Source organism: Stegodyphus dumicola, chromosome 1 (genome assembly GCF_044657685.1).
Source record: "Stegodyphus dumicola isolate Sdum_Otavi_A_Nest chromosome 1, ASM4465768v1".
Taxonomy (NCBI): Eukaryota; Metazoa; Arthropoda; class Arachnida; order Araneae; family Eresidae; genus Stegodyphus; species Stegodyphus dumicola.
Window position 1 is genome coordinate 140,354,775 of NC_140768.1, and position 144,179 is coordinate 140,498,953.

At 34.3% G+C, this 144,179-nt stretch overlaps 1 protein-coding gene and 1 long non-coding RNA gene across 10 annotated transcripts; one reads left to right on the forward strand and one right to left on the reverse strand.

The window, feature by feature from the left end:
- The first annotated feature begins 1,260 nt into the window (after positions 1 to 1,260).
- On the forward strand, positions 1,261 to 63,802 carry LOC146999278 (uncharacterized). Its single transcript, XR_015039611.1, has 3 exons — positions 1,261 to 2,407; positions 17,846 to 17,921; positions 62,811 to 63,802. It is a non-coding gene; the product is annotated as an uncharacterized LOC146999278 (long non-coding RNA).
- A 34,617-nt stretch (positions 63,803 to 98,419) lies between these two features.
- On the reverse strand, positions 98,420 to 115,521 carry LOC146999279 (platelet-activating factor acetylhydrolase IB subunit alpha2-like). Of its 9 annotated transcripts, XR_015042389.1 has the most exons (4): positions 114,949 to 115,521; positions 114,733 to 114,868; positions 98,821 to 98,931; positions 98,420 to 98,655 (listed from the first exon to the last, which is right to left on the reverse strand). XR_015042389.1 is itself a non-coding variant. In XM_085821430.1 (2 exons), exons 1-2 carry the CDS (start codon positions 115,312 to 115,314, stop codon positions 98,653 to 98,655), a joined length of 585 nt encoding a protein of 194 aa, XP_085677556.1. In that variant the 5' UTR covers positions 115,315 to 115,517; the 3' UTR covers positions 98,420 to 98,652. The 9 variants fall into 9 exon arrangements, 2 of the variants coding, with proteins under 2 accessions (XP_085677556.1, XP_085677553.1); XR_015042390.1 differs by lacking the exon at positions 98,821 to 98,931 and having other exon boundaries at positions 98,420 to 98,672; XR_015042387.1 differs by lacking the exon at positions 98,821 to 98,931 and having other exon boundaries at positions 114,949 to 115,520.
- Between the last annotated feature and the right edge of the window lie 28,658 nt (positions 115,522 to 144,179).

The window sequence follows — 144,179 nt, forward strand, 5'->3', positions numbered from 1 at the left end:
TTCCGTGATGTTACCGAGATGAAACTGTGTCCCGATATCTCTCCAAATCAACTGGCGTTGAGAGTCACTTATGGCTCTAAAACTACTTTCATCCTTAAAGAAGACACGACTCTATTGATGAGATGTCCAGTTTTTATGCTCCTTGCACCGCTCTAAACGGTGGCGCCGATGGCGAACTTTCAAAGCGATACTGCATTCAGGAAGCCGGGTGAATAGGCCACCTCTGTGAAGGCGTCTGGACACAGTAAACCGCGACACTTGTCGCCCTGTTGCTGTATACAGTTGCTGAGCTATGGCGCTTGCTGACTGGCTTCGGGCTCTTTTCGCTTGCAGGGCGTTATATCGGTCATCCGCTGCTGTTGTTTACCTGCAGCGGCTACCAACAACCTTTCTAACAGCTGTACCTATGGTTTGGACGGCTTTTCAAGCGCGCGAAACGACACTTTTAATGATTCCGAACTATTCAGCTACACTGGTCACGCTACGCCCCTCCTCAAGCTATTCGGTCATTCTTCCACGTGTGAAGTCATCCAGAGGATATCTTCTAGCCATATTTCACGAAAGAACTCACTTGCGCTTCCAGCGATTGTCTTTAATTGCGTCTCCGTCCTTCCTATTATTGTAGTCTTGAGTTGAGCGCACCGACCGCACGCGTTTTGCGTACGCTCACGTAGCCTGTGACTTTTTGTTCCTGACACTTGCATATGCATGACCTTTCTACTGAATTGCGTCTTAATTGTACTGATCGCAAGAACCCCTTTTTTGCAATTTAATGGCTAGCTGATTAAAATTTACATTGTTGCTTAAGTTTTGCACACCAATGTACTTATAATAAACTCTCTGAAGAATTTTATCTTTAATTTTATTGGTAACCGTATAAATTTGTAGTTAATACTAAAATATAAAACAATGGACTTTTTTAATCGCTTTGCAGTTGTTCAGACTTGCATTTACACTTATTTTAAAAAATAAATTCAATTGCGATGCATAAACTAATTTTAAATGTATAATTGGAAAACTTTTGTGTATCGTCTCGTATGGTAATTTACATGATAGTTATTTTAAAGCTGAACTATGGTGTTCCGTACTTGTAACTTTATCGTTTGGCTAACGGAGCACTTTCCCGTCGCATTTTTGTTATTGTGCATTTATTATGTTAATCTGTTACATCTGGCAACGAGAAACAATGTAAAGTTTAGTCTCAGATAATTGGCAACTGAGATATATTATTCTTCTACGCAGTAGAACTCTCACGCAACATGTATTCGCTGAATCAACGCTGTCTCTGTTCTCGTTAAGAATAAATGATTAAATTATATTGTTAATTACGCATCTACGCTAAACAACGCTCACTACATCGAACATATGGTTTAGCAAAGTGCTGTTTTCCATAGAGAAAATGCAACTTTCATATATTTTTTTTCCAGTGCTATACAACTTTCAAATTGTACTTAAGCTGATAAGATTTGGGAATGGTTGCAGTTTTCTATAACAGAATAACGTTTTAGAGATGAAAATGATATTCACGCATCATCTATAAGATTTTCATTAAGCAGGTGTTTTTCAATCTGAGTTTAAAGGGAAGATTTACGTCAGCTAAAGCGGTAATACTTCTCTGCCTTTAGCATTGATTCCGCCAGCTGATGAGTATTTTGGATATAAAATTAAATCAGTGATTGTAAAATATCTGAATCAGGCTTTAAAATTTAATTTATTACTTCGAATCATTCTATATGTTCAGTAGAAAGCAGCGGAAATTAATTTTATGAACAGGTTTAGTTCAGTGACATTAAGGTGAAATGTAAATAAATAATTTAGCTCATTCAAAATTTTGTAGCTTTCGTAGTCAAAGATAAAGGCAACATGATAATTCATCCAACAATCTAATAGGTTGGACCAGGACTTTTTAAGCGTTTTTCAATTGCGACCCCTTTTTATTATTCAGATTTTTTTCGCGACCACAGATATTAAATATAAAATGATGTAAAAATAAATATCCTCCTGTACTTATTACTTTGGTAAACAATACACACATAAAAATGTAGTTTTGGATTTTTTTTTTAAGCAAACAAAAATTAAAGAAAATTCTAATGAGACAGATGTGCTTGTTTTCTGCTGCATAAGAAATTTAATGTTGGTGCGATATTTGTCACTGGACATAAAGCATCTTCAACATCTTTCAACGTTGAACGATATTTGGTTTCAATTAGCGCTGAAGCTGAAAACGTAGTTCAATAAAAATATGAAATTCTTAATGAGAGCAGAGCATTTAATGCTATTTCAGAAATAGTGAGAATTATGTTTCTAACTCCGGTCCAGAATTCATCAAGGATTTTTGTGAAAATCCAAGTTTTAAGTTTGAATCGCTAGACAGCTTTACAAATTCCTTTTGCACTGTGTATAACAAGTAAGTAATTTCATTAATGCCAATTAATGTAATTTCTTTAAAAGTCTTCGAAATGCAGTTTCTTTAAATTCAACTGTCGAATTGAATTATCGCGACCCCATATAGTTTGAGAAACTCTGGGTTAGGCTAAGTTACATAAAATCCAACTGAGTCCTATAACAATCTTATAAAATTCCTATAAAATTAGAGAGTAAGCAGAAATCGATTAAAAAAAATTAAAAAAAGGGAAGTTTTCATATTTTGTATTATACCCAAAAGGGGCATATTTTTCATTTACACACACATTCACGTTTCAAGAGCCGTTTCTATAGCTTTTGGACTAAATCTTAAAAACAGCATGTCTCAAGAATTTATGACGGACAGTCTCGCGAACTGGAGATAAAAATTTATTATTCCATAGGGTGTTGCCACTGCTCGCTTTGAAATCATTGAGTTTTTTAATTAAAAAATTCACTAAAGTTTTAAAAATATGATTTACGTAATAAAACAAATACAAAATTCAAAATTCGGGCTCCCAGGTGCCCATATTCTGATGGAGGACTATGTTATTCGAAATTGGATGGCTTTAGGTACCGTTGTTTTTTCACAGTGCGAGAAATATACAAACTTTCATGCAGATTCTTCATTATTTAATTTCCTTAAATGTAATACAAGGCGATAATATTTGGTGATAGCAATTTGGAAAGTGATTCGACGCAAAATGCCGTTTCGAAACTAATAATCCTTCTGGTACAACGCGCATTTGGACTATAAAATGTGCCCAAATGACAAGATTTTCATTACTTTCACTCTGTATGAAAATATTTGTTTTAGCTATCGTATAAAATTAATCTTGCGATTTCCACGATTTTGTATTTGGATATATCTGGAAATAAAGAAAGATAATGCAGACGCTTCTCTACAAATAGTTATCTCACTTAAAAAGAATATTCACGAAATTTGCATCAGAAAATTTAGCATATAAATCTGTCTCTAGCAGTATCTATGTGATAGTGTTGAAAAATTTTAATTAACTGCTTATCGTGTAATTTGATCATATGAGGACTGAATTGATTTCTTTTCATTGATATGGTTAAGAAAATCTTTTTTTCCCTTTGAATCAGAAATATTTTCTTGCGTAATTTAAGTAATTATTGCGTTCTTTAAGAATTCAAGGTTCGCATCTTTTTTTTATATATTTATTAAAAGGCATTTCTAGCCAACTTATCTTATTTTGCTTATAAGTACAGAACACTTTTTTAGTATATGTATTCTACGCACTCACAGTGTACACACGCATCACAAGCTCGATTACGAACATGATGGCAATCAGACAACGTAGAGTTTCGAGTACCGTGAAATCGTCAAAGCTAGGTAACTAAATAGATGGCTGAACAAAAACAACCTTTTGCAGATAACTTAGCATAGTAAAAGAGCAGTGTAGTTTTACCTTTCTTCAGCAATAAGTGAATTCTCTACATAGAGCAATGACTAAAATTTATAAAATACAAAAGAAATATTACGATGGGAATAACGAGAGTGATAATACATGTGACGAGTACAGAAAATCAAATCAGTTACTCTAATATGACAGCTTAAAAATTAATGAAAAAACTACTTGAAACAAACGAGTGTTTACAGATAGAAGTTTGCAGAGAATTCACCAATGAACAAGGAAAATTTTCCAAAATTATTCACGATTTAAATGTACAATTTCATTAAAATTTATTTTGAATATGACTGGTTGAACTTCTTGTACCGTCATTATAGGCTTAACAGGGCTTAGTGGAGCTATTTAATTAAAGAAACATTGAGATCTAAAACAAGGCTTAAATCAGGTCCATTAAACAGTAGAACTACCACCATACTACCTGAAATAACTTTAAATAAAATAAGCAACTAAAATATGAACTTGAAGTCTAGGAGCTGGTGAGATTTACAACCTACACCAACAAAAGCAAATTATTACAAACTTTGCAAAACATAACACATGCTACTTACATGCATAAAATATGTTACTTGCGTATACAAAGAAATAAAATAACAGAATATCATAAACACCCTAGTTTTTCTTAGAACATATAGAGAAATTTTAACGCAATCAATATACACTGGAGTGCAAAAATTAAGGACGAGACGGTTTTTTCAATATAACTTTGTACAAAAGCTTTCCAAATCAACACATTTAATACCCTAAGATTCCCAATACGTAAGGACATGAGTAAAGTAAGCAACACTTACTAAAAGAGAAATCAGAGGGATAAAAAAAAGCTTTATTGAAAAAGTAGCATGGAGCGCAATGTGACTGAAGGCCGAAACATCCCTGTGATGGGTGTCCAGCAAGAAACATTCGGTCTTTAACAGAAGATATGATCTTCCCTGACTGCTAGGCAGGTTTCACAGCGTCTGCCCATGCTGAGAATGAGGGTGACAATGAGTTGTTGAGGCATTGCTGCTCATTCGTCTTGCAGCGCCAATTGAAGCTCCGGAATCGTTACTGGTGGTAAGGTACGAGCTGCCAAGCGTCTGCCTAGAAAATCCCATACATGCTCGATGGGATTGAGATCCGGAGATCGTGCCGGCCAATATATACGTTCAATATCCTCACTCTCTAAGAGCTGTTCGGCAGCTACTGTGCGATGACATGGTGCATTGTCGTCCATGAAAAGGAACTGCGGACCCATAGCGCCTCTAAAAAGACGCACGTATGGAAGAAGAATCTCGTTACAATAACGGGTCCCGTTGACTGAACCTGCCTCGAAGATGTGAAGGTCTGTACGACTACCAAGCATGATGCCTCCCCAAACGAGAATACCGCCACCTCCATACCTGTCCCTTTCAATGATGTTCGAGGGATGACTGCGGCTCCCCGCTCTCTCCAGATGAGTATGCGATGAGAATCGCTACTAAGACTGAATCTGCTCTCATCTGTAAAGAGTACTCGTCCCCATTCATTGTCTCTCCAATTCCGGTGTTCGCGGCACCACAGAGAACGCCTTCTCCGATGGGCAGGCGTTAGAGGTACACACCGTACAGGGCGTCGTGCAAACAGACCACCACCGTGCAGTCTTCTGGCCACAGTAAAACGCGATATCGGTCGTCCAGTCGCCTGTGTCGTGTGTCTAGCGATTTCTCCCGCTGTCTGCCGCCTGTTTCTTCTGGCCTGTAAGGCAATATACCGGTCATCTGCGGGTGTGGTTCCTCGTGGACGACCACTACTAAACCCCGGATAGCTGTTCCTGTAGTTTGAAATTGTCTCCAAAGTCGTGAAACGATGCTGTGAGCAATTCCGAACTCTGCAGCCACACTTGTCACACTGCGGCCTTCCTCCAACTTCCCAATGATTCGACCTCGGGTAAAAGCATTCAGATGTCGTCTAACAGATTGATTATTCGCCATTTCTTGCTGAGGCAGCAACTCGATGTGATTTTAACTGCTATACGGCGTGCAATCTCTTTGCCAGAAATACTGATCTTACACCGACAACATGCTTTATACTACTCAGACACTCCTCCATTACGTCTACCTGCATATCTGCGCATGTGCTACAGTACATCACCTTACTTAATCTCCTGATTGGTCTTTCTGTCCGCTCTACCTCTTCGTTCAGCTGATATGCTAATTTTTCGACTTCGTCCTTAATTTTTGCACACCAGTGTATAAATTCATTTCATTTACAGATACATATTTTATGAAATTTGACAATTTCAAATCAGTAACTGTATTTTTACTTATATTCTTTAGAGCAATGTTTCCCAACCTTTTTTTCCTCGCGAACCAAAAGAAAGGTCCGAAAAAATTTGACGAACCCCTATGTAGTCGTTAATGGCAGGTAAAAAAAAAAGCAACAAAATTTGATAGAATATGTACTATATTTCATATTGCAGAAAATTGATTATATTAATCGTGAAATATTTAAATAAAACATTAATAAGACTAAAATGATGGCTATAAAAGTTGAAAACAAGATAAATTTAACAAACTGGTTCTTATGCTTTACATTTGAGATATTTGTGGCTGTTTGATAGAACAAAGCAATTAAAAGTTAGGCTCAATATCTGACAATTTCAGTCTTAGATCAGGTTCTGCATTTAACCTGTTTCTGTATTTATCTTTCAGATAAGTTTATGATGAAAATCCTGTCTCGCATAGACATGTTGTGCAAAATAATAATAGAACTTCAATGGCTTTTCTTGACAGAACAGGATATTCATTTTGTATACTGAGCCAGAAGTCAATTAAAGATTGATCTTTAAAAATTGCTTCTAGAGAACTGTCACAAGATAACTCTATGAGAGGTATATTTAGAGAGGTTTCTGAACTTAGATTTCCTTGAAATGGATTACGTATCCAGTTGTTTGAGATGGATATATTGCATCTGTTGGGAAAATAGTCATCGAAAGTTAATCGAAGATAGTTCACATGTTCATATATACTCCTTTTAATGTTTTCGTCAAGTTTAATTTAATTTTCTGATAAAAAAGTGCTGACAGTATCGAAACGTCCATACTCATTCATCTGCAGGCATTGAATCCAAAAATTGATCATTTTCAACATAGCCTCAATTCTATCATGCACACTGAAAATGGTAACACCCTCGCCTTGTAAAGAGATATTTAATTCATTCAGTTTACAAAAAATGTCAGCCAAATACGCAAGCTTTTGCAGCCAAAGAACATCGGATATACAAGAAGACAAATGAAACAGATGATCAATAAAAAATGCTTGAGCTTCAGACTTCAATTCAAACAAACGCGTCAAAACTTTACCACGGGAAAGCCATCTAACTTCTGTGTGAAGTAGTAAAGAAACGTGGAAACTTCTAAAATCCTCACAAAGCGTACGGAATAGACGGCAATTTGTAGCACGCGACATACTAAAGCTTGTCTATGAATACAACAATGAGTCCATTGAATTTTCTCGTTGATCTTCTTCACCCTTGCCACAAAACCAGAAAATTTTCCTGTCATTGATTTTGCACCATCTGTACACACACTCACACAATAAGACCAGCTTATTCCATTCTTTTCAAAATACCAATTGATCATATCGAAAATCGCTTCTCCAGTTGTGTAGGTTTTCAAAGATTTTGCAAATAGTACATCTTCTTGAATCATCTTGAATATTTGTAAAAAGAAGATATCTAACGTAGACAAGCAAGACTGCGGCATTTGTTACATCCGTCGATTCGTCAAGTTGAATTGCAAAATAATTCAATTTTATTCTTTTTAGAAGTTCGTTCTCCACATAATTAGCCAAGTCATTAATTCTACGCCGCGACACCGTGTTGTTTGATAAGGGAACTAGCTCAATTTTCTTTGCTGCCTTTTTCTCTGCCCAAGCATACATTTGGCGATATCTTTCGCACATGGTCCAATTAAATTTTCTGCTATTGTATGCGCTTGTCCAGATCTTGCAATTCTATAACTTACTCGAAAAGATGCTTCAAGGGCCATTTTACTATCTTCGTTTGAAGTCAAAGAAGAAAGGCTACACTTTTTGATATCTGCTAATTTATCTTTGTGTGTCGGATGTTTTGTTTCAATATGTCTACGAAGAAGTGATGGTTTTAAACTGCTGTTGGCAAGAACTTCGTTACATATAACACAAAGCGGTTTAGGTTCCGACTCATCCCCAGTAAAATGAAAACCCAGTTGTAGATAGTCGCTGTCATATTTTCGCTTTTCCCCTTTTCTATCATTTCCTTTGTTTTTCGTCTGATGAAACGGTACCTCATTACAGCTTTCAGTACTATCATCTCAATTATCATGTCTCATTTCTAAACGACCCGTTTTTAACCATTGATCCATAATAAAAATAAGCTATAATAATAATTAAATTAATAATTATTAAATCATTTACACGAGAACATGACAGTCACAGTATCACTATCACTCAAGCTTTACAAGTGCTAAGCCTATGTATGAACGTCGACAGACAGACAGACAAAATAGACAGTTAATACAACACTACTCCCCCAGTTCCCGGTTGTGAACAAGTATCTAATTCTAAAATCTGTAGTAAACTGCCTTAATTTGATATTTATTTCCAATTGTATTGTAAAAAAAAAATATTACATAGAAGGGAAAACTGCTGCAATGATTTTAAATATAAAGCAGAACATGATACTAATCACATTGATAAAATGTTTTAAATATAAATAAATGTTTGTAATAAAAAGAGAATAGTATTTGATCACTTGAATAAGAGAAATAAATTATAATGTATAAAATTGTTGATATAATTTGATATTGATGAAGTAATTTTGAAAAACAAATAAGGAAAAAAGAAATGAAAATATTGAAATTTATTATAGATTTCTTAAGAAACAGGCAGCGAACAATCTGTTTTACATTGGGTGTGTTGTTTATTTTTTTTTCTTTTGATTTTAATGGCGTTTTAAAAAATCCGCCATTACAATATTGTTTTCGCGAAGCCCCTCTGCAAACACTGCGAACCCCTAGGGGTTCGCGAACCACCGGTTGGTAATCACTGCTTTAGAGTATTAAATTTAGCAATATTTGAAATAAATCTTAGATCAATATTTTTCACAGAAGAGCATCTAAACAGCAGGTGCTCAATATTGACATTACTGATGCCACATGGACAGGCGCAAATTTTAATCGTAAAACAATAAAAGGTAAATTGTCCGTGATTAGTTAAAGCTTGGTTTAGATACTTGTCACTTAGGCATCTTCTCTCACAGTTGAGATTAAATTATAATTGTTACGAAATGTACAGGCGCGGTAAGATGGCTTCCGCAAAGCAGTTTTAGGGTTGCCATAAAATGGCAAGGGAAGGCAGCGTTGCCACATCCGGCGAGAAATCGCCCATTTGGCGGCAAAATTGGCGATATGCCATGGACGGACGGAGAACCTTCTGGAACGAATTCTTACCGGTTTAGCCCAGAATGTTCTCGAACATCAGCCAAAAGCTACATAAACCCTGCTGGTACGCGGAGAGTTAGCATTGTGTGTGTGCCTCGAGAGTGCGAGATAGTGTCTCGAGTCGATCGAGTTGACAGCCGGGCAGCGAGTGCCGAGTGGGTCGTCGAGATAACCGAAGGAGTCTCTTAGTGTATCGCGGTTAGTGCATCGTCGAGAGAGCGTGTTGAGCTCCGGGAATGACTGAACCGAAGAGTCGGGAGCTGTGCTCTGTGTGTCGTCGAGTGCATCGCGAGTTGTAGCGTGGAGAGTCTCGAGAGTACGTGGAGTTCCGAGAACGACTAAGCAGAGTCGGGAGCTGTACTCTGGTGCTTTGCAGTGAAGCTGTCTTCATCGCTATAGCCTGATAACCTGGAGGCTGTCTCGCTGAGTTTCAGAGTGTTTACAGATCTTCAACGACTGTAAAAGTGTTTTGGAGCTGTCCTGATTAATATTGATAAATAAAGTGTGTTTCGATACTTTATCCGGTGACGTCGTTATTAACTCCAAATCTACGAACCCCGTACGAATGTTAAGGAAGAAAACAACGTAACGACTGGTGTCAGAAAAAGAAAACGCAACAATATGTTAATCTTCCTTATAATCTGAGTCATTCCACTTTGCTGGCCATAGAGTGAAACTTTTTCTTTTCAACAAAGATTTCAAGCTGTCAAAGAAAGTCTTTACTTCAAAACCATTAATCCAAAAGAGTTTAATATCTCTGAAAGCGCTAAGAAAAATGAGCATATCTTTTATGTGTTTAATTAGATAGTTACTTGGACAAACATCCGTAATTGAAACAATTACTCTTTCTCAGTCACTATAGATTTCCACAGGATCTAGCGTAGAATTAGAAATAAACCAATATAAGGCCTCTCGCAGAGCCACTAACTCTGCGTGATAGACAAAGGCATTGTCATAAAGTCTATATTTCCTTTGTAAGGTTAGTTTCTCATGTGAGGGCACACAAAAGGCTGCTCCCACATGACCATTTAATTTAGATCCATCTGTAAAAACCGTCTGGCCTGTCATATTGAGGAGGCCTTTATGCCAATTCAACCGTTTCAATAAAGCTGGATGAATGTCTAAACCTTTCTCAAAATCAAAATCTCAAGCTGAGAAGATCTCACTGAAACAATGGACAGTTTTATTACCAGCTTTTAATTTAAAGATAGCATATTCTTTTTCCGCTAAAATATCGATCGTAGGACATCCAGCCAAAATCTGAAGAGCTACCGTGGAAACAGTTCTAAAACACTTAGTAATCCCCAATAAATCGATTCTTTGAATTTTCAAAATTTTGTTACGCATTCGGACCGTTCCAGTCCACCATGCGCCACATGCATACAAGATCTTTCTCTCAATAGCTCTTTTATATAAACTCCTAAGAAAACTATAAACTCCTCCTATATAAACTCCTATAAACCTTGGACATTCATTTTAGTAAGTATATTAAGAATATGGGTTCATTCGAACTTTATTTGATCTAGGGGAGGTATAAAAGTGAGCTTTTCATCGATCGTAATGCCCAAATATTTGATTGTCTTAGAAACTCTAATTGGTTGTCCATACAGTTTGCACGAAGGATGCTTTGATCTAGTATTAGTTTTAGCAATACCCAAAAGAAAGCTCTTCTTTGGATAAAATTTGAGTTTAACATGGAAAGATCACTCCTCCAATTCTTGAGTGACGAAACTTAAAGCTCCGTGGCCAATAAAACAAAATCGTCAGCATAAGCTTGTATACTAACATTTTGTGGTCAGGTTATGTTTAAAGCTATAGTAGCAATAATAGTCCACAAAAGTGGATCTGATATTGAGCCTTGTAGACAATCTCTTTTTTAATTTCTGTGATGCCACTTATTACCATCATATAAGGAAACTTTTCTTTCATTCAGAAAATCACATATTAATAAGAAGATATTTCTTGGACATTTCATACTTTTAATTCTTTTAATAAAATTGGCCACCAAACATTGTTGAAAGCGCTCTTTACATCTAAGGATAGAATTGCAGTATGCTTACCATTCCTTCTATTTCGAAGGATGTCAGAAATTAAATTATCTCTAGCCTGGGTAGTACTTTTACCCGGCATAAAACCAAACTGATTTTTATTTAAAAGATTATTTGATAATAAATAATATTGTAACCGTTGTGTCATGAGTTTATCCAGCACTTTGCCCCAGGAAGGCAGTAAACAAATGGGGCGAAAAGAGGAAGGATCTTTTTTATCCTTTCTTTCTTTGTTGAACAAAACCAAATCAGCCTCTTTCCAACATTCAGGAAAAATTCTCCTCTGAAGACATTCATTCAGAATAGCTACAAAGAACTTTTTATTTCATTCAAAGATTTCTAAAATAATATCCATTGTCAGGCCATCTTTACCAGGAACTTTACCTTTATTTAACTTTTTACGAGTAAATTCCATTTCATCCAAAGTAAAATCATAATCATTTACGGTCTGTGGAGGTATCGTACAATCTGAGCTAACTTGATAATGACATGATAGATCACCATACGTAGTATCATAAGGAAAGTGATATTGTAGGAGGTAATTTACTGTTTCGTCTATATCTTAGTATAAGATCCATCTCGATATTTCGAAGAGGCAGTTTGTAAAGCTGGCTTATATTTATTAACAGCAATATAGTAAGGAATACCAAAAGGTTGATGAATATTCAAAGTGTGTCATAGTTGTTCCCAAGCACAATTTTTACCAATGTTGATTACTCGTTTATAGTCAGCTAATTTCTTTAACAAATTTTTCTCTATACGATTGTAACATCTCTGAAATTTTCTTCGATACAGTCAAGCTTGACTATTTAAAACAGCCAGTTTTTCGGACCACCAATGCACCTGTTTACCCAGAACGTTGCTCTGTTTAAATTTTTTCATCTTCTTATTTTTCTTTCAGATATCCACTATTAAGTTAGTAAAATCTTTAATATAAATATTTAAATCAGAAATATTTTCTAAATTTTCTCCGGAAACTTTATTTATAAAGTTATACAGTTCTGCAAGAAAATTTAGCCAATTCAAATCCCAAATACAGAAACGTTCAAATTTCTTCTCTCTAAGTAAGTTATTTAAAAGTCCAATCTCAATATAGTGATGATCGCCACATGATATATGATATATCCATAGAAACAGACCAATTCAGGACAAAAGAAGATCTTACAATGGTAAAGTCTATCCAGCTTTCTCTTCTGGCATCGAAAAACGTAGCCGGGCTATCAGGACTATTAAGAACATTCAAATTGTTTGTCGAGCAGAATTCTATTATAGCATCACCTTTAGGATCGATTGAGTGATCATAAAGACCCCATAGCCGAATCTTAGCATTTAAATCTCCGCAAATAATTTTTTCCGAGTCTTCATGCGAATCAATAATACTGTTAATACAATATAAATAGTCACTCAAGGCGTCATTAGGAGGGTAATACACTGAAACAAAAACTATGTTTCATTATTAATTATCATTTTAATTGCCACTATATTCGAGGAAACATACAAAAGCATTGCTGGAGAGCTGTCAAACAGAACTATTGCCGCTCGTGGATAATTTTTGTCACAAAAAGTTCAAAATTTCATAGGGATTCCCCGAACTTTATTATCCACTACTTATTTTTAATATAAATTTCATTAAAATATTATCTGAATCGTTCACCCTGGATGTTCAAATTACACTTATCCCTTGATTTATAAGGAAGATAAGTTCCGCACGAAACCGTGTAAATTGAAATCTCAAATTTTGCTATGCAAAACCGTGGGAAACGAAAAATGCATTAAATGGGCATAATTTAGTTATTTATTTACATAAAAGAAAAGTAAGACATCTTGAAATAAATTAAGTTATACTTCATTCATAAAATAAGAAATATATGTAGGTAATAGAAGTACATATTTAATTTATTTTACATTAGGAAAATATAAGATCATTGAAAAATTATTATAAGTTTAATAAGTGTCATCATTTTTATGAACTATTAGTCTTTCCTTCTTGATTGGTATGATGTAACTTTCATCACTTGAGCGTTCTTGATAAGATTCTGCTTCAATGGTTGACGAATTACGGAAGATCTCAGATCGGTATTGGTATGATGTAACTTTCATCACTTAAGCGTTCTTGATAAGATTCTGCTTCAATGGTTGACGAATTACGGAAGATCTCAGATTACGGAGACTTTGTAGTAAAATCCGTAATTAACAATTGCCTAGGTGTTTTCCTAAATCTTTGTAAACCTCCTCATATTGATTTATGCTCCCGTTGAAATAGGAGAGCTCATTCAAAATTCATGTCATATTATAAAAAATGATTAAGCCCTACGCTGATGAACTTGCTGTGAACGCAACTGGTTCATATTGCTCTTCATCGGAATTATTCATCATGTTTATTTTTTTTATGAATCATGTTAACTTATCCTCATTTAATTCTCCCTTAGCCATTATTTCTTCAATATCTGCCTGAGCTAAATCCTCAAAACCTTCTCCTGCTATAATTTGGACCAATTTAGAGATCTGAAAATATTCGTGTTCTAATAGTAATTTATCATTCTCATCTTCAGCAGCATTCGGCCATATTGCTTTCCAGCATGCGTTGAGCGTTGATTGTTTAATCTGAGCATAAGACAGTCCAACATGTTTAAAACAATCTAAGATTGTAAATTTCTTCCAAGCATCCATAAGAGTAAGAGATTCATCATTCTCTATTTGTTCTAAAATATACCTGAAGATTTGTTTGATATACAATGTCTTAAAAGTCGAAATTATTCCTTGATCTAACGGCTGTAATAAGGAAGTTGTATTCTTTGGTAAAAAGACAACTTCTATATTTTCGTATTGTAAATCTTGAGGACGACCAGGTGCATTATCATTTAATAGAAGAGCCTTAAATGGCAATTCCTTTATACTTAAATAATTTTTGACATCTGGGACAAACATGTTATGAAACCATTCATAGAAAGCTATGGCAGTGATCAATACTTTCTTATTAGCCATCCAATAAACGGGAAGTTATTTATGTTTATTCCTTTAAATTCTTTTTAATTTCCTGTTTTCGATATGTTAATAAACCCAGACTGTTCAGCATTGAAGATCTGATCAGAAGGAGTTGGCGGCAATGATTTCAGGAAATTTTCCTGGATATTGTTGTGCTGCATCCGCATCAGCAGGAGCACTTTCTCCTTTCAATCTTAGATTATGTGAAGAATGTCTTTATTTAAATCTCTCAAATCAACCATAACATGTGGAAAAAGATACCTATTTTTCATCTGGCGAATTCGATGGTGACAGATTCTGAAGTGCTTTAGAAATATCTAAGCTTTATTTGTAATAGCATTACTATCAATTAGAATCCGGGTTTGATTGTCTTCTATCCATATCACTAACGCCTTTTCTGTATTTTCCACTGTATCATCTCTTACTAATTGTGCTCGTACTGCTGAAAATTCCAGCTGCTGCTTTTTTCCTAATCGAGTCTTCATTTTTTCTAATTGTCCTTATTGTGGCTTCATTTCATGGAGTAAAATGTAGCAACATTTATATGTAGCAACTCTTTCTTTAATTAAATGTAGCAACTCTTTCTTTATTACTTAGATGATCTAATATTTTTGTTTCTAAAGAAATAAATTTTCTTTTTATTTGATTTTTTAAAAATCTTTGGGCATTACAGAACATTAAAAAATTTACATAAATTATAAAAATGCCACAAAAATATAAATGTTTAAAACTTACCACCAAACATTCAAATAGGTAGATAAAAATGATGTAAGCTTTGCTGTTAAAATACTGATACTGCACATACAGTTCACATGAACCAAATAGCTTTACTGTTGTGAAATACATATACGAGCATACTATGGAGATTTCCCTTTTACAACACGGAGAATTAACATTCTTGTTGTTGCCACCAATGTTACCAAAGAAATAAGATTCAAAAATGACTTCAAATATAAGTATTTGCGTATATGCAGCCGAATATACATTTTTACCAAGTTTTTGAAATTCATTAATCTTTAAACATTGTAAAACCGAAATCGTATAAAGCGAGTACCGTGTAAATCGCGAGAGGGGTGTAGTTGTTAACCATTTCTTCTCTCACTCTTTTAAAATTGGAACAATACATTTCAAACTAAGCAGGTTATTATCTTCTATTCTGGCTGTTCAGTAGCCTTGGTTCAGTAGTAACTGTCAGGTACCATTGTGTGTTGTTCGCGTCATGCGGCAAAGATTTTAAGGATCGGCGAAAGCGAAGCTCTACAGTTCTATTATGAAGCTATCTTCTATTATGAAGAAAATTTATCATTTTATACGACTTTTCTACCTATGAGAAAATTCAAAAGAGAAAGAACTGCAAAATTAGATTGTAGGGAAGAGAGGCTAAAAACTAAATTCAGGAAAGACCAAGAAATCCGTATGCTCCTCGTGCATCGTGAAGCGGACAAAATGCAGTATCCATGTTCGGATGCAATGTTTTAGGAGCAAATCGTTGACATTAGCAAAGAAAAATTCAAAGTAGAAATTGCTTTACAATTTGGAGATTAATATCCTTTGAATAACGCCAGAAACTGTTTTTTACGTGGTTGTGTGAACTTCAGTCCTCGTAATCTATGCTCTGTTTGGAAAATTTGTGATCACATTACACGATTACGCTCTTAAAATATCAAAGCTAATTAGTAACTGTAGAAATTGTGCGAATATTTATCACCCCTGACTTCTTAAGTAAAATCATCACAACCAAATAAAAATAAAAAATTACTTATTTATTAATACGTCGGCCTAACGATGACGTAAAAGAAAATTAATATCAACTGGACGACCTCTAGCTTGCGGATGGATAAATAAGATTCATAAACGAATTTAAAGCAAACTAAGTCTCGTTCCTTCTGACTGAACATACGTTGAGTATAACTTAAACAAACCTTTGTTGGCACTGTACTGTAAACAGTAGAAATAAACTATATGCAATCAACCAAAATGTCTAATCACCAATTTGAAATTTGGCTCTTAGCTATGCTTTAAACTCAATCTATGTTGGTGGAAGCTGGCGAAGAATAGTTCAATTAAAATAATAAAATAACTTATTAATTATGATAATAAAATCATTTTTCTTCATCATATACGGTTAAAAGTAATTCAATTGACCTTTGAAAGCTTTAAAAATGTACTAGAAAATGTCCAATTTGCCCTGTAGGACAAATAACCAGTATAATCAAAAGTTATGAAATAATTTAATTTCTGTCCCAGGTGGACACATTTAGAATCTCTTGATTGTGTTTGCAGTGGTTCGGAATTTTAGGGATCAAAATACACTAATTGTTTCACATATTCAGTACTTTCAGAGGTTGTGAGACCAATTCGACTTGTTGAATAAATATCATCTTCGGAGCTGAAATTTCTCTAATTTGTTTATGCCATTGTTCAGTGGTGCTGGAAGGATACTTTTCGTAAACTATTATACAGGGTTTCTCCAGAAAGTAACGAGACTCATTTTTTTTTTTTTTTTTTTTTTTTTTTTTTTTTTTTTACAATTTATTGATCGTACACACACGAAAACTTAATATTCCTCTAAGTGCATACGTTTTCTCCATCGTAAGTACGACAAGGTCACTACACAGTGTCATGCCACAATACTTCCGGACTTGCCGAGAGCATGAAGGTGACTAACCTCGGTACCGCTAGAAAGTTTAAGGTCCATGCCACTCCTTTGCACGGTAGCACCGCTCGGCGCTGTACAGTCGCTTCTCAATCAAGTGCGGCTCGTTACTTCCCGTACAAACCATGTATTTTTTTCTGTAGCTTTATTTGTGAACAAACCTGCAACGAAAGTTATAAAACAATAAAATCAGTTAAATTTTTACATGAGTAACAAACTGAACTGGAATGCATTTGGATGAGAAACTTGCCAAATATTAAAGTTTATTATATATAATTTATATATATATGTATATATATATATATATATATATGCCATATATATATATATATATATATATGTATGTATGCCATATATATATATATGTACATATATATATATATATGGGTGTACATGGGTGAAATGACAAATACTTTATATAGAAATTAATGGGCGCAGCACAGTTTCATCTGCAGATGAAAATAGCAATGAAATGCGAAAAAGCTAAGATGTTAGAATTTTGTAAGCTTTGGAAAGTAACGGACCTCAGAGCAAACACTTGAAATTTCTTTAACAAATTCTTCTTATCTAAGGTTATCTAGGTTACAATTGTTAACAAAGTGCTAGTGATACATGGTTCTGCTTGTTAATTTAGGTAACGGACAACAAAATGTACCGCTAGATTATTTAAATAAAGATTTTGAGCTGAGTATTACTCCGTTTTGAAGTGTTGTTTCATAAATAATAACAATAATTTTGTTGCACTTACTAACATTATCGATAATTGCTACACGTAGGAAATTTTATTGTTAAACAAACTGAATTTCTTTTTCATGTCTACATTAAATACAATGCGAAAGATGCATAGATAAGTGTCAAATAAGGCTATATTTTTCTATTTCAGATTTAAACTTATATATCTGAAAATATTTTTCAGCAGATTTAGTGTAACAAGTTTCCAGTATCAATCAGAATTTGAAGTAAGTATTGCAAAACATAATTAATTTTTTTTTTTAACTTTATATCCTTTAGTACTAACTTAGAGAGAAAATTACAGCTTTAGACTAACAACACAATTAACTCTAAACATATTAACAATACAAATTAAACTATTGTAAATTTTGTTGGAATTAGAGTCTGAAAAGTAAATAAAATCTTCTGCAGCTGATAATGTATTGTCGAAATTGCTTGGATGCATTAATGTTGCGAGAGGAAAACGGGTACTGCCAATATTTCAGCTTACGTAAGGTGAACTTAATTCTCATTGTTTTCTGATATTTAGCAACTATTCCTTAAAATCACTGGTGCAAAATTTGAAGGATTTCTCATAGACCTCTTCAAATTGTGAAAATTTTTAAAAATTCAATATTACTCCACTAAACATATTTGCATAATTCGCTGTATGAAATTTAAGCTTCTAGTTTCTTTCTAAATGTCGCGAACTTTTAAAGCAGAAGGAAAGGGATGATAAGTGATAAGTGATGATAAGTGATAAGTGACGGTGGGCATAGGCACTGTCCCTTTGCCATAGAGATTAATCAGTACAGCACCATGTCCACCCTTATCTAGAGTTGGCTAGAGAGGAGCCTCACGCGTGCCTCGCACCGAGCGCCCAGACGCAACGCCGGATCCATCCCAGGAGCAGTTCAACGAACCAAAGGGCCCCCGGGAATTTATTGAGACTAAAAGAAGAGAGATACATTGCCATACAAGGGCGGTTGAACATACAGTTGATACATGATAGATACAATATAGTGATTTATAAAATAGCAAGTGAGATTTATAAAGTTTAAAATGAGAGCAACAAATCAAATGTTATTATTGCAAGAGCACACGATGAAACAAGGTACAAGAATGCGTATATTGACATCAACAGAAATGAGATTAGTATGTTAATTCGTACAATAAAATAAATGGCTAAACTAAATAATACCAATGACACTTATGAAACGCTTGCGTTCATAAGTTTCAAGAATGCGTTCTGCTCGATGATAATTACAGATTATTTAAAGTTAATGCTGATTGAACAGTGATACAATTATGCATAGAACCTCATGCAATAGATCCCTATGGGGATCCATACAGACGAAAACATAACAGGTATACATATGCAGGTAAATTAAAAACTACATTAATATTCACGTACTGGAGCAGAGATGTATGCAGTAAGGATACATTACCCCCTTATGCATATCGGGTTACATACGTGTACTTTTGGGATTACATACTTGTACATTAGGATTCCATACAAGTGCAGTTTAGTTAGAATTACATTAAAATTGGCGTACTATAACAGAGACATATGCATTGAGGATACATGACGTATTCATTTGAGATTACATGCATATACAATTCGGATTACATACAAATGCAATTTCTTTAAATACAGAGCTGTGCAGTATTAGCAATACTGAAATGATTCTGGTATGCCTAAATTACTGTAGATTTACATTTAAGTTCGTATGCAATAGCATATGCATATACGTTAAGGGTACATTAAGGATACGTAACAGATACAATTATGATGTGCATTTTCGTGTGCAATAACATACATATACATTAAGGGTACATTAAGGATACATAATATATACAATTATAATATGCAGTAAGGATACATGACATAATCATTAGAGTGACATCAAAATTCACGTACTATAACAGAGACATATGCATTGAGGACACATTACATATTCGTTTCGGATTACATACATATACAATTCGGATTTCATACATATACTTTTGGAAATACATGTAAATGCAATTTGTATAAATACGGAGCTGTGCAATAATAGCAATACAAAGATAAGTCTGGTATGCATGAATTAGTGTAAAATTACATTTAAATTCATGTGCAATAACATATACATATACGTTAAGGGTACATTAAGGATGCGTGACATATACAATTATAATATGCGATAAGGAAACATTAAGGAAATATAAGATATTCATTTGGATTACATACGTATACATTTGGATTACATACAAGTGCAGTTTAATTAGAATTACAGTAAATTTCACGTAATATAACAGAGACATATGCGTTTAGGATACATTACACGTTCATTCGGATTACGTACGTATACGTTTGGGCTGACATTTAGAATTACATACAGTTGTAGTTTAATTAGCATTATAGTAAAATGCACGTATTATTACAGAGACACATGCATTAAGGAAATATTACATATTCCTTTCAGATTGCATACATATGTATTGGAGATTACATGTAAATTCAATTTGTTTAGATATGGAGCTGTGCAGTAAAAGGAATTTAGAGGTAATTCTGGTATGTCTGATTTAGTGTAGAATTACAGTTAACTTCGCGTGCAATATTATATTCATAGACATTAAGGGTACATTAAGGATACGTCACATATTCAATTATAATATATACATTGAGGATACAGGACATATTCATTAGGATTACATGAAAATATATTTAAGATTATATACCAGCGCAGTTTAATTAGAAGTACATTAGAATTCACGTACTATAACAGAGATATATGCATTAAGGATACTGTTACGAATTTGGTATTTAAAAAGCTAATGTTAGTTCAATTATAAATTAAATGGTTTTATTTCTCGAGCAGTGCAGCGCGTGACGAATATTAAAAGAAAGCTAAGCCGGAAAATTGAACATACAAGAGCGCGTGCATTAAATAAATAAATATCTCTTTTTGATTTCGAGAAAGTACTGGAAAATTCTAGCGCGTGATTTTAAAATCTTATAAAAGGAGGAAAACATCTCAGTTTGTAGTAGTTGCTTAGTTTGTTGTTGTTTAGAAAACTACTGTTGTTGATTGTAGCGAATTCGCGGATTAGCGTTCTTTAGCTGTTTTGAATTACGTTCTATTGGACATTTGAGTAGTTAAAAGATAAGTACTGTGAGATATTGTAATACTGCATGATAATTTAAGAAAATTTAAGCATTTTTGTTGTGATAATAATAAATTTTTGTTCATTTTTCATCGGACTTGTGCATTCATTTCATAACGAACCCGTACGCACGCAACAATTTTTGGTGTCAGAAGTGGGATTTGAATGCCAATAACAAGAGCGATGGAAGAACAATTGAGACAGCTCATTAGTGCTTTTGCTGCATTCCAAGAAAAGATGGAAGCTGGCCAAGCATCATTTAAGGAAGAAATGAAATTGGGCCAGGAATCCGTTAAGGAAGAAATGAAATTGGGCCAGGAATCCGTTAAGGACGAAATGAAAGCCGTTCAAGCTGGTCAAGAAGAAATTAAAAGAGAAATTACTTGCATAATAGAAAATAAATTTGAAGCTATGGAAGGCAGAATTGACGCAGTTGAAAATAAAGTTGGACATATTGAAGAAAGAGTTTCTTCGGTGAAAGAAGAAATAGAAGAAAGAGTTTCTTCTGTAAAAGAACAAATTGATGAGAGAGTTTCTGCAGTTGCCAAAGAAATGGATACTTTAAAGAAATTCGTAGCGTCGGCAGGGAGCAAAAGTGATGATTTTAAATTCTTACCAATGCCTGCTCGTCCACCTCTGAAGCTATCCACATATGATGGGAAGACCTCCTGGCAGGTGTATAAGACACAATTTTCTATCGTGGCGGATGCGAATGGATGGGATTCCCAAGCTAAGGCCTGTCATCTCGCCGCTTCTCTAAGAGCCGACGCAGCGGATATCCTTCAGACTCTTCCCGAAAACAAAAGGTTAGATTTCGAAGCTCTGTCCGGCGCCTTGGAGTTGCGCTTTGGGGAGAAGTGTTTAAAAGACTACAGCAGGCTCCAATTAAAATCTCGTCAACAGAAGCCTACCGAAACACTTCAGGAGCTCGCCGCGGATGTTGAAAGGCTGTTCCATCTCGCCTTTTCGGAATGCCCGACAGAAACAAGGGAAATCATGTCCTTGCAATACTTTATCGACGGCATCCGAGATACTGAAATACAGAAAGCTCTACGAATGGCGGATGTAAAAGATTTAAAAAGTGCTCTAGTGTACGCCATGAAATTTGAGGCAGCCCAGCAAGCCACTCGTCGAGACCGCTACCCAGTTAGAGCTGTGCGAGTCCATGAGCCAGTGGATCAACTGATGGCTCGTTTAGATGATTTAGCCAGACAAGTCGAAGATTTGATACGGAGTAGCAGTGAGAACAAAGTGGCTGTAAGATGTTGGAGATGTGGTTCTGAAGGTCACCTACGACGGCATTGCAGAACACCCCAGGGCACGGATAATGAAACGGATGAGTTGACAAGACCAGTGAATGCTTTAAGACGGAATAGTGGTGAAACAAAACCGACCCTAAAGTGCTGGAATTGCGGTGTTGAAGGCCACCTACGAAGGAACTGCAGAACTCCAGAGCACGGAAAATAAGGCATACGATTTAAACAGACAATTAAATGCCACGGGAAGGAAAAGGACTGACAAGAAACCAAAGTGCTGGAACTGTGGAGCTGAAGGCCACGTACGAAAGAATTGCAGAACACCCCAGGGTACGAAAATTGAGACAATTTCTGAGCAACGACGCAGGAAAGAAATTAATGACCATATCAAGGAACGGAGGTTGCCAGATAATGAAAAACCCTGTTTTAAAGCGCTTAAGATCTCTATAGTGAGTGGCAACAATAACGGACTGTCCATCAATGGGAATATCGATGGAGTTCATTGCAATATGATCATTGACACAGGAGCTAATGTTACCATCATTAGGAAAGATTTAGCTGAACAGTTTAAAGATAAACTTATTTGGACGCCATCCTGTGTTACCCTTCAGACTGCGTCTGGTGACAAGATCGACATAACTGGGAAGTTAAACGTAAACATCACGTTTGGAAGTGCCGCCTACCATCACACGGCATATGTGGCGGATATTACAGATCCATGCATACTCGGATTGGACTTTTTAAGGAAATACAATTTTTCCTTAGATTTCAAAAACAATAAGCTGCTTTCAGCATCTGATGGCATGACTATCCATCCTCAAAAGGGATCCTCGCCTGGAAATGTCGACGCCTTGTCCGAAAGATCGAGCTTGGGAAGCTGCCGAAATCATACCAGGGTCGAAAAGAAACTCAAGACTACCAGCTATTCTCCATCCCAGAAGCTCTTCGGTCGAGACCTTCGTCTGCCTTGTGACCGCCTGTTTAGTCGCCCTACGGATGCGCCTTCATCGCCTGAGGAACACATCCAAGATGCCCAGGCCCGGTTTGAGGGGATGCACCGTTCTGCACGAAAGCGAGTCAACTTGGCGACGGAGAAAATGAAGACCAGATGCGACACAAGAGCTACTAGACATAGATCCAACAAAGGAGACAAGGTATGGTTGTGGAACCCGATTCAACGAAAAGGACTGAGTCCTAAATTACAGTCACCTTCGGATGGTCCATATACAGTACTGAACACGAATGACGCCGTGGTTCGGATCCGTGAGTCTTCGAACTCTTACGACAGGTTAGCTCATTACTATGGCCATAGTACGTAATGTAAATAATTGTAAATAGTATCAGACCATGGTCCTTTTTGTTTTTAAATGTGTATTTGATTTGATTTGTATTTAGTATTTGATTTGCATTTAGTATTTTATTTGTATTTAGTATTTGTTTTGTATTTAGTATTTGATAGCATTTGATTTGTTTAAGTTAGTTATTGCATTTATTGTTTATGTTGTTTGATATTGTAATGTAATGTTTATGCCTCAGTTGCAATTATGCCACAGTTGTAAGTTTAGCTTCCTGTCCAGGGATTGTACTGCCCGGGACGTGCAGTCCTTGGGAAGGGGGCAGTGTTACGAATTTGGTATTTAAAAAGCTAATGTTAGTTCAATTATAAATTAAATGGTTTTATTTCTCGAGCAGTGCAGCGCGTGACGAATATTAAAAGAAAGCTAAGCCGGAAAATTGAACATACAAGAGCGCGTGCATTAAATAAATAAATATCTCTTTTTGATTTCGAGAAAGTACTGGAAAATTCTAGCGCGTGATTTTAAAATCTTATAAAAGGAGGAAAACATCTCAGTTTGTAGTAGTTGCTTAGTTTGTTGTTGTTTAGAAAACTACTGTTGTTGATTGTAGCGAATTCGCGGATTAGCGTTCTTTAGCTGTTTTGAATTACGTTCTATTGGACATTTGAGTAGTTAAAAGATAAGTACTGTGAGATATTGTAATACTGCATGATAATTTGAGAAAATTTAAGCATTTTTGTTGTGATAATAATAAATTTTTGTTCATTTTTCATCGGACTTGTGCATTCATTTCATAACGAACCCGTACGCACGCAACAATACGTTACATATTCATTTCGGATTACATACATATTCGTTTGGGATTGCATTTAAGATTACATACAGGTGTAGTATTACGTTAAAATTCACGTACTATAATGGAGACATATGCATTAAGGATGCATTGCATATTCATTTCGGATTACATGCATATACATTTGGGATTACATACAGATGCAATTTGTTTAATTATGGAGCTACATTCATTTATAAGTGATGAATTTCTTACAGTTTCATATCAGTGTGGACAAATGTGCAGAACGTTTCAGAGGCAATATATCCCTATGTGGGATCGTATAAAATTACACTGAGATTCACGTGCAATAACATATACATGTACATTTAGGATGCATTACATATTCATTTAGGATCACATACATATACATTAGGGTTACATGTGTAATTTGTTTAGGCATGAAGCCATGTAGTAGAGGTTACACTGGAGTTAGAGCAGTCTCTTAGCGCAGTGAATACTGTGTAATTTGGCCTCTGTCTTGCTGAGTGCAATATTTATTCTACGGCACATAGATCTGTGCCGTATCTTGCCAATGCCGTCATGATTTTTGTAATCTTTCGGCTGAGGTGCCTTTGCTTCACCATATATTTACAAAAAGCCTGTCGTTTCTCAGTGGGAATAGGGATATGCAGTCCGCTTGTAATTGGACACTGTGACGTAATGTTCCGGAGTACCGAGGTGGCCGCAGCTGCACTGGTCTGTGCTGATGATACCGTGCCTCGCAAAGTACTCCGGAAATGGTCCGTGACCTGTTATATAGCGCACCATATGCGGGTTTGAGTACAGTCTTGCAGGATTGACGTACAGCAGATGATAGTGCGTCCGTCGACCCGTGTGTGCTGCACCCCACTCTGCTTGCCACATTGACTGAGCTTGTAGGTGAAGCTTACGTTTGAGTGTGGAATGCGGCCATGGGACTGTAAGTGCATCCGCTTCCTTATTAAGGCAGCGTCCTTCGCAAGGAGGTCGGCTTTTTCATTCCCGATATTTCCTGCATGGGCTTTTGTCCATGCCAGGCGGGTGTTTAGATGGATTGTGTCAGGCAGGAGACTTTGAATATCATGAATGATAGCCGATGTATGCATAGTATTTTCAATTGCTTGTAGCGCAGACATACTGTCTGACACTATGATGGTATTATACAGCTTTTGTTCAGCTATCTGTTTCACTGTCTTGTGAATTGCCAAAGCCTCCCCTTGAAAGACGCTGTTGTTCCCATGTAGGTGGCCTTTCCAGTGTGAAATTTCCTGATGGTTCCGGAACGCGACTAGCGCACATCCTACGTTATCGTCCATTTTGGACCATTCAGTGTAGTAATATGTCGTATGCATTTGCATACGCTCTATCTGTTGTCTGAGGGTGACCTTAACTCCTACTCCCTGTGTCGCAGGATGTCTTTCTAGGATGTTAATTGATTTTTCATAATCATCTGGCCAGTATGCTATGTCCTCCAGAGTTGTTGGTGTTCTTAGTTGTTTTACTTGTTGAAAACCGCCTCTCGCTCCGTGCTTATGTGCAAAGGGACAAGACCGGCTAGGACATTCAGTGCACTAGTGGCGGTCGTGCGGTAAGCCCGTGTGATATTCAGGGCGAATTGGCGTTGTATGCTGAGTAGGTGTCTGGTCTTACGACCCTGCATGGGTTGTGCCCACACAGCCGCCCCATATGTCACAATTTTTTCAGCCACTGTTTGATAAAGAATTTTGTGTATATGTGGACTGAGTCCCCAGCTGTAGCCTTGCGTGAGACGCAGGTTTTTAGCAATTGCCATGGTGCGCTTTTTGATGTTTAAAATATGCGGTATCCAATTCATTTTATTATCGAAAATAAGCCCCAGGTACCTTAGTTCTTTGACAATTTTGATCCGTTGTCCATTGATGGTGATTCTTGGCTGCCTAGCCAGAGTTCCTCCCTTTTTAGAGTACAGTATTATTTGGGATTTATTCTCCGCTATTTTGAGCTTCAAGAGACGGCATCTTTCACTAAATAGTGCACATGTGTTGTTGCAGTTTTTCTGCAATTCCTCTCTTGTGCGGCCTCTGACGATGAACGCTGCATCGTCCGCATAAGCAACTACTTTGGTGTGGTCTGGCCATGAATCTGCTAATATTCGATTGAAAGTAATATTCCAGAGGTGTGGTCCCGCGCATGAGCCTTGCGGGCATCCACGTGTCTGTGTTCTCTGTAAGATACCTCCATTATGGACTACGATTGCACTCCTTTCAGAGAGGTAGTGTTTAATGGTCCTGTACATATTTGACGGACACTTGGCATCTGCTAATGCATTTAGGATTCAGGCCACCACAACGTGTCAAACGCGCTTTTCAAGTCAAGGCTTATGAGCGCCATGTGGTGGCCGTTGCTTTTGTTTTGACATATCTCGTTCTTGAGCTCCATCAATGCATGTAACGTCAATTTACCAGTCCTAAATCCATATTGGCACTTACTTAGGTAGTCCGTGACCTGCAGATGGTGGCGTAACCTGTTCATAATTAGTTTCTCATAGACCTTCCTTAGCGCGGAAAGTAGGCATATTGGCCTGTACGATTCCGGGCTAGAGGGGTCACGGTTCTTTTTCAGAAACAGGATGGTTTGTCAAACCTTGAAACATCTTGGAAAAGTGCCGGTATTATAGAGACGGTTTAGGAATATTGCAAAGAAATCTAAGTTTGTGCTCATGACTGCTTTGATAATATTGTAATTAACACCATCTGGCCCTGGGGCCTTCTTTTTCGGCAGACTTCGGAGGACCTGCATTATTTTTTAACTGTGAAGTCTTGGTCATCCTGCACAAATGTGTCCTCTACAACATTTCTTTGCCGCTGGTGCTCCACGCTGTCATATTCGACGTCATCCTGCGAAAAGACTATGTCGATGATTTTATTTAATGTACCTGCTGTGGGGCCGTCTATATGTTCCGCACTTGCTTGCATTAGGTGGACAGTCGTAGGGGTAAACCTTTTTCCAGTGGCTAACTTATGTTGAATGCCAAAGGGCGCTGTACTCTCTGTACAAAATGACCTCCAGGAGTTCAGCTTTGCCTGTATTACCATCCTTTTGTATTGCGCTCTTTCTCTTCTGAATGCGGTTAGTAACATCGTGTCCGCACCATCACTTCGCTGGCGTTCTCTCTTGAGGCGGCGGCGGATGGCCCGACATTTCTTCTGTTGTATTCGCAAATCACTTGTCCACCAACTCAGGGTATTTAACCTTTTAGTGGTTCTTGCTGGAAGGACTGCTTCGCAGGCATTTTGTATTATGGAGACCACTTCTTCCGTGATATCTTCCAGTTCTGTGCGCATAGAGGCATATGCTACCCTCGGGTTCAGTTCTTGAAGTTGACTTTTACAACGCTGTGTGAAGGATTTGAGCTTCCCACCTGGTAGGTTGTATCGTCTTATAATGGTAGTAGTCGTCGAGCAAGCTAGCTGAAACGTGATATAGTTATGGTCAGACAGGCTAGTTCCTTCTATAACCTCCCAATTCTGTAACTGTGGGGCTAGTCTTGCTGTTGTGATCGTCAGAACCGGCCAACCCTTGGCGTGAATCCTATCGAAGGTTGGCGGAGAGTCTGCTGAGTTATGTAACACTAAGTTGTTTGCTGAAATGAAATCTTCTAATATTCTACCCTTGGAGTCCGTATCTGCATAGCCCCAGCACACTTTGTGAGCGTTGAAATCGCCTGCTATAACCATTTTATCTCGTCCATAGTCCCTTAGTAGTGCCGAGAGGAAGACCGTTGCTGGTTCTGCCGTTGTTGTTGGCGCTGAGTAGACCGTAGCTAGTACTACTTTTGTTTCACTCGTACCTAATAGTACCGCGACTTGATCCCTTTCTTGTCGTATGATACTTAGCGACCATGCCGGATTGCAGTTAATTATTGCTGCTCTCGGTGGTGCTTCTGCGTCCTCGTTCTGGTAGAGTCCACATGTTAGGGGAAGCCCTATCACTTTGCCGTTTCTAGTATAAGGCTCTTGGAGGAATATTATGTCAATCTTATTGTCTATGGCGTAAGCCGTAGCATGAGCTGTTACCGCATGAGCCTTCTGTAGATTGATCTGCATACAGTTAATATTTGCAACACTATGCAAGTTGGCTTCATTGATCATACATTTTGGCATTCATGTACTTCTGGACTCTTCGTACATCTCCCGTCTGTGAGTTGTAGAACTTGCATTAATATTGTACCGTGTCTCGGTATCTCTGGATGGCCTGCCTAAACTTCGGGCAGTCTCTGTGGTATGCCGGATGTTTGTGGTCTCTCTTTGCGCCGTATCCGTGTATTGCGTCGCCACAATTGATACAGGCAGGGTGTTCCGCGCGACATTCACGTACTCCATGTTCATCTCCACAGAAGGCACAGAACTGTCTTGAGCTCCTGCAGCGTGCTTGTGTATGGCCCAATCGTTAGCACTTAAAACATCTGGTAATGCCGTGGTATTCCGTGATGGTATGTGTAGACCATCCCAGGTACACTTTTCGGGCACGTATTGCTGCTGCAAAGGCATTAGAGAACCCATTTGATCCTATCCCCTCGGCGTTCTCTGAGCCGGTAGAGGGCTTTAAACTGGTTGGCTGGGACATTTGTAACTGCACTGAGTTCCCCAAGGATGGCTTCTGGTTGTGTGTGCGTCGGGACGTTGTGTACCTCACATCGTGGGAGACGCTTTTCCGGACGCTTAACTTCTGCTGGGATATCTGCTTTTTGGATTTCTGTTGTGAGTTTGTCAACATCTTCCTCCGTGTTACAGAAGACCTGATATCCTCCTTTTCGAGTGGTGGTAATTCTGTTTATAGAGACTGAAAGCTTAGAGATTGGCACCTTCTCTCTTAGTTGTTCTTTAAGAGATGCAGAAGTTGTGTCGCTGGTAGGCTGTATTAACAGACTGGGTTTTGTTGATTTTCGTGTGGCGTCGGCGTATGTCAAATTTCCGTTGCCTCGTTGATTTGTCACTATGGCCTGTGGCGTGCTGTTAGGATTGACAGTTACAGGGGGCAGATTTGCCTGTTTGTCTGTAAGTGCCGCTGCGTTGACCACTTGCTGAGTTTCGGTATTGGATGCCGCGTCTATATTTGCTGTTGGGATTACTGTCTCTGGTCCGATGAGTGCTAATTGTCTGAACGCGTCTAGTGTTTCAAGTATTCTATTCCTGAGTTCTTTAGGCAGCAGGTGTCTTTTGCCTCTTTCTTGACACGCGATTGTTATACACTCCTTATAAAATATCGTAATTTTTTCTTGATAGGAGATGTCAACGCGTAAACACAATTAATAAGGGAGTGTATTGCCAAATCTCCTTCGTGTGTATACTGATCCAAGTCAGGCATGTTGCATTTATTTGTCTGTGAACGTTACTAATTTTATCACTATTTTACCAGGTGTACAAAGATGCAGGTAATAATTCTCACAATTATAAGATGGCAATCACTTGTCTGTGACACAAGGCACTGATGACATTTATGTAATGAATTGTAGCTATTTAAGCGCGATTGTAATTATTTAAGCACTGTATTAAATGTGCAACATTCCAGAAGTTAACATATGCTCATCATTACACAGTAATTCTGTTATACTGCTATGCTTTAGGCTGGTATTACAATCAGTGGTATGTGACGTCATTACGAACAATAACATAAGCATATTATCACATATATTACAAATATAGACCGATAAATATCACATAAATGTTACTTCTTTTAAACTCCTGCTTAGTAAATTCACTATTGCACTATAGTTTAGATAGCTGTATATACAAATATGGTTAATTACTCATAATAATTATATTCGTTAATTACATTTGTTATTATTTCAATACACACTTCAGGCATAGCACACAGTAACTACACAAAATATACACACATGAATACAGTAAATTATCACTGTGACAGATGCGTTATAATTATAAGTCACGTAGAATTAATTTTTACCTTAATTAGTTAGATCACGTAATTAAAATTATGACCTGTTAAAACCTATTTTTCAGTTTACATTAATTAAAGAAGTGTGACTTTTAAAAATTGCCTTTTGACTTTTAAAAGTCCTTGACAAAATAGGTTAGGTTAGCACATCCAGAATGATAAAATGTCTGTTAATTAGATTTGCAATTAACGTAAATATTATAAATGCTGGTAAAGCCTACCTTGGCCGTACAAACTTCATCTGTTCTTCATCTGTGGATGAATCAGGAACAGAGTAATCCAAGGTGTGTAACGTGCACACACTTAAATCGGAAGCACAAACACTCAATTAAAACACGCGTAAACACAATTAATTGAAGAGCAACATCGAAGTCCCGAGAAGCACAATTACGGTATCTTGAGTTGTACTCGTCCTAGAAGTATGAAATTTATATCCGAGTAATTCTCATAGCATGCATGTTCCAAATCTGCTGGTTCCGATGAGCTGCCCTAATTAATCGCGTAATTAGTATTTTGAGTAAGGAATCCCCAGTCCTTATTCTTCTCTTTGTAAACAGACAGGAAATCACTGTCGACGGGGAGGGGTGCGTTGAAATGCAGTGACCGTTCAGCTCCCTCAAAAGGTCAGGGGTCGCAGGACCTCGTGGCTGAGAAATTAATGGTTTAAAAATTAATTCCTCCGGTTCTAATTAATATACCGACTTGTAACTGGTGTCAACTTAAACCTCATGTTGTCCGTTTTCTGATGATATAATTTTCACTGGGCGGCATGCTCCGGCGACTGCTCGATGGGCGCTTGAAACACAGCTGCTGAGTACAATCACGACTTTCGCTGATCACAGATGTTAATTACTTCGTAATTAATTAACGAATGGTCTCAGGCACAAAAACTTAATATCTGCGTGTTCGTAAGAAGTAGCACTATCCATTGCGACTGGAATTCCCATCCAAAAATAAGTATTTCCGCTGCTAGATTCGTAAAACGCGGAGCTTCGTGGACACGACCTACTACCTCGGCGTCTCGAGCCCCACTCAAGGGATGATAAAAACTACAACTCATAATATTGTTACGAATTTGGTATTTAAAAAGCTAATGTTAGTTCACTTATTAAATGGTTTTATTTCTCGCGCAGTGCAGCGCGTGACGAATATTAAAAGAAAGCTTAGCCGGAAAATTGAAAATACAAGAGCGCGTGCATTAAATAAATAAATATCTCTTTTTGATTTCGAGAAAGTACTAGAAAATTCTAGCGCGTGATTTTTAAAATCTTATAAAAGGAGAAAAACATCGCAGTTCGAAGTAGTTGCTTAGTTTGTTGTTGTTTAGGAAACTGCTCTTGTTAATTGTAGCGAATTCGCGGATTAGCTTTCTTTAGCTGTTTTGAATTACGTTCTATTGGACATTTGAGTAGTTAAAAGATAACTACTGTGAGATATTGTAATACTGCACGATTATTTGAGGACATTTAATCATATTTGTTGTGATAATAATAAATTTTGTTCATTTTTCATCGGACTTGTGCATTCATTTCGTAACGAACCCGTACGCACGCAACAATTTTTGGTGTCAGAAGTGGGATTTGAATGCCAATAACAAAAGCGATGGAAGAACAATTCAGGCAAATGATGACTGCATTTGCTGCTTTCCAAGAAAAGACGGAAAGAGCCGTCAACTCCGTTAAGGAAGAAATGAAATTGGGCCAAGATTCCGTTAAAGGAGAGATGAGATCCGTTAAAAAGGAAATGGAAGCAGTTCACGAAAAGTTGGAAGCTGGTCAAGTAACTTTTAAAGAAGACATAAAAGCTGTACAAGGAGAGATTGAATCAGGTCAAGACGAAATGAAAAGAGAAATAACCTGCGTAATAGAAAGTAAATTTGAGGCTTTGGAATACAGAATAGGAGCTGTCGAAAATAAAGTCGGGCAAATTGAAGAAAAGGTTTCTTCTGTCAAAGATGAAATAGAAGATAGAGTGTCGGCTGTGGAGAAACGAGTCGAAGGAAGAGTTTCAGCTTTCCAACAACAAATTGAAGAAAGAGTTTCTGCCGTCCAAGGACATATTGAACAACAAATCGAAGACAGAATTTCTACTGTCCTCGCCAAAGAAGTTGACACTTTAAAGAAATTCGTAGCGACGGCAGAGAGCTCTTCGGATGGTTTAAAATTTCTACCCATGCCTGCTCGTCCCTCTCTGAAGCTATCGACATATGATGGGAAGACCTCCTGGCAGGTGTATAAAACACAATTTTCTATAGTGGCGGATGCGAATGGATGGGACTCCCAAACTAAGGCCTGTCATCTCGCCGCTTCTCTGAGAGTAGACGCAGCGGATATCCTGCAGACGCTTCCCGAAAACCAAAGACTTGACTTCGAAGCTCTATCCGGCGCATTGGAGCTGCGCTTTGGCGAGAAATGTTTAAAAGACTACAGCAGGCTTCAATTAAAATCTCGTCAACAGAAGCCCACCGAATCACTGCAGGAACTCGCCACGGATGTTGAAAGGCTGTCCCACCTCTCCTTTACGGAGTGCCCGAGAGAAACGAGGGAAATCCTGTCGCTGCAATATTTCATCGATGGCATCCGGGACCTTGAAATACAGAAAGCACGGCGAATGGCGGATGTTAAAGATTTGAAAAGCGCTTTAGTGTGTGCCATGAAATTTGAGGCAGCCCAGCAAGCCACTCGTCGAGACCGCCACCCAGTCAGAGCTGCTCAAGTCCAGGAGCCAGGGGATCACGTCACCGCTCGACTAGACGATTTAACTAGACAACTGAACGCCTTGGGACGGAATATTGGTGAGAAGAAACCGACCGTTAAGTGCTGGAACTGCGGTGCTGAAGGACACATACGACGAAACTGCAGAACACCCCAGGGTACGGATGTTAAGATCGCTCCTAACAAACAGCAGGGAAACTAATTAGTGGCTATCTCGAGGAGCGGAGGTTGCCAGATAATGAAAAGCCCCAGTTTAAAGCGCTTCAGATTTCTGCAGTGAGAGGCGGCAGTAATGGACTTTTCATAATAGAATATATTAATGGAGTTCCCTGCAATATGACTATAGATACAGGAGCCAACGTTACCATCATCCGAAAAGATTTGGCTCAGAAACTGGAAAGCAAACTTATCTGGACGCCGCCCTGCGTTACCCTCCAGACTGTGTCCGGCGAGAAGATCGACATCGATGGAAAATTAAACGTTAACATCACGTTTGGAAGTGCCGCGCTTACCATCACACGGCATATGTAGCAGAGATCACTGATTCTTGCATACTCGGATTGGACTTTCTAAGGAAATACAATTTTTCCTTGGACTTTAAAAATAACGAATTGCATTCTACATCTGAGGACATAGCCCTATTCGGAATTAATGATGAAGTTAAATCTGTCCATAAAATCATAGCACAAGACAATATCACAATACCGGCAAGAACAGAAATTTTACTTCCTGGATCCATAGCCGAAAACAGAAATTTCCGCTACGGCATCATAGAATAAATATGCCAATAACTGTAATAGCCCAAAAGGAGTACTAGTAGCCTCAACACTCGTCGACCTATTCAGAACGGTTATCCCGGTGAGAGTCGCCAATGTAACTGAGAAGGGGAGAATTATTAAGAAAGGTGAAGTGGTTGCAGCATGTACTCCAGTAACCACCGTTGAAAGAAAGAGTAACATCCAAGAATCCGTGTCCTCAGAAAGCATTACATCGGAGTTATTGCAGAGTGCCCAATTAAACGATAAAGAGAGGAATGCTGCCGATCGCGTCATTAAAGATCTTCAAGTTGTTTACTCCCGCTCGTCTTCTGACGTGGGTCGAACTAGTTTGACACAACATAGAATAGATACCGGCGATCATCCCCCGATCAAGCAACATCCAAGACGTCTACCGTTTGCTAAACAGGAAGAGGTGCGAACACTGTTAAAAGATATGGAAGAAAGCGATATCATCGAGCCTTCAGTAAGTCTATGGGCATCTCCCATCGTCCTAGTCAGAAAGAAATACGGCTCAACAAGATTTTGCGTCGACTATCGCCGGTTGAATGAGGTTACGAAGAAAGACAGTTACCCTCTTCCTAGAATTGACGACATCCTAGACACTCTTTCTGGAAGCAAGTGGTTCTCAACACTTGATTTAAAGAGTGGGTATTGGCAGGTAGAAATACAGCCTGAAGACCGAGAAAAGACGGCATTTACTACGGGACAAGGGCTTTGGCAATTCAAGGTAATGCCGTTTGGACTGTGTAATGCGCCGGCACGAACGTCTTATGGAAACTGTTTTGAAAGGCCTTTCCTACGAAGCCTGCCTGATATACCTGGACGACATCATCATCGTAGGAAAGAGTTTTGAAGAACATTTAGAAAATCTTAGGAAGGTGCTTCAGAAACTGAAAGAAGCCAATCTGAAGCTGAGTCCCGCTAAATGCAAATTGTTCCGAAAGGAAGTGACTTACCTGGGACATGTCATCTCTGCAGAAGGTGTGCGCACGGATCCTGAAAAGGTATCAGCCGTTAAATCCTGGAAACGTCCCGAAAATGTCCATCAGCTGAGAAGCTTTCTAGGGCCTTGCACCTACTATAGGAAATTCGTGAAGGACTTTTCTTCCATCGCAAGACCCCTTCACAAGCTGACAGAGAGCAACCAAAAGTTCTTGTGGACAAAAGAATGCGAGGATGCATTTAACAACTTAAAGGAGGCTTTAACATCTGCTCCAATCCTGACGTATCCTCAGCTTGACCGACCATTTATTCTGGACACCGACGCGAGCAATGAAAGTGTTGGTGCTGTTTTGTCCCAAGAAATAGACGGCCAAGAACGTTTAGTGGCGTACTGAAGCAAGTGCCTGTCTAAACCGGAGAGGAATTATTGTGTCACCAGGAAAGAGTTGCTCGCCATAGTCAAAGCTGTAGAACAGTTCCATCACTATCTATACGGCAGAAAATTCCTGCTCCGCACCGATCATGCATCATTGACCTGGCTTTTAAATTTCAAGAATCCTGAGGGTCAAATAGCCAGGTGGATACAGAGCCTCCAAGAATATGACATCACTATCCGTCATCGTAAGAGATCATCACACGGAAACGCCGACGCCCAGTCTAGAAGACCTTGCCAAGAAAGCTGCCGATATTGTTCCAGGGTGGAAGCAAAATACGAGTTGCTGACTCCGGTCACAAGACAGATTACAACATCAACATCGACTGATCGAGAACCGTGGAGTGATGATGAAGTCAGGAAAGACCAGCTGGAAGACCGCGACATTAAACCCATAATTGATTTAATGGAGTCATCAAACAGAAAACCTACCTGGCAGGACATTTCTATCTGTAGTCCTACAATCAAACAATATTGGGTACTCTGGGATTCACATCACATTCGAAACGGCGTCTTATACCGGAAATTCGAATCGGATGATGAGAAGACGTCCGATGGCAGCTGATACTTCCAAGATCCCGCATTCCTGATGTCCTTAAAGAACTACATAACAGCCCTACGGGAGGTCATTTTGGAATAATGAAGACCTTACAGAGAGCTCGTGAGCGCTTTTACTGGAATAATGCAAAGGATGACGTGCAAAAGTGGTGCCGATCCTGCGATGCCTGTGCAGGTCGGAAAGGACCGAAGAGACGCAGCCGAGGAAAGCTGCAACGTTACAACGTAGGGGCGCCTTTTGAACGCCTTTGACATCTTGGGACCTCTGCCACGAACTGCTGATGGCAACAAATACATACTCGTTGTCATTGATTACTTCACCAAGTGGCCTGAAGCGTACCCTGTTCCTGATCAAGAGGCTGTCACAATAGCTGAGGTGATGGTACAGCACTGGATTTCCAGGTTCGGAGTGCCTCTTCAGTTACATTCCGATAAGGGAAGGAATTTTACGTCGGCAGTAATCAAAGAACTCTGCAAACTACTCGGCATTGACAAAACACAAACGACGCCATTACATCCCCAGTCGGACGGCATGGTAGAGAGGTTCAATCGAAGCATCCTTAATAACCTCTCATTAGTGGTTTCCAGAAACCAACAGGATTGGGACGAGAAATTACCACTGTTTTTACTGACTTACCGCAGTGCTGTCGGTCGTGACCTTCGTCTGCCTTGTGATCTATTGTTTGGTCGCCCTCCGGATGCTCCATCGTCTGAGGAATATATTCAAGATCTCCAGGCCCGGTTTGAAGTGATGCACAACTTTGCACGAGAGCGAGTCAACTTGGCGACAGAGAAGATGAAGACCCGCAACGATACAAGAGCTACTGAACATCAATTCCACGAAGGAGACAAGGTGTGGTTGTGGAATCCGACTCGACGGAAAGGACTTTGTCCGAAATTACAGTCACCTTGGGATGGTCCGTACACGGTCCTAAACAGGCTGAATGACGTCGTGGTTCGGATCCGTAAGTCTTCGAACTCTAAACCTAAAGTCGTTCATTACGACAGGTTAGCTCATTCTATGGCCATAGTGCGTAATGTAAATAATTGTAAATAGTATAAGACCATGGTCTTTTTTGTTTTTAAATGTGTATTTGATTTGATTTGTATTTAGTATTTGATATGCATTTAGTATTTGATTTGTTTAAGTTATCTATTACATTTATTGTTCATGTTGTTTGATATTGTAATGTAATTAATGCCTCAGTTGTAAGTTTGGCTTCCTGTCCAGGGATTGTACTGCCCGGGACGTGCAGTCCTTGGGAAGGGGGCAGTGTTACGAATTTGGTATTTAAAAGCTAATGTTAGTTCAATTATAAATTAAATGGTTTTATTTCTCGCGCAGTGCAGCGCGTGACGAATATTAAAAGAAAGCTTAGCCGGAAAATTGAAAATACAAGAGCGCGTGCATTAAATAAATAAATATCTCTTTTTGATTTCGAGAAAGTACTAGAAAATTCTAGCGCGTGATTTTTAAAATCTTATAAAAGGAGGAAAACATCTCAGTTCGTAGTAGTTGCTTAGTTTGTTGTTGTTTAGGAAACTGCTCTTGTTAATTGTAGCGAATTCGCGGATTAGCTTTCTTTAGCTGATTTGAATTACGTTCTATTGGACATTTGAGTAGTTAAAAGATAACTACTGTGAGATATTGTAATACTGCACGATTAATTGAGGACATTTAATCATATTTGTTGTGATAATAATAAATTTTTGTTTATTTTTCATCGGACATGTGCATTCATTTCGTAACGAACCCGTACGCACGCAACAATATAAAATTACGCAGCAAGTAATACAATTAGGAGGAATGTTACTACTGCTGTGTCTGAGAGGAAAAATAAACTTTCTATTTTTTACATACAATGTTATTTTTAACACAGCTATTATATCAAAATTTAATTATTTGTCAAAGTACTGTGATTAGGGTTTAGCCAGCTGCTCAACACTTAGAGATTTGCAGGTGAATGACGTCAATGTAGAATGGTCATGGACCTTATAAGAAATAGACCAACCCAAATGGGTTTTCTCCCTTCTCCTGGCGCATTCCCGGCTGTCACCTTGACCACATCCGGAGGAGTAGGGACGACTTGCATAAACTTAACAATAATTGGCTATTGCAGCGCGTATAATTTTCAAGAAAAAGTTGGTGATAGCGCCTCATTTCACAAATTATAATTTTTAGATAGTTTTATTTTTGAAATTGAGATTGATTTTTAAAAATTTAGCATGTTTATCAAGCATAATTAATATTCTAAATAATTATAAAACTGTCGCATGCTTTCAGGTCTGGATATTTTTTTAGCTTTTCATATGCTGTAAGGAAATTTGTATCTACTTCTTTTTAAAAAATAATATTTTAAATCTGAACTAAAAGGAAAATTCAAACAAACAATTTTTTCTTACAATTTTTATGCTTTTTTATTGGTGTAAATAAGAAAAAAATACTAAAATAAAAAAATGGATTTTTGAAAGTTTTTGTTTAAAATTCTTAACTGTTCTGCTTTTTTAAAATTATAGGTGAATATTATAGCATAATATCCTACATAGGAGTTTTATTTCAATAATATTTCATAATACATCATAGCTATAAACACTTTTAATACTTTAATAATTTTATGCATTTATTCTAATGTTCAAAATTGTATTTAACTGTAATTATTTTTTACAATTTATTTCTAGTTCTGCATAAGTTGTCTTATTTATTGTGAATTTATTTTATTAGCCCAAAGGGGCGGCAACTGAGAAAAGCTATTTGTTTCTAAACGGCATTTTGCTTTGTTTCACTATAAATGTCCGTTTCTCTTTGTAAACTGTAGCCTCCAAATATTATCGCCCTGTATTATATTTAAAGAAATTAAATGATGAAAATCTGCATGGATGCATGTATGTTTCTCGTATTGTGAAAAAATGACGGAATTTAGAGCCATCAAATTCTGAATAACCTAATCCTCCACCTGAACATGGGCAGCTGGACGGCCTAATTTCGAATTTGTTTTAATCCATTTCATATTTTGTAACTTTAACGAAGTCTTGATTAACAAACTCAACTAGTTCAAAGAGAGCAATGGCAACCCTGTACAGAAAATAGCATTTTTATCTGCAGCGCGGAAAGTCTAAAGATACGCCATTTTCAAATATTTTGAGATATTGCTCTTGAATTGAATTTTATGTGGTTTACTTGCGAAGAACATGATTTTTAATAAATAAAGGTAACACACAAAACGTTACAAAAACGCTCCTTTGGACGTAATACAAAATCAAATCCGAGTGCTTCCAGAGTTTATCTTTTTTTTCCTCATTACACTCAGAAAAGTTTATGCTCCGAATTTTATGAACTAAAATAAATAATCGTCTTGTAATGTTAATAAATAATGATCATATAATCAAATAAATGATAGTCTTGTTATGTTACAATAATTTTAAAAACTACTGCCTGAAAATGCTCATAAAAATCAAAGAAAACTATCAGATTTTGTTTAATTTTTACTTTATTTGCTTCAAAGCATCATATGCTATCAATATTATTTAATTTTACTGTATTTGTACTCAGAAATAAGTTCATAAGTTTTGCGTTTAGAATTTTTACTGTTTTACCAAAGTAAAGATGTTTGTAAAAGAATAACGAGTGAAAAAAATGCGCAAAATGCAGTAAAAACTTTAGTGACTTTAATGTAATAGTAAATCTTATTTGCAAAAACTGTGACTTTCATAATTTTATCACTTGTACAACATATCACATTTAATAATTAAAGCAATTATGTGATACAAACGCCATAGGTTTCCGTGTTAAAATAAGCCAGATCGTCCCTACTCTTTCCTGCGGACATGTGCATGACGCACGCTCCGCCCATTGGATTAGTCTGTCTCTTAGAAGGTCCATGAGAATGGTGTTAAGTTAGAATACAGCGCCACCTATTGGATAAGTAGAGAAACTCTCACTTGGCCATCTGGATTCGGCTAAGCAACATGCTAGAGCATGTATTAGATCTGAATAGTTAATTACTGTAAATAAATTAGTTAGTTCTTTTGCTATACAGTCCACTTAGTAGTTTAGAATCTTAGTACATTGGTCAGCAGAACCGAAGAAGTGAACAAAATGCTGGCATTAGATAGAAATAAAACTTCGTTAAAAGCGAAACTAACTAGGTTAGAAAATGTTGTGAAGGAATATGATGATAGTTCGAATAAGAATGAAATTCAAATAAAGTATAGATCCCTTCAAAGCATTCAAATGGATATTAGAAACTTGAGGATTAGATATTTCGAAAGCGTTGATGAAAAAGATGTCACAGACATCGATGAAGAAATCGCCGAAATGGAAGAAAGAACGGAAGTTCTAGAGGTAAGAATTATGGAAATTCTATCATCTATAGCACATTCTGAAAATGAAAATGATTGTAGTAAATTTGATCCTAAAGAACAAGTACGTTTGCCAGAATTACCAATTCCTAAATTTTCTGGTAAATATACCGAATGGAATAATTTTAAGCTTCAATTCGAAAACATCATAGCGAGTAACACTCAACTGACAGAAGTTCAGAAACTGAACTATTTAAAGGCTGCATTAACTGATGAAGCAAAAAATCTTGAAACTGTTGATGATACTTTTAGTTCTCTATTTAAAGCTCTTCAAGATAGGTATGAAAATAAAAGAATATTAATTGAGACGCATATAAAGTCAATAATGGATTTACGTATTTTAACATTCGAATCGTCTAAAGGAATAAGATATGTAATAGATAATGTTACTAAAAACGTTAGGGCTTTGAATGTTTTAAAATATGAGAAAAATAATTTATCGGATATTCTGTTATTAAATATCGTACTTCATAAACTAGATTTTGAAACGCGCAAACAATTTGAACTCAGCATTAATGCTACGGAAGTTCCTACGTTTGATGAATTAATTTCGTTTTTAGAGAAAAGATGTCAGTTATTGGATAACATTAACCGTAGTGCTAATAAAATGAAATATCCGTTAGAAAAAAAATTCGAAATCAAAGGCTCTGATGGTTAAAACCGATAGTGTTTCGATTTGTGTAATATGTCAAAATAATAATCATCCACTGCCTAAATGTGATTCATTTTTAAAACTTAATCCAAATCAAAGATATGAAATAGTTAAAAACCATAAACTGTGTTTAAACTGTCTCAGTAACGAACATTTAATCGCAAAATGCAATTCTAAGTTCAGGTGTTCGGAATGCCATAAAAAACACCATTCATTAATACATCGCCTGTTCAGAAATGGCGCCATCGAACATAAGTTAGACAAAACGGAAGCAGGAAGTGAGGAAATTATAAACAAGAACGCAGATGTCTCTAATAAAAATCAATCAAGTTGTCTTTTGACACGCAGAAAAAACGTCTTATTGGCGACTGCAATAATTTATATTTGCAATTCCGAAGTAAAAAGAATCCCAGTTCGCGCAATACTTGATAACGGCAGCATGAGTTGTTTCCTGTGTGAAGGAGTTGCTAATTTGTTAAATATAAGGAAAGAAAGAATTTATGCATCTGTATCCGGAATTAATGAGAACGTTATAAATATTAATTATCAACTAGATGTACAGATTTCGAATAAGGATTTAACATATGTAAGATCAGTTAATTGTTTAGTTATTTCTAAAATAACCAATGTAACTCCATCAAGGTGTTTAGATGTGCAGTCATTAAATATTCCCGTTGATATTGAATTGGCGGATCCGCAATTTGAACACCTAACAAAATAGCTATGTTACTAGGGGCCGAATTGTTCTTTGAGATTTTAAAAGAAGGAAAATTTCAGTTAGAAAATCAACCGTTGATATTTCAAGAAACAGTTTTTGGATATATAACGTCTGGTGCATGCAAGAGTAACTCAGAAGTAAATTATTGTGGTTTAGTTCTAAATAGTGAAGAAAGAGTTGAAGAAATTTTGCAAAGATTTTGGGAAGTTGAATCCATTGAAAATATCGAGGATGCTTTGAGTGAAGAATAAAAATACTGTGAAGAACATTTCAAGCGTACTTACTATAAACAAAATGATGGAAGATATGTAGTTCAGTTATCCATAAGGGAAGGCGTAGAATTAGGAGAATTGAAAACGCTGGCTGAGAAAAGATTGCATCAAGTGTGGAATCGACTAGAAAGTGATTCGAATATGAAAACATTATATAAGAATTTTATTAAAGAATATAAGGATCTAAATCACATGGAAGAAGTTCAAGAAATTGAAACATCGACTTGCAATTATCTTAGTCATCATGGAGTTTATCGGCCAGAGAAAGCCTCTACCAAGCTTCGCGTTATGTTTAATGCATCCACAGCTACTAGCAATGGAAAGTCACTGAACTCAATATTAATGAAAGGGCGAATATCTCAAGAAGATTTATTTTCTATTATTATTAGATTTCCAAAGTACAACTATGCATTAGGAGCTGATGTTCAGAAGATGTACAGACAAATACTTATTGAACCATCTCAACGAAACCTGCAGTTGATCTTGTGGAAGGAATCAGTTGGTAGTCCTGTGCAGACTTACCGTCTAAGGACTGTAACATACGGAACAGCAAGTGCACCATTCCTTGCAATAAGGGTCCTGAAGCAGTTTCAAGAGCCATACTGAAGGACTGTTACGTGGACGACATTATCACTGGAGCTAATACGCTGCAAGAAGCTAAGGAGTTGCAGACACAGTTAGCCTGTCTTCTAGAACGTGGTTTAATGCAGTTACACAAATGGTGTTCAAACAATCCAGAATTATTGAAGAATAAAGAAAGTGCTACTCAGGATTACTCCTTTCAAGTTACGGATAAGCCTCAGATTACAAAGGCCTTAGGAATGTCATGGAATACGTCTACAGACTGTTTTTCTTACGATTTAAAGATACCTGACTTTGAAGAAACAGGCACGAAAAGAGATGTCTTATCAACAATAGGTCGCCTCTTTGATCCGTTAGGTTTAATTGGACCTGTTACGACAAAAGTTAAAATATTTCTAGAAAACCTTTCGCTTCTAAAATTAAATTGGAATACACCTCTTCCTAAAAATTACTCTGAAGAATGGAAGGCATTTCTGCATAGTCTCAAAATAGTCAACGATTATCGCATCCCTAGATTTGTTCTAACCAATGGATTACAGCAAATAGAAATTATAGGATTCTGTGATGCTAGTCAGAAAGCCTATGGTGCTGCAATTTATGTGAAATGTATGTCATCTTCAAATGAATGTTCATCAAGACTTCTGTGCAGCAAGTCTCGTGTGTCACCTCTGAAGTCAATTACCATTCCTCGTTTGGAACATTGTGGTGCAGTTCTGTTGGTAAAACTAATGAAAAGAATATTAGAGGCCATTCAGCTGCCTATAGTCAAGGTTTATTACTTCATTGATTCGTCAATAGTGTTAGCATGGATTAAGAAGGAACCTTATCAACTAAAGACATTTGTTGTTAATAGAGTATCTGTTATTCGAAGCATGACTGCTGTTCATGAGTGGTACCATGTTAGCACTCACAATAATCCAGCTGATTTGATATCACGTGGAGCTGAACCTAAAGATCTTCTTCATAATGATTTATGGTGGTATGGACCAACTTTCTTGACTAAGGAGAGGTTTTTGACTAATCCTTGTGAATTAATTTTATCTGATATAGATAATGTGGAATAGTCAAAGAACTCAAACTTAAGGATAGTGACTTAGTTTATCTAAATGTGAACTCCAATTCCCTTGTTTTAGATCATATTCTAAACATTAGTAATAACTATATTCGTATTATTCATGTGTTAAGTTTTGTTTGTAGATTTATAGCCAATTGTAAGGGGAAAAAATAATAGGTTCTCTAACTGTTAAGGAATTGGATGACGCTGAAAAATCATGATCAGGTATGTACAGTTACAACATTTTAGCAAGGATATTCTATCCTTAAAAAATAAGAATTGTGTTTCTCCCAAAAGTAAGTTAAACTTTTTATGCCATTTCTTGATAATGATCCTCTTCTGAGAGTAGGAGGCAGACTTGCCAATAGTAATCTTAATTACAACCAAAAGTTTCCTTATGTAATGCCAAAAGATCATGTATTTACTAGATTAATTTTTCAGTATTACCATGTTAAATATTTACATCTTGGTGCTCAAGCCCTATTGCATCAGGTTCGTAGTAAATTTTGGGTTATTAATGGTCGAGATATAGCTCGAAAAGTTGTACATGAATGTGTAACATGTTTTAAGGTTAAACCAATTGTATGTGAACAACTTATGGGAAATTTACCTGGTGAAAGAGTTAACCCAGGGTTTGTATTTAATACTTGTGGACTCGATTTTTCTGGTCCATTCCTCATCAAGTATAAAAATCAGAGAAAGGGTAATTATGCAAAAGTGTACGTTGCTATATTCATATGTTCAGCTACTAAAGCAGTACATTTAGAGGTAGTAACTGATTTAACCACAGATTCATTACTTGCTACTATTAAAAGATTTATTGCTAGACGTGGAAAATGTAATACCATAATGTCAGATAACGGTACTAATATGGTTGGTGCAAAATCAGAACTGAAAAAATTGCATAGCTTAGTCCTTAAATCTAATTCTGATATAGCAGATTTCTGAACATCTGAAGGTATAAATTGGAAACTAATTCCACCTAGAGCACCAAATTTCGGTGGTTTATGGGAAGCAGGTATTAAGTCATTTAAAAATCATCTTCAGCGGACAATCGGCAGTTATAAATTAACTTTAGAGGAATTTTGGACTGTTGTCACACAGATTGAAGGTATTTTGAATTCTCGTCCAATTTTACCTTTATCAACAGATGCGAATGACTTTGAAGCCTTAACGCCGGGTCATTTTTTAATTGGACGTTCCATTACTTCATATCCTGAACCAGATTTGTCTCATCTTACAGATAATAGACTTTCTAAATGGCAAGTTATTACCAAGTTCATTCAAGTTATTTGGGAACGTTGGCAAACTGATTATTTAAATCATCTACAACAACGCACCAAATGGTTTATTAATAAAGAAAATTTAAAGGTAGGTATGTTAGTTGTATTAAAGGAAGATAATCTTCCCCCATTTAAATGGTCTTTAGCTAGAATTCTAGAAGTTTTACCTGGTAAAGATAATAAGGCCAGAGTTGTTAAAGTGAAAACATCAAATGGTGTGTATATTCGATGTATTAGTAAAATTTTTTATTACCTATCCAGGATAATAATGCTTAGTTTGCATTATTATGTTCTTATTGAAAATTGTGCTTTATATTAAAATGGAACTGTTTAAAGAATAAGTTCGATTGTAGCATAGTGAATGTTTATGTTCTTAAAATGTTACATTATTTTATATTGAAAGATTATCTATTAGCTTTCATATTGTATTGTAGAATTAGTTGTTCTTGATTTGTTAAATTGTATGTTTGTTTGTAATTTACATGTTGAAATTTGTAATTTCAACGGGCGGCGGCATGTTAAGTTAGAATACAGCGCCACCTATTGGATAAGTAGAGAAACTCTCACTTGGCCATCTAAGCAACATGCTAGAGCATGTATTAGATCTGAATAGTTAATTACTGTAAATAAATTAGTTAGTTCTTTTGCTATACAGTCCACTTATTAGTTTAGAATCATAGTACAAATGGTTTATTACTTTATGTAAAATATCGATATACCCATGTGTTTTTATAAATGAATTTAAGTGAATAAATAAGTGTATAAGATATTTTTCATCCTTCTTTCCGCGTGCGTTCATTGTGTAACTGGATAATGGATCCGGCTAACAATCGGGAAGTCCGGTGTTCAATTTCCGGCGAGGACGCTACACGTTTTTAATGTGTTCTGCTTCAAAAAACCTTACGACTCTACATAATAAAAATAAATTTAAGTGAAACTCGATTAATAAAATTATTCCTGTATTGATTGTAAAGCTATAGACGTATCTGTCAGTTAATAGCTGAATAATGGAAGGAAAGTCTGACATCCAGTATAAAACAAATTTTACTCCGGAAATTTTGGATAAAACTATATCGCTATATATTTTCAGGAACAAAAACCTGTTTTGAAAGCTGGTCCAAAATAGTACAGATAGATATGCTTAAATTTCCAGAACTGTTGGCCTTTATAAGCGGAATTGAAATGACGCCTCCTGGGAGTCTCATGTGGTAAACGATGAACTGTAATCCCTAGGATAGAAGAAAAAAGAGTAGAGGTAGGAGGAACAATTGTCAAAAGTAATCATCTTTAGAAGAAAGCTCTTCTGGCAGTACAAAAGAAGTCTTTACCAAATATTTGCGTCCAGCTATCGGATAAAGAATTAACTTCCAAAATGAAAGAGAATTAAATTCATTTAACATTCGCCTTCACTTTCTCTTTCAGTTAGACTGCTTTTAATTTAAGTCTATTACTTCTCCAGCGGCATCTCTAATAGTATAATCTAATACTTCTCCAATGATATCCACACTGATTTGCAGGTTTCTGTAAGCATGAGAAATTCCTGTTAAGCAGGAATTCAAAGTCTTGTGCTTGAGAATTTGTTGAAATTCCTGCCCAGCATCACCATTAGCTTAACTCTGGAGTCAGCTTGTTTAGAAGTATCAGTATTCAGAAACTGAGAATAAAAAGGAAGCTTCCACAAATCACTGCTGAGTTTACTTTCGTTTGTTCCTTTCAATTTTGCATACAGCGGGCAAAGTTTCAAAGCTGCAGTACACACTCTTGAGCATCTAAGCAGCAATTCGCAATAACAATGCGAACCCAATTACTATGATTTACATACAAATACTGTATCTGTCTCTATATCTTTGTATAATTTCCAGCCGTCAGAATGTGTTGTCCTTTTCGGCTCAATGCACTCTTTTATACAAGTCCATAAGTGTTTACTTAGTTCTAATTCCTACAGCCACTAAAAACAAATACCCTTTTCACACCTCGTGTGTACGTGGGTTCTTTTGCAGAGGACAAACATGAGTTAAATTACTTTTGAAGCACTTGAGACACCGCCAGTCATTAAAGCATTCTGTTTGACCATTACCGAAGAGCTGGAAACGGAAGCATTGAATTGGATACCTGAAGGATGCTATCTTTATCATTGTGTGACGCAGAAATTTTAATACAAAGATTTTCTTGCTGTCATCTATTTAGAGTACTTGTATGTATTGTAGATGTATTGCATTGTAGAAAATATAACGGAAAGTTTCACAACTTTCGTTCGGTTTTTCTTGAATTAGTTTACTTTTGTGATCGGTATTCATAGAGATGCAATTTATTCCCTTATTTAGTCTTCTTTAAAGTTCCAATCTAGTCACGTAGGATAAATTCATAAACATGTCTTGCTTCTCGCGGAAGATGATTTACTGTAGTTCTTCTTTCAGAAGACAGTCGATAGTTCTGTCTGTTGTTTCTCTTGATCTGAACGGTATCTTAACAAGAATAGTCCGAGCGGGCGATTTTCTTGTATTCTTCGGCTTTGTTCTTCCTGAATATTCTTCTTAGATTCATACATTCTCCATCATACAACAGGTCGTGTCAGAAGATGGGTGGAAGAATTTTTTCATCGTGTTTGTATATTCGTTCTATCAGAATATCAGATTCTTCAAGCTGCTGCTCACTTGGTTGTTCAAATCTATTGATTTGGGGGAGTTCCTTGAGAGATGCGTTGTCCTCTGGAAGTCTTGCTGTTTTTGAAGGCTCGAATTTTTATATACCGGGTTCTGTAGTTCGGAGTCAGTGTGCTTGAGATTTTCATTATTGCTCACAGTTTAAAATTACTCACGCGTTTTCTCAGATTGTTTTGTGATATCTGTCGAATAAATATGCTATTGTAATTTCCACAACACAAATTTTAATATAAACAAAATTTTTAAATGCACATTTGCATGTCGAAACACTTGAACATATTTACATATATCGCAACGAAATACATTTACGTATCGAAACGTAAGTATTGCTCTTTGTAAAAGTAATGTTACCACGAAATTTCCAGAAAATATATGTTGCGCATCATCTTGTAAAAATGTTTTATTCTTGTTATTTGTGATCTGATATACATCTGTTTCCGATTAATGACTATAATTTGCGAGAATTCGCCGGCAGCTATTTTTCCGCTATTCGTTTCGCCTTTCAAATTTTTGTTTGAAAAGAATTCGATCTTTTCCGGCTGGACGGACCGGAACAGATGTGCCAGACGCCCCGTGTTGTCAAAACGTTATCGCCAAATATTTTTCCGAGAAACTCCATTTTCGAAGACATGTTTGACGTAAAGTGCGAAGTGTAAACAAAAAGACTTAAAAATATTTAAAACAATGTAATAACAAGTGCACTTATCTTTCGAAAAAGGGTAAACAATGTTAAAATACTTAGTAAATAAAATACTTAATAAAAATTTTATTTTTTATTAAATGCACAGCAGAAATAAAAATAACTAAAAAATATAAAATTTTATTCAACGCTCTTAATACAAATATTAAACATCTCTAAGTTAATTTCCCTCACCGTTTCTACGAATTTATTAAGTAAGTCTCTTGTTTGCGTACACTAATGGTAAAAATATAGAAAAAACTGAAAGTTGACTCTGCGATTTTAAGCGGGCAAGGTACTTTTGGCATGCCTCCAAGTTCTTCCAATTGCATTAGTAAAACATACAGAATCAGGATCAACGAAATTAATACTATGATTTACATATAAATGCTTAAACCCTTCTGTCCCTATATCATTGTATAATTTCCAGCCGTCGAAATGTCAAACAGACCCACCACACACAAGAGAGATCGTGTAGGTTTCAGTTTTTTTTCCACCACTGGGAGATCAAAACGGTTTTCCTATTCAAGTAGGCCCACCAGCGGCCGAGCGGTAAAGTCGCTGAACACTGGTAGTTCGGTCCGAGGTTCGAATCCCGCGAACGGGCTGGCTGCATGGGCGTTTTCGTGGTTTTCCCCATGTGTATCGTGTATACGAGCCAGTTTCCCTTAGAAAGTCCTCCACGAAAGGCATCCCTCCCCTTAGGCAGATAGCCCTCGTGTGCTTTGCCATAATTAAATACACCAACATTAAATACACCAACACCTATTCAAGTAGAGATAATGTAGACAGTCCACTTCAGTTTTACCGAGATGGGAGTCCAAAATGGCGTCCCTATTCAAAGAGAGAGAGTGTACAGATTCTATTTCAATTTTCCAAGATAGGAGTTCAGAAAGAGAGAGTTTCCAAAATCGGTCAAAGAGAGATCGTAAAGCGAGTTCATTTCAGTTTTTTCCAAGGTTGGGTTTTCCACTTTTTCAAAATGGCTTCCCAACTGAAAGAGAGATAGGGTCATTTTAGTTTTCCAAGATGAGGTGTCCGCTTTTGCCAAAATGGCTACCCAATTCAAAGAGAGATTTTGTAGAGCGTTCGTTTCAATTTTCCAAGATGGGGTTGTCCGCTTTTCCCAAAATGGCTTCTCAAGTCAAAGAGAGATCGTGTAAATTTCAGTTTTTTCCAAGATGGGGGTTCCCAAAATGGCTTCAGAATTCAAAGAGAGGCGGTGTAGAGCGTTCACTTCATTGTTCCAAGATCAGGTTGTCCCCTTTTCCCAAACTGACCTCCGAATACAAAGAGAGATCGTGTAGAGCGTTCACTTCAGTTTTTTAAGATTAGGTTGTCCGTTTTTTCCACAATAACCTCCGAATTCAAAGAGAGGTGGTGTAGAGCGTTCACTCCCCACTTTTCTCAAAATGGCTTCCGAATTCAAAGAGAAGTGGTGTAGAGCGTTCACTTCAGTTTTTCCAAGACAGGGTTGTCCGCTTTTCCCAAAATGGCTTCGGAATTCAAAGAGAGATCGTGTAGATTTCAGTTTTCCAAGATAGGGAGTAAAAAGCCATGATTGAATGACACGAAGAAAAAACGCCATCTTGTAATTTTCTGATAGGGTCATAATACAGGGAAGACCCAATCCTCCTAGTCCCACTGGACCATATGACCATAAAGGGTCGACCCCCTCAAGACCACAAAAGGAAAGAAGAGAGAAAAAGAAGCTAATTAACTAAAAATAATTGGAGGTTAATTAACAAACTAAAAATAAGGAAGAGACATACAAACAACGAAGCACAGCACGAAACATTCAAAATCCAAAAACAATTAAAAACCCCACGGGCAAACAGAGTGGCGGAAACTCTCAAGAAACATTCATTCACATGAATTTTCGGAACAGGCACAGGCGGTCCAAAGCCATCGAGGAATTCCCAATTTAAATAACCTGTAGAAGGTCAAACCGAATTCCCCACAATATTACTTTAATAGCATATTATTTGTATAATCATAATTCTATTTAAACTATTAATTTATTTCAAAAATTTACTTTAATAGTCCTACCACTATCTGAATTCAAATGTATTAATTATCTTTAATAAACATAGAAAAGAAGCTCCAAGACTGCCAAAAACCAAAAACCAAACCAAAACCAAAACTGGAAAAACCCAAGATTGCCATGCATCATATTAAAACCCCAGCAATTACTCCATCAAGAACAGATTATAAGAAAAATTTTAAAACTTTAAAATTTCAGAACATTTTAAAATCAAAAACTACAATTTAAAATTTAAGAAAAAATATAAAAATTCCATAAAATTTAAAAATCAAATTCCTGAAACTCAAAACCACCATTGATTTCGATAATTTAAATCTGGTAATCCATCAGGATTCTCAACATCTGCAAGGCCACATCCATGCAACAATCAACCGCATCCCCCCGAAACACCACATGCACAAAACATCCACAATGCACTAAATAAAACAATACACAAAAAAATTTCAAAATTTTCGTAGTAAACCTATAAATACTCATAACTGGGAATATAATACATATAATCAAAAGATAAATATACACAATACTAAACAAATATTCCAAATTCAACTCTATTAGAATTAATCAAATTCATTGCACATTTAGAATATGTTTTTAAGATTTCCAAGTTCCATGACTTATCTCCCAAACATTTCTTTCTCAAATTTTCCAGTAAGGAACAATGATTCAAGAAGTGATCTGCGTTACCAACTTGATGGCAATGACCACACAAGCCTGAATTTTGTAAATTAAATCTCGAGAAGTACGCGGGAAATCTTCCATGCCCAGTTAAAAACTGGTTTAAATCAATATCACTAATTGGTCGCATACCATTTTGAATTTTAATAGACTTCAAAAGACCCACGCACCTCTCTGATTCATTCCATCTAGTATTCCAAATATCATCATAAAAATTTTTCATGTTTCTAATTGCATAACTTCTCGAACCAGAAATTTCTATATATTCACAATCATCATTAGTGGTCGCCTCTTTAGCCAGCACGTCGGCCCTTTCATTTCCAACAAAGCCAACATGGGCTTTTATCCAGTGTAAATGAATGCACATATTCTGCATCAAAAATTTCAATAGACATTTAATATCAAATATTAATAAATTAGTAGGACGGGCCGAGGTCAAGGATTGAAGCAAAGACATACAATCAGTATATATATATGAATAGAATTAACACAAGTCAAATTTTTCTTAACCCATTGAAGGGCTTTAAGTAAAGCACAGCATTCCGATTGAAATACAGAATTATAATTATTAAGCTTATATTTTTTATATTCAATTTCAGTTCCATAATGATAAATCACAAATGCTGCACCCAATTTATCATCTTGCCTGGACCCGTCAGTATAAATATCCAATTCTCCAATTATTGGGAGTTTACAATCAAATTCAAAAACACATAAATCAGAAGGATGTACCAAAATATTATTAATTCTTTCAAACATATGCCTTGTAATCAAAATATCTTTATACAATTTAAAATCAAGTCTACCAGTTCTGAACAAAAATTTTTCAAAATATAATTTATATAAAATTGAAAGAGGCGGCGTGCCGGCTAGAACGCAGAGCACCTCAGTTGAAACAGTACGGAAACATCTTGTAATCATTAAGCACCAGCTCCTCTGTATCGCATCGAGTTTGTTCCTCAACTTGACCAAATCCCCGGCTCTGGATCCCCAGGCACCAATTCCATAGAAAACTCTAGGGATAATTACATTATTCAAAATATCTTTAAGAATGCATGATTTGTTACAGAGTGTCTCACTAGAAAAAGATCTCCTGTAAAACATTAACATATCATCTGAGAGCCGATGAATTGTTTTAAAATGATCTGCGAAGGTCAACTTGCAATCAATTTTGACTCCCAAATATTTAATAACATCAACGAACTTTATTCTTTTTCCTTGATATCTAAATCGTGGAGCTCTCACTTTGATCCCAGCCCGCGGGAAAATGATTGCAAAAGTTTTTTCTAAGTTCAATTCAAGACCCTCGCCGATTCTCCAGTTTTCCAGTTTTAACATAACATTCTCAAATGATTTCTCGAGTTTTTCCAATGATGCACCATACATCAGAACAGCAAGATCATCTGCATATGCAATAAAGTTAACATCACTGGGAAATTCCAAAATAAGAAATTTATTTAATATGATATTCCAGAGCAGGGGAGCACTGCAGGAGCCCTGCGGACAACCAATGAAAATCTCTAGTTCTATCTCTGCAGTTTCATCCTTGAAAGCATAAAACAAGATTTTGCGATTGTTAAAATAACTCCTATAACATTGAATCAAATTCCTTGGCAATTTAAGGTTAATCATGGTTTGTAAAATAGAGTTCCAGCACACTGAATCGAATGCAGACGAAACATCCAAGGACAGCAGCACTACGTGATGCGAACTCTTATAGCTTCTAATAAAGTCAATAGTATCATATAATGCATCATCTGTAGAACAGCCAGCTGTGAAACCATACTGTCGCCGACTGAGCATCATTCTACTATTCAGGTAAAACTTCAATCTCTCAACCAAGATTCTTTCATACACTTTTTCAAAAACACTCAAAAGTACAATTGGTCTATATCTGTCATTCTGCTTTGGAATTAAAACAACTCGACCGATTTTCCAATTTCTTGGAAACACATAAAATTTAAAACAGTAATTAAAAAGCAATATAAAAATATCCAGATATGTTCATGATTAAAATCTGAACAAATATAGGATTAAAACAGTCCGGGCCCGGAGCGCTTCGACGCCTCATTTGTTCAACTGCACTTCTTATCTCTGCCTCTGTAATTACAGCGTCATCCAATGGACAATCAGAAATTCTATCCTCATCTAATGAAATATCCCCAGGTGCTCCCAATTTGAGTGATTGCAAAAGCTTCTGTCTATTGAGTTCAATCAAATTGTCAACGTGCTGAGGATTATACAGAGCAACAGCACGTCTCACTTTTTTAGAGGCAATTCGATAAAAACCATCATAATAATAAAGATTATTAAGAAAAAATTTCTTCTTAGTTTCAAATTTTGTCTTCCGAACTACACGTTTATAAGTTGCCAATTCTTTTTTATATGCAATTTTCCTTTCATTACGTATATTGTCCGCTAAATTCAAAATTTGCGAACTTTTCCTCAAAGCACGTATCCGGCGTCGCATACAAGTAATTTGTGGAGTCCACCACGAAATCTGCCTACTTCCCTTTTGTTTTGTTTGTAACTTCTTTTTAACATCGATAGACAGATCCTCAAAAAATTTTTCAATACAGTTTTCAATTGTATCAGAGTCCTCACACTTCAATAAATCTAATTTAAATTTCTGCATTATCGGAGCAATTTTATAACAATATCTTGTAATCCGGTGGACATCTCTTGTTAAAACAATCTTAGGAGCACAATGAATATTTTCATCATAATTCAACTGCAAATAACGATGATCACTAAGACTCTCATCCATCAGAACTTGCAGAGCTCCAGAATTGATAGACAAACCTGGTGAGGTCATAACAAGATCAGTCCATCCCTCACCGATGGTAGATTTGAAAGTTGCAGGAAAACTCAAATCATTTAGTAAAATTATATTATTAGAGACGATAAAGTCAAATACCAATCGCCCTCTTGCATCAATATCTCCTGCGCCCCAGCTTGGATGTTTAGAGTTAAAATCACCGGTAACAATGAATTTATTATAATTTTTCATCACAGATTCCAGTTGAGAGAGATATTCCTCTATGTGTTCTGCCGCAGAGAAGTAAACTGTAACGATGCCCAGTCTGCTCGAAGACAAATAAATAGAAATAGCTGTAATAATATCAGTTTCATAGTCTCGTGTGAAATCAACATCTGGTTTAGTTACTATAATTCCCGTTCTTCCTCCACTATTATATGCGGATCTCCATTCAGGATTTTGAAAAGCCAATTCATTCTGTACCGCATAGGCCTCCTGCATACAAATTATTTCAGGAGAGGAACCAATAATCTCTTTAAGTACTTGGAGCTGGGCTTGGGCGAGTGCGCAATGATTTAAGTTTATACTCAAAATTTTCATACCAGACTCTTTCATGATTAATCTCCAAAAAACAAATATATTATAAAAATTCAATAAAATTACAATAAAATTTTACAATAAAATTCAATAAAACAGAAAAAAACAGAAAAACTTGGAACCCAACCACAAAAAATCAAAAAAGTTTAAAACTCACAATCAATATCTAGATGATCCTTCAGGAAATTTAACTCACTCAAGTAACATGGACAATTTTTATCCATGGCATTATGTTTCATATCAAAGTTAGTCTGAAATTTTTCATTAGAATAAGTACAATTAATGCAATTAAATTATTTACTACTGCATTCTTTACTCAAGTGAGCCCCCGTACATTTGGAACAGCAAATTTCAGCTTGACAATTCTTTTTGGAATGACTAAACGAAAAACATCTTGTGCATTGCCTAGGTCTAAGAAACAGTTTTAGGTCATAATTTCTCCAACCTCGGTTAATACCTCTTGACAGTAATTGATCTTTCTGGCAAGAAGCGCTCACTAAGAATACTCTATGACTATGATTCCGATTTCTTGTTGGTAAATTGAAAAGAGGTCTAACGCAGTCTCCGGAACACAAACAATTTCTCTTTAAAAGAATTCCCAATTCCTCATTTGTAAAACTATTATCAACATCGTATACAATCACACGAGGCTTTATAAAGCGTTTCCTCCTAATAGTCAAATTCTTTTGTAGGCCTTCATCATCAGCAATTGCTCTTTCCAGCCTCTTAACTTCCTCTCTATCTCCCAATTTCAATCTCAATTCACCTTTTTCTCCAAATGAAGACTTTTTAATATTAATCCAAATCTCTTCCGGTTTAAACTTACCGCAAATTTCATCATATGCGTTAATATCTGGAACCGCAGGTTTAATTACTATCTCATCCAATCCTTTAGCCGTGACCTTAGCATATGTAGGAGATCCATCTCCGTGCAGTTTCTCAAATTCGGAGGTCATTTCACTTCTCATTTTCATAATCTCTTCTCTCAAAGCAATTACTTCATTAGAATTTTCACATCCAACACACCCGGTAACTTGAGAGTTTTTCCTATCTCCAAGAACTCCAGCACAAGTCAAAATCATGTTTAGTCCATAAATCAATTTGTCAGTTAAAGTACATCCAATTTTACGCTGTGCTTTGATTTTATCGACAACTCTATGTAAACTATTAACGATTTGCACAATGTCCCTTTCTTCATCTTCAGTTGTATTAACCTCATCTTCTATTTTATCATCTGCATTAGGCATAATGAAATTATATTAAGTGGCCGGGCTCCAAATATAATGTATTAAAAACACATAAATACAGTTAAAAACATCCAATTGCAATCTTTTATCAAAACTCCGCAAACTCTACATACAGACAGTTTAAAAAAATTAATAATATACAAATTTATAACACTACAAGAATTTAAAAAATTCTAAATACGCAGAATACTAATTTGCAATCCAACTACATTTAAAGCTTAATAAAAACAAATAAAAAATATATGTTTGCACAATGCACGCTATACAATCGTGCTATGATAAATTTAAAAATCTCTAAAAATCAATAAAATACCACAACATTCAAAATTTCCTATTTAAATACATCAATATTACATAAAAGTAGCACAATAAGCAAATAAACAAAATCCCACAATAAAATTCCATAAAATATTCAAAAATGGCCTAAAATACTTTTGAAACAGGCCAAAAAACATTCAAACATGCTTAAAATTGACTTCTACACAAAAATAGAAAAATCGACCAACGGGCAGAAAGTTTCATACTCAAGTGCACCAGTTTATCAATTAGTTACTCCTAGAAAACATAAAAAACAGTTTCAAAAGATTTTTCCACTTCGTAATAAGACTTGACCGGAAGGTGCAAAATACAAGGCTTTCAATTGTCAACAATCGGCATCCATTAAAATCCAACACCACTCAAAGTTTCGAAACACGTATTTCTTTAAAACCAAAAGAGCTAGAGCCGTCCTTTTTCATATATAGTTAGAGTAAGTAACAAGGTTTCTAAATATACAATCAGAAGTTATTTACACATAATATGTAAAAAGATATAAAGGAAAAAAAACTTTTCATATGCAAATGAGCTGGTTGGCCGACGCTGAATTTAAAAATCTTCATATCTTCAAAAGTATCCAGCATCCAGTAAAGTGTAGCACCTTTTCGCAAACCGGAGCAACTAAGCAATCATTTAAAAGTGGTTTCACAAAGCAAAATTAAATATGCACGGAATTATAAACATTTTAAAAACCACACACCATCACACCATGCGACATGGCTGACAACCTGCGCAGATCCCAGTTTTCTGATAGGGTATCGGTGTTCGAATACTTTTGTCATCGATTGTACATATTATTTATTGTTTTATTCTGAAATTCATCGCTAATTTACTCACAGTGCTAAAAACTTTAAATTGGTCAGCAACCAATCGAAACTCCATTTGGACACCACTTGATTCCTGGTGCCGCCTTCGACCTCCACAGCCAAGACCATCTACTTTAATGGTCCATTGATGGAGACAGCCCTGCTCTCAGCTAAGCTCTAGTTTTTGCTTAATATTTATTTCATGTTATTATACGTTAAATCAATCGCCTTCGGGTCGCATACATAAATATGCATCCTTAAAATATTAAATACTAATGGCCACTAGTAATTAAAATTTAATGCACTGGTTAATACTCCCAGTAGTAGACACCAGAAGTAACAGAACCTGTTCCTTTGGTCACAAAGGCTAAATATTTAAAAATCATTTTAAATCAAAGACTCACATGGTCTAACCACATTAAAAGTGTCAAGAGCAAGGCCATTGGTATCATGTGCAGATTTCTCCCTGTTATTGGAAAATACTCTAATCATAGCTTGCGTACCAAAAGATATACAACTTGCATTCGACCAATTCTATGCTATGCTGCTCCTGCTTGGAATACGGTTACTCAAACTCAGATTTATCAATTGCAAGTTGTAGAGAACAAATTTCTGCGTATTATTACTGACTCCCACTATCTGGTTCGTAATGAACTTTTACATAGAGATTTAAAGCTTGAGACAATTCCAGATTATATCAGAAGATCCAATGAAAAATTCTTCAACAAAGCCGTACAATGTGACTCCGTAAATTACTCTCAAGTTTTTAATTATGAAATTATCTTCGAAGATCTAAGCTTCGGGCTACTGGCAGCACACACCTTCATGGGAGGAGATGACAACTTTAACACTTAGCTCGTCAATTGGTAGCTGTTTATACTTCTAATGCATCTAATCTTGATAGTAGTATTTCTGTAGCTTGAATATTGTTCTTAGGAAATTGTGGTAGCCGTTGCTGAGTTGTAACTTGCATTGTTGTGATGAAATTGTTGTGTTGTAACTTTGTAGCCTAAGTTGTTGTAGAATTACTGTATTGAATTGTGTTGTACTGCTGTATTGAATTGTATAGTTTTTAGTTGTATTGATTGAGGTTGTATTGAAGAATTTGAGTTTGTCATTGAAGTCATTACTGTATTGTATTTTTCTTATATTGTTGTCATTGAACCTGCATTGTCTTGGATTCTTCTGGAAAACTCTGATCGCTCGTCACGTTTTGAGAACTTGTCTGATTAGACTGTCTTACTCCTTTTGGTACTTCTCTTTTTCCCCTTTGCTCCGTTTTTTTTTTCTGAGATTGCTTCCACGTCCGGATTTCATTATGTCATGTGCCCTAGGAATTTATTTCAAGAACCGGCAACGTTGCTCTTCACAATAGTTCGGTCAAATATCGAGTCTAAGACTAAGTAACCAGAAATAACACCTTGGACCTCCTATTTTACCCGCCCAGACATTTAAACCTTAGGTGCCCGTATGGGCAAATTTCATTGCGCCGGTAACATCGCGCTCCGCGTGATAATTCCGGCAATACCGGACTGGACTGGACCAGAAGTAAAGCTACGATCTACCATCTAGGCAAAATTTTAGAAAGACTCATTCTATCGTTTCAGGAGTGGTCATGCATTCCTCTACTGGAAGCGCTAGTCTAGGCATCAAATTGATTACAGCCGAAACACGTTGCGCGATATTGCAGAATAATCGCGGCTTACAATGATACTTGGAACTTGAGTGCCTTTATAGAAGTTACTTTTAAATCTTCAGTTTGGCAGCACTGAAACATCGTTAGTTCGAAGGAGGTTAGAATCAAAGCTGCTTGAATACAGCTTTGGTTAAAATAGAAGGAGGGAGGGTTCGCAGTTTCCTCCACTATCGGGGAATGAAACTCCACCGAACAAGCGGCGTCCATGTTTGTAACTTCAAAACATTGGATTACGGCAGTGAAACGTACGTGTTTCTAAGCTGTTCCGTGCATGTATTTTCCAGTAAAAATCTGTTAAATTTATAATGAAATGCTTCGCTATTGTTAATTTTTTTTTGTTTTAAAGTTATGAATATGATATTCGCAATTTACTACATATAGAAAATCATTAAGAAATAGTTCGAAATCTAAATGCATGTGCATGACATTAAAGCCTTTTTAAAATAATGTTTCAGCATATTTCAAGAATTTGTTTAGGTTTTATTAACAACCTGTTGGGTGCACTTTCGAATTTGATTAAGCTACAGTAAATGAAATAACTTCATGGAATCAGAAACTCTCAAATGCTAAGCAAATGGAGATAAATGAACAGCAAATAGATTTGAATTATACACGTCAAAAGCGACAGCTCATTAAGGGATGCTAAATTTAGATGGTTGCTCAGCTCAGTGCATCTCCAAGTTAAAAAAATTTTTTTCAATTTTAAATTCTATTCTGACTTATTTTAAATGCTTTCCTGATCAGAAAATTTCTACGCATAATGGGAAAATGTCTTTCTCTGATATTGAATAAAAAATGCAACAGTGAAAAAAATATCATCATATTTCATATCTATAAGTCTCAAAGAAATTGCCTGGTATTAAGCTGAATTACAGAAATATATGTATATAAATTTTTGGATGCATCTTTCCAAATCTTCAATTGTATAAATACTTTCGGTGCTACTTTGGTAGACGGTTGCACGGATTTTTGGCGATTTACATTGGCGCAATTGTTGGCGCGGTTTTTACAGTCGTCAGCCATCTTGAAAAATGCTGTTTTTACGTATTTTACGCATATAGTAAAGTATTCGAAACTTTAAAAAATAAATATCGTTAAAAATAATGGATTAACTTTTTGTTGAAAACGTTGTTTTTTAAGATGGCTGGCAAATGTAAATAAATATATTTACTAAGAGTATAAAATGCTAAAGTAAGATTAAATTATTACTTACATATAATAGAATAAAAACAAGTTATAAAAACATTGCACCAACATTTAATTGGATTAAAATATTACTTAAATTGAATATCGAATTAAAAACATCATACTAATGTTTAAAAGAATTAAAATATTACTTGAATACTTTAAAATAAGTTTTATAGGATTTAATTATTTAACATTAAAACATATGTGTCAATAAATATCTCAGGAATTTTTGAAAACATTGTATTAATTTTTTAATAAAAATTGAAGTATACAATTATAAAGTAAAAGAAAAGGAACAGCTTCATTATGGCCCACCTTCAAAGTTTGGCGAATTTGTTTTGGCGCCAAAGCACATGAAATACGTTATTTTGAAAAATGGTTGCCATCCAGATTTTCGACGAAACTCCGTGTTTCAAAAAATGGCGGCCATCATTATTTCACAAGAAATCATGGATAATAGAAATAAATTTACGACTATTATACACGATTTTAAGAGAAAAAAATATGAAGAAATGATTAATAAAAATGATTAAGGTTAAAAGAATGTAATTTTAAAAACAATACCGGAAACCTTTAGCTATTTCACCCTTAATAAATAATTTGGTAAAAGCGTAGAACAGGCTGCATCAACAAAGTTGAGAAGGCGGAGCTGTGTGACGTCCATAAACGAGCGGGAATAAGCTTGTGACGTCACAATGTATTCTCCATGGACCTTATAAGAAATAGACTAACCCAAACGGGTTTTCTCCCTCGTCTGAGGCGTTGTCGACTGTCACTTTGATCACATCCGGAGGAGTAGAGACGACTTGCAGAAATTTGACAGTGGTTATCTATTGAAGCGCGTATAATTGTCAAGATAAAGCTGGTTGTAGAGCCTCATTTCACAAATTAGAATTTCTACACTTTTTTATTTTTGAAACTGAGATTGATTTTTAAAACTTTAGCATATTTATCGAGCATAATTAACGTTTCAAATAATTATAAAGCTATTGCATGCTTTCAGGGCTGGATATTTTTTTAGCTTTTCCTATGCTGTAAGGAAATTTGTAACTATTTTTTCTCTTGCAATTTTTATGCTTTTTATTGGTGTAAATAAGTAAAAAGTACTAAAATATTTAAAAACGAATTTTTGAAAGTTTTGTTTAAAATTCTAAATTGTGCTGCTTTTTTAAAATTATAGATGAGTATTATAGAACAATTTCCATAAAGGAATTTTATTTCAATTATCTTTCATAATACATCATAGTGATAAACACTTTTGATGCCTTAAAAATTTTTATACATTTAATTCTAAGATTAAAATTGTATTTAACCGTAATAATTAACTTTGCTTGTATTTTATAGTGACTATTTTTTTTAATTTATTTTTAGTTCTGAATAAGATTTTTTTTATTTACTGTTAATTTAATTTATTAACCCAAAGCGGTGGTCGCCTAGAAAGGCTGTCAGTTTCGAAGCTGCATTTTGCGTTGTTTTACTATAAGTGACCGTGTCTCCTTGCAAATTGTTGTTACCAAATATTATCGCCTTGTATTATATGTAAAGAAATTAAATAATGAAGAAATCTGCATGAATACATGTATGTTTCTTGCACGGTGACAAAAACGACAGGATCTAGAGCCATCAAATTTTGAATAATGTAATTCTCCAGCCGAACATGGGCATCTGGACGGCCGAATTTCGATTTTATTTTAATCTATTTCATATTTTGTAAAACTTTAACGAATTTTTGATTAACAAACTCAACGAGTTCAGAGCGAGCACTGTACGGAAAATAACAGTTTTATCTCCAGTGCGGAAATTCTAAAGATATGCTGGTTTCAAATGTATTTGGTTTACGGGCGAAGAACATGATATTCAATAAATATAGGTAACACACAAAACTTTAAAAAAAGGTTCCTTTTGAGCGTAATATAAAATTTGAGTGCTTCTAGATTTTATTTTATCTTTTTTTTCCTTTCATTACGCTTAGAAAAGTTTATGCTCCGAATTTTATGAATTATTAAAATAACGAATCCACTTTAATGTTAATAATTTAATGATCCTATAATCAAATAAATATGATCGTTTTGTAATGTTATTATTGTTTGGAAAACCACTGCCTGAAAATTTTCATTAATTTTTTTTAAAAAAATTATCAGATCTTGTTTAATTTTACTTATTTATTTCAAAGCATTACGTACTATCAATCTTATTTAATTTTACTTTATTTTTACGCAAAATTAAGTTCATAAATTTTGTGCTTAGAGTTTTTACCGTTTTACGAAAGTAAAGATGTTTTTAGAAGAATTACGCGTGAAAAAAATGCGCGAAATGCAGTAAAAAGTGCTTTAATGAGATATATTAAATCTTATTTGGAAAAAACTGTGGCTTTCATAATCTCATCACTATACAACGTATCACATTTAATAATTAAAAACAGTTATTTGATACTAACGCCATAGGTTTCAGTGTTAAAGTAAACCAGATCGTCCCTACTCTTTCTTGCCGACATGTCGGTGACGCGCGCCCCGCCCACTGGGTTAGTCTATTTCTTATCTTAGTTCTTTCCCCAAATGATCTATAAAAAACAAAATACAATTAGTATATCAATTAACACATATATACACAATATTTCAGATTCATTTCTGACATGGTTTATTTTAAGGCATCTACACTGGTATGCGAGGTGAAACTTAACATAAAAGTGAAACATTGCAATAGAATGGACCAAACGGCCAATCAGGTGAAACACTTGGGACCTATATAGAAGGGCATGTGCATATATGGCACGCGAATTAGGGGGCGAATGTTGGAAGGGTATGAAGCACACTGACAGTACAGGCTCAGCAATTTTGTTGAAAATTATTGCATGATATAAAGTGAAGTTAATGACACTGAGTTGCTACAGTATGGTATGGCCAACAGGCAATCCAGGAGATATAATCTGGATAACTTTACTCGAAATCACAACATTCGGAAGCTGGAAGAAGGTTGAATTGTGATAAGTGTGGCGAAGGAGTATGTAATTGCTCACAGCATCATTTCTAGAGCCTGCAGAGTATTTCAAAGGGCAGAAACATCTCTTCAAGGAGTCAACAAAGTCGTCCATAAGTATCAATGGCTATGGAGGAGTGATATATTGTGCTAGAAGCGACAAGAGGCAGTCAAGAGATATCGCCACACACAAGCAACAGACTTATGTATGTCTGATGTCGCATTTTTACATGACAGGAGACTGAACAAATATGGTGACAGCATTTTATGAAGTATACGTATGCGCACAAAAAAGTTTCATTTCTAATTACTTACTTTTCTTCTGGAACAACACATTCAACAATAACTTCTTCCACTGGTGTACTTGGAAGAATTTCAGTACTAATTCCTTCTTCCATTGTTGACGTTTCATCAGCATTTTCTGTCTATGAAATTCATAATAAAAGGGCAATCAGTTTTCATTTTAAGATATAATTTGCAACGTTTCATAATAATTAATATTTACTGTAAAATATTTACCATATACTATACAAACAGGTGTCTATAATTGAATCATAATATATTGATGAATAAGCAAACTAGCAAAATATTTAAATTGGGAAAGAAATTAAAAATGATAATGTATAACAGGGACAGCTGTATTAATATAGGGGTAAGATTTATTACCTGAAATCCAATTTCTTTAATTTCAGGATTGCCTTCTGTTCGTATTGTACCAATCATGGTCATCAATGTTTCATCCTCAATGCTGAGGCGATTAATTGTGGGACCTCCACCTCCTTTTCCTCTAGCATGCTGCTTAATTTTTACATACTACGAACGAACAGTGGATTTCCAGTTGTTCCATGTCTGAAAATAGCCAAACAAATTATAAATTCTTTTGTGACAGTATAGAAATTTAAGATTTAAAGTATGGTAATCAAATAACATCAGTATCTCATATTTATAATTTATTATATGAATTGAATTATTACTTCCCCCTTTCAACATATCATCATACTTAATCTGTTTCAAAAAGGACTGTTATAAGTAATTTGCAAAAATAATATATATTGTAGATAGATATTTAATCGATAAGTATTCAAAAATACAGTGGATATGTATTTGTACACCTTTCTTCTTTTACCAAAATTTTGCATTTTTTATCAAGATAATGATACTAATCACATCATTTTAAATGTTCAATTAATGGTTGTTCTACAGTTCCCCAGAAATGATCAAAATACTTCCAAAAAATCTCCTGATTTAAAGTCAGTTGAATATATTTAAAATAACTTGGAGATACAAATTAAAAAAATGATGAAATGAGAAAGGAACATCAATGAATTCAGGGAATGCCAAATATTCACATTGCGAAATAAAAGCAAAAGAACAAACTATTAACATAAAAGAACATAAAAGTGATACATTGGGTACTTAGTTATTTTATAAATTAAACATTTTTGTGCTGTTCATAGTTTCTTCTGTGGGTCTTGAAACTTTTGTGGAAAAATTTTTGTACTGCATGTTAAATTTTAGAATATTAAATTAAGATACAAATACATTTTATGTACAATTTTATAATGAACAGAACAAAGATATTTTTAAAAAAATTTTAACTGAATTTGTGTGTAACACTATTTAAGAGTGTCCCAACATTTAGGGAGTTTATTAATACCAGTAATTAAGCGAAAAAATAAAGAATTGTCATAAAGTTATTTTTTAAATATTCTTATGAACTATTAATACAAGAATCTAATGTATTCGATTTTAAATTCTTTTTGTGTAATATTTTTGCACTTTCAAATGTTATTATTTCATCTACATAAGTTCTTTATTATTAATGAAATGTTAAAGTTTTATTTTAATTACAAATGCAAACTTATATATGCATTATTTTGTTTACTATTCAAGTTGATTACTTCATACATGTGAGCTTATCAATAATAATCAAATTTTTGTTTCCGATTTTTAATATGAAGGAACTTTATGAATTACTATATAACATTTTTGCATAAAAATTCAATTATTATTCAGTTATATGACAAATAATATTATACTTTGCGCCATTCTTCGGGGGTTTTCACAGCACCCAGACCATCAGAATTCAATAAATTTGCGAGTCGTAACCACAGGTTATTTTTTTCCTGCAGTGTGAAATTACTATCAATTTTTATTCGTTGAATATTTGGATTTTCTTCAGCAAACTGAAGAATTAACTGTTTCTGCCTGATCGTCAGTCGAGGCCCACGTTTCAGACAAGTTAAACACGACAAACAAAAAAACACGAGAGAAACAGAAAAAAACTACAAAAATGTCTGAAATGATACACGTTTAGCGCCTTGCAATAGCTATCATTTGATTGGATAATTTTAAAGAAATTCCCAAACTCTCGAACGAAGGTTGCTTACCTTAAAGATTCCTCCGACGGTCGTTGTCACGAATGCCAATTTAACCAACAGTCCTTACGGTTACTGGAGCCGTCAAATTTAGCCGTCGTCCGTTAAGAGAAGATCGTTAGTTACGCTCCTTGTCGTGAATAGGGCCCAAAGTTTACAGTTTTGCTACTGTTGAGTAGATCGTCGGGCTATCGATATATGTCGTACGTTGGAAAGCATTATAAACATATCAAAACCAAAAAATTAAAAATACAATTTAAATGAAAAATGATGTCTTAAATATAATTCACAATTAAAACAACAATACAAATTTAAAATACACAAACGATATGTTAAACATTGCATACAAAATACGTTACATTTGAGCCCGGCAGCACACACTATCTCGTTTTCCCTTGTACACAACGATCCGTGTTCGCTCGAAAAACATCAAAGAATTGCACAAACTCGGTGTCCATGTACAGATCCATCTATTTTCACCTTAAAAATATCAGAGAATTGCACAAAATCTGCATTGCGTACTACAAAGGCTTTGCCCATGTACACATCGATCTATTTTCACTTAAAAAACATTCGAGAATAGCACAAATTAGGCACCGTGCACAACCTCGGCATTGCGCCCTACATTGGCTTTGCCCATGTACACATCGATCTATTTTCACTTAAAAAACATCCGAGAATTGCACAAACTAGCCACCATGCACAAACTCGGCATTGCGCACAACATGGGCTCTGCCCATGTACACATCGATCTATTTTCACTTAAAAAAACAACCGAGAATTGCGCAAACTAGGCACCGGGCACAACCTCGGCATTGCGCACTACATCGGCTTTACGCATGTACACTGGTGTGCAAAAATTAAGGACAAGACGGTTTTTTCAATATAACTTTGTACAAAAGCTTTCCAAATCAACACATTTAATACCGTAAGATCCCCAATACGTAAGGACATGAGTAATGTAAGCAACACTTACTAAAAGAGAAATCAGAGGGATAAAAAGAAGCTTTATTGAAAAAGTAGCATGAAGAGCAATGCGACTGAAGGCCGAAACATCCCTGTGATGGGTGTCCAGCAAGAAACATCCGGTCTTTAATAGGGGATATGATCTCCCCTGACTGCTAGGCAGGTTTCAGAGCGTCTGCCCATGCTGAGAATGAGGGTGTCAATGAGTTGTTGAGGCATTGCTGCCCATTCGTCTTGCAGCGCCAATCGAAGCTCCGGAATCGTTACTGGTGGTAAGGTACGAGCTGCCAAGCGTCTGCCTAGAAAATCCCATACATGCTCGATGGGATTGAGATCCGGAGATCGTGCCGGCCAATCCATACGTTCAATATCCTCACTCTCTAAGAGCTGTTCGGCAGCTAGTGTGCGATGACATGGTGCATTGTTGTCCATGAAAAGGAACTGCGGACCCATAGCGCCTCTAAAAAGACGCACATATGGAAGAAGAATCTCGTTACAATAACGGGTCCCGTTGACTGAACCTGCGTCGAAGATGTGAAGGTCTGTACGACTACCAAGCATGATGCCTCCCCAAACGAGAACACTGCCACCTCCATACCTGTCCCTTTCAATGATGTTCGAGGGATGACTGCGGCTTCCCTGCTCTCTCCAGATGAGTATGCGATGAGAATCGCTACTCAGACTGAATCTGCTCTCATCTGTAAAGAGTACTCGTCCCCATTCATTGTCTCTCCAATTCCGGTGTTCCCGGCACCACAGAGAACGCCTTCTCCGATGGGCAGGCGTTAGAGGTACACACCGTACAGGGCGTCGTGCAAACAGACCACCACCGTGCAGTCTTCTGGCCACGGTAAAACGCGATATCGGTCGTCCAGTCGCCTGTGTCGTGTGTCTAGCGATTTCTCCCGCTGTCTGCCGCCTGTTTCTTCTGGCCTGTAAGGCAATATACCGGTCATCTGCGGGTGTGGTTCCTCGTGGACGACCACTACTAAACCCCTGGATAGCTGTTCCTGTAGTTTGAAATTGTCTCCAAAGTCGTGAAACGATGCTGTGAGCAATTCCGAACTCTGCAGCCACACTTGTCGCACTGCGGCCTTCCTCCAACTTCCCAATGATTCGACCTCGGGTAAAAGCATTCAGATGTCGTCTAACGGATTGATTATTCGCCATTTCTTGCTGAGGCAGCAACTCGGTGTGATTTTAACTGCTATACGGCGTGCAATCTCTTTGCCAGAAATACTGATCTTAAACCAACAACATGCTTTATACCACTCAGACACTCTCCCATTAGGTCTACCTACATATCTGCGCATGTGCTACCGTACATCACCTTACTTAATCTCCTGATTTGTCTTTCTGTCCGCTCTGCCTCTTCGTTCAGCTGATATGCTAATTTTTCGACTTCGTCCTTAATTTTTGCACACCAGTGTATATAGCGATCTCTTTTAACTTAAAAATCAGACATTGAATAAACTCTGCATTGCTCATATACTAAAGAATCTGCTTTGACTTAAAAGAAATCGGAGAATTGCAGAATCTCGCGCATAAGGAACTCTATTGATTCGCGTTCTAAAAAAAAATGTTTCCAGAAAAATTGAGCTTACTACAGGTGAACCAAGATCCTAGCCTAATTGATTTCTCAGCCTAACTAACCAGCATGGTATCTTACATTTTTCACAACAAACGTTATGCTTTAATAACTTAACATCACTAACAGCAGTTTTAGAGCAAGCAAAAATATCACCTAAACGCAAAAATATCACTAAACGAAAAAATATCACCTCCAAAGTAGCCAAAAAATATATATGCAAAATAGTATTCACAGTATCTGAGCGTTAAACAATCGCCAATAACAGTGTTACGAATTGTGTATTTAGGGCCCCTAGTCTAGACGCCGTCGAGATAGAAAAACGGGTTGTTTTTTGCGATCTACTCGACAGAGAGCGAGTCTGGTGTCATCGTCTCGATCATTACAGATAAGTGATAAGTGACGGTGGACGTGGGCACTGTCCCTTTGCCGTAAAGTTTAATCAGTACAGCACCACGTCCACCCTTATCTAAAGTTGGCTAGAGATTGCATATAGGTACGTATAGAACATAATAATTATTCCTGTAATTACGCAAATGAACTTGGGAGAGCTTTCATGCAGGGCTAGTACATATGCACTACATGTGTGCAGAAGGCGGTTGCAACTAAATTACTTCAGTGCACGTATAAATAGTGCTGTGCATATACATATTTACATAATTATGACATTGCATGTCTTATATAGACACTATGCGATACGGCATTGACATTATATATGAGGTATGAGATAATAGTGGTATTACATTACCATTATTGACATTACATTTACGAATTACATTATGCAGATTCAACTCTGTAAATACATTGTCAGGAGCAACATTGCATATAGAACACATTTATAACACTATATTTGCTTTTGCTTTTATGTGATTGAGCTTCAGGATGGCGTACAGGCAGACCTGATATATAGACATTATAGGTGCTCAAGGCAGAGGTCCTGCTGTACCTGTGAGATTTTTGTACAGGCACATAGATACTTATTTATGACAGTGTTTGCATATAATGCGGTACTGTAAGTATTTTCTATATTATGTTACGTAATTCAATACAACATTGCATATGACTTTACATTACTATTCAGAAATGACGTTACACTTGCGTTACGTGGTATTACATTTACAGTTTGTGCAGCGTTCGGATTCAGCAGTGTTTTTATTATGTCCAACGTGACATTAGATTTTGATACATATTGAGCAATATAATTGCTCTGGCAGTTATGCAAATGAGGTTAGGATGTCTGACATGGCGGGGCATGTGAGTATACATTTCTACTGTTCATAGGAGCATCTTGCTATGTCACTGCGGTATGCGCAGACTGTACTGTACATATGCTTTTGCATACATATTCTAAGATATTGTCCTTTGACTGTTCAGTACATCCGATGCGACATTTACATTTAAATACACGTATTTAAAGCAGTTAGGTTGTGCAGCCACTTATGGGGATGGGCATTGGGTAGCATTACACTTGCAATTCAGGGTAGCATTACACTTGCAATTTCGATCATTACAGAGATCGACGCGTCGGAAATTTTTCCGTCAGCTGGACAGCTGCCGTTTATGTTTCTGACTGTCGTTTTAGATCTAAACTGAGGACGGCGGAGGTCACGGATTGTTTTTGGAAGTGTACGTACAGTCAAAAGTCGTTAATCCGGACTCGTCGGGACTTCGATTCCGGATTATCGATTTTTCCGGATTATAGATCATCAGTTTAAATCTGGTAAGATAGCATGCAGAAATTATAAAATTAAAATATGAAACCGTAATTTATGAAATAAAGAACAATTATAATCTAAAGGGTATCAAAATTTACAAAAAAAAAAAAAAAAAAAGCTTAATATTTATTTGTTTACTTTATTAAACATTTCTTTCAATGTAAGTTGTTTACGTTGCTTCGCTTTTTAGGTGATAATACTTTCCCTTTAATTCTATAAACATACATAATTTCTTGTTCAGTTACAAAGTTCCGCTATTCAAGTCCTATAATTGCTGTGTCGAGAACATCGACTAATTTGTCAATCGAAATTTTTTCCTTTTCAATAACCTCTGCGTCACTTTCTTCGCTATCGGAAGCGAATTATAATGACGAGGAATTTGATTTAAATCATATCAAAGACGGACTACGTCGAGATGAAATACTACATTTAGTAAGGAATTATAAGCCAAATAAAATAAAAACATCTGCTCTGAAGATAATTGTAGTGCTGACAGATCAACTTCCAATCCATTGCGCGCCGCGGCGCCCCCACCCCGCCGCATGGCAGCGTGAAATTGATAAACAGATTTCGGAATGGTTAGATAAACAAAGGATATGCATGTCCTATTAAAAGCACAAAGGAAAAAACGGAACACTGTAGATGCGTGATTAGACCCATACTGAAGAAGAATTTGATTGCGTAGTATGCTAGTAATGCTAACTTGGTAATATCTAAAGAACTTGGCAGTCGAAGCAGTTTTAATTCCATTTTTTTTTTCCAATTGATATTTGTGGCCACAATCACTTGGCACTCTAATCGTGCCTTTACACAGAAGATTTACATTTTTGATGTTGTTGGGATAGAAAGCAAGCCAGCGAATTACATCTTAGTACAGTAGAGAGCAAGAGGTGAAGTGCGTCGTTATGAAAGATGGAAGCACGCGAAGAGAAAAGTTTTGGTTTACAATTCTGTGATTGGTTGTCAAGAGGCATCTGGTATTAACGGTTACGCAAGATCGCATAATTAATTTGAATGACGCAATGCAGACAAGTTATTACGATTTTAGAATAGAGAGGAAGAATTAATATTTATAATTATATTATAATTCTGATTCATACATTTTTATCTTACATATTTCCCCCCTTCAAAAAGAAAAAGGCGTAGCGACAGAGAAGCCTTTTTAAAGAAAAAGAGTTAAAGCACAAGCAAATTAAAAAAATATAAATAAATAATAAAATTTTGATCCTGTAAAGTATAATTTATAAATATCAATTTTTTTAAATAAAGTTTTAATTTTTAGAGTCCTATTGAATTTTTCGGCATTTCAGTCCAAAAGTCTTTTTGTTTGAGAGTTCACATAATCACAATTCATCAGGGAAAGTTCTTGTTATCGCAGAATCTCACAAAATAAACTTTTACACAATCATTGCTTATAATAAAATGTAATGCACATAAATATTTATGATACTTATTTCCATACTGATAAATTATAATTTAACATCATAAATAATAGGATTAAGATCTTCAGAATTTATGGTTTCACCGTTATCATCTTTCATTTACAATTCCTGATTTTACCAAACTGGAAGCCTCGCAATACTTCTAAACAAACATATCCATCAATAGGGCTGTCCTATTGAGCTAACCAGCGTGTTCTCTGCACTGGTGGCCCAGGGTGCCTAGGCAGTTACTTGAAAAGGCCTCCGTTCCTTGCATTAAGGTAACTGGCCTTTGAGAACTGCACTAATACATTCCATAATAAATAAAAAATATAATAATAATAATATAAAAAATTTACATGCATTCATAAAATGAGAGCCTCCAACATTATCTTGCATGAAGAGGGTAAAAGGAAAAACTGGTACAGAGGTAATTACAGGCCTCTGTTGAAGGAACCAATACACCCTCATCATACTATACTTAACACACAATAACCCACAAATTTTAACATGCATTTACCATAATTTCATATTACTTATCTGTACTAATTTCACTTATTTTTAACATCTTTATTTTTAGAATAATTATAAAATTCGTATTCAAAATTCTCAACAAAATTTCAAAACATAAAAACTTATCTTAACATCCTTCCCTATGAATAATTTAAATAGCTTAAAATTAATTACTTAATTTGCTCACACATAATTATGAAAAATTAGAAAAATCAATGAACAAGAATTTCAGATTTTCCCAAAACAAATTGCAGAAAATTTACCCAATGTTGAAATGAAAACTATAGAATTCGCAGCACATTAAATAATTTAGTTCCTGAGCTGGATTCACACGAATGTAATAATTTTTGAGCTGTTGCAAAAGCGGAAGTGCAAATAATTTTCTGTCGCACATACTTGCAAACACTAACTCAGATCGACCTTGAACCCGCTGTAATGCTTAATTCCTAAACGGTAATTCACTGATGATTTAAAGCACTTTTTTTCTAAATATTGTAGAGATCGGCAAAGCAAATTCAATATTCCTTTTCACTAAGCATTCGAACTTCTCAATTTGTCGAGATATTACTTTCAATCTGTAAACACTACGCGTGATTATTTTTTTAAGCACTTGCAAAACACGACAGCAGAAGAATGATCTGTTATTTTTTAAACATTGAAAAAACAAATTTGATGATTCACTTCTTTCACATTATCTTGGATTTATCACAAAACGATGATTGGAAGAGCAGAACTAAATTTTCCATTGAGGTTTGCGGCTGCAGGAAACTATCCTACCGGCTTAATTGTCATAATAAAAGCAAAGGAAATGACGGAACACTGTAGATGCGTGATTAGACCCATACTGAAGAAGAATTTGATTGCGTAATATGCTAGTAATGCTAACTTGGTAATATCTAAAGAACTTGGAAGTCGAAGCAGTTTTAATTCCATTTTTTTTTCCAATTGATATTTGTGGCCAGTAGATAGAAAATGACATTTCTGCATCAGGTGGATCAGTGGATCAGGGGGCGTGGTCAATGACATCACAAAGGGCGGGGCCAAAGGCAACGTCATCACACTAGAGGGGCGTGGTCTCGAGTTGAGTTGAGTTGTTATTAGACTGCTGGTTGAGTTGTAGACCTCCTGCTTTTCATTTACAGTTAGTTTTTTTATATTGGCAACGGGAAATATTTTCTGCATCTTAATTTTGATGAAATGGCGATGCTGCCCTCTATTAATGAAAAAGTGAATGATATGTTTTAGAAATATATTTTTACGTCTGGTGTTAAAATTATTCAATGCGCGACTCTGAAAACAATGTAAGAGAAACAAATATAAAAAAAGACTTTCCTTTAATGATAGTTCATCATGTCATGAAAATGAAACTACAAGATAATTTTTTTTATTACTCAATTTTATTCTGATGCTTTTATTCTTTCTAGTTTTTCCATGAAACTTTAACTTATTTCTTAGGTTTTCTGTTCATAATAACATATTCATTTACTGTCATATTTTTTTAATACTTAACACGTTTCTAATTTGTAATATTTATTTAATTTCCACATACTATTTTTTTTTCATACCTTTCATAAATTTCAGCATACCTGATTTTTAACTTATACGTTATATTTCACAAACGTTCCCGCACATGCTGTTTATTTGTTACATTACTTAATTTAAATGCAATTTAACACTTTTTTTAACGTTATAATGTTCAATATATTCTGAATTTTAACTTCATTTACTTTTTTTAAACCATTCTAGTATTCTATACACACTTTAACTTAGTGGTATGAAATTGTATTTAAAAAGAAACGTTTATTTTTCATGATCTTAGTTCTTTCACTAAATTTTCTACAGAATTTCTAATTTCTTTCACGTGTTTAACAATATCTTCCTTACATTACCGAATATTTTTTTAAAAAAAACTTAAGTCTATAACTGTTAATTGCTTTTCTTACGTTCATGATTTCCCTTCTGTGTTTATATTTCTTAATTCTAGCTTAACTTATTTATTATAATGTTTTTATTTCTGTCTCATCACTCGTAATTCCAACATTTTATCCCTTTTTATTCATTTTAACGATATGGATTGTTTTCATTTACTCCATATTCAAATATTTCCTTACAATTTTTATAATACTTGTTTTATTCCTCGATCATAATAGATCATCTACAGGTTTTACTCAGAAATTTCCATTCACAACTTTACAGTTTAATACCATTTATATCTAAATGTATTTGTTTCTCATATAGTTTTATGGTCTTCAAAGTTTCTAACATCATATTTAGTTTTAAATCGCGATTACCTTTAAGTGTGTTGATAATTTTCATTTCTAATTTTACAACCACGTTCAGTGTTTCATCCACACATACCAAAATATTTCTTACATTTTCTGATATTTAGTCTATGTCATATTTCAGTACTTCAAATGAATTTACACTGCTCACACTATTATTTTTTCATGTTTTAGAGACACTAACTATACTAATTTTACTATTTTTCCTGCACTAATTGCATCTATGTCAGCACTCATGCTAAACTAGCAATTGTTTTGCATCACATGCATAAAGAAATTCTTAAAATCAACTTTTTCAATATCGTACTCAAATTACTGTTTTCCAGATGGGAATTACCAGTATTCTTTGGTTTTACTCTGTTACATCTTTTTAAATTTTAACATCTTACTTTTAATTCTAACATACATCTTTTAAACAGTTTTTTCTTTTAATGATAGCCTTACCTTATTTGTTCAAATTAATTCTTTCATTCACCTTCTTTACTACCTTTCAGTACCTACATAATTCACTATGCAAACGCAATGTCTTTCACTGACATTCTGTTTAATAATACCACAAGTTTCCTTAATTGACAAAAAGCGAATTATTTCTCATTTCAAAATAGAACTACTATATTTTTGCACAAACATTACCTTTATCCATTCAAGCCACCCCTTAACCTGTAACTGACGTAGCGATAGGAAAGGAGATTCTTATCATATGCTCTTTCGACATTTGAGGTTTCTAGAACTTCTTTGACAAGTATATCAATACCATCAGAAAATATACTTAACACTTTTACCCAGTTTAAAGGCAACATACTGTTATAAGAATGGTTTTAGTTAAATTTATAACACAAATAAACGCATTTTGTGCTAAATAGGCATAAACATTTAGATTCAGAATATTTCTTTTTAATCCGATTTAAGACTTGAATTTCATTCATGATACGGATTGTCTCTTGATTTTCTTTTTGTTTACCTTACACTAATAGAAAATTTTTATTTTACAAGTTCAGCTTTTAATGAAATAGAAATAAAAACTACGATACACCTGCTGTTTTTAAGAAAAGGAACTTTGATATATTTCTGGAAATGTAAATGCTTTTAGAGTTTTCTTTCAATAACGTTGATTTTCATTACTTTACTAACTTCAATAATTCTCTTATTAGCTAATATGAATGAAAGAAGATTGTCAAAAATGTGACACAGTATAATTCTTACGAACATACATACCTTTACCAGCATACAGATATTACCGATTGAAATGAAGAAAGATACAGATATTTTACTCCAATCTACATTAAATTAAAAAAAATATTTAAACTTTCATACATTCCAAAGAATAAACGAAAACTCAATAGATATTGTCATGTTTGTATATATGAGATAAAAGTTTTATGAATGGTATTTAAAGTAATGCTTAGAACTTCATAAAAGCGAGCATTCACTATGTTAATACACATATCATCAGTTATTTACATTAATCAATGTAATATTAATCGTTACATATACTATATGCATATATATTTAAAGTTTAATTGTCTTACAATTGAATAATTAACTATTGAGAGAAAGAGGTTCATATCTTACACTATTTAATTCACATGGAACAAATTTTTCCATCAACCACATTGAACCACGTTTATTAAATTCGCCAAAGCTCTTTTATTTCTGCATTTTCACACTCACGACACATTTTAAATGTAACTATTGATTACCATTTCAAACACCGATATCATAACTCAGTGTAAAACTACATCATAACTCATTTTTTCCCTACTAACTACAATTTTATATGTTCAAGAAGTACATCTAAGACATGATCATTTTCTATGTTCTAGCAAATCGATTCAATTGCGAACATACTATTAAGACTTGCGATTTTAGAAGACTTGCATGTATTAACGATGTCAACGTTTCTTCGTTTTTGTAAGATTCGCATCAAATCATGTCGCATTCGAATGTGGTGTAAGAGATCACTTTTTCTTTTAAACACTTGTAAACAATGGATGCAATTTATAAGAAGAGAAGTATCATGCTGTTTCAAAACATCATCATCAGCATATTTCTGTTTCTTTTGACACCAGCAACATTTAAAAAAAAAAGTTTCGTGAGATATTCTTCAAATTCTGTTTTACTTGAAAAAATGTCCGAACTTTCAATACGATGTAAAGTTTCATATTGTTTTAAATTCTTATGCTCACTAAATATTTTTTATCACGATTTACTCTTAAAAGTAACTTTATAAGTTTTCATATCCTTTTTACATGAAAAGAACTTGCGATTATTCACTACAAAATTCTAAGGCGACTTTTCAAACTACAAACTTAAATTTCTTAGGACATACACTACATCTGATGTTTCTTTCATGAGATTTCAAATATCTCTTCAGATTACTCGTATTCAAGAAACCTTACAAATATATCACATAAGTTCAGCGAATAATCGCTTCATAAACTCTTAAATTTTCAACACGAATGAATCACTTGAAGCATATACTGCACTGTAAACATACAATACTTAAAAAAATTGTTATAAAAAATAAAAATACATTCATTTCACCAAGAAGCTTTTCTATTTAAATACATTTATTTATTTCCAAAGAACAAGTTTCTGTATTATACATAAAATATACTTAGAATTTGCTTTCATTAGTTAATATCAAATTAACAACAATATCCATTTACTGATATTTGATATACATGTTTGCTTTAAAATTAAAACTAAAATTTCAATATATTTCTATTAAAAAAAACATAATGAAAAAAAAAATACTCATAACATCAACCAAAGACAGAAATTTAAATAGAATAGCTGTACTTATATTAGTGCATTTTTATAATCTTCATAACATTTCGATTCAAAAAACCTATTACAAAATAAATGAAACATTTTTTTCTGCCTTAAAGAATCTCTTATATTTTTAAAATTAATACATAAAAATATATCTTCACCAATATATTTAATTCTGTCCTCAACACTTATTATAATGCAATCATGTCTTGTTTGTGAAGGATGATTTACAATGCAACCTTCGCATTTATATAGCTTTCTTATCACTGAATTTAATTCAGTTTTGATAGAGTTTATGAGTTCTTTAAAAAGTTCATCATCATCACTTACCATATCCGAACAATTGTTTTTACATTTGATTTACAACGGTAAAATAATTTCAAAAATACTTTTATATAAAGTATTAGATACATGAGGAATAATTTCTTTCAATTTTTTTAAAATATCACAGTTTACTTTTAGGTATGTAGGTTTTAGTTTAAAAGAATTTTCATCTTATTTAAAAACTTGTTGAAAAATACACTCACCTTCTTTGTTGAAAACTACCAACTCATTATTGCAAATGATGCTGGCACTCATATAGACAAGATTAAATTCATATATTTTTGAAGAAAATTCTTGCCATGTTGCAGGAGTTATAACAACATCGCGTGTAGTAGGGTATAATATTTTATTTTGTTCCACACATTCACGTAGATGAATGTTCATTCTGTTTTCAAACTGATTTATGGACACAAAATATCCCCAACCAAGAGTCCACTGTGCAATCAACTTCGAACTTTCTTTTTTCTGTTCTCGATTATTCGGCATGAAGATATTTTCAGGAACAGACTTCATATAGTGGGCAAACCAGTCATCCTCTGGAAGTTCATCCTCATTATCTTCCAATCGTCGTTTTTTAATTTTCGAAATTTTTGTGTTTCGGAATGTGATACTAATTCTAGGATCTTTAACGTCAGGTTGAGAGTGTATTCCGTGCATCCAAAATTGATTCGTTGGGTGTTTCATTACAAGGAGAGTTCCATGAGTTAAGTCCACGCTTCGAGATGTGAAATTTCGCTTGGTAAATACCATTTGACGTTTTGCACCTAAATTGATGATAGGTATATCACTTTCAGGTTCGAGACAAGTTTCATTGTCTTTATGCGTTGAAATTTTCGCCACTCCGTCAGGATAATAGTTCAATAAAGCAAAATTATATTTTTTGCCAGTTATCGTTTCAACATAATCTTTTACATTTAGAAGAGTTTGAGTCCATGGTTCTGCACAAATGCTCGTTCCAGAGAATTCGTAACTAAGTCCTTCATCACCAAAACCGAGTACTTTTCTTCGTGGAACATACTGAGTCCCATTAATTTCAAAACTAATATTTTTAAAATCATAATTTGATAGTTCATCTAGCAAAATATCAGCTTCATTTCGTGAATAAAATTCTTCGTATAATTCCACATTTAACTCCGTATCACATATATTCCTCATATTCGCTTTTGAATCTAACGACAATTCTGAATGATATAGAAATATGTAGCATTCTTAAATAGCAAAAATTATCTAAAACATACATTAACGAAATGATTTCATCAACACTTATCGTAATACATTCTTGTCATGTCTTGTTTGTGAAGCCAGTCTTTCCGGCGTCATATGTGTAAAAATAATCATGATAGGATAGTGGGAAAGAGTTATAGTGTCCTAATGTTGTTATTCTGAACCTCGATATTACATATATGCATAAGGAGAATCTTAAAAGCATCATCCACTTATCATGATAGAGTAATGGAAAATTTCTAAAACTCTGATAATCATACGCGAAAGAATGTATTATCTTAAGGTTGTTGTTGCTATTCCAAATTTGACAGTACATACAGAAGTGAAGGAAGATCCTTGATAAGCGCTGTAGACTTCACGTTATCATGATAACGTGCAGCACTCATCAAGGGTCTTCCTTCACTTCTGTATGTTTAATTTTAAAGCAAACATGTATATCAAATATCAGTAAATGGATATTGTTGTTAATTTGATATTAACTAATGAAAGAAAATTCTAAGTATATTTTATGTATAATACAGAAACTTGTTCTTTGGAAATAAATAAATGTATTTAAATAGAAAAGCTTCTTGGTGAAATGAATGTATTTTTATTTTTTATAACAATTTTTTTAAGTATTGTATGTTTACAGTGCAGTATATGCTTCAAGTGATTCATTCGTGTTGAAAATTTAAGAGTTTATGAAGCGATTATTCGCTGAACTTATGTGATATATTTGTAAGGTTTCTTGAATACGAGTAATCTGAAGAGATATTTGAAATCTCATGAAAGAAACATCAGATGTAGTGTATGTCCTAAGAAATTTAAGTTTGTAGTTTGAAAAGTCGCCTTAGAATTTTGTAGTGAATAATCGCAAGTTCTTTTCATGTAAAAAGGATATGAAAACTTATAAAGTTACTTTTAAGAGTAAATCGTGATAAAAAATATTTAGTGAGCATAAGAATTTAAAACAATATGAAACTTTACATCGTATTGAAAGTTCGGACATTTTTTCAAGTAAAACAGAATTTGAAGAATATCTCACGAAACTTTTTTTTTTTTAAATGTTGCCGGTGTCAAAAGAAACAGAAATATGCTGATGATGATGTTTTGAAACAGCATGATACTTCTCTTCTTATAAATTGCATCCATTGTTTACAAGTGTTTAAAAGAAAAAGGGATCTCTTACACCACATTCGAATGCGACATGATTTGATGCGAATCTTACAAAAACGAAGAAACGTTGACATCGTTAATACATGCAAGTCTTCTAAAATCGCAAGTCTTAATAGTATGTTCGCAATTGAATCGATTTGCTAGAACATAGAAAATGATCATGTCTTAGATGTACTTCTTGAACATATAAAATTGTAGTTAGTAGGGAAAAAATGAGTTATGATGTAGTTTTACACTGAGTTATGATATCGGTGTTTGAAATGGTAATCAATAGTTACATTTAAAATGTGTCGTGAGTGTGAAAATGCAGAAATAAAAGAGCTTTGGCGAATTTAATAAACGTGGTTCAATGTGGTTGATGGAAAAATTTGTTCCATGTGAATTAAATAGTGTAAGATATGAACCTCTTTCTCTCAATAGTTAATTATTCAATTGTAAGACAATTAAACTTTAAATATATATGCATATAGTATATGTAATGATTAATATTACATTGATTAATGTAAATAACTGATGATATGTGTATTAACATAGTGAATGTTCGCTTTTATGAAGTTCTAAGCATTACTTTAAATACCATTCATAAAACTTTTATCTCATATATACAAACATGACAATATCTATTGAGTTTTCGTTTATTCTTTGGAATGTATGAAAGTTTAAATATTTTTTTTTAATTTAATGTAGATTGGAGTAAAATATCTGTATCTTTCTTCATTTCAATCGGTAATATCTGTATGCTGGTAAAGGTATGTATGTTCGTAAGAATTATACTGTGTCACATTTTTGACAATCTTCTTTCATTCATATTAGCTAATAAGAGAATTATTGAAGTTAGTAAAGTAATGAAAATCAACGTTATTGAAAGAAAACTCTAAAAGCATTTACATTTCCAGAAATATATCAAAGTTCCTTTTCTTAAAAACAGCAGGTGTATCGTAGTTTTTATTTCTATTTCATTAAAAGCTGAACTTGTAAAATAAAAATTTTCTATTAGTGTAAGGTAAACAAAAAGAAAATCAAGAGACAATCCGTATCATGAATGAAATTCAAGTCTTAAATCGGATTAAAAAGAAATATTCTGAATCTAAATGTTTATGCCTATTTAGCACAAAATGCGTTTATTTGTGTTATAAATTTAACTAAAACCATTCTTATAACAGTATGTTGCCTTTAAACTGGGTAAAAGTGTTAAGTATATTTTCTGATGGTATTGATATACTTGTCAAAGAAGTTCTAGAAACCTCAAATGTCGAAAGAGCATATGATAAGAATCTCCTTTCCTATCGCTACGTCAGTTACAGGTTAAGGGGTGGCTTGAATGGATAAAGGTAATGTTTGTGCAAAAATATAGTAGTTCTATTTTGAAATGAGAAATAATTCGCTTTTTGTCAATTAAGGAAACTTGTGGTATTATTAAACAGAATGTCAGTGAAAGACATTGCGTTTGCATAGTGAATTATGAAGGTACTGAAAGGTAGTAAAGAAGGTGAATGAAAGAATTAATTTGAACAAATAAGGTAAGGCTATCATTAAAAGAAAAAACTGTTTAAAAGATGTATGTTAGAATTAAAAGTAAGATGTTAAAATTTAAAAAGATGTAACAGAGTAAAACCAAAGAATACTGGTAATTCCCATCTGGAAAACAGTAATTTGAGTACGATATTGAAAAAGTTGATTTTAAGAATTTCTTTATGCATGTGATGCAAAACAATTGCTAGTTTAGCATGAGTGCTGACATAGATGCAATTAGTGCAGGAAAAATAGTAAAATTAGTATAGTTAGTGTCTCTAAAACATGAAAAAATAATAGTGTGAGCAGTGTAAATTCATTTGAAGTACTGAAATATGACATAGACTAAATATCAGAAAATGTAAGAAATATTTTGGTATGTGTGGATGAAACACTGAACGTGGTTGTAAAATTAGAAATGAAAATTATCAACACACTTAAAGGTAATCGCGATTTAAAACTAAATATGATGTTAGAAACTTTGAAGACCATAAAACTATATGAGAAACAAATACATTTAGATATAAATGGTATTAAACTGTAAAGTTGTGAATGGAAATTTCTGAGTAAAACCTGTAGATGATCTATTATGATCGAGGAATAAAACAAGTATTATAAAAATTGTAAGGAAATATTTGAATATGGAGTAAATGAAAACAATCCATATCGTTAAAATGAATAAAAAGGGATAAAATGTTGGAATTACGAGTGATGAGACAGAAATAAAAACATTATAATAAATAAGTTAAGCTAGAATTAAGAAATATAAACACAGAAGGGAAATCATGAACGTAAGAAAAGCAATTAACAGTTATAGACTTAAGTTTTTTTTAAAAAATATTCGGTAATGTAAGGAAGATATTGTTAAACACGTGAAAGAAATTAGAAATTCTGTAGAAAATTTAGTGAAAGAACTAAGATCATGAAAAATAAACGTTTCTTTTTAAATACAATTTCATACCACTAAGTTAAAGTGTGTATAGAATACTAGAATGGTTTAAAAAAAGTAAATGAAGTTAAAATTCAGAATATATTGAACATTATAACGTTAAAAAAAGTGTTAAATTGCGTTTAAATTAAGTAATGTAACAAATAAACAGCATGTGCGGGAACGTTTGTGAAATATAACGTATAAGTTAAAAATCAGGTATGCTGAAATTTATGAAAGGTATGAAAAAAAAAATAGTATGTGGAAATTAAATAAATATTACAAATTAGAAACGTGTTAAGTATTAAAAAAATATGACAGTAAATGAATATGTTATTATGAACAGAAAACCTAAGAAATAAGTTAAAGTTTCATGGAAAAACTAGAAAGAATAAAAGCATCAGAATAAAATTGAGTAATAAAAAAAATTATCTTGTAGTTTCATTTTCATGACATGATGAACTATCATTAAAGGAAAGTCTTTTTTTATATTTGTTTCTCTTACATTGTTTTCAGAGTCGCGCATTGAATAATTTTAACACCAGACGTAAAAATATATTTCTAAAACATATCATTCACTTTTTCATTAATAGAGGGCAGCATCGCCATTTCATCAAAATTAAGATGCAGAAAATATTTCCCGTTGCCAATATAAAAAAACTAACTTTAAATGAAAAGCAGGAGGTCTACAACTCAACCAGCAGTCTAATAACAACTCAACTCAACTCGAGACCACGCCCCTCTAGTGTGATGACGTTGCCTTTGGCCCCGCCCTTTGTTATGTCATTGACCACGCCCCCTGATCCACCTGATGCAGAAATGTCATTTTTATACTACTGTCATTTTTATACGATTAGAGTGCCACAATCACTTGGCACTCTAATCGTGCCTTTACACAGAAGATTTACATTTTTGATGTTGTTGGGATAGAAAGCAAGCCAGCGAAATTACATCTTAGTACAGTAGAGAGCAAGAGGTGAAGTGCGTCGTTATGAAAGATGGAAGCACGCGAAGAGAAATGTTTTGGTTTACAATTCGGTGATTGGTTGTCAAGAGGCATCTGGTATTAACGGTTACGTAAGATCGCATAATTAATTTGAATGACGCAATGCAGACAAGTTATTACGATTTTAGAATAGAGAGGAAGAATTAATATTTCTAATTATATTATAATTCTGATTCATACATTTTTATCTTACATATTTCCCCCCTTCAAAAAGAAAAAGGCGTAGCGACAGAGAAGCCTTTTTAAAGAAAAAGAGTTAAAGCACAAGCAAATTAAAAAAATATAAATAAATAATAAAATTTTGATCCTGTAAAGTATAATTTATAAATATCAATTTTTTTAAATAAAGTTTTAATTTTTAGAGTCCTATTGAATTTTTCAGCATTTCAGTCCAAAAGTCTTTTTGTTTGAGAGTTCACATAATCACAATTCATCAGGGAAAGTTCTTGTTATCGCAGAATCTCACAAAATAAACTTTTACACAATCATTGCTTATAATAAAATGTAATGCACATAAATATTTATGATACTTATTTCCATACTGATAAATTATAATTTAACATCATAAATAATAGGATTAAGATCTTCAGAATTTATGGTTTCACCGTTATCATCTTTCATTTACAATTCCTGATTTTACCAAACTGGAAGCCTCGCAATACTTCTAAACAAACATATCCATCAATAGGGCTGTCCTCTTGAGCTAACCAGCGTGTTCTCTGCACTGGTGGCCCAGGGTGCCTAGGCAGTTACTTGAAAAGGCCTCCGTTCCTTGCATTAAGGTAACTGGCCTTTGAGAACTGCACTAATACATTCCATAATAAATAAAAAATATAATAATAATAATATAAAAAATTTACATGCATTCATAAAATGAGAGCCTCCAACATTATCTTGCATGAAGAGGGTAAAAGGAAAAACTGGTACAGAGGTAATTACAGGCCTCTGTTGAAGGAACCAATACACCCTCATCATACTATACTTAACACACAATAACCCACAAATTTTAACATGCATTTACCATAATTTCATATTACTTATCTGTACTAATTTCACTTATTTTTAACATCTTTATTTTTAGAATAATTATAAAATTCGTATTCAAAATTCTCAACAAAATTTCAAAACATAAAAACTTATCTTAACATCCTTCCCTATGAATAATTTAAATAGCTTAAAATTAATTACTAAATTTGCTCACACATAATTATGAAAAATTAGAAAAAATCAATGAACAAGAATTTCAGATTTTCCCAAAACAAATTGCAGAAATTTTACCCAATGTTGAAATGAAAACTATAGAATTCGCAGCACATTAAATAATTTAGCTCCTGAGCTGGATTCACACGAATGTAATAATTTTTGAGCTGTTGCAAAAGCGGAAGTGCAAATAATTTTCTGTCGCACATACTTGCAAACACTAACTCAGATCGACCTTGAACCCGCTGTAATGCTTAATTCCTAAACGGTAATTCACTGATGATTTAAAGCACTTTTTTTCTAAATATTGTAGAGATCGGCAAAGCAAATTCAATATTCCTTTTCACTAAGCATTCGAACTTCTCAATTTGTCGAGATATTACTTTCAATCTGTAAACACTACGCGTGATTATTTTTTTAAGCACTTGCAAAACACGACAGCAGAAGAATGATCTGTTATTTTTTAAACACTGAAAAAACAAATTTGATGATTCACTTCTTTCACATTATCTTGGATTTATCACAAAACGATGATTGGAAGAGCAGAACTAAATTTTCCATTGAGGTTTGCGGCTGCAGGAAACTATCCTACCGGCTTAATTGTCATAATAAAAGCAAAGGAAATGACGGAACACTGTAGATGCGTGATTAGACCCATACTGAAGAAGAATTTGATTGCGTAATATGCTAGTAATGCTAACTTGGTAATATCTAAAGAACTTGGCAGTCGAAGCAGTTTTAATTCCATTTTTTTTTTCCAATTGATATTTGTGGCCACAATCACTTGGCACTCTAATCGTGCCTTTACACAGAAGATTTACATTTTTGATGTTGGGATAGAAAGCAAGCCAGCGAAATTACATCTTAGTACAGTAGAGAGCAAGAGGTGAAGTGCGTCGTTATGAAAGATGGAAGCACGCGAAGAGAAAAGTTTTGGTTTACAATTCGGTGATTGGTTGTCAAGAGGCATCTGGTATTAACGGTTACGTAAGATCGCATAATTAATTTGAATGACGCAATGCAGACAAGTTATTACGATTTTAGAATAGAGAGGAAGAATTAATATTTATAATTATATTATAATTCTGATTCATACATTTTACAGAACTATACATTTAAACCTGCAATTTCTTCCTTATTTAATGATAGTAAGAGATTCAAGATATGAAAAAAATTAAACGCTACGGAATGACTTGCAAAGTTCATTCCAAATTAAGTATCAGAATCCTGCCTAGTTACTTCTCTGATTTATAATTTTCGAGTTGTGATTGCAAAAAGAGGAACATTTCCTTAAAGGGTGGGTCGCCTTTTTATTTACTTACGCTCCGATCAAGTAGGAGACACCGAATTTACATACATTAATTTATTATTTACATTAATAATTTATCATTTATTTAATTATCCGTTTTAATTCTAAAAATAAAAATGAAAAGCAAAAGGGAATTAAAATTTTTTTTATTGAAACTCCAATTACGAACAATATATGTAAAAAATGAAAAGCAAAAGGGAAAAACATAAAAATAATAATTAATCTTCTTATTATATTTAATTATCCGTATATATGTAAGAAATGAAAAGCAAAAGGGAAAAAAACATATAAAAATAATAATTAATTACATTATTATTTATTTATAGTTATCGGTTTGAATTCGCATTTAACATTATTATTTATTTATAATTATCGGTTTTAATTCGCATTTACCATTATTATTTATTTATAATTATCGGTTTTAATTCGCATTTACCATTATTATTTATTTATAATTATCGGTTTTAATTCGCATTTACCATTATTATTTATTTATAATTATCGGTTTTTAATTCGCATTTAACATTATTATTTATTTATAATTATCGGTTTTAATTCGCATTTAACACTATTATTTATTTACCTACGTTCCGATCAAGTAGGAGACAAACTTCTCAACTTCTAACCACGCAGCAGAAGCGATAACGAGCTACAATTACGCAAATCGGAACCCGGAAGTGTGTTGTACGTCATCACCGGAAGTCTACCTACGTCATCGTTACATTATCTTTGCTGACCAATGGCATACGAGCAGGGTTAATATAGTTCTAACGGTGGTTGCCCTACTCTTTGATTTATCACTGCTTGGCAATTAGAATAGGTAAATAATATCGTAAACAAGCACAGCAGTTATCGGTAACAATTTGCTATCGCTGTTATATTGTATGCACTAAGGATATAGGAAAACTATACATCTTGAGTGTTTTTTAGGCAGAACATTTTTAAATTCACAGATATTGTTCTTAGTTTGTAAACATTCCCTATTACATATAATTCACAATGTTTGACAGAAAATTTACATATGATATTACTCTGTGTCTTATATTGAATTAAATTATTATAATTTGAATACTGTTGTTATTGTATTGCTACGCATCTACTTGCACTCTAAGTGAAATAAATAACAGTAAGAAAAAGTAATTAAACGGCATAGAACAACATTTTGGGTCACAGTATATTTCATATTTCGGTTATTAGCAAAACATATAAATTGAATGAAAAGGAATGGAATTCATTAAAATGAATGAAAAGGAATAGAAAATCGAACTAATTCTTAACAATATTTATATACCACATGTACGAACTGCTAGGACAATAATATTTGACTTTTATTTTTATGGATTAAAACTCTACAAGAAATTAAGAAATATTATTTATTTTTTCATAAAAAACCTACTGTTTTGCAAAAACTTGTAAACATCTTCAAGTTGATTCTGTTGATATTTTCATTAGATCTCATCAAAGAGTTTCATATTTTTCTATCAGAATGTTTTAAAAATCATTTTTTCATCATAAAATGTCTGTATACATCTAGGTTCAGCAAAGAATTTTGTGTAGCTGGTATTCTTTTCATTCACATTTTTCACACTTGGGATCTTTTGTATTCCAAACTTTTGTATACTGTAGTTCTAAATTTGATGTACTTTGAAGTAATTATCTCACAATTTTGTGCATTTATTGAATTATAATAAAATTACTGTATTATTATTTCAGTTACATTTTAATTAATATTTTCATTCTGGGATATACAGTCTCAAACCTTACCTAGTGGTGCAGTGTTCCAGATTTAGAAAACATTTTGAACAAATAAGATCTTACTTCAAAATAGCTTTCTGTCCATCTTATCAAAAGAATGTAATCTGTCACTGAATAACAAATTTTCTAAAATTCCAGTCTTGTCATTTCATCCTTTCCTCTATATTCTAATTTATATTAATAACTTCTTACAATCCAAGGTACCCTTCTAATGTTTTAATCTGATGCTATACTGTAGGCTGTTTTCATATTTCAAATAAACTAATTTTCCTGTAATTCTATATATTCTTTTATTATAATTTGTCTTATCTTGATTCAGATTTATTAATTTGATTATATAATTTTATATTACTTGTCACAATACTAACAATTTTGGCTCAGATAATTAGACTTTTTTAATTCTTTCCAGACATTGTTTAAATATTCATTGTATAACTGAAAAGCTGTAATACTAAAAAAGGTAAATAAAGGAAGAAACTAAAGCATATTTCATGCATCTTCTTCTTGTGCCTCTTTTTTAATTCATGCAGTGTATATATTTCTCGTTGACTGTTCATTATTTGGCTCTAGTGTAGAATTGGGTGCCCCTTCGATTAGTGCAGGGGCGAATCTAGAGGGGGCATCTGTCCCCGGGTGCAGAATCCAAGGTGCTTCAAACTGATGTTACGACATGTTAGAATTAAATGTTTTCCATCCTTGGCAAGCAGTAAGGGGCGCGAAATCTTCAGTTGTCCCTGGGCGCTGAAAACCCTAGCTATGGATTAGCGACAATTTTTTAAAAAATTTTGCCGATGAAACCTCACTTCTGGTTACCATGATAGTTTTAACTGTGTTTTAGCTTCCTGAATTTATTTAAATGAAAATAGATTGATGTGTACATGGACAAATTTAAGGCAGTGTGCAATGCCTAGTTTGTGCAATTCTAAGATGTTTTTTTTAAGTGAAAACAGATTGATGTGTACATGGACACAGAGTTTGTGCAATTTTTTGACTTCTTATTTTGGTTTTGTGTAGCGGCCATCTTGAAATTGTGCCTTCCTGGCACCGATCTTGGCGTCGAAAAAGAATCCCCAAAAAACAAAGGGCACCCAATTCTAAACTTTTACCCATTATTTTTATAATTTGCATGTATTGATATGCATATTTTCGTAAATTTTGCATTATTACTCATTTCATTCTGATAGTCTGTTTATTTATTACATCAATTAATGGAAATTTATTTGTTTTGTCAAAGTTTAGTTATTGTTTATTAACTCCCAGTAAATTTAATGTGAAACAGAGTTTGAGTACTTTTCTCTAGTGCTGTAAATATTTATACATAGCTGTCTGTTTCTATACTTATTTAAGGATTTTGATTTTCCATTAAAAACAAGAATCAAAATTCAATTTTATAAAGCTAATTACTACAATTAAAATATTTGTTGCAAATAAATGCATTTAAAATTTTAAAATACTTAAAAACAGTTTAAGTAACTACAGTTTTAAGTTTGCTTGTTGGAATTTCAAATAAAAATGCAATTAATTTGAATATTTTTATGCTAACTTAATTAAAGAGTTTAAAGCATTCAATATAGTAGTATTACATTAAAAATTCTGCATTATTTAATTTCATCGAGAACACAATGAACCTTCATTACAATATTCAGTTCATTCAATATTTTCAGAAATGTATTTGTCCTAAAATTGAAAATATAATTATTTTTTAAGAAAACCTTCATTAAAAAATTTACTGATGGCTATTTTATTCATATTTCCCTAATTACTTATTTTATGAAGCTGTATTTTTTAGTCAATTTATGGCAAAGCACACAAAGGCTATCTGCTTAAGAGGAATCTCCTTCGTGAAAGATTATGTAACATTCATATTCACTGTGCACATAGGAAAAATTATGAAGACAAATTGTGCGCCAATAGTCTAACCTGGATTGAATTACCAATTCTTAGAGATTAATTTCGGGGTTCTTACTTTAAAGATAATTTCTGTACTAAAATTGTTGGGAACATAGGGGTTATTTAAATGTGCAGCTGTTATAAAGTAACACTTTTGTAATAAAATAGTAAAATTTATCTTTGAGATTCTTGTAAGAGATAAAGTTCATCATTATTATTCTTAATGGAGGCTTTTCTTAAGTTTTAGTTAGAATCATTAATATGCATGAATCACATATATGCAGAAACCACACAAAATTTAATTTTCTTTCTGAATTTTGAATTAAAATTCTGAACAGATTTTATTTGTTTAACAACTAGTGAAGAACCTTTGGTATGTTTACAAAAATTATGCATTTTCTATATTAAGGTCTGAGTAATAGATTTTTATTTTTTTTATATACTATGAGAAGTATAGACATAATTATTTCTTAAACCTGTTCATGACTTTAGCCATTAAATAAATCTATAATAATATTAGATTAGATATAACCACAGATTCTCGTAAAGTTCACTATGCGTTTCTTGTAATTATAAAAGTTGAGTTTTTTTTTTTTTTTTTAATTTACTAGAATTTTATGTGTCAGATACCTAAAGATAAAAAATTATAGTTTAGTTAATTAACTTCGAAAAATGGCAGCTCAGTATCCAAGCATGCAAAACTGAAGCATAAAAATATTTATTCATGAATACATGAAAAAATCCAAAAAGCAGTATCCATTTAGGAATAAAATATTTAAAAGAAAAAGATAGAGACTGTTAGTTTAGTAAAATCTTTTTATATTAAAAGTACATAACCTTATATTAAAGGCAAACAGGCTGGCTGCATGGGTGTTTTTGTGGTTTTCCCCATGTGTAATGTGTATACGAGCGAGTTTCCCTTAGAAATGCATGTCATCTCTTTCACCCAAAAACTTTCCATGTCACTGTCTCAATTTTGAATTTTTAACAGGTCAACTTCATAAACTTCCATAATTTGATATTTAATTTCACATGAAAGAGTATTTCTAGCGAGTAAAAATCAAGCAGGTGTCACTTCATATAAATAAGAACTTAAATTAGCACACATCATTGACTGATAATGGATGATTTTGATTGTCACTTGCTTATTGTTCAATCAATAGACTGGTGACAGAAGTATGTTACAAAGTAGATATGAACTCTTGTCTCCCACTTCAATTAGTTGCTCAATACTATGAATGTTTATATGGAAAATAGCCTGGCTTATGCATTTTTAAAATTAAAATGTTTATTCAAATAAATTTTTCCATTCCTTTTTATTGTGAAATAGGTATAACATTTTGTGTATGGTATACAGTAAATTACATTAATATTTTGCTCTTCATTTTGTATTCAACCAACTGTACACATACGTGTATTAATTTTCATAAATTTACTGAAAGGTCATCATTTATCATTACCCATTAATAAAAAATTACCCATGTTTTACTGTATTAGAAAAAAAAGGCTCATCATGGGTAGAATGTTGTCTGAAGCCATGGAATGCTATTAGTTTGTTCCAGATTCAATAACCAGTAGATAAATAGATTGGAAACACATGGTTTTCAAGGCTTTGCCATAAAAATACAAATTACTTAACTTCAAAAAAGCTGCATTTATTCCTAGAGAAATTTAGGCTAACTGTCTTTAAAAAATTTCTCATAAAGGCATATCTTTTATATAATTTGTCACAATAAATTATCTATCCACCTGCTTCATTCAGACTAATGCAAAAATGTGCTAAAAATATCAGAATTCATCATTAATATGAAAAAAAAAAAAAAAAAACTAAATGGTTTTCTGCGAATTGCTGAAAGGTACTATGCGCAATGTCTATTTTTGAAATGACCTTTGTAAGGAAACTAGAGACACTGTTGAATGCATCATGAAAAAAATATTCAGCAAATTCTAACTATTGAGAGGGACTAGATGCTGTAGAAACAGAAGTCATTAAATTGTTTGTTTTATTTGTTCGAATATAGCAAATTACATTACAGCTATCTGCTTAAATGAAGGGATGCCTTCGTGGAAGAATTTCTAAAAGAAACTGTCTCATATTCATGTTGTATGTAGGAAACACTATGATCCCAGCTTTTACTTCTGGGTCCGAAAAGAAAGAACTGATTAGGCTAATTTTTTTTTTTTTTTTTTTTTTTTTTTTTTTTTTTTTTTAGTATGACAAAATATATTGTTATTTGTTTATCAAGCAGAATGGCTTTGTGAAGATTTTTCTAAGAAAAACTAGCTGATACATCATTACACAAGATAAAATCTACAGAAATGCATGCAAGCAGTTTCTTCCAGCTACCAGAATAAACCTCAGGAAAAATTACAAGTGTTTGTGGCTTTAACTACTTGTCTCTATAAACAACTGTAAGAAACTGATTTTTGTCATATACATATGGCAATACTCATCTGTCTCATATGCCATAATACATACGAGAATCTCATTTGTCATATACATATGAATACATATGGTTGTCTCTTTAAACAGTAACTTCAGATGAGCAGCAAGAAATTAAATAGCTGAAAGAGAATGTGGACATTAAGCTATCCCCCTTAGTGCATAAGAAATATTACATATTCCCAAATCACTCATGAATCAACTACAAAACGCTAACATTATTTTAAACCTCAAAGTCTTACAGCTGATTAACAACTAATTCGTCTCGTCTTTCAGAGCCGTATTTACACTGTCATCAAAATTTAAGGATAATGACAGAAATAAAAGTAGCTGATACTTAAAAATTATTAATAGAAATTTGTACAAAAGCATTAGTTAACATAAATTACAATATTTGGCAGTTGAATATTCGCAAAATTAAAAGCAAATTGATGGGAAAATTAAGCCCCTCTTGCAGAAAAATTTTTTCATTAATATGGTGTATGGTCACCTAGGGCAAGTTTGCACATCTGACATCTTGATTTCATAGACTTTACCAAAGTGTTGATGAAGTCTTGTAGAATTGTACGCCAATGATCTAAAAGTGGATTTGTCAGCTCTTGGAAGGTCCGTGGACGAATTCGGCGTTTTAAGGCATCCCACACATGCTCAAGTCGGGTGAGTAAAGTGGTTAATACATTTGAGTGATATCTTCTGTTTACAAGTATTCTTACACCACATATACTTGACCAGGCCACAAATTTTCATCCATTAGCAAAACTTCTGGGCCAATAGCACTCCTAAACAGTCTAACTTGGGGTTCCAGTAGCTCGTCAACATATCTACGAACGGTTACAGAACCTCCTTGAAAGATATGCTTGAAAGATTCCGATGCGGCCATTGGTCCTACGCATTAAACCGCGGAAACGGTATATTTCACGGACAAGAGAAGGGAAGTTGTGTGTTCCTTTCTCTTTCCAGATCAACACACGTCTAGAATCACTGTTTATACTACGTGTGGACTTCTCAGTAAACAATACTCGGGATCAATCGGTTTGCCTCCACTGAACATGACGACGGTACCAGTTTAAACGGGCCCCTCTGGAAGATGGAGTGAATGGGACACAAACCATTGGTTTTCTTGCATACAGTCCAACCTCGTTAAGCCTTCGTGCAGCAGCAGAACGGCTAATTCGAGTTCCTATCGCAGCATGAAGCTCTAAAACCAAATCCCTTGCAGTTTCTTCGCGTGAACAAGGATATAAAACGCTCTTCTGATGCACTTGTTGCTCTTGGTCGCCGTTGACCAAGGCTGTCTGTCAACCGATTCATTGCTTAAAAAAGCAGCTCCAGATTCAAATCTTTTGCGACTTCCATTTGTATTTGACTTCTCTCGATTATACCAATTTTTCGCCACTTTTGACCTTCACTTAAATGATGCTTTGAGCCATAACTATAGAATACTGATCACTCTCAGAAACCATATTCCATTTAAACAGTACAACAGACCGGAATTCCAACATGCATCCATTGCGCACCACATTGTCAGTCACCGAATTCGCATATTTCTGGCGTTAACGTATGCGCGGAAGTGCAATTTTGTGTTCAATTGTATATAATTAATAGAGGCGTAGCTAAGGTTTTCAGCGCCCGGGGACACCTAAAGATTTTGCGCCCCTTTCTGTATTCCAAGAATGGAAAACATTTCATTCTGAAATGTATATCATCAATTTGCCGCCCCCTGGATGCTGCACCCGGGGACGGATGTCCCCCTTGCCCCGCCCTAGCTACGCCACTGTTAATTAACGTAAATAATTATAGCATCGGGCATTGGTTGCAACATTAACTTAGTAAGCATATTTTTTCCTCATTATCCTTTAATTTTGATAACCAGTGTATATGGTGCAGCACGAGTTCTGTAACAAAATTGGTCTTAGGGCTTCAAAAGCAAGTCAGCAGCAAGACGCGTTAGAAGCGTACTTGTTCATACTTAACGTATTATTTAAGCTATTTTTACAGTTTAAATATTTTTGAACTCAGAATTGAAATATCTACGAGTGCATGTAAGAAATATATCTATATAAGAATAAAATGAATTTAAATATTTATAGAAATTTGCAACAATTAATATTTATTTACCTACCACAGAAATGTAATCTTATAAACATGTCTGTCCGGTCATGTACTTACAGAAAAATACTTGTGTGTATTCAGAAATATTCATGAGCATTCACTGATCCATCTATATAATGTAAAAGAGATGACAGACCTCCTGAGGAACAGGATAGCTTATTTGAATACGGGAAAGCATACTAGTCTTATCTGCTGAGGGGAAATGAGGACTTTCTAAAGAAAACTGGATCAAAGTCATGTTTCAGATGTAAATACTGTGAAAACCTATCATGCAACCAGCGTTCGCATGGGTTCGAACTTGGGTGATACTACTAGTATTCAGTAGTCTTAATCATTCAGCCTGTGAAAGTCTCATAAAACCTCCAAAGTATAGGTGGAAAGAACTGAGCACCTTTGTCGCCTCATCCGAATTTCAGCCTTCTGTTTTAGTGAAATTCTTAGTAACATGTTTCGTCTGATATTATTTCTTTATGCCTCTTGTTTTCATGAAGAGACAAATTAGTCCTTAACAATTTAGAATCAGCCATAATTTAAGTTTTAGAAGCTAGAAGTCATTTCTGGCCAATCATCCAAGATATAGGTTTTAATGTGGTTTTGCATGCGATTCTCATGGACTATCTTATAAGACCTACAAAAAGCTCCCGAAATCTGTATTTATCTATCTTAAACTGCTCAGGTAGTTGAACTGCATAAACATCACATGTGATTGTGTGACACAGCAAGTCGCTTTTCAAAAGGTAGAACGGATCAGTCTAGGAATTTTGTACCGTTTTACACGTATCCTAATTACCTCTTTGCCTGCTCCCTTTTTCTCATTGACCTATGCTCATCGCTTTTGCTTTCCTTTTCATAGTAGTGCAGTTTCCGAGATGAGATGTCTACTCCAAATCCTTTTGACATCCTCACCGTCCCTCTCTGTCTTCTGGCATCTCGCGAAGACGGTGGTACTACTCACGTATAAGAATTATTTGAAAAATAAATGAATTTTATTCATTGTAAATTCCCGAATTATTTAATTTACTATATTCTGTATGGTTGCTAAGGCAGGCTCCACAGATACACTACCAATCAATTCTTGCAGAACTGGACAGGCTGACTGCCAGTACATTTTGCATTTCGATGTCCGACGAAAAATGCTTTCCTTCTGGAACATCTATGTGTTTGGCTCACTACTGTCTTCAACCTGTACAGACTGATATTATATATCTGGTATCGATTTTACCTGCCTTCTAATGGACTCACAGATAATATCAACCGAAAACGCTTAAGATAGCACTTATCTGCATCATTCGTTCTAACCGATGATTTTAATGACTCTTTGAGGAAGTAAGGATAAGAACTTAAATATATAAACAGAGCTACTAAGTATGTCACTGCGTATGCCTCCATAATGATAGATAGCAAACCCATATCTACAAACTTAAAAGGCTACTTCACAGCACTGATCTGGTTATATGTACGCCATTACATCTATCATTTTATACATTTAGAATCTAGAGTGATCCATTCCCAATATTTGCGTCTTTTAAAGGAATATGAATGTTGGACATATTTAGAGTTCCAAGGTTTCTTTAAGAGTGAGAGACTTAAACTTGTTTCCCTCTCTAGCTTTTCTTACGAATGAAAAAGTAAGGTGTGTAAAAATAGATGATACTGTGAAGGCCGTTACTGATCTGTTGTCCAGGCGTTCAGAAACCACAAATCTGTATTCCTACGTCATCAGACTTCCTAGATACATATCTAAAATCATAACAGAACCCTATGAAGAGAACTTTAGTTAAGACATATAAGGGAAACCCTAGTCTCAGAATATTAGCAATTCCATGCTGAAGCATTCGTTGACTAAGTCTTTTATTAGTTTCCCTTCTTACTCTTTGTAATAGAGGTTGTAGCAGGGCATTTAATGTTTGGCATTGAGAAATCCAAAAAACAAAACTTGGAAAAGTCAGAATTTCAATAATGTTCCGTTATATATTAAAAAATGCTTTTTACTATATTTGCCCATCAGCAGCCGAACGGTAAAATCACTGAACACTGATAGTTCGGCCCGTGGTTCGAATCTCGGAGAATGGGCTGGCTGCATGGGTGTTTTCTTGATTTTCCCCATGTGTAACGTATATACGTGGCAGTTTCCTTTAAAGAGTCCTCCAAGAAGGCATCCCTCCCTTTAGTCAGATAGCCCTTGAATGTTTAGCTGCAATCAAACAAAACGAACGAAATCGCCAGAATTTTGCACTAACGAATCACCTACGCAAACTTCTGGGGGAGGATGGCATACTGCAGCCTTGATCATTATTTAGAAGAAAGTGATACCTTTCCTAATCACAATGGTTTTCTAGAAAAGGAGATCAATACTGAAAATGTACTTCTTTTCAGAGTTATATTTTCTGCTTTTTTTAAGAGGAATCACTTGATGTCAATATTTTTGTGACAAAGAAAAAAGTGTATGAATTAGAGCTAAAATCTCTTCATTGTTGTTTGCAGAGACCTTCCAATTTTTAAACAAAAATTTCTCGAAGAACTGGTTGTTTCTCATAAAAACTGGTACTTTGTTGTTTTAAGTCATTAACTCTTTCCAAAATTTTTGGAGTGTTATGTTATATAGGTTATTAAATTATCTGCAGTATCTGAAACCTTTTGGCTGACTGCCAATAACCATCAATATTTTTAATGGGCACTGCTGTTCTTTAGTTTAGTTTTAAAATCTGTTCAGTCCTTTTTTCACTGTCTTCCACCGGTAAACTAGGTAGGCGTTCATCTCCACTGGCTGCCAATTCATAGGCCAGTAGTGATCTTCATGGGTACAAGTATTCTTGGATTTAATTTTAAAAAGTATCTAAATTTACTGCAATATCACATATCAGGGATCTTTAACTTGTAGGTCTCTGGCGTTGAACAACATTGGCAGGCATCCATGTTCTTCAATATAATTTTAATTAAAAATGCTATTTAAATTTAGTTCACTACTCTGTACTAGTGAACCTGTTTGTTAACAAGTGACAACCAAGCTTTAACTGTTTTTGGATCGAATGTTATAAATTATGTAGGGGCTACCTTTCTCATGGAAACAGCCTCACATTAACTGAAGATTTGGAACATCTATTCACAGACTACGTGGTTTGCTTCTAGCAGCCACTGCACCTAAGGTACAAAAAGTTCTCTTTGATTTCAAAATTTTTTAGAAATCTGATCGTCCAGTGCTTAGTAACTACCATTCTTGGTACAAAATGCATCCATTCTGCACTCCTGCCTTTGGATCTCACGTCCAAAAGGTAACACAACTATTATTATGCCTGAATAGAGGATCTAGAAATATCCCTCTGCACATATGAAACTTTTAAATTATTTCAGAATTTTATTAAAGATAACAGTCATGTTCTTAACTGTAGCATTTTTATGAATACAGACAAGAATATAATAATTATATCTATACAAATGTTTCTAGGTTCCCTAATCACATCTGTTTGGCTGTTGTGTATAATACAACACTACTTTAAATACCTTATATGGCATTGAACCTATGGTAACGTTTTTAAAAAGTACAAAATCTTTTTTATAGATATATTAAGTTTGTGATGAAGCCACAGTTAATTTTTATACTCCATAAACACAACAACGTGGTTTAACATAGTAAAATCTAAATTTTTTTTGTAGTTTTTTCAACAGTTCACAACAATTTTATTTATATGTAGTAGTATTTTAAAACTGTACTTGGACTTATTCTTGTCTTTGCTTACCAGTTTAGAAAATCTGGAAAATGTTTGGTATATACTTGATACTGTATAATGCATTTAATTTGCACCAACAAAACCAATTCTTATTTTTGTTTCGCTCATACCTTGCAAAGTTCATAGGATATGTTTCATGTTTTGCAGGTGTAATCTTTGGCATGAAAATACAGTTATATCTTGAACAGATCACTTCCACATACACAAATGATATACCATAACACAAAATATTCTGGTGAAATCCTATCTGAAATGATCTAAATTTTTGTGTCATGTTTCTCAGTATAAATCATACACACCAATACAGAACAGTATCTCGTATCTAAAAAATATTTTTTGGTTCCTTACGTATATCATTACAGTATTCATTTATGAAACCTCTCATTTTCTAAAAATGCAGGTTTTATTCCATATACTTTTGACACTTTGACGTTTTCAATCTGTAATAGTGCTCAACTAGACCCAATATTTAAAATTGCTTGTTGTAGGCTTTTTACACCCCTATTCTGCATATCACAATATTAGTTGCTGTTATAATCAGTCACATTTATTCATGCTGTGAGAGAAAAACAGCACAGTTCAACATTGATGAAATAATTAACACTTAATTCCAAGAACCATTCCTACTATATTATGATACAAATTTAAAAGATTTATGAATGTGTTAGAATTGTAAAGTTTTCCGTTTAATGAAAACATTAGGAAATGTGACTTCAAATGGTTGCTACAGAATATTACAAGTTTGAATTTAACTGCACACTTTTGCCCAATTCATGCACTATAGAACCTCATTATTTTGGTTTAGTAGATTAATAATTAGATATCAGATTAGCATTAAGTTTTATTTTCTCAGTCATAGAGCATCCAAGAATAGAAATGATAATTAATTTAACACTTCAAAATATACTCATGTGCATGAAAATAACTGTAACTGATGCAAAATGGGAGAAAACATGGTCTTTGTAAAAGCAGTGTTTGTTCTTTAGTTATGAATGTTTAAATCAAATCTGGATTTTATGTATATGCTATTATTATTAAATTTAAATGAAATACATGTATATGCTTAGAGCAAATATTCACTTATTTTTAATGTGTCAAACAATTTATGGATATTAAGAGTTCTGCAGAAAATTCAACTCTTTGAAACCATCCATGCAAATGGGAAACAAAGAAATTTCAGCAAGTACTTCTGTAATGACAGGAAATAATAATAGGCATTATCTAACTATTAAGTAACGATAAGACTTATTCTAGAATTAAAATTATTTAATTTCCTGAATGCTTTAATATAAGTCTGGCTACACTCTTCTGTGTGAAAGACAAACTTTGCCTGACACACAAACTTTTAAGCCTCCTTATTTTGCAATAAATAGTTAAAAATTAAAAAATGGGCTGTAACTTTAGCACTCATTTTTCATAATTATTATAAGACCAGTATATTCATCTTTTTGATTAGCAGCAAGTTCACTCCTATTTCTTTGTTTTTGAATGTTGAAAAATTAAAATATCTAATTATTGGTAGCTCTTTTGATATTGGAATGTGTGAAAGTTTAATTTGTATACAGCTTTACGTACTGAAACTTAACAAATATGCAAGTACTCTTATTAACCAGGGAAAAAAAAAAGTATCCACATTTTTAAGTGACTATAGTGTTTTTTAATCTTAATCAATGAAAATCAATTGATATCATGGATGATGAAATAAAGAATGTGTGTATGTGATTATGGCAAAGCCTCGAGGGCCATCTGCCTAAAGGGAGGGATGCCTTTCGTGAAGGACTTTCTAAGGGAAACTGGCTCGTACAGACGTTACACATGGGGAAAACCACGAAAACACCCATGCAGCCAGCCCGTTCGCGGGATTCGAACCCCGGACCGAACTACCAGTATTCAGCGACTTTACCGCTCGGCCGCTGGTGGGCGAAATAAAGAATGAAAATATATTTTATTTAAGAAGAAATTGGGATAATGTATTAGTCAATGTCTTGTAAGAAACACTACTTATATTATGCTTCATAGATATGACTAATTCCTAATATGTGGAGTAATTTTCAGTAAAAAATAATTCAACAATGGATAATTTTTTTCCCAGACTTTATTCAGAATACATAATAATTATTTTACAAAGTTTTTATTCATCTTTTATTTCTGAAAATAAAGACATATCAGATAAAATTCCTTGAATTAGAGTATAAATATTATTATTATTCAACCATATTACTCAAAAATTTATGAGTTTCAGTTTCAGAAAATTCTCCTGGCAGAGCTTGCTCTTGACTTTTAAATACATACCAGATTCCTGCCAATCGTTTACTGAAAAATAAAGAAGACTAAATTCAATTGTGAAACAGCCAAGATCACTGAAAACAATGCACTATTCATTTTGCAAACATAAGCCTGAAATATTAAAAATGATCAGATTGAGATCAGATTGAGATCAGATATGAGATTATTTATGAACAGAAAAATTTGCAGTACTTGCATACTATCCCATTGGCCATGAAAATTGGTGCAGAACCACTAATCATTCCTGAGGAAATCCTTCACAGTCAATGGGATGAAGTGTTAAGTACAAATTCTCTGATTCCTCTTTAAAAATAAGAGAAAATTTTGGCATGTAGGTCCCCGAGAATGCATTGTTAACATAAAATGAATTATTCTCTATTATCCACAATTGGGGGTATCACCCTGGCCAAAAGGGTTCATTGTTGCCTACTTTAACAATTTTCTCTTATACTACCAAGTTACATACAAACATAAGCATTTTTATTTGTTTATTGGCCATATAACATCATTACAAAATAAAGCAAACTAAAAAAAAAAAAAAAAAGTGTTTTTATAGAAACTGTATGGCAACAGATCAATTGCAAAATATTTGTCCATTATACTTTATATTTTTCAAGCATCACCAAAGGAATGGAATGCTGTCCTGAAAAACATTTCTTAATTTAAATTTCTTTAAATATATCAATCACTTAAAATTATATGCTTGTATATCAATTTCCGGAATTCAGTTATATTAACTGGCGTATTTAAACTTTGATTTTTAATCCTCTGATAAGCATAGTAGCATACTAAAACACCACAGCTCATATTATCAGTTTGCAAAATATGTGAAGGACAAATTATTTTCCATTTAGTGCTAGTAGCAAATATTTTAGCTAAAACCTCACACCATGTATGAATTAAAATTTGATACTCTTGCCCACATGATTTATTTTGTGGATCATAAAATTCAAAAACCATATCTGGAATATTTACTATTATTAATATCCAATGACAATTTAAATTTGCAGGGATAAAAAATAATTTCGCTGATTTCAATCTTGTTAGTAATGGATCTTTAATACAAAAATTTGGTTTAGGAATTTGTAAATTAGACTTAACAAAGGCAAAATTTTCATAACTGTTTAATATTTTAAATAAAAAAGCATCAATTATAGTATTATAGAGCCATCCTTTTCGAAAACACGAAGATACAGATTTAAACAAGTGTTCTTCTTCATTACTTATAAAAGGATCTATAGATTTTAACATATATGGTGTAATTTCAATATCATGTAATTTTAAACATGATTTGGTCAAATCTTTATTCATTCTAACATTTACTGAAAAGTTTTGCTCTGCTGATGATAAATTTATCTTTTCCTGTGTATAAGGTGGAACATTCTCAGTTAAAATATTATAAATAAATTTTCTAAATTGAAGGGTATCTAAAGGAAGATTTAAGGCTAATTTATTTACATGTTGAAATGCATAATAACAGATGAAGACCCCACAACTGCTTTCATCATTTTGTAAAGCACGCGGTGGACACTGAATATCCCATGAATCGTTAATTTGTAACTCACTGTTAATTACATTAGACCATTTATTAGTTAAGTTTATGTATTTTGGATTGCATGAATTTATTAACGAGTCATATAAATAAAAGGTATTTTTCTTTAAATCTGCTATGATCAGAACCCAATGAGAATCAATGCAAGCAGGAATCAATAAATATTTGAAATATTTCAAAGAAACAGGAAAAACATTTCCAAGTGATAATGCATCAGATAAGATAAGCTGGGTAATCGAGGAATCAGCAAAAGTATATTGATCATCACTTTCTAAAATTTTGTATAAAAATGCATTTATGATTACATCAAATAACCACCCCCTAACAAAATCTGTACAAACCGATTTTATAAAAAATTCTTCACTTTTACTGATATAAGAATCTAAAGACTTTAAAGCAATACAATTGATACTATAGCAGCCAATTTGTAAAATTCTTTCAGAAATATCTTCGCTAAACTTTAATGGAAGGGAAAATGATTTATTTTGATCAACACTGGTTAAATCACATAGATATTTATCACTGTCATTTAAATCAAATGCTACGGCTTTAAATTTAATTTTCTTTTCCACACATTCATTTATTTCTGGGTCATCTACATTATCATTAAAATCTTGATTCTTATTCTGCTGACATTTCTGTAATTTTCTCATTTTAGAAGTTTTAAACAATTGTGGGTTAAGTTTTTGATTTGGTGCAACTGGACATGATGCACTTGAAACTGCTCTTGAATTTTCATTCGAGTTTAAAATTCCTCTACATTCTGAAACTAATGAATTTAATGTTGTATGAACACACTTTAACATGGCATTTTGGACTTTTGGTTGTCTTATTAATTGCAGTAATTCTTCTACAAGCTTTTCACATGCATTTACTCTCTGTTCAATACTTTGTGGATTGTAATGATTAACAGAATACACATTTATTGATTTCATACTTTCATTGCATTTCTGATTCGATTCAAGATTAATCCCCGAGAGATTAAACACACAATCATTTTGTCTATTAAGGAATGAATGCACTTTATGTATATGTTTGCACAGCAATTTATCTAAGCAATTGCAGTGATACAAGTGACTACACAATGAGACACATGATACTTTAGGGCATCTATAAAAGCAAAAATCCTGACACGGACAAATTTCAAAAAGACGCTGCACAGTATATATTTTATTTTTTGTCTGAGAACAAACAGTCCAAGAAGTATCAGAGCATTTATTTACATCACTGTCCCTAATTTTTAGTCCTCTCTGATGCCTACTTAAATAAGAAATGGAATTTCTGGGAGATACATTAGTGTATAATTTATAGGTATGATTTAAATATTTATCTTTCTCAATTGTCAGAAGTGTAGAAATTAAAATATCTAATCGTCTATTATGTCTCCACTTAAAATAAACAGTTTTCAACTGATTGTGAAAAGATTCACAGTACATGTTAGTATCAGTAAATGCATGTGGAAAGTTCCGATAACACAAAGCCCATTCCTCTAATCTATTTTTATAATTTTCAGAAAAATATTCAATAAAATCTCTACTTTTCCTAGAATAGTCATTCAAAAACTTACTTATTTGATCATGAAAAGTGATCTGGTTTCTTTCATGTAATATTTTTGTTAATTCTCCTAGCATTTTTTGTTGCACTTCCTTATCTACCACTTTAGAATTTAGTTGCCGGAACCAACTTTGGCGTATCATCCTTGAACCGGCAGGTTCCTTTCAACGGGCGCCTGGACGGAAGGGTCCTATCCCGATCGAAGTTGCGTCTCTTTTCGAACATTATGGGCATAAGTGTTGTTCGGCAGAGTGATGATGGCATGTCGATAAGCAATGTGGATGGTAAGCAATGATAGTCCAGCAGAAAGATGATTTGAAGATACCTGCACTTGGGGAGAAGTATTCAGAGGCTAACTCCTAGGTTGAAAGTCGCTGCGCTGAGGTATAGAAGGCGGCGTCGGTGGGCGGGGAGATCTTGAAATCTTCAGGTCAGGTGGGTGAAAGTGTCCAATGGGAGAAAAAGTTGGAATTTGGAAATAGAGCTGAGGGGTCTCATGCAAGCAAGTGTGTTATGTTCACAGATCAAAGATATAATTTAAGAGTTATTTTTTTTTTTTTATAATTAATTAGTTAAAGATGTTAGCTTCCTCACAAATAGTAAAAAGAATTAATAGTTTCTCCATGGGTGTGTCTGCGGCTTTTAATTGGTGTAAGCTATTTTTGAGAGTAGAGAAGAATTTAAATATGTTATTGTAGCCGAAAGTATTATTGAGTTCTTTTAGTGTAGATAGAATGTCGGTGAAAATGTTCGCGTTGGATGTAGTGTTGGTAGTCTGATTTCTAATGTCTTGTGTATTGTTGGAAGTAACTTGTGCATATGTTCTCCCTTGTGTAAGGTTTGGGGTGCTATTACTTGGTGTAAAAGTGTGATTGGGTGATTTATTTAGGTTTCTGTTTTTGGGGAATTTCTCGCAACCGCGGAATGAAGCTGGATGATTTTTTTGGCAGTTTGCGCATGTGGGATTATCTAATTTACCTTGTGTTGGGCAGTCTGTTGTTTTATGTTGTTGTGCGCATTTAACACACCTAGGTAAGAAGAAACAATTGTCTGAAGAGTGATTAAAACGTTGGCAGTTGTGGCATTGTGGTGTAATGTTTTTGTTGATGTATTTTTCGATTGTGATAATGAACATACCTAGGTGTGTTTCACTGTAGATTTTGTCGATGTTTGATGTTGGCATGAGTTGTACCTGAAATAGTAGCATGGGTTGTTTGGTTTTGAATCTTGTGAGTTGTACTACTTTGTGTACATTGTATCCGAGGTGAGTGAGTTCCGTGGAAATTTCATGTGTGTCAGTGGTAATGGGTAAGCCTCGGATAACTACTTTAATTGGGCGTTTGTGCTTGGGTGTAATGATATAATGTTCGATGTTATGTTTTTGTAGGTCTGTGGTGAGTTGTCTGTGATCATCTGTTGTTGATGGTAGTAACTTGAGGTATTCTCCACTTATTTTGGCGTAAAATGTAGCATTAGTCAGTGTAGTGAGTTTCTTGATGTACTGGTTGTGTGTGGCGCCATCTATCGGCTTAACCATAATTGGTGTAGGTGTGCTATATTGGGGAAGTCTTGTATCTGGTGTTTGCGAGTTGTTAATTTGTGTTGTGGGTTGGGTGGAATGAGTGTCAGGTTGCGAGAGTGCTGTGTAGCTGTTTTGGGTGGGTATACTGTTGGGTGCAACATTTACGGGTACCTTAGCAGTTTTGTGTGGTTTTTTGAATCCTTCCGTGTCGTCGTCACTGTCTGAATTATCACGTGGTTTGCGTTTCTGTTGTGTGATTGGCTGTGTAATGCTTGCATGGGAAAGAGCAATATGCAACTTACCCCTCAGCTGATCCAGCAGAATCTTCTTCTTTTCTATCTCCTTTTTCAGAATGTCCGAATGATAGTCCGTGTCCGTGACTGGTCTGTTGGCCGATAAGTACCGGATGGTTCCGTAATAGCTAGTAATGCTCCTTTCTACTTCAACGATTTCTTGTCGGAGTGTAGCAATTTCCAGCTCCGTAAGAACGTGACCAGCATTGTCCTGGTCCATATCAGTGGCCGTCGTATTCGAGGTGTCCGCAACAGGATCCATACCTTTATCCGGTGGAACCGCTTCGCTACGGGGAGTCTGCTTAGTACGAGCCATATCGAGAGGTCACGATTTCGTTAAAACGAGAAAATGGCGTACGTGCCACGAACATAAAAGATGCTTAACATCTTGACCAAAAACCTTTGAAAATGCAGGATATGTAACTTTGTCATCATCTGTCATTACACAGTTTACATATAAATTTGGTACACGACACTTTAAACTATTAAATAAACAATAAAGAGTGTCAGCATCTAGAAAATTAGTAATAAAATGAGCAACTGGATAGCCACAACCAAATTCATCAGGTACTATAAGATTAAGAAGGTAAAAATCATACTGGTTAGTCTTATGTGTAGAATCGATACATAAAATCTCTGTACAACCTTTTATCATCATTTCTTTCTGTTCACGTGTCTGAAGACCAAGAGCAAACAATACTTTATGATTTGGAAGATCTAGATCAGTTGGACCGTACAAAGTTGAATTATTCTGAGGCTTATATAATAACACAGGATTGTATGCTTCACATTTTAAAGTTTCAATGATTGAATTAACAGAAACTGCATCACTACTTGGATGCAATGAATTGTTTAAATAGCTAGAATAAGCAGAAATAGTTTTACGGGAGACAAAGCTTTCCTTTACAGGGAAATTATTTCTATTCTCGTGATTTCCTGATCCATCTTGTAAGATATCCCTTATTTTTTGTGGAGGCACAGATAAACGTAAATTTGCTTTTATCAAACACCGCGTACTTTGTTTCAATGGCTGATATTTACAATTTTCAAACTTTTGCTCATGATTATGTTTAGGAAAGTAAAAAACAGAGATTTTATTCATTTCTTCACAAGCCCACATTCTGACCGGACAACATACACCTTTTGAAATTGTACCTTTTTCATTTTTCCGACTAGTTTTTTTTTCAAAATCAGAATAACCTTGCGTGGTAAACTGACAACAATAATAATGATAAGTTTTAGAATTTTTCGTTACTTTAGAAAACTTTCTGAATGAAGTAAATGTCGAGGTTCCTTCCAGTTCTAGCCAATCTTGAAAATAACTCATTGTTTCAAATGAATATTCTTTTAAGTTATTTAAATTATGTTCATCTGCTAAATGCTTATTAAAATTTAAAACATATGTAAAAGACTTATGGCAATCAGGTATGAAGCATACATACAATTTATTAACTTCTGTGCAAAATTTCTTATGTTTAAAAAATGATAATTTGCAAGGATAACATTTATTACAATTTAGACATTTCCGAGGGTAAACAGATGAAAAATTTTGGGTTGATCTTTACATTATGGTAACTTGGCGTTTTTTTGGCGACCAACTCTCCTACAGCAACCCTCTATTTTTTTTTTCCCGCCGCATTTTGTCTTCACGAAGTAAAGACATGTTTCTTTTCTTTTTATCTACTGAACACTTCTTCCAACAATCTACTAGCCGAATCAGTGGCGTAGCAAACATAATTGGCGCCCGGGGCAAAAAATCTTTTTGGCGCCCCCCACAAAAAACTTTCAGTAATATAATGTATAGAACATATTCGTAATATGAAAATAATGCAAATAATAATAAAATGCTGAATCTGCCATAAAATACTCAAAAATATATTAAGAATAGCCACTACCTAACTACACCAGCCTTGGATTCGGAAATGCATCTGTGTCGGCGGAAAAATCCTACATACGACTATCTAGAATTAGTTAAAAACGTGTTATTTATTTTACATATTTATATAAGTGTTTTTAAAAAGTACAATTTTTAAACAATTAAAAGTTTAATATACATTATAGATAAATCGATATGTGGCAACTTGCCTACTACAACTCAACTGGGCCAGTCTGGTAACCCATAGCAACCAAAAATAAAATGATATTTATTCTATTCAATTGTTATTATTATTTAACGATCTGTCTCAAATTATACTACCATAATTGGTAACCCGTATTTATTATGAATAGCAACCTTCAATGTTGCACGAATATGGTGTTTATACTCGTATGTCAAAATTCTGAGCAACAGTAAGTTATCCAGTGTGATGAGATGCAAGTAAGACATTTCACCTGTGATTTCAAGCGTTGTGCCCCATTCGTGTGAGTCAACATATTTCTGTCATAATTTCAACGGATATATGTATCGTCTGCTGCATTTGAACCGCCAATTTTTCTGATTTCAAGTACCAAAAAACTGTGTCACTATATACATATTGATTATTTTTCTATACATATTATTATTGAGCATATTTGATTGATCTAAAGTGGTTGAAAACGATGCTGCTTCACAAATGGCGAGAGTGGTTGTTAAGCCACCTCCTTTTTGTCGCCGAGACCCATTGTTATGGTTCATTCAATTGGATGCGCAGTTTAAATTGAGTCACATTACTGCCGACGAAACTCAATTTTATACTGCCATCGCCACGTTAGAATCAGAGGTACTGCAATCAGCTCGCGAAATAATTTTGAATCCACCGGCGATGGACAAATACAAAACTTTAAAAAAAAATATTTGTGTTTATGAAGAATCCAAGGCAGTTAAAATTATGCAGCTGTTGCACGATTTAGAGTTGGGTGATATGAGGCCTTCTCAATTGCTGTCTAAAATGTCAGACTTAGCCGCCAGTAACCTAACGGATAGCATTCTTAAAACATTATGGATGAATAGACTCCCATCTAACATGCAAACGATTTTAGCGGCCAGTAGCGAGCCACTTAAAAATCTTCTCGAAATCACTGATAAAATTCACGAGCTAGCCATTCCAGCGCAAATACACGCAGCGCAGGCTCCTGGTCCAGGTATTGTGGCGTTACAGGCTCAAATTGATGATTTGTCCAAACAGGTTGCTCAGTTAGTAGCCATCCAAGCTGAACATTTTCAGCGCAACCGCTCATCATCACGTGGTCGAAATACACGTTATGAAACCACTGAGGAAACGTTATGAAAGCCCTCCTCCGGGTATTTGTTTTTACCACCGCAAATTTGGAAACAAGGCAAACAAATGCCGCCCACCGTGTCGTTATAACGACCAGGGAAACGAGAAGGACCGTTGCTCGAAGTCGTGAACGACAGCGGACGGAATTTTGCACGCCGTTTCGTCATCGAAAATAATTCGGGCTTAAGGTTTCTTGTAGACACCGGGGCTGATATTTCTGTCGTTCCACCACATTTTTACGAACAAAAGCAGGTGCTACTTTGGTAGACGGTTGCACGGATTTTTGGCGATTTACGTTGGCGCAATTGTTGGCGCGATTTTTACAAACGTCAGCCATCTTGAAAAACGCTGTTTTTACGCATAGTAAAGTATTCGAAACTTTAAAAAAAATAAATATCATTAAAAGTAATGGATTAATTTTTTGTTGAAAATGCCGTTTTTTAAGATGGCAGGCAAGTGTAAATAAATACATTTACTATGAGTATAAAATATTAAAGTAAGGTTATTATTACTTTCATATAGCAAAGAAGAGAATAAAAACACCGCTATAAAAACATTGGGTCAACGTTTAATTAGATTAATTGAATTACTGAAATTGAATATCGAATTTAAAACCATCATACCAACATTTAAAAGAATTAGAATATTATTAAATTCAAATACTTTAAAATACGTTATATAGAGTATTAATTAACATTAAAACATATGGTCAATAATTATCTCAGCAATTTCTGAAAATAGTGTATTAATTTTTTAACAAAAATTGAAGTATACAAATATAAAATAAAAGAAAAATATGTACTTACATTTTTTTGAGTATTTAACCTCTTGTTTATTCGTAAGTACCACAAAAAAAAATCAGAATCATAATTTAGATAACATCTTTGAAGGAATTCGAAGATATGAATTAAATTTTAAAACGGCGCGGAAATGCACAAATTATCAATAACCAATCAGGGAGCTGATTACAGCTCGTTAATGCACAAATATTCTATAACCAATCAGAGAGCTTATTACATCACGGGTAGAATTAAAATTATTTAAAAATTCATACATAATAAAATCATTTTTTAAAAAATGCAAAATTAAATTGTATTTTAATATTTAACAGCCATAAATAATGTTTAAAAAATTAGATTAAATTTATACATATTAAAACGAATTACTTTTAAAGTAAGGTGACGTCATTGATTACATCATCCACAACATAAAATTTCATAAATTGTGATAAACATGAAAATTTTTATTTCAAATAAAAATGCAAAATTAAATTGATTTTTAATATTTAAAAGCCATAAATAATATTTTAAAGACGGAATTTATGCACAATAAAACGCATTATTTTTTAAATAAAATGACAGCAAAGTATCGGTTACCATAAATAACTTATCGTGCAATGGGTTTACCATAAGTTGTATTACTCGCCACAGGAAAATCGCCAAAATCCGTGCAACCGTCTACCAAAGTAGCACCCAAAAGCATCTTACCAAGTTACAATTCAAACTTTTGGTGAACGCCTGATATCTGTCGATTTAGGATTGCGCCGCAACTTCCAATGGCCATTCATTATTGCTATTGTTTCAAGTCCTATTATTGTAGCTGACTTTTTACAAAAATTTTCTTTGCTTGTCAATCTTAAGAATCACCGTTTGATAGATTCCACAACCAACTTAACTTATCCGGGAGTAATTCGCAACAGTCAAGATTTGAGCATTAAAGTGATTTCGGGTAACTCCCCATGGCATGAACTTCTCAGAGAATTCTCTACAATCACGCGCCCAGTTATGGGTATTTCCGAACCTAAGCACGATGTACTACATTATATTGAAACTAACGGACCTCCAATTGCCGCTAAAGCAAGACACTTACCTTCGGACAAGCTTAAAGCCGCCAAAGAGGAATTTCAATACATGATGGAACAGGGAATTTGCCATCCTTCAGAATGTTCATGGGCCAGTCCGCTCCATCTAGTTCGGAAATGAAATGGTAAGTGGCAATTATCGCCGGTTAAATGCGGCTACAATTCCTGATCGTTACCCAGTCCCGCACATTCAAGACTGTATGCAAATTTTAGAGGGAAAAACTATTTTTACAACCCTTGATCTTGAGCGGGCGTATCACCAAGTGCCCCTTAACACAGATGATATTCCAAAAACTGGGGTTATTACGCCTTTTGGACTATTTGAGTTTCGGATTATGTATGTAGTGCTGCTCAAACGATTATGTATGTAGTGCTGCTCAAACGTTCTAACGCTTCATGAATCAGGTGTTAATCGGCCTCGACTTTTGTGTATCTTATTTTAATGGCGTCTTAATCGCCTCCTCTTCAAAGCAAGAACACCTATCACATTTGAGAACAGTTTTTGAACGTTTTCAAAGGTACGGTGTCAGTCTTAATCCTTCCAAATGCGTTTTTGGCCAACCAAGTGTATCCTTTCTTGGTCATGAAATTTCCGCCGATGCCGTTCGACCCCTTCCTGAGTCACTGCTATCCACGATATGCCCGAACCATCTACAGTGAAGGACTTAAGAAGATTTCTTGCTATGCTTAATTTTATCGACGTTTCTTACCTCATGCAGCAACCATACAAGTATCTCTAAATTCTTTTTTGGTTGGAAGCAAGAAAAACGATAAACGTGTTATAACCTGGACCAGAGAATCTCGCGAAGCGTTCCAAAAATGCAAGAATGATTTAATTTCGGCAACAAATTTGTAGTATCCTTCCGTATTTAAGCCATTATCACTCTACGTTTATAAGGTATTTCTCCCGCTTTCCTAGCGTGCCTCCGTGGTGTAGTGGGTCTGCACGCTGGGCCGGTACTCCAGAGGTCCGCGGTTCGATTCTCGGCGAAGACGGTTGCTAATTTTTCAATCTCTCTTGCTTCTAAGTATCCTAATGTCTCTACAGTGGCGCCCGAACTAAAAGGGGTGTTGGATGAGGATTCTGCACACCCAGAATTTGGCAATTGGGTCCCCTAAAACCCCAGTCGCCCTTTAAAAAGGAGAGTATATAAGGTATTTCTCCCGCTTTCCTAGCGTGCCTTCGTGGTGTAGTGGTTCTGCAGGCTGGGCCGCCGGTACTCCAGAGGTCCGCTGCTCGATTCCCGGCGAAGGCGTTGCATATTTTTCATCTCTTCTGCTTCCAAAAAAATAACCTAATATTTCTACACGTTTACGCATCAACAACAGGTATAGAAGCAGTTTTACAACAGAACGATCAAGAATTATGGAGACCACTTTCATATTTTTCTAAAAAACTCTGACCAGCACAAACCAGATACAGCACTTACGATCGCGAGTTATTAGGAACTTATGAAGCTGTCAAATGTTTTTGACATATGCTAGAGGGACGCGTTTTCATGATCTTCACGGATCAAAACCCCTTAACGTATGCTTTTCAACAGCGTTCAGATAAAACTTCTCCTGGTCAAATGAGACACCTAGACTTCATAGGGCAATTTTCAACAGATATCCGTTATATTGAGGGTTCGCAGAATATTGCAGACACCTTGTCTCCTATTGAAGAACTAGCCTTTCCTTCGCCAATTAAACTTTGCTGCCCTTGCGGATAAGCAACACCGGGATTCAGAACTACAAACCTCTTTCGAAAAGCAAATCTTCCACCAATCTCAACTTGCAGCCTATGCAGCTGTCACCTGAAAAATCACTTTATTGTAATGTTCAGGATTCAAGATTTCAACCTTATGTTCCCTCCGGGTTTCGCCATGCCATTTTTAGTCAGTTACATCGTCTGTCACATCCTGGCATCAAGGCTTCGAGGAAACTGATACAGCAACGTTTCGTATGGCCTAGCATGCGAAAGGACATAGCCAACTGGACATGAGTGCCAAAGATCTAAAATTGTCAGACACACCACCAGCCAACTTAAAAAGTTTTACTTCCCCTCATCTCGCTTCAATCACGTGCACCTCGACTTGGTCGGAAACGTATATTTATCAATAATAATATAATACATGAATACAATTAATTACTATGTATACATTTTTCTTACCTTGGATGAAGCAAATTTATCATTTACTTCATCGAAGTCGATCCTTTCAACTTTTTCTCTTTGCACACTTAAAAATGCTAGATAACTTAGGGGATCTTGTCCCATCGTTGATTGTAAATATGTGAAAATTTATTTTAATTTGCTGAACGAACATTTATAGCTAGCATTTGATAATGAAATAGTAAGGAGTATTTGAAGTGCGACTCTTAGGTTTTAAAAAAACATTTTCTCCATAGATCTGTAGTGGACTTTTAGGTTCCGTTTCTTTTCTACTGCGGAGTAACGCCATGCAGTCACATTCACTGCTCAAAACAATTAGGGGATATTGTGAGTTCGGTATGAAATAACCATATAATCGACAACCTTTTTGAACAAAAGGAAATAGAAGAGATTATAAAGGAAAATTATAACGTTTACAAAGTTGCGAATATGCAAATTTAGTCTGTGACGTCGAAAACTATGCGTTTTAGATAAGGAGTAAGGAGCCACTTGCAGTATTCCTTTTATAAAAGGAGATTAAAAACAATTGACAAGCGTTGAATGCTTCGTAGCAGTGAATATACGATGTCTCAGCAAGATGACTTAGTTGAATCGGTAGCCAGGAAGGCCATCAGTCGTTTACAGAAGAGTCAAACGCTATCCATTGTAGAGGAAGCGTTAGGATTTTCCCAAAATGTCATTTCCAGATTATGGAATCGGATTTTGAAAATTAAATATGTTTGAGAAATTCCGGACAAGGTCGTGTTATCGTTTTAAAATAAAATGCGGGAGATATACATGCATTTCGTTTAAAGAAATAAAAATATATCTCTTCTTTGGAGAAATAAAGTGGTCAGAATGTTTTGGTTGATGTACTGCAAACATTTTATTACACGTTTTATCAGAAAACTCAAGAAAATAAATAATTAATTATATTACAATAGTTATTAATTTTAAATATATTTTCCAGAAATCTATCAAAATAAAAACTGAAATTTTCAGGAAAATCTTGTTTGGAGACCATTTGGCGCCCCTCTACGAGCGGCGCCCGGGGCATCATGCACTCCCTTGCCCCCTCCTCGCTACGCCACTGAGCCGAATTACACTTATGCTAGAAATTTTATCTAACAAAACTGCTTAATCATGACAAATATTCACTGCAAAATAGGGAAAAAGTGCACAATACCATACTCCTTACGCGTTTTTCAAAATAACACATACACATAAACCATGTACACGGCGACTTATTTTTACTTAAAAAAACATCCCAGAATTGCACAAAAATGGCATTGCGCACACTCTTCACTATATCCATGTACACTGCTTTTTTCTCATAAATTAGAAAAATTTCACGAAAATACATGACAATTTTCTCAATCTTTAAACCCGGTAAAAAGAACATATATGAAATTACCTGATCGCGAAAATGTATTTACCCTTTCCAAATATGAACATTTCCACATATAAAATAAATAAAATATCCAAAAACTTTTACCTCCAAATCATCTATTACATTATACACGTCACCAACGAATTCATACCGCAAGCATTACAAATACTTAGTATCAAATATTTAAATTATTTCCATGCACGTTTACTTCAACTTAAACAAACGTATACCAAATTCCTACAAACATAAAATTCACAAAATAACTATCATTTAATTAAAATATAATTAAATTCAAAAGCACTACTTAAAATATAAATGAGCACATACATTAAATTAATAAAAATTACCTTACAATCCTAATTACTTTAAACTAAATCATTGCTAATAACAATTTTCCCAATAATACCAAATTCCTTTACTTCCATCTTACATTTAGAACAATGCATAAAAATAATATCCTCAAATTATTAAAAATACTAACTTACCTCATCTTCTTCAGAATCTTGATTACGTGTCCGATAAACTTTTCTTTAGTTACGGCCATGGGATCCAAAAATTCACGAACACTGTTTCACACAACACAGAATAAACCAAATACAAAATTTCCAGATTTTTTCCCGATTTCCCCCCTTTTCCGATTAAAGAACCGTAATTTGTCCATTAATATCACATGACATATCCCATGATCTCTCATTTCCCTCACACAAAATAATGCGTAATCGGAACTGAGTACTGCTCACATTATTACCAAAGTCCCAGGTCTCCAAAATGTCGCCAAACTACCAATTTAACCTTTATCGCCTCCAAAATGTCGCCAAACTACCAGTTACCATATTGTAAAGATCAACCAAATTTTGTTTTAAATCAGGTACTTGTTTATTTGAACATTTTTTTTTTTTTTTTTTTTTTTTTTTTTTGTGGTTATAAAATGAATTCTTCGATTTATACGTTTTCAAGCATATTTCACATTTATGAAGATAAGCCATTTCTATTTTATCACTAATACATTCTTTGGTTTCTAATTTTTTAGCACTCAATACATTATCAATGTTTATAAGAATATTACTCTGAGGAGAAGTTATTGAAAGTTTAAAATTTTCAGTTTCAAGTTTTTCTTTGCAATTTTTTTTATGATTATTAAAAGAATTTTTAGTTTTATAGTTTTTTTTACAAATATCACATTTTCTAGGATAAAGCGATGGTGCATTACAGTCAATTTCGGACCCCCCCTCCAGTCAGAATAGGACACATAGACTTATTTTTCCTCACTTGACAATTAATTTCACTGCTTTCTACATGATCTTTTAGTAAACAAAATTTATTAAAGTGAAAGAAACTTAGGCCTGAACTACAAGAAGTGCTTTTTCTGGTCATAGAAATGTTCTTTTGCTGAAAAACATAACTAGAGGCAAAGTCAGAGTAAAAATCATCTTTTGTTGTACACAATTTAGGTTGTGAAATATCAAAATTTGTTGGATCATTTTTTAAACTCCCTTTGCCACTAACAGAAGCACAATACAATGGATAACAATCACTGAAAGAAACAGCACTTGCCTGCTGTACACTACAACCAGCAGCAGTCACTGCATTCTTTAGTGATGATCCCAAGTAGGCCATTACACTTCTTAGGTGCAAAACAGCTGAAGCAGCATTTTTCAGATGCAAACCACCACTAACAGTCAAAACCCTCCTTGGACACAAACCATCACCAAAAGCACGAATTGGTTTCTTCTGAAAACTAGCAATTGGGACAGTAGTGTTCGTAGAAGAATTAACAGTGGAACTAGCACTGCTCCTCAGAAAACGGCCAGAACCATGAACTGCAACACGCCTGGAGGAGTCAACATCAGCAAGGATATCATTTCTATGACAGGGGCTGGGAGTGATGTTATTCCTTGAATGCAAACCAGAAGCAGCATTCTTCGGATGACAGCCAGTACCACGGACACCCACAAGTCTAGAATGACAGTCAACACCGGGAATGACAACATTCTCAGGACTTAGGCCAGGGGTAGCAACGTTCCTTGGACGCAAATCAGAACCAGAACGAGGGACGGCAGCATTCCTTGGACGTGAACTAAAACCATTGACATACTTAAAACGAGAGCCAACACTACATATAGCAACATCTCTAGGATGACATCTAGGTTTAGTCCCATTCCTTACATGCAAACCAGAACCAGTTCTATGGACAGAAGCGTTCCTTGGGCGAGATCCACCACCATGGCCAGCAATGCAAAGAGACCGAGAGCTAGCATCTGGGTTGGCAACGTTTTTCGGATGTGAGCCAGGGGTGGTATCATTTTGCAGATGCAAACTAAAACCATCTGTGTGGTTAACAGCATTCTTTGAATGAGAGTCACCACCATGGACAACACATTTAAAACGAGATCCAGCACCAGAAATAGCAACCCTCTTCAGCCGAGAGCCAGAAGCAGCATTTCTCAAATCAGAATTAGCCTTCTTAGTAGCATCTACAGCACAACCATGCTTTAAAACAGTTGAATAGAGAGGATAAGAAGGGCTTGCAGAAACAAAAGAATCACTCAGAGGTGGAAAATCCAATGTAGTAAATGAAACACAAGGCAATACAAAAGGATTTACCTTTGTAGAAACTGGCTTTGAAGTCAAAACAATCTTGATATTATCCATGAAAACTGCCGCAAGTTTCTTGTTCCCCAGACGGTTTAGATGTAATCCATCCCTAGCCAATAACTTAGCTCCAAAATGATGAGACGACCTGCAAATAAAAAACGCTTCTCGATTTTGGCAGTACTTTTCAAGTTGAGAATTAATTTCTACAATCTTTCTATTAATTACCTGTAAACGGTTCAAAGCTGCTACTCGCTGATTTAAAGTTGTGAAAAAATCTTCACCACGTGGTAGGATATCTGAAATGATAACATTGATATTCGGGTTCAAACGTTTAATATCCTTAAAGAGGCAATCGTACTTTTTAAGAATATCTTCAACACTGTCATTTGAATTGTTGGTACCAACATGTACCAAAATCAAATGGTATCGATTGTCCAAAAAGGATATCTTACGTCTTAACCTTTCTATCGTTGCACCAGGAAAAGAATGTAAATCTACTTCATAGTTCAGAAGATTCGCCGGTAAATATTCATCCAAATATTTAACCATTGAATCTCCAATTATAAGTAATTTCATCTTTTTTGGTTGCATATCGGCAAAACAAACAACTACAAATCGAAACACAGATCAATAATTATATATGCTGTAAATAAAATGCAACTATAAATTAAATGAAAATCAAACACTAATCATAAATATAACAAAATACAAATAATTATTAATAGAAAAAAAGAAGATAAATAGCTGAAGGAAAGCGAGAAAAATGGCGCAAAAAAATACACACCTCACACTCACTAATTAACACGTGAACTAAATTAGCGCCAATTCTTGACCTCGCGGAAAAATTTACGGGAAAAAAATAACGCCAAATGCTCGCCAAGCTTTGTTGCCAACGGAGATATCAAAGGTACATATCCGGTGATGACGTAGAACACACTTCCGGGTTCCGATTTGCGGAATTCTGTAAAACTCCAGAAGCGAAGAAAAATGGTCACATGACCTTCAATATGAGCCAACACAAGGAGGTTAGAATAGAAGGAGGGAGGGTTCGCAGTTTCCTCCACTATCGGGGAATGAAACTCCACGGAAGAAGTGGCGTCCATGTTTGTTACTTCAAAACATTGCAATACGGTAGTGAAACGTACGTGTTTGTAAGCTGTTCTATGCATGAATTTTCCAGTAAAAATATGTTAAATTTATAATGAAATGTTTCGCTAGTGTTAGTTTTTTGTTTTATAGGTGATACCTGTTATAAAGATGATACCCGTAATTTACTAAGTATAAAAAATCATTAAGAAATATTTCAAAATCTAAATGCATGTGCATAACATTAAAGCCTTTAAAAATTATGTTTCTGCATAATTTCAAGAATTTGTTTAGGTTTTATTAGCAACTTCTCGGGTATACTTTCCAATTGTTTCTTTAAGAAGTGATATTTCTGATTTATTCGCAATATTATTATAATTTATTAAAGAATCATTTTTACCTGAAATTAATAGCAGATAATTATCTAAAAAAATGTTAACATGTTGCTTTTTTTTAAATGAAAGTTTTAAATAGATTCTTTTCACAACCAACAATCTTATATCAACAAGAAAATAAATATTAATAAAATGAAACAGATTTATGTGAATTCAATGATTTCAGTTTATGATCGTTTCATATTTATGAATCTCAAAGAAATTACCTTGAATTAAGCTGAATTACAGAAATTTACCTATATAAATTTTTGGATATATCTTTTCCACATGTTCAATTGTGTAAATATTTTACTTACATTTATCGCTATACTGCGCAGAAATTTGTAAGCTTATGCAAAAACATTTTAACAACAGAACAGTTTATCTTGATCAAATGCACAAATTATATTCGTAACAGTTCACAAAACTTAAGAATGAATAATAATTAATACATAAAGAAAAGCGTTGCTTTATTTAACACCTTTACAATTCATAAAAATAGTAACAATTGATTTCTTACTTTTCATGAAAATTATAAAACGAATTATCTAAGCGTTCAAATTATATCCTAGCATATATCATTGTATGCTAAGGAACGAAGATACCAGCTGCAAGCAAAAACACTAAAATGTATTTAACATGTTTCGGTAAAATCCTAGTATACGGTGCAGCCTTGGCGCGATTTTGAAAATTATCGCCAACACCAAAAATGACCCAAACAACGTCTATGTACTATACACTATATACATACCTAAACAACGTCTATGTATATACTATACACTCTATACTAAGTATATACTATGTATAACTATATATATTCTTTGAATGACCCGTTTACTACTCATCGTATATGTCCCGTTTTTATTGCTCATCATAAAGTCGCCGAATCCCGTGTGCACCGGATACAAGGATTAAACCCATGTTTCAATTATTATTAAGTCTTTTTTTGTCACATCTGGAAAGAAAACAACATGACATTGGTATATTTTTTAACATGTTTATGAAATTACATTAAAAAAAAGAAAATCAATACTTACGAGTGAACAGTAATCCCAGGAATATTTTTCGAAAATCTATTAGTGCATCCATATGCAACATAAGCTGACATGCTTCAAAACGAAAAAGAAAAAAAAAATGCTACAATTACAGACTTCCTTGCACAAGTCACAGCGATAACAGTAACATGGCCGCCAAGCTTCACCGTTTGAGTTGAACCTTCCCTCCTTGTTGGCTCAAGGAGGTTAGAATACATGGAGATGGCGTCTCTGTTGTCGCAATACGAGGAGAGTGAAGCCGGGGGAAGCAAATAAGCCACGCCTCGTGAGGGCAAGAAAACGCTTCCCTTACTATGTGAAGTGAGGTTAAACGTCAGCTTGTTTGAAGTTTTGAGTGTGTTTTCTGATTTCTTATGTGAAGACGTGAGAGGGTTATAAGGTACTGAATGGTTACATTGAAATAATGTCTACATTTCGGATTTCATTTCCATATAAAAGAATGTTTTTTTAACATGCATAAATAAGTAGAATAATTGAAATGTGCGTTTGAAAAGCCGTCAGAAAAGAGTTTGAGTATTTTCTCGGTGTGACGTGCGCGAAGAAACATCTATAATTCTCAGATTTTTCTTCAATTAATGGTTTGAGTATTATACTCGTAATTAACTGAGTTGTAAAAGCAAAACGGTAAGTAAACAAGGGAAGGGGGAGTGGTCAGCTCATCGTGGAAAAGAAAACGCGTTATTTTAAAGGTGTGATCATATTATATTACAAGTCATATTTTATGTATTTAATTTTATTTTCTGTTCAAGTAAATATTTAATAACAGGATTTAATTTGGGGTGAAATTTGTGGGAGTTTTAAAAATAACAATGCAGAATTTAAATATTATTTTTTATCATTGTTCATGCAATTTAATATTTTTCAAAACGTAAGTAGTATTTCTAACATGGAAAATTGAGAATTATACCTGTATATATTTAGAATAATTAAAATATAATCAATTAATGGTTTGAGTATTTATTTATTTATTTTCACAATACCTTTATTGCTAGCATTCATTAATGACAGCATGTAATTACATAATGCATTTCTCATTTAACTCATTTTAATGGAATCAGTCCCTTTGTACATATATTTTCCCTCTCCCTCTGCATATCCTGATAATCATTAGAATTGATACAATTATCAGCACTTGCAGCCGTTTCCTTGGATATGTTTTAAACATGTACAGCAAATTTTTATCTAACTTTGAGCAAAGTATAATTAAATAAATGATAGTATATATGTTAAAAGAATATTTACCTGTGAAATGTAATACCGGATCCTGCTATTCTTCTATTTGTACAGCCGAAAGCGACGCAGGAATTTACCATTTTGGCAGGAATAAAAATTGCTTCTCGGAACAATATTGCAGCCGTCTACAAGATGATAGAAAATGTAGAAATAAAATGAAATGGCGGGAAAAAGTGAAGGAAAAAGCGCGCGAAGAATCCACGGTCTTTAATTTACGAAACTGGGTGTGGCTAGGTTCTGCCTCATTGGCTGAAGAGCTCGTCAATCTTTCTAAAGCCACGACTACTAAAGGCATGCTTTCCCCCACTTTTTGGCTTCACTTGGACTGCGCGCAGGGCATCTCCATGTATTCTAGAAGGAGGGAGGGTTCGCAGTTTCCTCCACTATCGGGGAATGAAACTCCGCCGAACAAGCGGCGTCCATGTTTGTGACTTCAAAACATTGCATTACGGCAGTGACATGTACGTGTTTCTAAGCTGTTCCGTGCATTTATTTTCCAGTAAAAATATCTTAAATTTATAATGAAATCCTTCGCTATTGTTGAATTTTTGTTTTAAAGTAATAAAGATGATATCCATAATTTACTATGTACAGCAAATTATTAAGAAATAGTTCGAAATCTAAATGCATGCGCATAACATTAAAGCCTTTCAAAAATGATGTTTCTGCATATTTCACGAATTTGCTTAGGTTAGAAAATAAATCTTAATAAAATAAAACAGATTTATGTGAATTCAATTATTTCAGTTTATGCGCATTTCATATTTATTAATCTCAAAGAAACTGCCTTTGATTGAATTACAGAAATACACCTATATAAGTTTTTGGATACATCTTTCCACATGTTCAATTGTGTAAATATTTTACTTAATTTTATCTCTATACTGCCCAGAAATTTGTAAGTTTATGCAAAAAATTTTTAACAACAGAACAGTTTATCTTAACTTAAAAAATGAATAATAATATATAAAGAAAAGCATTGCTTTATTTAACACCTTTACAATTAATAAAAATAGTAACAATTGATTTCTTACTTTTCATGAAAGTTATAAAACGAATTAACTAAAACGTTCAAATTATACAATTTAAATCCTACCATATAGCATTGTATCTTAAGGAACGAAGATACCAGCTATAAACAGAAGCATTAAAATGTATTTAATATATTTTGATTATAGTTATATTAAATAACCTATTTTAAGTCCTTTTTTTTCACATCTGGAAAGAAAACCACATGACATTGTGATATATTTTGACATAGTTGTCATATTACATAAAAAAGAAAATTAATACTTACGTGTGAAAAATAATGCCCGGAATTTTTTTCGAGAATCTATTTGTGCATCCATATGCAATACAAGCTGACATGCTTCAAAAAGAAAAGAAAAAAATGTTGCAATGACAGATTTCCTTGCACAAGTCACGGTGATAACAGGAAGATGGCCGCCAAGCTTCACCGTTTGAGTTGAACCTTCCCTCCTTCTATTCTAACCTCCTTGATATGAGCACACAAATCCCTCCCGATACTCCGGATTCTACAGTAACCTAAACGTCAGCAGAAAGTTGTCGGGGTCGGTAGCCGGGTTTGGCGGAAATCGCCACCACCGGCCGCCGTAGCGAGGTCGCCAAGAGCCGGTTATCCGAAAACTGCCGAATTTTCTTTTTATCACTTATTATTTATTTCCTCTTTGAAAACACATTCATATTTGACAAATAATTATCTCCGCTTTAAATTTTTTGATTGTTTAAAAACTATATTTGTCAATAATATAATAAAAACTCTTCATAGATCAATATGACAACGAATTCAAAATGTTTTAAAAACAGTTCTTTAATCTTTATTTTGTAGTAGATGCAACTAATGTCACAGAGAAAAAATATTTCAATAAAAAAGTTCTCCATGTTAATTCAATAGCAAAATTATTTCTATTTCAGTGAGAAATCCACTTTCAATGCTTATATAACAGAAAAATGTAACATAAGCATTTTAGAAGTTTTAAATAGAAGCTAAAGGTTTACTGTACAATTTTACGTAATAAACGTAATAATTTACTTTCATTCCTTTTAAATCGGCATATTAGTTTCCAATCAACTAAAATTTTTGAAAAGTTAGAGACTTAACACACAGTATTCCGTCACTTAAAATATCAATTAATTGTTCTTTTTTATTTAGAGATACATTGGAATTGAAAACACCAAAGGCAAAATGGGTCACAGATCCAACCTAATTCCTTATTTGGAAATTTTTCAAAAAACTTTCTGTCAATTTTATCATATGTCGTTTTAAACAAGAAATCTGTATTATTTTCTGTAGTAAATTGTGAAAAGCATGTTTCTTTCTTTTTTTTTTTTTTTTTTTTTTTTTTTTTTTTTTTTTTTTGTTGTTGTTGTTGTTGTTGTTCAATTCTCCTTGCCAAAGTATTGTCTTAGTTTTAAAAGCTTACATTAGTACAAACTGTGACACAGTGTGTCTAGGTAACATTGTTTCAAAATGTCTGTTAATAATTTCAAATATTTTCTCTCCTGTTGCTTTTCCTTCCCAAATATTACAACATAAAAAATATTCTACTGTGTTGTTTTCAAAAACATATCTCACATCATAAACGATAAATTGAAACATTTTAGTAATGTCGGTAGTTTCAAGTTTTATAGTAAAGACTGAATTTTGTATTCTATAGTGTCTGATATGACAAAAATTTGGTGAGAAACAGTATCTTTTCTAATGCTATTGTTTTTAAATCGTTACTATATTTTTCTGTGTGCATAAATGATGCATTTTAATTGCTGAAGGAAGAATGAGTGATTCTCCAATTGTATGAGGTTTTAAATTTTTTGCAATTAATTACGAAACTTTTAAGGCTGCCTGTAAATCCTTCTCAGGAACTGTTGTATATTTTTTCAAAAACACATTTTAATTTTTCATGCTCTCAGCTCATTCCTTAAAAAAAATTCTTCAGATTTATTTATTTAATCTTTATGTTTAGTTTCTGAGGTACCTTTCAGTTTCACTGGCGCAAATCTCGCCAAGCAGACTTTGTTGACGACAACATACAATATACACATAAAAAATGTTAACAACTGTTAGTTCTAAGAATTTTTTATTTTGAAGGCACAAACATTTTAATATCTTTTAAAATTTTGTAAAAAGCCAATAAATAAAAAACATATTAAGAATTTATGATGTTTTCATGATTCAACATCCTGATTTGCCGGTTCGTATCACGTAACACCACGTGATCTCATCTCACGTAAACTACACTACAAAAATCTAATTCTCTCAGTAATTATCTACATTAATTTCAAGTTAAATCTTAATTTGGAATACAAGTTTAAATGCAAGAATTATTTCAATTCGTACAAATAGCTTACTCAGAAATTATGTAAAAACTGCAGTGCTTTACTTCGCTACTGTATTCTCATTAAAATTGATGAATTTAACCCTTGATTTTGCCTTCGGGTGAGTGGTGTGATTGCAGTCTACACTGGTGTGCAAAAATTAAGGACGAGACTTTGTACAAAAGCTTTCCAAATCAACACATTTAATACCGTAAGATCCCCAATACGTAAGGACATGAGTAATGTAAGCAACACTTACCAAAAGAGAAATCAGAGGGATAAAAAGAAGCTTTATTTAAAAAGTAGCATGGAGCGCTATGCGACTGAAGGCCGAAACATTCCTGTGATGGGTGTCCAGCAAGAAACATCCGGGCTTTAATAGGGGATATGATCTTCCCTGACTGCTAGGCAAGTTTCACAGTGTCTGCCCACGCTGAGAATGAGGGTGTCAATGAGTTGTTGACGCATTGCTGCCCATTCGTCTTGCAGCGCCAATCGAAGCTCCGGAATCGTTACTGGTGGTAAGGTATGAGCTGCCAAGCGTCTGCCTAGAAAATCCCATACATGCTCGATGGGATTGAGATCCGGAGATCGTGCCGGCTAATCCATACGTTCAATATCCTCACTCTCTAAGAGCTGTTCGGCAGCTACTGTGCGATGACATGGTGCATTGTCGTCCATAAAAAGGAACTGTGGACCCATAGCGCCTCTGAAAAGACGCACATATGGAAGAAGAATCTCGTTACAATAACGGGTCCCGTTGACTGAACCTGCGTCGAAGATGTGAAGGTCTGTACGACTACCAAGCATGATGCCTCCCCAAACGAGAACACTGCCACCTCCATACCTGTCCCTTTCAATGATGTTCGAGGGATGATTGCGGCTTCCCCGCTCTCTCCAGATGAGTATGCGATGAGAATCGCTACTCAGACTGAATCTGCTCTCATCTGTAAAGAGTACTTGTCCCCATTCATTGTTTCTCCAATTCCGGTGTTCCCGGCACCACAGAGAACGCCTTCTCCGTTGGGCAGGCGTTAGAGGTACACACCGTACAGGGCGTCGTGCAAACAGACCACCACCGTGCAGTCTTCTGGCCACGGTAAAACGCGATATTGGTCGTCCAGTCGCCTGTGTCGTGTGTCTAGCGATTTCTCCCACTGTGTGCCGCCTGTTTTTTCTGGCCTGTAAGGCAATATACCAGTCATCTGCGGGTGTGGTTCCTCGTGGACGACCACTACTAACCCCCCCCCCGGGATAGGTGTTCCTGTAGTTTGAAATTGTCTCCAAAGTCGTGAAACAATGCTGTCAGCAATTCCGAGCTCTGCAGCCACACTTGTCACACTGCGGCCTTCCTCCAACTTCCCAATGATTCGACCTTGGGTAAAAGCATCCAGATGTCGTCTAATAGATTGATTATTCGGCATTTCTCGCTGAGGCAGCAACTCGGTGTGATTTTAACTGCTATACGGCTGGCAATCTCTTTGCCAGAAATACTGATCTTACACCGACAACATGCTTTATACTACTCAGACACTCCCCCATTATGTCTACCTGCATATCTGCGCATGTGCTACCGTACATCACCTTACTTAATCTTCTGATTGGTCTTTCTGTTCGTTCAGCTGATATGCTAATTTTTCGATTTCGTCTTTAATTTTTGCACACCAGTGTAATTGTCTTAATTACCGCGAATGGTCTTGGGGCATAAATTTTAATTATCTTGTAAAAATTCTATGTATTGTATGCCAGTATTGAAAGAAACAATAAATAAGAAATGGCTGCGAATTGTTTCGAAAATGAGACGTAAAACGTTGGCAGCGAAGATATTCCGTTTGGCATCAGTAGTACCGTTGTTGGCAACTTTACTGTTTGCGGCGGGAAAATGGGAAAAGTACCGTTTCTAAATGTATTTGTAATTTCGCAGGTTTCATGCTTTCCATGTGCCAAGTTTTCACTGCATTTAACACACAATGGATATTCTTTTTCCATTGATAATGCAACATGTAAAACAGTATAAAATAAACTCTTCTTGATATTAATCAATTTTTTCTTTTTTTAGAAGTAGAAAGAGAGCCAATGGTTACATTTTTGTTTGCATTTTCATTAATAGTTTTTCTCTAAGTTTATTTGATGTTGGTGCATCCATCCCATTTCTCTTACAAGAGATTTTGGGCCATTTAACCATCATGAACAAAATTGCAACAAAAACAAAATTGTTTTTATTATCCTTTGAGACACTACTGAATTTTCCAATGCTTAGGAAATGTTATGCGCTTACTTGACAAAAAATTTGATTAGAAATAAGAAACATAGTTTATAAATGATGCGTATTACAATTACAAATTGCATGCAAGACATTACTAAGATAGACAAAAAAACTAAATCTTAGCTGCGCGTATGCAGTTGCTTTGAAATTTGATTCCAGCTCTTTGGAAATCATCAAACATAACACATAAATCAAGTGGAAAGCAATAAAATCAGAATTAAAATCTGGAAATGTTTAATTTAAAATTCCTGCCCAATGTTAAAAAACATCCAAAATTCTCTTCAAATTCCGTATATCTCTTATTGTCAAATAAATTTCTTTGAATTTGGTGACCCCCCACAAATTTGTTCATAACTCCCAGGTTAAAATTTTGTAAAAAAATAAGTTATCAATTTCACTTTGAAAAAAAAAAAAAAATGATTTCAGGCTTGTCTTGAACAGAACAGCATACAATAGAGTATTTTCAAATTTACAGGAAAGTACGACTTATATGAAAATTGATAAACATTGGCTGTCCAATGTGAAAAGTGAATTACGGTTTAATATGTTATGTTCATAGTTTGTGTATTTTGATTATCTAACTAAATAAAGAATCATTCGTTCTTGCAAATTTCTGCTGGAATAACTGCTAGAATATCTATCCCATTTCAGATGAACAGAAAGCAAGTGTTGTATTCTTATTCAACAATTACAATACCCTTGCATTATACTTACAAGGAATGAGTTAGGTTGTTTAACTAAAGTGCTGTCAATTTTATTTCTTATTTACATGAAGGATGTATCACACAATGCTGTGTAGGCTGGTGACCTAGCGATGATGACTCAAAATGCATCTTTGCATTCAGGCATACACTCTTTATAAGAATATAACCATGCACTGGAGTCCTAGCTTCAGCAGATACATTTTGTTGTGCTATGCAATCTCTGTGGGTCCTAAATTCTAAAAACTTTTCCACTCCTAAATTCCAAAAATTTTGCTACTTGATATTTCTGATAATTCCATAATTTGCACACCTGCCATAACTGCACTGGGTGTGGCCTCAGTTATCCAATGTTCCAACAAAATCAAATATTGTAACGTTATTTTAGACCAGGCTTTCTTAAACTGTAGATCGCAACCCCCATCTACAGCAGGGGAGTCGCAAAAAATTTCAGTAGTTTTGGTATTTCTTAAACTTAATATAATAATTTTACAATTACCCAATATTTTTACACAATGTATCTGAAAATAGATAAAGATAAGACCATACAGACAAAGAGAAAAACAAAAATGTTTCAACGCATTCTGTTTATAATATAAATGTTCACTTTACTTGCTTTGCATGTGACGCTGTCATTTCGTCTGTTAATTAATTAAAATTTTCACATTTTTCTATGTCTTAAAATGAGAATTTAAAGATATGACCTAAAACTGCAATACTATCTTACAATACAAGTGAAAAAACTCGCACGTGTGTCAGATTTTCGCAATGCTTATAGGGTCCCACAAAATTTTCATAAATATTTTGGGGTCGTGAAAAAAATCTATGATAAAAAAGGCTCACGACTGAAAAAACGTTTAAGAAGCTCTGTTTTAGACCAATCAGTTTCCTGACACCAATGCAATTTTTTGCCTGTTTTGTTTCTCAGCCGAATTATGTTTCTATGGGAATTTTTCTATATTTTTACTGTTTCAGCTGAATGGAAAAACATGCTAAAATGTTTCAAATGACTATTAGGGGAAGAGAATCAAATGCCCCACATTATTATTATCTCTATTTATCTCCTATTTTAATTCTGAGTTATGTTTTTTGATAGAATTTTTCCATATTACATATTTCAGTTCAACAAAAAATCAACTTTTAAAATATTGAGGAAAAGCATGTACTAAAATGTATCAAAATGAAAATGTGGGATAAATAAATTTATAAATTAGTTTTTTCTAGGAGTGTAGGAGTTCTTATATATAGTATATAAAGAAATTTGGAACCATCTTTTCACAAAGACTTAAAAATTGAAGTTCAAATGATCTTCATAAAATCTTATAAATGTAGAACAAGAATACTTTAAAATGTAAAAATTAACACGTTGACTGCAGCGCGCATTTTACGTGGTTTGCCCATGATGGCAACTTGAAATTTTTATTATGCAATATATATTATGTCGAAATATTATCTACAGAAACTAATGTTGTATAATTGTGCTTCATGCTGGGGGTCACTAGCGACCTCCAAACATCTGTAGACCATTTTTGCGATTTATAATTTAAATTTTTACGATTTATTATTCTTCAAACCATTATAGTAACAATGGTACTATTTAAAAATTTATCAGTATCAATATTTATTCTAGTTACATATTTTACTATTGGTCGCATTGCCAGTGGCACCCATGGCGCTGTAGCCAAGTTGAGTGCAGGTCACCGGTGACCCCCACGGCAGTCAACATGTTAAAATAAACCATCACAAGAAAAACCAAAAAAGTAGTATAAAAAGAACAAGAAAGGTGAGGAATCCAACCAACTTTAACATAATATCATCAAGAGGAGGTATGTCGAATTTAATTACATTTCCCCTTCTAAAACAAAATCCTTGCTTCTCTGTATCCAGAATCAGCTGATGAACCATTTCAATATATTTTTTTATCTTAATAGTTCACCAAAAAAAAAAAAAAAAAAGAAAAAAGAAAAGAAAAAAAAAAAAGAAAGAAAGAAAAAAAGAAAACATGCCCTTAAAAATGTAGAAAAAAATTAAAATCCTGCAGTGGAAAATCTTTGAAAGTTCAAAATAATTTTAACACAAAACTTTACTAGAACCTCTTATCAAACAGCAGTAGCAAAGGAAAATGGGGGGAGGGGGGTAAGTAAAATCAAAAGTTAAAAATATCTTCCAATTTAAAAAGATTTTACTAGTTAGTCTAAACAGGATTTTATCAAGTTAATTTTAATTTCAATTTTTATTCTTTCTGAAAAATTGGTTCTAAATTTCTTTCTTTATATATTTACTGATCAATTTTTAGCAGCATAATGCACAAAAATTTTTGGAAGGATTATAAATTTTCCTTTTAAAACATTATTTGGTTGATCTTTACATTATGGTAACTTGGCGATTTTTTGGCGAAAATTTGGCAACCAACTCTCCTACAGCAACCCTCTATTTTTTTATCCCCGCCGCCATTTTGTTTTCACGAAGTAAAGACATGTTTCTTTTTATCTACTGAACACTTCTTCCAACAAGCTACTAGCCGAATTACACTTATGCTAGAAATTTTATCAAACAAAACTGCTTAATCATGACAAATATTCACTGCAAAATTGGGAAAAAGTGCACAATACCATTCTCCTTACGCATTTTTCAAAATAACACATACACATAAACCATGTACAGACCGACTTATTTTTACTTAAAAAAACAGGTTGATCTTTACAATATGGTAACTGGTAGTTTGGCGACATTTTGGAGGCGATAAAGGTTAAATTGGTAGTTTGGCGACATTTTGGAGACCTGGGACTTTGGTAATAATGTGAGCAGTACTCAGTTCCGATTACGCATTATTTTGTGTGGGGGAAATGAGAGATCATGGGATATGTCATGTGATATTAATGGACGAATTACGCTTCTTTAATCCGAAAAGGGGGGAATTTGGACAAGTATCTGTGGATGTATATTATTTTGTATTAAGCTTCATTGTGTGTTGTGTGAAGTAGGGTTGAATAATTTTGGGATTGTATGGCGCTGTCTAAAGTGAATTGTAGATGTGATAAAGAGAATTTTTTTTTATCAAATTCTATCAAATTCGGAAAAAAAATCGTTCAGTAATTTTATTGAATCCATAATAAAAGTGTATCCACCATGTAAGGAAGATTCGGAAGAAGATTAGGTTACTGATTCAGAAGTCAAACAATATAATTAATTAAAGTCTTAATTAAGTGTCTTAATTAAGATTAGGTTAGTTAGACTTTGTTAAGAATGTGAGTAGTATTCAGTTCTGATTACGCATTATTTTGTGTGAGGGAAATGAGAGATTATGGGATATGTTATGTGATATTAATGGACGAATTACTGTTCTTTAATCGGGAAAAAATCTGGCAATTTTGTAGTTGGCTTTATTCTGTGTTGTGTGAAATAGTGTTTGTGAATTTTTGAATCCCATGGCCGTAAGTGAATTCGAAATGGGTATTTAGTGGTATTGAAAAGGATAGTAATAAATGTTTTTTAAGGTTGTGCGAGAGAGAAATAAAGATGTTTTATTATGTTATTTATTTTACCTGGTATCTTGCTTTGAAAGATAAGTATGATTTTAAAGATTCTGAAACAGAAGTAAGAAAAGTGTATCCGCCACGTAATCAAGATTCTGAAGAAGATTAGGCAAGCTAGTATTTTTAATTATTTGAGGATATTATTTTTATGCATTGTTGTAAATGTAAGGTGGAAAGGAATTTGGTATTATTGGGAAAATTGTTATTAGCAATGATTTAGTTTAAAGTAATTAGGATTGTAAGGTAATTTTTATTAATTTAATGTATGTGCTCATTTATATTTTAAGTAGTGTTTTTGAATTTAATTATATTTTAATGAAATGATAGTTATTTTGTGAATTTTATGTTTGTAGGAATTTGGTATACGTTTAAGTTGAAATAAACGTGCATGGAAATAATTTAAATATTTGATATTAAGTATTTGTAATGCTTGAGGTATGAATTCGTTGGTGACGTGTATAATGTAATAGATGATTTAGAGGTAAAAGTTTTTGGATATTCTATTTATTTTATATGTGGGAATGTTGATATTTGTAAAGGGTAAATACTTTTTCGCGATCATGTAATTTCATATATGTTCTTTTTACCGGGTTTAAAGATTGAGAAAATTGTCATGTATTTTCGTGAAATTTTTTTAATTTATGAGAAAAAAGCAGTGTACATGGATATAGTGAAGAGTGTGCACAATGCCATTTTTGTGCAATTCTGGGATGTTTTTTTAAGTAAAAATAAGTCGACGTGTACATGGTTTAGTGATATTTTAATGAAATAATAGTTATTTTGTGAATTTTATGCTTGTAGGAATTTGGTATACGTTTAAGTTGAAATAAACGTGCATGGAAATAATTTAAATATTTGATACTAAGTATTTGTAATGCTTTCGGTATGAATTCGTTGGTGACGTGTATAATGTAATAGATGATTTAGAGGTAAAAGTTTTTGGATATTTTATTTATTTTATATGTTGAAATGTTCATATTTGTAAAGGGTAAATACTTTTTCGCGATCAGGTAATTTCATATATGTTCTTTTTACCGGGTTTAAAGATTGAGAAAATTGTCATGTATTTTCGTGAAATTTTTGTAATTTATGAGAAAAAAGCAGTGTACATGGATATAGTGAAGAGTGTGCGCAATGCCATTTTTGTGCAATTCTGGGATTTTTTTTAAGTAAAAATAAGTCGGCGTGTACATGGTTTATGTGTATGTGTTATTTTGAAAAATGCGTAAGGAGAATGGTATTGTGCAGTTTTCCCTAATTTTGCAGTGAATATTTGTCATGATTAAGCAGTTTTGTTTGATAAAATTTCTAGCATAAGTGTAATTCGGCTAGTAGATTGTTGGAAGAAGTGTTCAGGAGATAAAAAGAAAAGAAACATGTCTTTACTTCGTGAAGACAAAATGGCGACGGGGGAAAAAAAATAGAGTGTTGCTGTAGGAGAGTTGGTCGCCAAATTTTCGCCAAGTTAGCATAATGTAAAGATCAACCAAAAAACATCCCAGAATTGCACAAAAATGGCATTGCGCATACTCTTCACTATATCCATGTACACTGCTTTTTTCTCATAAATTAGAAAAATTTCACGAAAATACATGACAATTTTCTCAATCTTTAAACCCGGTAAAAAGAACAAATATGAACATTTCCACATATAAAATAAATAAAATATCCAAAAACTTTTACCTCTAAATCATCTATTATATTATAAACGTCACCAACGAATTCATACCGCAACCATTACAAATACTTAGTGTCAGATATTTAAATTATTTCCATGCACGTTTACTTCAACTAAAACGTATACCAAATTTCTACAAACATAAAATTCTCAAAATAACTATCATTTCATTAAAATATAATTAAATTCAAAAACACTACTTAAAATATAAATGAGCACATACATTAAATTAATAAAAATTACCTTACAATCCTAATTACTTTAAACTAAATCATTGCTAATAACAATTTTCCCAATAATACCAAATTCCTTTCCACCTTACATTTAGAACAATGCATAAAAATAATATCCTCAAATAATTAAAAATATTAACTTACCTAATCTTCTTCAGAATCTTGATTACGTGGCGGATACACTTTTCTAATTCATTCAATAAAATTATTGAAAGATTTTTTCTGCGAATTTTTCCTCCATACTTCCTCCGCTAAATAAAAAGCAAACTTCTCTTTATCACAATGCCTAAATACCCATTTCGGATTCACTTTAGTTAAGGCCATGGGATCCAAAAATTAACCAACGCTGTTTCACACAACACAGAATAAAGCTAAATACAAAATTTCCAGATTTTCCCGATTTCCCCCCTTTTCCGATTAAAGAACCGTAATTCGTCCATTAATATCACATGACATATCCCATGATCTCTCATTTCCCTCACGCAAGATAATGCGTAATCGGAACTGAGTACTGCTCACATTATTACCAAAGTCCCAGGTAGTAACCTTTATCGCCTCCAAAATGTCGCCAAACTACCAGTTACCATATTGTAAAGATAAACCCATTATTTGTATATACATAGTCCAAACACATCTGTATACAGTGGAATACGTTTAACGCGAAATATCGGTGAACACGAAATAATGCAACGGTCCCGATAAACTACTATGTATTTTCATGCATTTTGTTTCTCTTAACATGAAACAAAAATCGCTTAACACGAAAAGATATCCTTTCTGGAAATGAACAAAATACAGAAAACACTGGTATCACTGGCGAGATTTAAACGGGGTGTGAAATGAAAGAGAGGTGGTTTCACATGTTTCGTAGAAAAGAGGCTAATTTGGCTTTGAAATACCCTCGGAATAGCCTGTGACACGAGCCAGTTTTGTTTATCTAAGGTACTTTCGCCTTCCACGTCTACAAACGCCACACAAACATCTCATCTCTCATCAGTTAGCTTTGGAATTCAGTGATGAGTACATGGCAGTGTCAGTAAAAATTAGTGAGTTTGGCTCATATGTTGCACTGCATAGAATTCAGCGACTCCAAGGATGAATGAAAATTATTTTCATTACACACGATTCGCAAAAGTATCAGATTCTTCGGCGCCGAAAGAAATGGAGAAGTAGGATGTTGAAACTCAGCTGACACTTAATGAAATGTTTGAGAAAGTTTCTGTATTAATGAACTGTCTTGCTGTACTATCGGAAGAATTCGTTGCAGTAGTTGAAAAGACTCAGATAACCGGCACTTGGCGCAATTTTTTCCTCCATCTTGAATTGGCGAAAATCGCCAAATCCTCGGAAGGATTTTTTTTGACGCCAAGAGGGAAATGACGTGAAAAGAAGCTTTACAAACTTTCCCTCTTAAGCCCGATATAGGGGAGAAGCCCGTGCTAGGCGAAAATGCTAAAAAAGACAATGCAAAGAAAAATATCAGATTATTTTCCCAAAACTCAAAAAATGTTTTGTTTTTCAAAAACTTGAAAATTTTGTATTGAATTCCATTAAGTTCTTGTGGAAGTTTTTGTTGCATTGGTTTTTATTAAATACATGCATATATACATATCTATGTAAATAAAACGTACTCTTAATAAGCTTAATTTTGTTGAATATATAATATATATATATATATATATATATTCTTTTCTTTTCAATATTTTTTAACACGAAAAAATATTTCAGTCCCCTCACTTTCGTGTTAAATGATTTTCACTGTATATCTGTTGCACATAAATCCCTTTCTTACATAAAATAATTATGAAATCTTAAAAAAGTACATAGTATGAAATTTATAATGGCAAACATTAAAAAATAAATGAAAGTAAATAAAATTTAAATTATAGAATGTACTTTAAAAAATTAATAATAAGTGGTTAAAAATATATTTTTTAATTACTTAAAACATGGAAGTTATTTGGCAGAGATTGTTGGATATAAAATTACTACTTAAAATGTTCAGATTACTATTGTTCATATTTAAAGTCTCAACTTGCAATCTTAATCCACATAACAGCCATTGTAAAAATCACTCGTTATCATATTCCAAAGATCAGCAGCATACATTTTTTTCAAAATTGTGCATAATATTAAATATTGGCTTTTGATAATCAAGTTGATACAAATAAGATGAACTGTTTTTATGATTTTAGACTAGTAGTTTATTCTTCCATTCACTTATTACAATATTTCATTTTTTATATGCTCAGCTATCCAAAATTTCAAGAGCTTTCTGGATATTTTTTTGTTGAGTTTTTACTATACATGCGTTTCAGCATTTACATCGTCAAAATTACACAGACACATACTTGAAGAGAATTTACTTTTACAGCTAAACACAGGAACTGGAAAACAAAAAAGTATTTATTCGGAGATCGTATTTCTTTTTCGTTCATGAAAATGAAAGTTCATTACACAAACATGCATTCACACTGCACAAGCAGGTATGAAATTCTTAATACATTTAATAATCCTGATGATTGATTACGCATTTAGTAAATAAATAAGAAAATATTTTAATGTATAACAAATGAATAGTAAGTAGCTAAGCTTTTAGTTAGTAGTTAGCTTTTAGAAGTAGTTAAGCTTTTATAAAACAGAGCATTACGAAGATATTTAATGTTATAAAGTTAGGTAATTTGGTAAATTTCAGTTGTTCACCAAAGCAATGAATTATGAAGTTCCTTGTATATCTTTATAAATGAACTTTATTGCTGTTTTAAGCAATTAAACAACTGTTCAAGTTATTTTAATAATTTTATATATACACTAATCAATAAAATGTATTAATATATTTGTCAACCTTGATTTTGGCACGAAAGTCTGGAGAATGCTTCGTAGTTTTTAAGCACATAGAGGCACTGCAATTCTTATTCCTTGATCTGAAGTTTTCTGCAATTTTTTTTTTTTTTTTTTAATTTAAATTGCTGTATTGGCACACATACAATTTTTGTATAGTGGCTTCAGAAGTGGATAAGTTTTTCGAACACTTTCGTTTGTTTTACTGGCGACGCTGAATTTTGCGATGAAATGCAGCACATTTATTGCCGAGTATCACCTTCCAGATTTTTCATAGTGTTATGTATACATCAGCAGTGAATTATTCTCCTCTTTCCTCAAATACACTACGGCGATAAACAATAACCATTCACTAAAGATTTTGCGTAAATTCCCACTCATAATAATTTAAATTGCGAAAATCTCACAATTAGCACCTAAACACACCATTTAGCAGCACAATTCTTTCGAAAGCGCGCCGTAGTAGTCAAAAGTGGGGTAGGCCTTTTGCCAGGTGAAACCAAAGCTGTATATATAATAAAGCGTCGTCAGCTCAATGGACGAACCTGCGCTTTGTCGCGATCGCAGCGCTCCTGGTGGTTGCGCTGTGGAAACACAATTAATTGAACTGCGCATGCTTCCCATTTACAGTTGTTTTTGAACGTAATGCCCATGCTGGTTTCAAGAGCTCCTGCATTGATTTGACTCACGTACATTTTTCTTTGCAGTTTCTATCAAACGGATCTTTTCAGACCCAATTTCATTATTATTTTAATTTTTCTGACATAATGGCTTATCGCTACTGCAGATTTAAAGGCTGTAATAGAAAGATTGAATCAAAAAGTGATGGAATACATTTCTACAGATTTCCCAAGGAAGAACAAAGGTTAGTACTAAATTATTTTATGATTTCTTTCCACTTTTGTCATAAAAAATTATTTCGTTAAATGTAATTTATTTGTATCTCATCCTGAACTTTTGCTGATAAATTTATAAAGTACCTCAAACTCGGAAACAAAAATTGATATTTAAAAATTCGGCTAAAGTGCAGAATCGCCCATTTATTTGTTTGGCGTTTATTTGCCGGTTCAGAAACAGAAAAGTGAAGCTTAGACCTTTTCTTCCCGCAATATTGCACATCCAGAGTTATTTATATTACAGTTCCTTTAGGTTTGGCACATTATTGCCACCTAACCCTGTTGAAAGTAGTGGTGTTATTTTTGAAGCAACTTAAAAGTTGTTAATGTATTGCTTTTGTTTGTGATCTGGATAATCAAAAAGTGTTAAGAGAGAAATGTTTGAAACAAAACACATTACAGTACTTTTACATTAACTGCATGCTAGACTAAGCTACTGGCGTGAATTATAATAAAAAAAAATTTTAAAAAAAAATGATCTTTGATTGTTAAGGTGAAATGATTGATAAAAGAACATGCTTTTAGTTTGTAAATCTATTTTTAGGAATAGTTTACCAATTATAAAGGTGTAGACAAAATGCACTGTTTACAATAGTAAACAAAATATGGATGTCCAAATTACAGGTAAACGATTACGTAATTGGAGAATGGGTATCAATAGAATAATGAAGTTGTTTTATCCAAGTGAAGTGATAAAAAGTAAATGACTCTTACTGTGTGAACGTGATGATTCCCGTGGGCCATAAAATTTGCTGTTTTGGTCCCCTTAGATTGAAAAAAATATTGTCAAATTTATTTTTTCTATTCATTTTTGTTATTTGATATGAGAAAAAAAAATCTTATTAGTTCGTATGACATTTTCATGGAGAGGATTGGGGGCAAACCTATAATAAATTGCTCAATGAAGACACTAGTTTTGCTTTCATCTTTTCAGGAAATACAGGCTTCAATTTATATGTAGGGAAGAGGGATAATTCACATTAATCAATATTTCATTATCTGTTATTTAAAAGTATGCTGGTGTTTCATAGATGCTTAAAAAAGTAAAATTGCTTCATGGAGAGGGGGCAGTAGGGCAGTATTAGGGTTATCTCCAGAACACTAAATTAATGCAATTTATATTATACATTAAACTAATGCAGTTATGTATGTATAGTTATTTATTTTCCATCTTTTTTTGTTTTAGATGTCAAGCTTGGGTCAAGGCTTCGCAGAATGAAAAGCTTGTGGGTGTTCCTGCCTCTGACCTACACAAAAGAGCCTATCTATGTATGGTACATTTTGAAGACTGGTGCTTCATTAATATCACTACTAAACATCGTTTAGTACACAATGCAGTACCATGTTCTACAAAACTCCAGGTGACAAAGGGTTTGGTTCCAGATAAAGTGCCTGAGTTAAGTCACATGACAGTGCCAAATTCTGTGACAAATGGTTCAGTTCGAGATAAAATGCCCGAGATAAATCATATCACAGTGCCAAGTTCTGAACATCATCAGTCAGATTTTCAACAGGAATTAATATCCAATGTTCAAGGACCCAATAATCTTTATCAAAATGTCTGCTCCACTGAACTTTCAACTTGTAACGCATCTTTAATGTCTCTCATTCCACGGCAGTCATTTTCAACACCAGTGAGCTGTAGCACACCGAAGTCACATTATTCTGGGAAAAAATACACACCCAGAAAATCACAATTGTCAAAAAAAGTTAAAAAATATCGTAACATTGCAAGACGGCTGAAATTAAAATTTGTGTCATCTAAGAAGAAATTTTCTACAGCTCATTCTCTTGAAAAAACCCTTTCCAGTCAAGGAGTTAGTAAAAAATTATCTTCTTTTATTCAACGCCGGGTAACATTGAATACCCAGAAAACAAAAAGAAGACGTTTTACGCATTCAGATAAAATCGATGCCTACCGCATCTACAGCAAAAGTCGGGCAGCTTATCGTGTTTTGAAAGAGTTCCTTGAACTTCCAGCTGAACGAACTCTTCAACGTTTTGTCTCATCAAAATTGTCATGTACAGGAATCAGTGCAGATATCATATCAGCACTAAAACAAGTTTTACAAAATAAGGAAAATCACGAAAGAATGTTTGCATTGATCTTTGATGAGATGTCATTGAAACCCTGTCTAGTGCATGATAAACAAAATTATCGCATAGTTGGATTTGAGGACTTAGGTGGTTTTTCCCAGTGATTCAATTGCAAATCATGTACTAGTATTAATGCTGAGAAGTTTAACCAGCAAGAAGAAACTTCCACTTGGATTTTACTTCTCCAACCATGCAATAAATGCAGAAAGACTGAGAGAAATACTCACAGAAGCTTTAACAAAATTATCGGATGCTAATGCCATAGTTAAAGCTCTGGTTTGTGACCAGGGGGGAAATAATAGTAGGTTGTTTAGAATTTTAGGAGTGGATTCTCTTAAACCATTCTTTGATTTTAATGGACAGACTATTTATTGTTTGTTTGATCCTCCACATCTTTTGAAAAATTTGAGGAGGAATCCTATGAAGTATGACCTGCAGACAAGTAAAGGATTCGTATCTTTCAAATACATTCGAGACTTCCATGAAGTAGATAAAACACTGCTTATCCGCTGTGCACCGAAAATGACTGATGCACACTTAAATACAATGGGATTAAACTCCATGAAAGTTGCTCTTGCTGCACAAGTGTTCAGCCACACAGTAGCAGCAGGAATGAACCTGTGTATTTTGTCTGAACTGATAGAAGCAAGTGCTGCTCCAACAGTAGAGTTCATTCTAAAGATTGACAATTTGTTTGACTCCATGAATGGAACTCGAAAGAATCCTTTAAGAGGAAAACAGCTTTGGGTGAAACTAGTCGATATTTCCGTGACGTCAAAAATTCGAAAAGTGGGGTAGGGTTTGGAAATACGCGTACCGATATCTATGTCAATTTCTAATAGCTTTTAGAATCTCCTGTATAAATCAAGTTAAATTCCTATATAATTTTCGGTTAAACTAAATTCTTGTAAATAATATAAGGTATGCTTTATAATTAGTTATTAGATTTTTTAATGTGTTCTACTTTTAGATATTACATCAGTTTTCTGTATTTTTATTCAGATCTAAAAAGTGTTTGGTTCGGGATTTATGTAATTCCGGCAAAGCCTCGAGGGCTATCTGCTTTAAGTGAGGGTTAACTTCGTGGAGGACATTCTAAGGGAAACTAGCTCGTATACACGCAACACATGGAGAAAAACCACGAAAAGGTCCATGCAGCCAGCCCGTTCGCGGGATTCCAACCTTGGACCGAATTTCCAGTGTTCAGCGATTTTACCTCTCGGCCGCTGGTGGGATCGATTTAAAAAGGGTATAAATAGGAATATGCGCTAAAATTTCTTTCACTGCATCTGTTAATATATTTATAATACAGTTATATATATATATATATATATATATTTAAAACAGATTTTGTGTGCTTTAAACTTCTATGCTTCTGGAAATTACCAATGATAGATTGGTAATGACAGATATATTGGTAATGCCACCCATGTGTCCAGCCCGTTCGCGGGATTCGACCCTCAGACCGCACTACCAGTATTCGGAGATTTTACCGCTCGGCCACTAGTGTGCAAGATGATATGTTTTATGATTTAACCTATTGTTATTTAATTCTTTTTATTTTTCTTCCTATTACTTTTGTTAAAAATTTGTTATATTTTTACTCACTAGTAAATCGTCTTTTAATGCATCAAACCAAAGTTTTCTGCTTATTAGTATGTACGATACATAGTATATTTGCAGCTACGTGATAAGTATAATTCCTGAATAAATAAAATTATTGATATAATCACGGGTTGCTAAGAATTAATTTTTTTTGAATTATTATTGAATAATTTAAAAATTATTATTTTCATTAGAAATATTAAACACGCGTACGCGATGCTATATTTCAATGATTTGACTTATGGCGTTGTTGCATAACCTTTTCAGACAAAATAATGTATTTTAATCATAAAAATCCTGTTAACAAATAGTTTACAAACATGTAACCTTTTAGAAAATTTCCATTTTGCAAAAGATCATACGTAAAATTACGTTTACGTTTCTTCACATACCTGAAGTTTTGAAAAGTCCATTTCTTTCTGCTTTTAAAATATCCATTAACGTTCACTATTTCTTTTTTTCCATCTCTTTACAAAATGTGCTATCCAGCAGCTTAACAGCAGCGGATTTTTTCGGAAAATTTCACCATTTATTGGAACTCGTTGCTTTTTTTTTTTTTTTGCTATCGCCATCCTCAGTAATAAACACGTACGAAACAGCCTCTTTGACAACAAACTATCCCTTCCCCTGAGCCTCCAGCAATGTAGAGGTGAGATAGACTGGTTACTATGCAATAAACGTCACTTCCGCACGGAATTTCCACTTAATTTTCCGCCGACGGATTTTGAAGGGGCCAGACTCGCTCTCCCTTCTGCTGTCGAGTGGAAAGAGAATCCCAACTGGTTTTCCGATATCGATCTCGACCGGTGTCCAGACTAGACCCCTTGTATTGAAATTGAATAAATGTAACTGACTACTATATTAGCTGTAACCGTAATTCCATACTCTTGTTTACATTGCGTTTGAGTTACCAGAGAGGGCTGTGTGATCACCGAGGCAAGCGGCAGCACGATCGCTGCGCTCCGTAAAAAAGTGAAAATTTTTCCTTTCCTCTTGGTGATTATCAATTAAATTTCTTTGAAAAATGTTTATTTTTCCTCTACAAAACCTATATCATTCCAATGAATTTCGGCTCCGATGTTGACGAGAATAAAACAGCGGACAATGTAAGGATATACTTCAAAAGACTGGAATTTTAAGATAAGTACTTTTCTTTCATCTAAACTAAATCAAATTTCTATAAATAAGTGCCTTTAAATCAATAAATCTTAATTTTTTATCAGTTTAAAGCATTAAAAAATACTTGAAATTGCCATTGCTTGTGGCTTCCTTTGTGTATCAACTCGAAACAGACGCCAGCGTTATCAGTTCACGTCTGTCAACACTTACAAAGCCCTTAAGGAATCTCGAGAGAGGGAAAATTTGGGGATGAGAGGGATAATTTGGGCATCGCGCTATTTCCCTCTCGGATCTTCTGGATTCTCTTTTCTTTCTAGATCGCTTGAATATAGTTTCGCCTTTAAATAATATTATACCTCACCGATTTTTTCTCATACTGTTCTTTGCTATCTGTTAAATGTCCATATGTAAGGGATGGTTTATTCTTCACCGCCTTAAATGAACTTTTAGAACTATGAGCTTATATAAATAACAGTGTGCCTCATGGTGTTATATTAACATTATTTAACTAGTAATAAATTATGATAGTAAAATAATTAATCTTGTAATAAATTATGATAATTAAATTAATAAATACTGTTTAATTTGTGTTTTTAATACATATACTCAGTTATTTACACACATAAATATATATATTGTTTTGGCCTCCTCGGTGATTGCGGTGATTTGTCCCCAGAGGGCGCACCGCACAAAGAGTTAGTTGCGTTACAGAACGTAAGGGAAGCGGACACGCCAAAATGTCGGGCGTATTACCGCTAATTGAGGTAATTGCATCGTATCTGTCAGGTGGCAGAAAACTAATATGATGTATCAATTCACATGCCAGGTGGCAGAATATGTCTATCATGTACATGCCAAGAGGCATAACGCTTGTAAACATGCCAGGTGGCATACGACTTGTAAATAAATTGTAAATAAATGTACAGTAAAATATCTTGGTGCAATAGATCAAGGAACAAGCATCAACAACCTTCTGATCATTTGGATACGTACATTTTTTCTGGTGACACCGGACTTGATTTGTGGAGATGAAGAATGGAAGAAGAAAATTAGTGAGTTCATGACTAAAAAGCCAGGATTTAACGCGAAGAAATTCGAGGTAAGCCCTTTTTCATTTTTCCAGTTTTGAATAGAATTGTTGAATAAAAATCTTGGTGATTATTATAGTTGATAGAATCTAATGGTAAAATGGAGGCTATGAATAAGGCAAAGAAGTTGCGTACGGTGACGCGTAGTTTAACTACTAAGTTGATGAGTAAAATAGATTCTGCATTGTTAGAAGAGGGTGAAACCGCGGATGAGAAATTAAAAGAATTACTCGAAATGTTACTTGAAAAATCGCAGTTGTTGAAACAATACGATTCTGAGATTGAAAAACTTATAATTACGGAACAGGAGTTGGAAACAGAAGTAATTTCCGCGCAGGAATATCAGGAAAGAATTATAAGTTTTAAATGTAAAATTCAGGAAAAATTAAGAAAAAAACGCGTGTAAAGTTGAATCTAGAAATTCTAGTGAGGAAACTATATCCCCGAAGTTGAAAACTTGTGAAGTTAATACTTTAAAATTGCCAAAATTGACGATTACAAAATATTACGGTGATCCTTGTTCTTGGCTTGAATTCTGGAATCAGTTTAGTAATTCCATTCACCAAAACGAAAGTCTCAGTTCGGTTGACAAGTTTTGTTATTTAAAATCGCTTTTGGGAGGTTTAGCTTTAAATGCTATTAGTGGATTAACATTTATTAGTGAAAACTATACGGTGGCTGTTGATATACTAAAAAACCGTTTCGGCAGAGATGACCTGCTAATTAATGCGCATATGAATAAATTGTTGAGTTTAGAACCTGTAAAATATTCCGGAAATACGGCTTCTTTGAGGAAGCTTTATGACGATATAGAAATACAAATAAGGAATTTAAATTCTTTAAATGTTACTAGTGGTTCTTATGGACATTTATTATCCCCTATTTTGTTAAAGTTAATACCCGAGAATTTAACTCTAGAATTCACTAGGAAAAGAAGTGATAAACAAAATTTCGATGTTAATGAACTACTAACGTTCTTGAAAACTGAAGTGGAATGTAGGGAAACATCAATGATGTTAGCGCGTTCTAAGAATTTTGATGTAAATGAAACATCAATACGAAACAAAAGTTCCCATGAAGGTTATCAAAATAAATCTTACATGCATTCTAAAAGAAATGATTACAGTACGAATAAGCAAGGTGCTTCAGTATTAACTAGTCAAAGCGAAACTCCCTCTAAATACTTTCAAAAATCGCATTTTAATCAAAATCGAAAGTTCTCTACCCCGCCTAAGAAAGAGAATCAAAATGTCTGCATATTTTGTTTATCTGCTTGTCATATGAATCATGATTGCGCACTTGATTTAAAGGCTCGCCGAAAGGCTTTAATGAATCGAGGTTTATGTTTTATTTGCTTTTCGAAAGGGCATCCAAGGCGTTTCTGTGCTCATAAAGATGTAAAATGCAGACTGTGCAATGTCCAAGGTTTACATAATTCGTTAATATGTGACGCCGCATCGAAAGATTTAGAGACGGATACTTCCAATCAGACAAAACAAACGCCAATCCCTGAAGCTTCTCTTTCGCTCTTATGTAATGAAAATAATAACAAAATTAAACTACCGACTTCCGTTCTTTTACAGACGTTTTCGGCAGCAGTTAGGTGTAAAGGGGGGAACGAAAAGATATTACGTTGTATGCTAGATTCAGGGTCTACAAAGTCATTCATCTTACGAGAAGTGGTTGATTCACTGGGGTTGAAAATTATTAATAAAGAAGCGCTTATTATTTTCACATTTGGATGCAAAGAAGTAAAATTGCGCTTGTATGATATCGTAGAAATCGTATTGCAAAATGTAAACCATCCCAATAAAAAGATAAAAATTAACGCAATAGTCATTGATTCTATAACACTAGGGCAAGTAAAAGTTCCTTCTCGGTGGATACGACAGATAGCGTTTGAGAAGGGAATAGAATTAGCAGATGCTGGTACAAATGACGAAATTCAAGTATTAATAGGTTCGGATTATATTTGGGAAATTTTAGGAGAACGAAACGTGAAGATTTGTAAAAAATTAGTCGCAACAGAAAGCACTTTTGGTTTTGTGATTCAAGGCAAGGACGAAGGATCAAAGTGTAAGGGCGCAAGAGTTAATCATATAACCGTTGTAAATGAGGACTTAGATTATGAAAGAGTTAAAAAATTATGGGAATTAGAAGCAATTGGGATAAGTTCGGATAAAGAAATATCTCTATCAGATAAAGAAATTTTAGAGTCATTTGAACGAAATACAACTTACAAGAATAAAAGGTATGAAACTCGATTATTGTGGAAAGAGGGTGTTGAAGGTTTAAATAACAATTATGAAATCGCGAAACAGCGTTTACAATTTTTAAATAATAAGTTTCAGAAAAATAGCGAGCTATATTTAAAATATAATGAGATAATTAATGAACACTTGAGAGATGGTATAGTGGAACGGGTAGATACGTATTTAAATAGTAGTTTGAAAACGGGGTATTACATGCCTCATCACGCGGTAGTGCGCGAGCAGAAGGATTCTACAAAGGTTCGAATAGTTTTTGACGCTTCTTCTAAAAGTAAGGGAAATTTATCACTTAATGATTGTTTGGAAAGCGGACCTAATTTAAATCCTGATTTGCTAAAGATTAACATTAAATTCAGGGTACATTCAATTGCGTTTTGTGCCGATATTCAGTGTGCATTTTTAGAGGTAGGCTTAGCTAAGGAAGATAGGGGTTTTTTAAAGTTTTTGTGGATAAATGAAGAAGGGTCAAATCTCGATCACAGTAATTCCAACTTACAAGTTCTTCAACACAATCGAGTTCCTTTCGGGGTCAAGTGCTCACCTTATTTATTAACAGCTACAATAAGACTGCATTTAAAAAAGTATGAAGATGCCTACGAAGAGGCATGCAGTATGTTAAAAGAGCTTTACGTAGATGATTTAATTTCTGGGACAGTCAATGTAGCAAAGGCCTTACATTTAAGCAAGGACATGATTTTCATTCTTAGCGAGGCCAGTATGAATTTACGTAGATGGGTTTCAAACTCACCTGAGCTGAATGAACTATGGAAACTTAATGGAATTGACTCTCGTGAAACATCTGAAGACTCTTTGGTGCCGTTGAAAGTTTTAGGTCTTATCTGGGACAATGTCAATGATAATTTGAAAATAGATGTATCTCAGTTTGAGAAGTTACAAAATCTCAAAGTAACTAAACGCATCATTTTAGCAGCATGTGGTATGCTCTTTGATCCCTTAGGAATTATGAATCCATTTACTGTTCGAATTAAACTCTTAATGCAAACTATGTGGGAAAAGGGTATTCAATGGGACGAAAGTGTTCCCCTTGATACAGAATTCATATTTCAGGAATGGTTAAAAGAAGTTGAAAAAATAAAGTTTTTCGAAATTCCCAGACAGTACTTCAGTGATATGTGTTGGAAGTTAATAGAAGTTCACATATTTTCTGATGCCAGTCCCAAGTGTTATGGTGCCGTAGCATATTTTAGATTTAAGAAGAAAAATAAATGTAAAACAAGTTTCATAGTGTCGAAATCCCGTTTGGTTCCATTAAAAAGGGTAACACTCCCTAGGCTTGAACTTTTGGGAACATTAATTTCTGCAAGATTAGGTTCGTATTTGCAATCGATATTTCCGCAGTTGGATAAGGGAAATATATTTTACTGGACTGATTCCCAAATTTGCATTCACTGGATCAAGGGATCTGCCAACGAGTGGAAACAATTTGTTAGAAATCGTGTGGTAGAAATCAAAGAGAAAACAATTTTAAACAACTGGTACTTTTGCAGTGGGAAGACAAACCCTGCTGATAAACTTACGAGGGGGATGGAAGCTAAAGCTCTAATTAATGATAGTGATTGGTTTTCTGGGCCACCCTGGCTTTCAGAAGTAGATATTCGACATCACATAAACGAAATGAATACCGAAGCTGACTTGCAAAACGTTAGTGAAGAGCGTAAATGTGTTACTTTGAAAACACTTGTGGAATCTACAGAACCGTTACTAAATCTTGAACTGTACGGAAATTTAACCAAAGTACTGGGAATAATGGCTTATGTTCTGCGCTTCGTGAACAACTGTAAATCCGCTCGTGAAATGCAATCTGGTATGCTTACCGCCTATGAGTTACGGAAGACCTCAGAATTTCAAAGGTGGTTAGCAAATGAAAACATAAGGGGGATATTCAACCCGCCAGCTGCTCCACATCATGGTGATATATGGGAGGCAGCTGTTAGATCTATGAAGCTGCATCTAAAGAAATGTGTTGGAACTCAAATTTTGACTTATGAAGAGTTTCTAACTCTAATTGCACAAATTGAAGC

Excerpts from the sequence above, each read along its gene's own strand:
- LOC146999279 (XM_085821427.1), bottom strand. The coding sequence starts at position 115,314 with ATGCAACCAAAAAAGATGAAATTACTTATAATTGGAGATTCAATGGTT. Across the intron at positions 98,673-114,732 it reads CAAAGCCAGTTTCTACAAAG|TCTTCTTTATTTTTCAGTAA; the intron begins GTAAATCCTTTT and ends AATTGAATTTAG.